Raw genomic sequence first — 144,179 nt, forward strand, 5'->3', positions numbered from 1 at the left:
CTATTTATATCTATATTGCATGCTGGGATAACAGGGTACTTCCGGTTCTACAATATGGCTGTCCAAATAAACGTAGTTACAATCAATGTGTTCCTTTAATATCTAGCCCTTAGACATAACATCTGGCGACGAGGATGCCAAAATATGTGAATAAGTGTTTGTGGATTATTTGGATATAAACATTTTACTAGTTTATGGATGGATGACGAAGTAAACTAAAAAGAAAAGAAATGAACAACTTGCCACATTTTCCAAGTTTCGATCTTGAGACGGACAAATCAAGTTCAGGAACACGGTGGGAAAAAATGGATTGGTCGTTTAGAGAATTTATTCAAGGGAATGAAAGTGGATGATGGTGATCAACAAAGAGCTTTATTGTTACACTATGCCGGTGAAAAAGTGTACGACATTTATGATGTTGAGAAGAAGGATACTGCAGAAACGTATGATGCAACAAAGAAAGTGCTTGGGGACTATTTCTCGCCAAAGAAGAACGTTCAGATAGAAATATACAATTTCCGAACATATAAACAGTTGGAAGGACAACCTCTTGATGAATAGGTAACGGAATTACGAACGCTAGCGAAAAATTGTGGATTTAATGATATTGATGCCGAAATATTACAGCAAGTAATACAAAACGGTAAGTCAAACCAGCTACGTCGTAGGGCTTTACGTGAACATGACAAGAAACTTAATGATATTTTGACCATGGGTAGAATGCTTGAACAGAGTGATCAACACGCCAAAGTAATGGAAAACAATGACTCCAATTTCGTGAGAAAGGTATCAAATTACACTCAAAGAGGGCGAGGTAGGCTGATAACACGTGGGAGAACGGCTACACGACGTGGATTTCGCTCGCAGAGCCGTGGGAATTTTCGGGGAAATGGCCAATCGCATCAGCGCGGGAACTATCGCGGCGCGTTGCCAGCCAATCAATGCAGGAATTGTGGATATGAATTTCCCCATAGAGGTACCCCTTGCCCGGCGAAAGGCAAAACCTGTAACATGTGCTCATCGGTTGGTCACTTTGCGCGTTGTTGTCAAAAGTCAAAACTAGGCAAAGTAAATGAAGTACGCCGTGAGGAGCATTTACAGTCCAATTCAGAGGAAGAATTCCTCTATAATATAACTGTGAAAAGTGTTGGAAAAGAATATAAAAGGAAAACACCTCAAACAAAAATAATCGTGAACGAAAAGAACATAACAGCAACGATTGACACAGGTTCAAGTGTAAACATTATGGATGAAAGGACTTATGAATACGTTGGAAAACCTAGAATTCAGAGAAAACATCTACCTAAACTTTTGCTTTACGGGGGAGGCAATCCACTTCAAGTCAAAGGATGCATGAATTTATCAATTGAAAAGAATGGGAAAATAACTGTAGCAAAATTTTATCTAGTGAAAGGAAACTATGGAGTTTTGATCAGTTATGACACATCGTGTGAAATGGAATTAGTAAAGATAACGCAAAACATTACTTCAGAAACAAAGATTGAAGAAAAATACCCTGGAATTTACAAAGGAATTGGAAAACTAAAGAGCAAAACAGTGAAGTTGCATATCAATCCAAATGTGAAACCTATAGCACAGAGAAATAGAAGAACACCATTTCATTTGAGAACAAAAGTGGAAAAGGAAATTAAGACCTTGTTAGAAAATCATATTATTGAAGAAGTAAGAAATGAACCTACACCATGGGTATCGCCAATTGTCACACCTCCAAAACAAAATGGCGATGTAAGACTGTGCGTTGATATGAGAGAGGCGAACAAAGCCATAGAAAGAGAACGACATCATATGCCGACGATAGATGAACTGATTTATGATATGAATGGAGCGAAGGTGTTTAGTAAGCTCGACCTCAAAGCCGGGTACAATCAACTTGTTTTACAAGAAGAGTCACGGTATATAACAACTTTTGCTACACACATGGGGCTTTATCGGTATAAACGTTTGAATTTTGGGACAAATTCTGCTAGTGAGGTGTTTCAAAAGACCATAAGTGAAGTAATACAGGGTATAGATGGTTCTAAAAAACATTTCGGATGATATAATTGTATACGCGAAAAATCAAGGTGATCATGATATAGCGCTAAACAAAGTTTTTCGGGCTATACACGGAAGCGGTATGACTCTAAACAAGTCGAAATGTGAGTTCAATAAAAAAGAGATCACGTTTTTCGGGGTAGTATTTGGGCAAGATGGAATTTCTCCTTCTAATCAGAAGGTAGAGGCAGTCAAACAAATGACAGCACCCACAAATGTGACGGAAATGAGAAGCTTCCTGGGAATGACGTCATATTCATCGCGATTTATACAAAACTACGCGACGATATCAGAACCGTTACGACGTCTTACAAGGAATGACACTCAATGGATATGGGGCATTGAGCAGAAAACAGCATTCGATAAATTGAAAAGTGAATCAAGCAGTGAAACTGTCATGGCATACTTCAACCCCAGCAAAAACATTGAATTGATAATCGATGGATCACCTGTGGGAGTCTCGGGAATACTCACACAAGAAGGCAAGGTGGTGGCTTATGCATCTCGATCTTTGACACAAGTGGAAACGAGATACAGTCAGACTGAACGAGAAGCCCTGGCTTTGGTATGGTCATGCGAACATTTTGCGATGTATCTAAAGGGAGCACCAACGTTCACGTGCATAACTGATTGCATGCCGTTAACTAGGATTTGGGAGAAGAAACAGCCACCACTAAGAATCGAACGTTGGGGATTGCGACTACAACCATTCAAGATGAAAATAGAATATAGATCAGGGAAAGACAACCCGTCAGACTTCATGTCGCGCCATCCATTAAAACAAACGGAGGAACGAAATTTGGCTGATACGTGTCATTTGTCACAGAGCAATCAGTACCGAATGCAATGACAATAGATGAGGTAAAAATGGAATCATTAAAAGATAAGACAATGCAAAAGGCAGTCGAATATACAAAGAATGGAAAATGGTATGAATTTAAAACACTGAATGACCCGGAAATAGACAAAGAAGAGTTAGCATCCTTCCGTAGCATAAAGGACGAACTGACTGTGTACAATGAAACATTATTGATGAAAAATGATAAACTCGTGATTCCAAAATCACTCCGTGGAAAAGCAATAAAACTAGGACATGAAGGTCACCAAGGAATTGTGAAAACAAAAAGTTACATTAGATCGAAAGTATATTTTCCAAACATGAATTCTGAAATTGAAACTGCGATTCAAAAGTGTTTAGCATGTCAGTCAAATTCAAATGAACCAAGACCGCGTGAACCTTTGAGAATGAGTGAATTGCCGTCGGGACCTTGGCTGAATATAAGCGCTGACTTTTGCGGTCCGCTCGAAAACGGGGACTATTTACTTGTGGTAATAGACGAGTATTCAAGATATCCGGTAGTTGAAATAGTTAAAAGTGTTTCAGCAAACACAGTAATACCGGTGTTTGACAAGATTGTATCCATGTTTGCCATACCAAAGGTGATTAAAACTGACAATGGCCCTCCCTTTCAAAGCAAAGCATTTGCTGATTTCATGAAGTTTTACGGAATAGTTCATCGAAAAATAACACCGAGATGGGCTAGAGCAAATGCACAAGCAGAATCCTTCAACAAACCACTGATGAAGAGTGTCAAATCTTCATTAATTGAGGCACGAAACTACAAGCAAGGACTGTATGACTTCTTAAGACAATACAGAGCAACACCACACGTATCGACTGGTTATACACCGTTCAAGTTAATGTTTGGTAGAGATCCGACAACTCGAATGCCAAACATCGGGCAGGAAAAAAGTGGAAATTCTCAAACAAGAGAAATAGCACAACAGAATGACGACTTGTCTAAAATGAGGGCGAAAAGATATGAAGATAAACGCATAAATGCAAGGGACAGATCAATTAACGTGGGGGATCGTGTGTAAGTAAGAAATGAAAAAAAAAAACTAAATCTGATGCTAAATGTGTGTTCCATCTATACAAACTTAATGTACATGTTTATGATTTTGATCATTTGAATACTTATTAGTTTATATCCATATTCTGAAATTGGACTTACAAATCATTTATTGATGTTTATAAAAATAAGTTTAAATTACATGATGTTTCAATCCAAGAATAGGAGGGATGTAATATCCTTATGAATGAACCATGCTCATTCCTGTAGTCTGCTATTTATATCTATATTGCATGCTGGGATAACAGGGTACTTCCGGTTCTACAATATGGCTGTCCAAATAAACGTAGTTACAATCAATGTGTTCCTTTAATATCTAGCCCTTAGACATAACAAGATGAACAAACTTATTATGTGCTGGAGGATGACTTCTGGCCGAGCTACGTTACATGTGAGCCGTGGCGGTAACACGGGTCGCTCCTGGAACCAAGGAATGGGTCGGCAACTTCAAGACCGGATGGGCGTACCGGCGTCCGCCGGGAGTGGGGCAATCGGATTACCTCATCTAGAGCGAAAGGGTTCTACGGAACCCTCAGGGAACCAAGCGAGCGCCAATTGAGTCGGCCGTCGGGGACTCATCGTGATATTCCTCCAAGGTTTAGAGCGGTAATGCAACAGATGGCGGAGGGACGGCGAGTGAATGGAGTCACACAGTGGAGAGAGTGCGAGTGGAAAAACCCATTCAGTACATTGGCTGAGTTAGTGGACTAATAAAACGGACGTTCATAAGTCATTTATAGTTAGCATTGTGATTGTAATTATGATTATGCAAACTAACCATACTTATATTTTTAACTATATTTATGAGTTTGTGCAATCTTAATCTATTTACATGGAATGTTACGGGAATTATGTCTAGTGCATCTTATCTTTGTGATGTATTAACTCAGGGAAATATAGACATTTGTGGTATATCAGAACATTGGTTTACGTTGCTGCCATCCAACTCGCATTTCATGAACTCGATATCAAGTGATTACAATCATTATACATGTTGTGATAAAACTCTGAAGCAATGTGGGGTAGGAATGGGCGGTGTCTCTATATTGTGGCAAACACGGTTTGACCATTTTATTTCACCATTGAATATAAATGATGATCGTATTGTAGGTATTCAATTCCAAATTGTACCTGGACAATATATGTACATTTTTCAAGTATACCTGCCTTGTGTGAACCACTCTCTTGAGATATATTATGATTATATTTCCATATTGTATGATTTACATCATACCTATAGTGAAATGGGTGTAACGATTTTCAAGGGTGACTTTAACGCCAAGGTGCGTGCGCCGTCGTTAAACAGCCGAGATAAGTGTTTGATAGAATTTTTAAATGATTGTAACATGTGTCCTATAAATACATTGTCATCGTGTGTACGTTCTGACAATACTTACGTATCATATGACGGTTGTTATACGTCACTTATAGACTATATATGTATACCACATGAGAATATTGACTTTGTGGCACATTGTGAAGTTGCGGATGACTGTTGTTTAAACGTTTCTCGACATAGACCTATTATTTGTTGCTTAGCGCTTAAAATTGTTGACTGTATTGAAAATGAATATAATGCCAATAATATGACTAATTGTACTAACTGGAAAAAAGTCAAGGTAAATCACATTCATTGCTATGAATCTTTATTGCATTATGAGTTTAACCAGTTTACTATAGAACCATCTGACGAAAGGGGCATTGACAAACTGTATGAAAGTGTATGTGATAAACTGTTAGAATGTTCTAGTAAATCATTTCCAGAAAGGATCTTCAAGAGACACCTTAAACCATATTGGTCGGAAGAGCTCTCTATTCTACAGAAAAATATGAAAGTGCTACGTGATAGCTGGTGCCGGGCTGGTAGGCCAAGAGGCGAAAATTATTCTGAATATGTTGAGTATGAAAAAGCGAAGTGTGCATTTAGACGTAAACACAGAAGAACAGTTGAAGTATTTCTGCAAAATCTGGACCATACACTTGAAAGGGCGGCTGAAACAGATTCCGATTATTTCTGGAAATCAGTGAAAGCGCGAAAGAATAGCTCTGTGAATAAGATTGGTGATGGAATTAAGTTTAACGGGGAGATGTGCAGAGGCCGGGAGAAAATTACAGAGCAGTGGGGCTTGTATCTTCAGTCACTTTATTCCCCATCTGAATCACCCGAGTTTGACGAGAACTGGAGAGAACATATAACAGAGGCGGTGGAGCAGTCATTTGTGGAAATTACCCTTGATCCAAAAGTAGTCGTGTCACCTGAAGTGAAAAACGCGATAAAGACATTACCAAAGGGAAAAGCGTGTGGGCCAGATAGTGTTAGGCATGAACATTTGATTTATGGGCGAAACGTTGTGTCCAATAAGCTTGCAAACTTGTACACTAGTATGTTGCGTCTAGGACATATTCCTGATTTGATGAAGCGTGGTGAAATAATTACACTCCATAAGGTCGGGAAAAGTCAAAAGACGACCCCAATAACTTTCGCGCTATCACGTTGTCTTCTACACTGCTCAAACTTTACGAATTAGTACTGCTAAGTCGATGTAAGGACTCTATTACTCATAAGCTGAACAGACAGCAAGGTGGATTTCAGGATCATCTTGGTTGTATCATGACGTCATTTTCACTTCGGGAATGTCTGCACTTTGCTAAAGAAAACATGTCAACAGTGTACCTTTGTTTTTGGACAGTAGACAGGCCTTTGACCGTGTCTGGACCGACGGTCTTTTATTCAAGCTTATTCAGCTAAACAAGGAGCGTGACAGAGATACCTCATCTACAGTTATTGAAAGTAATACCTTGGTTGCGTTTCAAAATATGTATTTAAATGTGACTAGCCGTGTAAGACATCAAGGACTCCACTCGAAGAAATTTCCAGTTTTACAAGGCACCAGACAGGGCGGGAAAAGTTCACCGTTAATGTACCTCCTTTTCAAAGACGGATTAATCAAAGAACTGGAAAATAGTGGCAATGGTCTTTGTATCCATGACCTGAGGATGTGCTCCCCGACAGTGGCGGACGACATGGTATTGGTGTCTTTTTCTAAAACGGGACTGGATAACATGCTAGACATCTGTTGGGACTATTCTAGACGGTGGCGGTATTTTTACAACCCAGGTAAATGCTCAGTCGTTGTGTGTAATTTCTCAAGTAGCATTACCAGACCACAGCAAACATTTTCACTTGGTCAGAATTTAGTTGCCACCGTTGGTAAATACATGCACCTGGGTGTTGTATGTGATGAACATCTATCTGCCACAGAATCAATGCGCGAAGCATGTATTAAACTAAGAGAGGCTTACTTTAGCATTTGTAGTAGTGGCATATGTCCTGAAAAGATCAGTGCTATAACATTGAGGACAATTTACCAGTGTGAAATCCTTCCAAAGGCATTATATGGATGTAAAATGTGGAAACAGTACTCGGCAAATGACATAAGAAAGTTAGAAGTTGCCCATCGTCATTGTATTAAGCACATGCAAGGTTTCCGCAAAAGTATGTCATCAAACTTTTCACTGTGTACATTGAATATGACAGATATCGAAACAATGATAGACTATCGGAAACTTCAACTATTTGGCCAGTTATGTCGGCTCCCATGCAAGTTTTTAGCCAAGGAGTTATTTGTGAATAGGCTTGTGCGATTTCTGAAATTAGATAAACAGTTTGGATTTATACCTGACGTTTACAGACTATTAACAAAATATAACCTGTTGTACTATTTAAATACATATGTAAATGATGCCATATTTCCATCGAAGTTTGCATGGAAGAAGCTACTTGACATTAACGTAACTCGACCGGTAAAACATAAATTGTTTGTGGATATAACGAGCGTAAGGGGTAACCTAGCACTTGAAAATGTTGTGCAAGAAAATAAATGCTCCCCTCTTTGGAGAATCGCCAGAAACAGTCCAAAAGATCGTCCACTGTGTGTAAAAATTCTAAATGCTATCGGAAACGTTGTTTCACGCCCATATCCACAGCGATGTAACTTGTGCAGTTTATTGACTGAAAACATGACTGAACATGTTTTTGGTTTTTGTCATATAAGAGACAAATGGCAGAACGAAGTATGGAACTCTATCATTAAAGCGTATGGTATTCGCAAGTTTAGCTTGTTTATGTCAATGCCCAATGCTGATCAGTGCCAGTATTTGTTAAGTGTTGCTTCGGCAAGTAGTAACGATTGCTTAACTAATTATGATGTAATGCATGGTTGCATGTGTTAGGTGTTATGCTTAAACTATAGCGCCTTATCTGAATGGGGAGCAGGACTTTTCAACCCAAGACATTTCAACCCCTTCTCAAAACGAAGACTTTTCAACCCTTAGATTTTTCAACCCCTATTTCAAAGACTTTTCAACCCCTACCTGTTTGGACTTTTCAACCCCTAAATCAAAGACTTTTCAACCCCTAGTTGAAATATTTTGATAGCCATATTGAAGACTTTTCAACCCCTAAATCAAAGACTTTTCAACCCCTATTATTTTTGTCAGCCAGATGTTGTCTTTTTCATTGTTTTTGCAAGAAACTTAACCAGTTGTTATTAAAATACAATTAGAGATTTGTGTGGCTTATTTGTTACACTTTTCTCCAAAGTATTGGATGAAGTTTACAAAGGCTTTGCCTTAATTTACTAAGCACTGGTGATGGTTAGGTTTATTCAAAAAAATATTCCGAACATTAACAATGGTACGGTAAAGTAAGATTTTGGTGCCTGGTTACTCCGAACATGCAATTGTTGTATTATTCTGAAGGATATTACATATCTCATATATTATGTACAATGTTATTACCATAATTGTGTTCTTTAAATAACAAATTTGAATAATTGCAAAAGAAAATGAATGCAAAGAAGAATTTACGGAACATTCTCCCTTGTGCCTGTAGAATGCCAATAAAAACCTAAACTTGAACATCTATAAAACTTTCATTGCTTTTAAAAAAGGTCAACAGTGGAAAGTTTTTTTGTAGTACCTAGATTGCTATTTCAGTACAGTTTGATTTTAATTCTTGATAATGTATTATCTAAAAATTCAGATTTTGCGGGTATAAATAAATAAAAATATATTTTTTGTTTGATTTTAAATCCTGAAAATTATACACAAAATGTATCAAGATGGCCATAGTTTGGAATGATGGCTATGATATTAGAACCTTAATTTAAAACTGTCACTTTCAAGTTACTATAACCTCAAGTTAAAGGTGTTATGAAGCCCCTTTATCCCTTAGGAATGATTACCATGTCACACGTCTTGCCCATTAATGGATGTGCGACCTTCATTCAATCGTTAATTGCATAAAGCAATACAATGCTTATAGCATTTTTTACATTCATACCACTTAATAATAGAATGTCCTTATTTTTTTTAAACTGAGAAATAAAAAATGTTAATAAAATCTTATATTCCCCTTATGGTGATAATTAAAGAAGTCCAACTTCAACACATGTAACTTATGTAATTTGAAAGCATTTGGAACTCAATATATAATACATTTTTATCATCTTTGAACTCAATGTATACTTTTGTATTTCTTAAACATTGTCTGCTAAATCATGATATTTTGAAATATTATGAAGAATTTTATTCTAAAGTTCAACTCATTTTATTGTCTTTTTTATTGATGACAAAATGTTTTTAAAAAGTGTTTAAAAAAACTAAAAGAAAAACCAAAGCTTTTTCAATTAATTGATGGAGCAGTACCATGTACATAATGTATTGTATGAGGATATCCTCAGGGAGATAAGGAAGATTTATGGCTAAATGACTAAATAGCTAAATGGACAGTCGAGCATTTTTTTTTTACTTATTTCAATGAAAATATTTAATGAATTATTGTATTATCATGTGTTTTAAGTATGTATATTTTATATGTATTACATATTTTTGTTTGTTATATTTTTAGTCTTAATATATTCTTGATTTTTAAAATAAATTTCAAAATAAATTGTTTACTGTTGTAGTTATTTTCTTAAAAAGGTGAGAAATTAAGGGGTTGAAAAGTCTTCGTTTATTAGGGGTTGAAAAGTCTTTGTTTAAGGTGGGGTTGAAAAGTCTTAGCACTGTTAGGGGTTGAAATGACAAAGGGGTTGAAAAGTCTTTGATTTCACAAATGACAAAGGGGTTGAAAAGTCTTGGGGTTGAAAAGTCTGACAGCCTCTGAATGTACTTCTCGTGTACATGTAAACTAGTATGTGATGTACTATATCCGATATTAATTATGCATTACTGTATTTTGTATTATTTATTGTTATGAATTGCTTGATTATCAACCACATTATGTAAATGTGAACAGATGAAACACGTACTTTACATATATATTATGTGATATCACTGTATATGTTTATCAATTGTAAATACGTTTTGCTCTTCATAATTGGAGGAAATAAATAAATATATATCCTTCATAAGAACCATTGTTTTGGACATGCATTCATTATTTTCAGTATATTAAAACAATTGTATTCATTGTGGTCAATCTTATTTGGGAGTAGGCTGAGTGCATCTTTAAAACAAAAGCTGAACATGCTGGATCTACATTATCTACTTGTTGTTAAACATTTCACCGCATCGTTAGCGCTCCTAATCGGGATTGCGCAATTTTCTCATAAAAACGTTACTTAGTTATTTCTAATGTTGTTTAATAGATGGGAGTAGGATTTGCTATTGGTCCCAGTTATTAGTTTAATACGGTATGTCTATGTATCTATCTTCTTTATTTCCTACATTAATGAACATGGTGTAACGTGCCGGCTGTATGTTCAATCGGTGTCGTAGAGCTTATATGGATCGCTCTTATATAAATTTTCCTCAGGCTACTTTGCCTTATGATTGAAACAAATGATTCGAAAAATGATTGGTAAGTTAAAACATAATCAACCATTTAATCCTGCAGGGTTAAAAGATTATGCATTGGTTTATATGAAGCTCAATCACTTTAATGATGAATGGCTTTCTCTTACGGGAGCTTGTTTATTGGCGATGCAAAATACCTGAACTTTTGTCAGCGCACAGATCGCAATGCCCTGTGGCCAACGCAGATGCCAGGTTTGAGGCTTACTAGAGTTTCTAGCCACCAGCTCCGTTCAACAGACTAGATCGCAAATTAATGCTCTATGTATCTGGCTACTTGAACTGGAACGCTAGATAACCCTATAGATGTCAAGTTCCTGGTGCCTTTTTATCCCACAGATCGCAATGCTCTGTAACGTTAATGTAAAGCCGTTTGATTTTTTCTGTACCCACTGAAAATGGTGCAATTCCATTTTAATAAATATTCACTTATATATATATAAGATAACGACAGTTATCAAAGATAAGACATCAAACTGGGCCTTTCTGGACCGGGCCTTTCTGGTACTGGGCCTTTCTGGTACAGGGCCTTTCTGGTACAGGGCCTTTCTGGAAGTGGGCCTTTTTGACCCGCATTCGATGGAAATGCAGCGATAGTTCGCGTGATAATTGGACGTGCACTTTATGACATAAAGGAACTTTACTTAGTTTCTATAAACTTTCAGGTATTCTTTAATGTCCATCTTTTTGTTTTCATGACGTTATCGATGACATTTATTTCCAGAACAGTGTCCCTCCCAGTAACCCTGAAAACGGGCCTCATACATAGTTCATTTCAATTATAAATACATACCCGGCCTGGTATAGTGTCATTCGTATTTGATAATGCAATAGTTTGAAAAAAGGAAGAAGAATACAATATATAACCGAGCTCTCCACATATAGTTAGGTAGTGTAGCCTACAAGGGGTACGATTTACCATTTGAATGACTTCTCCAATCGGAACACTACGGACGAGTACTTTTTCATTGGGGCTATTTTTTCTATTTATAGTAACAAATTGCGCGTGACCGTCACGTGATTGTCACATCGAGAGAAAGGAAAACAACAAAAATGTCTGAAGACACAGAGAAAACTCCCCTGGTAAAAACTTACGAGGAGGAAGATGAAGTTCTCACAGGATGTGGAGCGACTTTGCCATGTAACCCACGGAGACCATTACATCGATACTTGGTCCTTATCATCATGTGTTTTCTTAGTTTTGGTAAGACACTTTCGTACCCACTTATTTCGTACATTGGGGCTGGGCATGTGACTGTGAATCTAATTTTCAGTGCAGTACTCCCCCACCACATTTATACCACACATTACTTTTGCATATTGCACAAAAAAATTACTATCAGATGAACAGTATGTTTTTTAGAGTGGTAGATCATGTAAACTAAAGCTTTTATTTGTGCTGAATGACTGGTGTCACTTGGCCTCAATAATCTGGTACAGTATTCAGTAAACCTAGAAGGAAAAGTGCTCTGGGTGTGGGGCTGGAACCCACGACCTCCAGAACACTAGCAAGGCACTCTAACCAACAGCTAACCAAGAGCCTGGTTCTAACCCACACACACTACAATAATCATGCTCGGGCAACTTTTTTAACATTCGGACATTCATTATGTTCCCATTGCATAGAGTCACCAAAACAAAGCCTCTAAAGCAGCTTTTTATATGGACTAGATATAATTTATTTGAGTTTGATACAATCTACTTAAAACTAGCCAAACACTGGTGAAGAAATTGTGATGATACGGCATGGATAGATCTGTTAGCTTGGTTGCCAGACTTCCCAACCAGCATGGGTCTGTAAAAGGCAGTACCTTAACAATGAAAATATATGAGGTTGAAAACTTGCTAAAATCACTTATGTAAGAAGTGACATCCAGCATTTTCTTACATCAATTTTTAGAAATGATAAGAATTTTAATTTAGGATTCAAAGCAATACTTCATTTATCTAAAAGTAGCACTGATCTGATAATATATGAAATATAGAATATAATCTAATAATTGATGGATGATATCTGGGACTGATACTACTGAATAACAGTAGTCCCAGATAATATGAATAATAGATATTCTTATTCAATTTAATGAATGTACATAAACAATGGACAGTGGGCAAATGAGGTCACGATGGCAAACCTTGCATTGGTGATGATCACCTGAGGCTTGTTCAAATTCATGAAAAAATTATGGCAAGCACAAAAGTATCTTTGTTATTTTGCAAATGAAAATAATCCTTATGCATTGGAAAAAAGGTTGTTCCAGGATATTAGGATAAGGGCTTGTTCATGTAAAAGTCAGAAATTGGTGACTGAATGGAGCACATGTTAATTTTCAATTTATGCCCTTTTAATGTTTTATAAGACTTTCTATTGTTATTGTTAGCTCCTGTCATTGTTACATGAAAAGAGTTTTGGAAACCTGTTTTATTCATCAATCCAAACAATGGATCTGGTAAACATTACTATATCCACAGCCACTAAAATAAACTCAGATGAAAATCATTATATAAGGTGAATAGCCCTGCATTATTATAGCAGGCTTATATCAACAGTAGACAAGATTACAAGAAGTCCATAAGTCAAGCACCAATAAATTGACTTGCTTCTTAGGGTTAAAAGTACAAAGTCTACAAATGGGCAAACTTGTTAGAACATGCCTAAATAAACATGCTTTCAAATTGCTCTAAATTACAAAATCTACCATAATTTGCTTTAAGAAATAAAAAAAAATCATTTTAAGGATGATAGCATTGAATTTTATAATATTTGATATTGTCAGAATAGCTCAATTTACAATATAAAAACCCCCAACACACTCAAGAAATATAATAAACAACTCAATGACTTGTTTTTACATCAATGTTCATTTTTGGATCTTTAAAATTTTATTTCAAAGGTGACTGGTCACTATAATATGGTATGTTTCCCCAAAAGGAAAGACCTAATGTTTTGCCTAAAACCCCTGAAATGCTTATGATTTCTTTGATTTTAGGCAGCTATTTCTGCTATGACAATCCAGCAGCTCTCCAGGACAACATGGTGCGGGACCTTGACATCTCCGTGGGTCAGTTCATGGGCTTCTATTCGTGGTATTCCTGGCCCAATGTTATCCTCTGCTTCTTTGGTGGCTTCCTCATTGACAGTGTGTTCGGTGTCCGTGTTGGGGCTATCATATTCAGCTTGTTTGTGACTGTGGGACAGGTAATTGTTTAATTGATTAGAGGCAGTATATTGGGACAGGTACTTACTGTTCATTAACAAGTCGTTAACTTCAACAAAGTTCTGAACAAAGTCTCATTGCTGTTTTTCTTTCAAATTAATATTCCTTTTCTAATTCCAATGAAATCTACAGAATTAATTCTATTTGGAGTTTCTGTTATATAATATTTGCAATGCATTAGCAACATTAAAGAGGAAATACATTTTTTTAAATATATAGAAAATGAAATAATTAAGTGGAAATGCAAATTAAAAAGGTTTAATATGATCTTAACCCCCTATGATTGTTGAAAGTACCATTTAATAGTTTGTATATATGTGAAACTGGGTTTGTTCTTGTTTTTCAAAACTGCGAACTTGTTATTTTATGTTTTGAAATGTTTATCACGTTTTTATTTCATTTTCAGGTTGTGTTTGCGATGGGATCATTTTTGAACAAATACTGGCTCATGTGTGTTGGCCGATTCATATTTGGGTATGGCGCTGAAAAACTTTGTGGCAATTATTGTATAATTAAATACGTAATACATATATGTTCAATTTTATCACTTTTGCACTCTGTATTTACAGGCTATAGTTGTTTGAAATGGTGAATTGTGCTCTCCCATCACATTAACTAACACTAAGAGTCTAAGACAATCCTGTTATCACGGTGTTCTGTAAAAAGTAGTCTGTGGAGGGGGGAGGGAGAAATCTCAGTATCTTGGTGACTACAAACCAACCTCGCTTACCCTTGGCTGGGAATCAAACAAGGGAAATCTTTGTAAGAAGCAAATGTTATAACGACTGCCTTTAATCAGAGTGACACTTAAAACAAACTGATCTCAAATTTTACTTTGCTAGATTTTTTTGAAATTAGGAGCTTCTTGGTGAAGTATGGAACATCATTATCAGAAAAAAACAGATTTGAAAATATTGTGAAATTAAAACAGTAATATGTTAACATATTTGTATGCAACCTTTTTTTAATTTCAGCATTGGTGGGGAATCCCTGGCAGTTGCTCAGAACACGTACGCTGTAAAATGGTTCCAGGGGAGGGAACTGAACATGGTCTTTGGTCTTCAGCTCAGCTTCTCCAGAGTGGTGGGCCTTGTTTTTGTTCTCATCCAGTATATTTTTTAAGAAACTTTAGCTTAATGTGTTAGTTGAGGAACAACTAAACTTAGGTAAAAAACATAAAAAATGAGCTGCATCCAGCAATTTTAGGTCTTGTGAACAAAAATTGACTTTTGATTCTTAAACTAGTGTAGTATAGGGGTTAGCCTCTCATTCAAGAGGTTGTTGGTCTTAATAACCCCTGGAGGCATGTTTTCTTGACATCTTAGACCCTTGAATCACCTAAGCTTTCAGCTCTCTTTACAACCGAGTTGGAAAAGGTAGATAAATATTTTGTGAAATATATATAAGAAATGTTATAAGATGATTACTAAATTTCTATATTAAAAGTAGTAATGTTTTATTGGCAATTAATTCAGGCCAGAAAAATAGCCGAGCATTACTGTAAATTGGTTAAATTTTGCAAAACAAATGGAGTAGCAATTTTTCAAACCCTGTTATATATGTTCAATTTAGCATTGCTTTTCGAATTTCTAAAAATGGCTTTGCAGATTTTAAAAAATGGAAAGGTTGGTCAAAACTGGCATCTCTATTAACCATTGAAAAAAGACCGTAAGAAATTAAAGCAATTGTTCAGTCTTTGTTGATATTTGAATGTTTCTTTTTGCAGGGCAGCACAGTAAACATGAACGTGATGCAGCCGATATACAACTTGGTACAGCACCATTTCACTGGCTACAAGTGTCTTGGCATTGTCCTCCTGGTTGGTATGTGGTCAACTGATTTCATATATTTGGAAAAAAATAATTTTACCTTTCTTTTAAGCTTAAGTTTACTTCCAATGTTTTATGCCCCCAATGGTGAGCATACTAAAATCTGCCTGTCTTTGTGTCTGTGCTGTAACTTGATCATGTAAATAACCTGGCACAGATGTTAGGTACAAATGGTTGACATGTCGGGTGCACAACCCACATCCCTTCCCGTTGAAGGTCACACTGAAAGGTTAATGATTATGTGAATGCTGCACAAAGAGTGTAGGAAGGTGGCCGTGTCTGGGCTGGTCGTGTCTCTTTGTCATGCACAGGGGACTTGATACATAAATGTGATTTGTCACGTGATAGACTTGTGTCCCTTGCTTAAAATAACAGGGCACAGATATTCTGTACATAATGGCACCATGTCAACACCAGGCCCTTATCTCTATGTGTGCCACATTAAAAAATTCAAAGATGATACAAAATTTAAAAGCGATGCTCTCATGAACACTAAAAAATGAAATAAAAACTATTCTTTAAAAACATGATTTTTCTTCGCCGGTACGGTAAATAAATTGAAAAACTTTTGTTTTGTATTTCCTGTAGTACATCCTGTGTCTATTTTCAGGCGGGTTCATGTGTATCCTGTAATACACCCTGTGCCTATTTTCAGGCGGGTTCATGTGTATCCTGTCATCCATCCTGTGTCTATTTACAGGCGTGTTCATGTGTATCCTGTAATGCATCCTGTGTCTATTTTCAGGCGTGTTTATGTGTATCCTGTCATACATCCTGTGTCTATTTTCAGGCGGGGTCATGTGTATCCTGTCATACATCCTGTGTCTATTTTCTGGCGGGTTCATGTGTATCCTGTCATACATCCTGTGTCTATTTTCAGGCGGGTTTATGTGTATTCTGTAATACATCCTGTGTCTATTTTCAGGCGGGTTTATGTGTAACCTGTAATACATCCTGTGTCTATTTTCAGGCGGGTTCATGTGTATCCTGTAATACATCCTGTGTCTATTTTCAGGCGGGTTCATGTGTATCCTGTAATACATCCTGTGTCTATTTTCAGGCGGGTTCATGTGTATCCTGTAATACATCCTGTGTCTATTTTCAGGCGGGTTCATGTGTATCCTGTCATTGATTTGTGCTCTAGCTCTCGGCTATTTTGACAAACGAGCAGACCGCATCTTAAAAAGAGCTAAAGTGTCTTCAGGTTGGTATTGCACACAGTATTGTAATAATGATAGCATTTCAGTATGTCACTTACTCATATTTGATGGATCATGGACTTTCAGGTTTGCCATTTTTACTCACTGATTTTTAGGTTTTTTTTCGAAGAAAATATGTTAGGTATTGTGATAGCCTTGTTGTTCTAGTCAGTATCATGCAAATACATTAGCCATAACTTTTATGCCCCATCCATCCTTCTGTCAGTCAGTATTTTGCAAATTTGTGTCGCTCAAAACTCCAATACTAAATTACGTAGAGTCAAGAAACCTTGGTGGAATATTATTGAGGTGATGAAGTTTTGCGCCTTGGGTTTTGTTTCCCACTGCATTTAGTTAAACAGGAGTTATGGCCCTTGAATAAGCAAAAAATTCCAGGATCAGATGGCTCCAGACCATTTTTGAGAATCCAGTAAATCTTAAAATTAGAGGGGGGGGGGATACAAGTCTCTAAGTTCTGTAAATATACTGGTTAGTTCCAGGGTTCCTTCTAGAGACGAGATATCGAGAAATACATCCTGTGCAATCATCATTCATTTGCATCTTTCCATTGGACGAAAGCTTCCATCTAGTCCAATCAAATCACTATACTGAGAAGCTAAAGCAATGGTGTCTTGCTGAAAACATATGGAAATTTGAATAATCTTTTTACTTTTTAGCTCCACTGGCCGAAGGCCATGGAGCTTATGTCGTCACAGATTGTCCGTCGTGAGTGCGTGCGTGCGTGCGTAAACTTTTACTTTAAACGACATCTCCTCTGAAACTGATAAGCGGATTTTGACAAAACTTCACAGGAATGTTCCTTTGGTGGTCCTTTACCAAAATTGCTCAAATGGTTCCGGTCCATTGCACAATATGGCCGCCAGAGCTAAAAATAGCAAAATCTTTAAACGACATCTCCTCTGAAACGGTTCGGCAGATTTTGATGAAACTTGACAGTAATGTTCCTTGGGTGGTCCTTTATTAAAATTGCTCAAATGGTTCTGGTCCATTGCACAATATGGCCGCCACAGCTAAAAATAGCAAAATCTTTAAACGACATCTCCTCTGAAACGGATAGGCAGATTTTGATGAAACTTGACAGAATTGTTCCTTGGGTGGTCCTTAACCAAAATTGCTCAAATGGTTCCGGTCCGCTGCACAACATGGCTGCCAGGGCAAAAAAATAGAAAAACCTTTAAAGAACATCTTCTCAGAAACCGATGATCAGATTTTGATGAAACTTAACAGAAATGTTCCTTGGATGGTCCTTTATCAAATTTGCTTCAATGGTTTCGGTCCACTGCACAAGATGGCCCCCAGAGGTAAAAATAGAAAAACCTTTAAACGACTTCTCCTCAGAAACCGATGATCGTATTGCAATGAAACTTGACAGAAATATTACTTGGGTAGTCCTTAACCAAAATAGCCCAAACAGTTCTGGTCTGCTGCACAACATGGGCACCAGAGCTAAGAATAGAAAAAAACGTTAAACTACATCTTCTCAGAAACCGATTATCAGATTTTGATGAAACTTTACATAAATGTTCATCGGGATGCCCTTTAACCAAAATTGCCCAAATGGTTCCGGTCCGCTGCACAACATGGCTGCGAGAGTTAAAAATAGAAAAACCTTTAAGGACTTCTCGTCCGCAGTCTTCACGAAAAACATTTTAACCTACTAGCCAGTTGGACTAGCATAATGGCATATTTTACTAGTCCGAATGACAATCTAGTAGTCCGACTATTTTGCCACATTATAAAACTGTATGCTTGAGGTAAATACCTATTTCAATTGAGCAGCTTGCAGTTTGAGTAAACATTTCTTTATTATGATGCTCATGCAGTGATAGGGAGTGACATCCTTCTGTTGGGAATAGTGCTCCTTGTTTTTCAGAACCTATGGGTACTATGTAAAAACAAAAGGCATCTTGCTTGAATAGACTGTAATAATATCAACATGGTTAGAAAAGAAATGCCATGCTTTAATAGCTTTGATTACATTTTACTACTGAATTACCTCCCTTTAATAGAAAAAAAAATAATGTCTTAATTTTTCACGTATAGCATCTTTAAATAATTTTTAAACAATAATAATTTATGAGTAAACATATAAGCATAAAGTTCTCACAAAAAGATCAATTTAAAAACCTTACATTTATACATAGGAAAGTATATATAGACTGAACATTAATTTTCGTTTAAGTGACATTCTGAAAGTTTATGAAACAGCTATTTTTAGTAACTTAAATGGCCGAAAAGTGTAAGTGAAACACCAAGTCGATTCTATCTCGTCAGTTCTTGTTCAGGCTAGATATTTGCTTCATAATCTATTCAGATTAAATGTTAACCGATGATCAGATTTTGATGAAACTTGACAGAAATGTTCCTTGGGTGGTCATTAACCAAAATTTGTTAAATGGTTCCAGTCCACTGCACACCATGGCTGCCAGAGCTAAAAAATAAAAAAAACTTTATACGACTTGTCGTCGAAACCGATGACCTTTTTTCGATAAAACTTGACAGAAATGTTTGTTTGGTGCTCCTTTACTCAAATTGCCCAAATCATTTCGGTCAACTGCACAACATGGCAGCCAGAGCTATTAAAGTAAAAATTTTTTTTAAATAACTTCTCCACAAAAATTGATGATTGTATTTCTATGAAACTTGACGAAAATGTTCGTTAGGTGGTCTTTGCTTGAACCTTTTGGCCAGTGGAGCACAGGCACTGATGTGCCTCTTGTTTTATTTTGTAACGTTATGGAGAATGTATATTAAACCAAGTGGCTGAGAGCCACGGAAACACCGCAGATGTTGTTGATTCAAACAGTAGGAGCAAAATTCAAAGGGATTGGCTAGAAACAAAAGTGAATGGTCATCCGTATACCAAAATACATGTCATCTTGCATCTGCAAGGTTGACATAGACAGAAAAGCAGAATGTGTTGTTTATGATGGCTTCATCAGTTACTAGTTTGTTGTTTAACTAACTGTTTTGATTTATTACTTTACACAATGTATGTGTGGGATAAAGATTATTGAAAAAAGAGTTTGATTACTCTAACTGATGCTTTGAGTAATATATACAAAGTTGGTATGTAGTTTCATGAAAAGTATTGTATGAAATATTGATTTATTGCTCTGCATATGAATTTGGTTGCTACTTCATTTGTTGTAAGTATTGACATTCCAGTTTGCATCAAAATTGAAGCTAGGAGATCCCTTTATAGGGCTTCTTCGGCTAAGGGGGTGTTGCCACCTTTTCCCTGAACATAGGATAGTATTACTCCGAACATAGGATAGTATTACTCCGAACATAGGGTAGTATTACTCTGAACATAGGATAGTATTACTCCGAACATAGGATAGTATTACTCCGAACATAGGATAGTATTACTCTGAACATAGGGTAGTATTACTCGGAACATAGGATAGTATTACTCTGAACATAGGATAGTATTACTCCGAACATAGGATAGTATTACTCCGAACATAGGGTAGTATTACTCCGAACATAGGATAGTATTACTCCGAACATAGGGTAGTATTACTCCGAACATAGGGTAGTATTACTCCGAACATAGGGTAGTATTACTCCGAACATAGGATAGTATTACTCCGAACATAGGGTAGTATTACTCCGAACATAGGGTAGTATTACTCCGAACATAGGGTAGTATTACTCCGAACATAGGGTAGTATTACTCCGAACATAGGATAGTATTACTCCGAACATAGGGTAGTATTACTCCGAACATAGGGTAGTATTACTCCGAACATAGGATAGTATTACTCCAAACATAGGGTAGTATTACTCCGAACATAGGGTAGTATTACTCCGAACATAGCATAGTATTACTCAGAACATAGGGTAGTATTACTCCGAACATAGGATAGTATTACTCCGAACATAGGGTAGTATTACTCCGAACATAGGATAGTATTACTCCGAACATAGGGTAGTATTACTCCGAACATAGGATAGTATTACTCCGAACATAGGGTAGTATTACTCCGAACATAGGATAGTATTACTCCGAACATAGGATAGTATTACTCCGAACATAGGATAGTATTACTCCGAACATAGGGTAGTATTACTCCGAACATAGGATAGTATTACTCCGAACATAGGGTAGTATTACTCCGAACATAGGGTAGTATTACTCCGAACATAGGATAGTATTACTCCGAACATAGGGTAGTATTACTCCGAACATAGGATAGTATTACTCCGAACATAGGGTAGTATTACTCCGAACATAGGGTAGTATTACTCCGAACATAGGGTAGTATTACTCCGAACATAGGGTAGTATTACTCCGAACATAGGGTAGTATTACTCCGAACATAGGGTAGTATTACTCCGAACATAGGATAGTATTACTCCGAACATAGGGTAGTATTACTCCGAACATAGGATAGTATTACTCCGAACATAGGGTAGTATTACTCCGAACATAGGATAGTATTACTCCGAACATAGGGTAGTATTACTCCGAACATAGGATAGTATTACTCCGAACATAGGGTAGTATTACTCCGAACATAGGGTAGTATTACTCCGAACATAGGGTAGTATTACTCCGAACATAGGGTAGTATTACTCCGAACATAGGATAGTATTACTCCGAACATAGGGTAGTATTACTCCGAACATAGGATAGTATTACTCCGAACATAGGATAGTATTACTCCGAACATAGGGTAGTATTACTCTGAACATAGGATAGTATTACTCTGAACATAGGATAGTATTACTCCGAACATAGGATAGTATTACTCCGAACATAGGGTAGTATTACTCTGAACATAGGATTGTACTAGTACATACTCCAGTATTACCTTAATTATGTTACAGATGAGGTGATTCGTGTGAGAGATGTGAAGGATTTTGGATTCAAATTTTGGCTGCTTTGTATCATCTGTGTAGCCTACTACGTGGCTGTCTTCCCATTTATAGGCCTTGGACTGTAAGTTTGGCCGTCACATATCAACGCACATATTGTGTGATCGCTATTTCTAATATTTCAGAGCAGATGCACTTTCAATTCAATTTGTCAATCTCTTCATATTATTAATTAATTTGAATTTTTTTACCGATCTTTTTATGCCTTTTTTGAGAAGCCTCAGTGTGTGTTTAAATAAATTTGTATAAAATGAACATTACAAGATGTATAGAGCAAAAAAGCGAATTCTGTAAGTTTCAAAATATATTATTATAGAAGTTCTACCATTAAACATGTTTGTTATAACTTTAGGACCATTTTGCTTTGAGATTATAAAAAAGTATTCATGTAGATATTAATATAATTTAAGAATAATATGAAAATCATTTTCATTTCAGTGTGTTCTTTGAAATGAAGTTTGGAATGGATCCCAAACTGGCTAATAGTGTAAACAGGTTAGTATATATACGTCAAGATTTGTTGAAAAATATCGTATATGGTTGATAATTGTACCCACATGTCAGGGGCATGGCAAGCCATATGAACATATACATAACACCAGTCTGTCACTGAGGAAAATGTACAGTTATTTTGTCAAGACTTGTAAAGAAGTAAAATAATTGGGGTGTGTCACAAGCACAATGGCCTAGCTATACAAGGTACATGATAATAGAATCTTAAGTCAGGAATATGATAACAAGACACATTAGCTCATTGAGCTATGTTTATTTGAGTTTATCAAGGTCTGCCCGTGCCCATTGGCTGCATTATGGCTTGACCCTGCCTTGACGCCATCATGACTTAAATTGTCTTTAAATGCCATAAGTGACATGAGATAGAAGTGAAATCAATTCGCAGTCAAATCCAGACATTGGAAGACTTGAAGAAACAGAGTGAGATACAAGAGATCCAGGTGCGATACCCTAGCTTTTTGCGAAGAGACTCTTGGTTCTTTAACGTGCTCTGTGTAAAGCACCGATACACGGGATACAACTTTCCTGGGTTGAACCAGTACCTATACTGAGTACACCACTTTTCCAAGCACTACCCTTTAAATGCCGAGCGCCAGGCAAGGAAGCTACTTGTACCAACTTTTAATGTCTTTCGGTATGACGCAGCCCGGGATCGAACCCACGACCTCCCGCGGACGCCTTTAAGCACTAGGCCACGGAGACGCTGCTCATTGAGCTATTTTCAGACATGTACCTTAATAATCAAATGAATTGTCGAGAGAAAGCTGTCAAAAGTCAGAAGCTTTTGTTTATGTTGCATTTAAAGATGCATGTACATGTATAACTTTTGAAGGTCTTCTGAAGACAGGTTCAGCTCTATTGTTTAGACAATAACTTGTTGAGTTAATAGAGTGGTTGCATTTTAAATACCAGTGCAAGTGAAGTTGGAGATAAATGTGTGTTTTATGTGTGTTTCCAGTCTGGTGTACATTATATCAGCAATTGCATCTCCACTGTTTGGTTTCCTCATCGATAAATCAGGGAGGAACGTGTTCTGGGTGATTCTGGGAACGTTCGTTACCATGGCGTGCCACGGTCTACTAGCTTTCACATTCGTCACACCTTTCGTTGGCATGGTGAGTAGGGGCTGAGTTGAAGGGTCAGGTACTAAGATACTGAGTTGATGGGTCAGGTACTGAATTGATGGGTCAGGTACTAAGATACTGAGTTGAAGGGTCAGGTACTAAGATACTGAATTGATGGGTCAGGTACTAAGATACTGAGTTGAAGGGTCAGGTACTAAGATACTGAGTTGATGGGTCAGGTACTAAGAAACTGAGTTGATGGGTCAGGTACTAAGATACTGAGTTGATGGGTCAGGTACTAAGATACTGAGTTGATGGGTCAGGTGCTAAGATACTGAGTTGAAGGGTCAGGTACTAAGATACTGAATTGATGGGTCAGGTACTAAGATACTGAGTTGATGGGTCAGGTACTAAGATACTGAGTTGATGGGTCAGGTACTAAGATACTGAATTGATGGGTCAGGTACTAAGATACTGAGTTGATGGGTCAGGTACTAAGATACTGAGTTGATGGGTCAGGTACTAAGATACTGAGTTGATGGTTCAGGTGCTAAGATACTGAGTTGATGGGTCAGGTGCTAAGATACTGAGTTGATGGTTCAGGTGCTAATATACTGAGTTGATGGGTCAGGTACTAAGATACTGAGTTGAAGGGTCAGGTACTAAGATACTGAGTTGATGGTTCAGGTGCTAAGATACTGAGTTGATGGGTCAGGTACTAAGATACTGAGTTGATGGGTCAGGTACTAAGATACTGAGTTGATGGTTCAGGTGCTAAGATACTGAGTTGATGGGTCAGGTACTAAGATACTGAGTTGATGGGTCAGGTACTAAGATACTGAGTTGATGGGTCAGGTACTAAGAAACTGAGTTTATGGGTCAGGTACTAAGATACTGAGTTGATGGGTCAGGTACTAAGATACTGAGTTGATGGGTCAGGTACTAAGATACTGAGTTGATGGGTCAGGTATTAAGATACTGTCATCTTGAGACAAAAGCCATTTTTAGCTCCACTGGCCGAAGGCCATGGAGCTTATGTCGTCACAGATTGTCCGTCGTGAGTGCGTGCGTGCGTGCGTGCGTGCGTAAACTTTTACTTTAAACGACATCTCCTCTGAAACTGATAAGCGGATTTTGACAAAACTTCACAGGAATGTTCCTTTGGTGGTCCTTTACCAAAATTGCTCAAATGGTTCCGGTCCATTGCACAATATGGCCGCCAGAGCTAAAAATAGCAAAATCTTTAAACGACATCTCCTCTGAAACGGTTCGGCAGATTTTGATGAAACTTGACAGTAATGTTCCTTGGGTGGTCCTTTATTAAAATTGCTCAAATGGTTCTGGTCCATTGCACAATATGGCCGCCACAGCTAAAAATAGCAAAATCTTTAAACGACATCTCCTCTGAAACGGATAGGCAGATTTTGATGAAACTTGACAGAATTGTTCCTTGAGTGGTCCTTAACCAAAATTGCTCAAATGGTTCCGGTCCGCTGCACAACATGGCTGCCAGGGCAAAAAAATAGAAAAACCTTTAAAGAACATCTTCTCAGAAACCGATGATCAGATTTTGACAGGGGTGGTAAAATTCCGGATTAATCCGGAATTCCGGATTTAAGGCCTCACGGATCGATTTTGAGATTAATGTAAATCCGTTGAGTTTTTTCTAGGGGGGGGGGTACAGGGAGCGATTCTAGCTCAGATCGAACAATATGGGTACGAAAGGTGAGTTTTCCAGAAGTGTAAAGCCGGAAATTATCGAACCTATTTACGTCTTGGCAGTCGAGCTATATCATTGGTTAAGCTAGCATCGGGTGATTACGGAAATTACCGATGGGCCTAGAAGACAGTATCCGCAGCGCGTTCAGTAAAGATGTTTGCGGCGAACGTTCGCTATTTGGTTTCCCGCTTAACGTGTATGCGCTGCGTTGCAACAGGGATACAAAACAAAACGTTTGCGAGCGTTTTGTAAACGCTCGCCTGACTGAACGCACTGCTGGATATGACAGACGACGAAGACGAATAAACGAGTATTGGAAAAAAACCGACCACCACCAACTTCTAAAAACATCGATTTGTCGATTTAAAGGTATATTTACCATTTATTTTTAAGAGAAATTCCCGAAACGTTTCTTTTTTAAGTTAATAGAATGTGATCAAACTGAGAATGGCTTTTGCGCATGTAGCAATATTTAGGACATCGCGATTCGGATTGTGTCATAATAATCGATTTTTTATTTTACAAATTTTATTTGGCCGATTGAAGTTTACGCTGTTAAACCGTTTCTTTATTGTTCCCATAATGTTTGAAGCATTGTTCTCAATAAGAAGAGGCTGTTGACTATAATGGAAGGTTCAAATGAAAATTTAAAAAAAAATGAATATACATATTTTGTAGTAGTAATATATATTAAGTAGGAGCAGTCAGTTTATTTTCTATTTGAGACAGTTCAACAAAACTTCTTGAGGACCCAGTTTGAGTGAGATTTAATTTCTATAGTTGTAATTTGAATTTCCAGGTATGTTGATGGTTCCAAAAGTCAGGGATGATGAACAGACACCTCGGCCAGTGCATCCAGTTGTTCCTGTCAATGACTGACAATTCAATGCAGAGGCCATGATACTTGGATATTTATGGCTGAACATGACCTTCCATACTCCCTGGCACCACATGTAGTGAGTCTTACTTAAGACACTTGCCAAAGATACAAAAGCTCTCAGCAAATTAAAACTTCAAAGGTGTACAGCATCATATAAGATGACTTAGGGAGAGGCAAGCCATTTCAATGATGAACTTGTGGAGGAGTTAAGTGAAACTCGGTTTTGTTTGACAGGTCAACAAACACAAACAATGAGAAAACTGTTGCAGCTATTTTTCTGCTATAGAGAAAGAAATAATGTTGAGACATTTGGCCTCCTTAAAAATCACAAGAGCTGATTCTGAATCAATTTTTAAGGAATTTGAAAGCCTGTTTGAGAGACTTGAACTGACGTGGGACAATCTGGACAATCTAATTTGTGTGCTACTGGACTCATGTAACACCATGAGGGGAATTTTTTTTGGCTTTGAGACCAGAATACGTCAACTTGTCCCTCACCTCATAGACATTGATGGCGACACAGTCCAACATGACCACAACGGCTCACTGCCAAAGCATTTACAGTCCCGTTTGGATATTATTTGGAATAATAATTAATAATATTATATTCTCATCAAATGTGCAGATAATGGAATAAATACTCTTTATGATATATAAAAATTGAATAAATAACACTTTTACAATAAACATTTGCAAGCTTGATAATTGATATGTTGTTCATTATTATAAATCAAACATCCCACAGTGTAGACTGTTCATACACAGGCATTTGATCATAGCCAGTTGAGTTTTATGGGAAGTGGACAACTGAACCAAAATGCCAGGTACATGTCTTATGCCTGTGACTTCAGGTAAAAAAGTAAATTTAACTTTGTTTGAAGACAAAGGTGTTTAACTTCACTGCTAAGATTCCTGATAATTGTTCTGATTGCGGATGTCTCCTGTTGAACATAATTATATCTACCAAACCGAAAGGTGTACTCCTTGAACACTATTCTAAGGCAAAAAAGGGTATGAGAAACCCTGAAATACTGAAAGCTTCGGGGGGCTTCGCCCCCCTTGTCCCCCCACCAGGGCTTTGCCCTGGACCCATCGGGGGCCTTTAGCGGCCCCCTGAACCCCACCCAGACATTTTCAGGATTGGCAACTTGGCTCTGTTATCATCCCTGTTTTGATGAAACTTAACAGAAATGTTCTTTGGATGGTCCTTTATCAAATTTGCTTCAATGGTTTCGGTCCACTGCACAAGATGGCTCCCAGAGGTAAAAATAGAAAAACCTTTAAACGACTTCTCCTCAGAAACCGATGATCGTATTGCAATGAAACTTGACAGAAATGTTACTTGGGTAGTCCTTAACCAAAATAGCCCAAACAGTTCTGGTCTGCTGCACAACATGGCGGCCAGAGCTAAAAATAGGAAAAACCTTTACACCACTTCTCCTCAGAAACCGATGATCAGATTTTGATGAAACTTGACAGAAATGTTCCTTGGGTGGTCATTAACCAAAATTTGTTAAATGGTTCCAGTCCACTGCACACCATGGCTGCCAGAGCTAAAAAATAAAAAAAACTTTATACGACTTGTCGTCGAAACCGATGACCTTTTTTCGATAAAACTTGACAGAAATGTTTGTTTGGTGCTCCTTTACTCAAATTGCCCAAATCATTTCGGTCCACTGCACAACATGGCAGCCAGAGCTATTAAAGTAAAAAATTTTTTTAAATAACTTCTCCTCAAAAATTGATGATTGTATTTCTATGAAACTTGACGAAAATGTTCGTTAGGTGGTCTTTGCTTGAACCTTTTGGCCAGTGGAGCACAGGCACTGATGTGCCTCTTGTTGAAAGTCCTTTTGCATCTATTTGTTTTGAACAAATATTTAATGATAAGCCTAGTGTTGAAACATACATTTCAAGTGAAAAAATTGAGCAATTTGATACTCTAGAATACATGTAAGTCATCATTCAGGGCTGTCTTTATATTGATTTGGGGTCGAAGTTTCTCATTATTCCCTACCTTTAAAAATGAATAATTTCTCCCATTACCTCCAGCCTATCCTTTACTTGAAGGAAAAAAAAACACATTTGAGCAGTTCTTTTTTTTTATATGCTGTCATTTGTTGGAATCCATTTATATGAATATGACTCTCCTTTACAGATGACACATCAGTACATATATGTGATTATATTATGGTATAAGTGATATTATTTTTATACAATATCCCCTCCTACTGACAAAATTCCCTTTTGGATGGCCGGCCCCATTCAACAATACCCGAATACAGCCCTGGTCATGTGTTTACTATTAAGTACTCAAGTGTAAGTCATATTGGTAAGAAGTAAAGTATCATACCTTTTTTCACTTTCAGGCTGTAATGGGACTGGCCTACTCTGTTTTGGCCAGTGCACTCTGGCCCATGGCCTCCATGGTGGTGAAACAGCACCAGTTGGGAACAGCATACGGCATGTTAGTACATAAGTATCCCCTATCAAATGTTGGGACCTTCTACAGTGGATATAGAATTGGCATATCCGTCCATTGTTTGTCCATCCATCCTTGTTGATCCATACTTGTTACATATGAACATACATTAATGATACTTATGTAAAGAATGTAAAACCATAGTGTGGTGGTGCACATGCAAGAAATATCTGGTCGAGATCTGTAAAACAACCTATTAATTAATTATCAAAGCTGTTTTATGGAACTCAGAAAGTAGTCTGGTTATGAATGTTTGACACAGTCGATAGATAATTGGAGATGTTTTAGCAAATTCTATAATTGATTTAAGAACGCAGTGATTATAAACTTGACTCTAAATTAACATTGAAACTAATACAATATTTAAATCAGAAAATGTGAGTATAAAGCTGATTTGTGTTTGTTTTAGAATGCAGGCTATTCAGAACCTTGGCCTGGCAACCATATCAATAGCGGCAGGAAGCATTGTAGACAGCAAGGGTTATCTCATTCTGGAGGTTTTCTTTCTGGCCTGTCTCAGTAGTAAGAGCACTTTCTTTTACATAAAAAATAAATACTTGTAGGCTAATTTAGATGGAAGTAAATTGAATTGAGGTCTTGCTCTGCTCATTTAGGCAATTTGAACCCTTTCTGGCACTGCGCCTCCAGACTAATGGACACTGCAAGGACAAGCAGTAGTCTGAAATTTAAGCAAGACCCTGTTTAAATGCATATGGATCAAGACACTAAATGATGAACATACAACAAAAATATTACACAAATACCAAGGTATCAGTCAATGTAAGCATTACCACAATGGCATGGATAGTTTTTACTTACAATAGTAAGTTTAACAGACTAAACCCTGAATCATGTTGTTGTCCTAAGGGTAGCATTAGCCCCAATGTAAAGACTAGCTCCAGCATTTATGCCTGCTCTGTTGACTTAGGTTATATGTTCTTTTAATTAAGGGAATATGTAAATTCTTATTGTTAATTGCTATCAAGCATGTTTTCATAGTTTCCCTGTCGAGAATGATATAATCATACACAGAATGATTGATACATATATCTGCATTTATAAATTGAATAACCTTTTATTCTTTTATTTCAATTAAGCACTAATGATGAACCATGTGTTACACAATTTAAACTAAAATAAGACTCAATAGTAATGAAGAGTGTAATTTACTGGTTGTAAATCAATTACTTTTACAAGTTGTTGAGACTCCTGCCCAATCTCTGGTGTACAGATCTTTTCTGTTTATTATTGGAGATGTCATCTTATTATTGGAGATGGTTTCAGTTGAGATTGATTAATGCCTATCTATTGCCCATGTTCATTACAGTTGCGCTGATAGCTGCCGTGGTGTTGTACCTGTTTGATGCAGCGACGGGAGGGGTGTTGAACAAATCGGCCAAACAGAGAAAGAAGGAGAGAGAGATTGCTGAAGAGGAAGCGGAGAGGGAGTAAGTACAGGCTGTTTTTGTTTTGGTGATTATGATACCCATCATTCAGTTATATTCTCAGCGACAGTATTATTTCTTCTCAAATGTTGAATAAAATATCCTGATCAGAACTTTTGTCTTTTTGTTAAAAACACTTTTTTTCTAGTTCTCTATGGCAAACTGAAGTTTATTGTTTTTAGAATTAAAAAATAGTCCACAAGTTAATAGTTAAAAAGAGTGTATTCAGAAAAGGATGTGAAAAATCAAATGAAATTTTCCAATTCCAAGGATTTTGGTCATTTTTTCGAAATACTGAAACAACATTGACCTTAAGTATAATGTATTTTATTATTCAGTCTACACTATTTGAGAAGTCTTATGATGTATTACCTATTTTGAAAATTACCATAACCCTATGTTACGGACACATCACAGTGGATTATACTCCGCATACAACATAAATCATGAAAACTAAGCCATTGGAAGAAAAGTGTTTTTTTTTTATCAAGATGACACAAATCTGAAGGATGAGAGGAGGCAGAAAGTGATGTTTGACCTTCATGTTTCATACATACGTAAACACAATTTGATGGCCAAAGTTTATTCCACTGAATATCTTGAAACAATCATTTTAAGTGTATTTGTTTTATCTTCGAAATAGGTCACTCACTATCACTCGTAATGTCATAGCCTTGGTGTTGTTGTAGAAGACATGGCTCTTTACATTGTGTGATTACTTTTAACATGACCAAGTTGAAATAAGACTTCTGAATGAACGAGCCCGAATTCTGACAATTGTTCTTGGCATCAACATATTTACCTAACATCCAGAATTTGAGCAAGCCAGAAAAGCATCTTACCAGTGCAGGGTTTCCAGGCTTGTGCTAATTTTAACATTTTATTTCTTTAAAAACATTGTGCAAAGGGATCATTCTTGTATGAAGAAGACTGGTGTTTGCACTTTGTGTACTCATTAGTTAAAATATTGGTTATCCAGAGTTATATTTCCTCGCCATAAGTACCGACTTTTTGATGTCCTTTATAAATCAGTAATCATTGATATATCACACCTTTCTTTCTTCCAGGAAAGCCATAAACTGAGCCATGGTGTGCCCCTCTGTGGTGCTATCTCTACATTCCAGTGCCAAATTCTCATTTTACCAGAAACATTTTAATTAATGTACGACCAATTAAAATTATGTGGCGTTTAAGAAACTAAGGGAAAATCAAAAGTTTTCTTATACAGCGCTTGCTGTGTTTAAAAAAAGTATGCTTCTTTATTACATGTGCATGTACATTGTAGTATGTAATATAATGATGTATATATTGCATTGTTATTTAGAAATATGACATTTATGATTAAGAATCTTGGTTATTTGCTGTGCAATAGTCTGAATGGTTATATGTTTTAATGTTTAATTTGAGACTGAGAGCTTTGCATGATGTTTTACATGGTTTTGGAAATGCTTCTTACTTTTTGTCAAAGAAAAGTCCTATATAACATCATGTTTTTGTGTGTAAATATATTCAGATGCATTATCTGGAATATTTTATTGTTGAAAATGTGATAAAAATATTTTGATTAAAATTGAACATTTTAAATCTCTGTTATACAAGTAAATTCAATTATTCATGTTTTTAACCAGGATTCACTATGTGGATGACGAACGTCGTTGTTCGGGCGGGCGGCGTCAAACTCACCTATGAAACTGAATAATTTCAGTAAGGGTTGACATATCTTGACCAAACTTGGTCTATAGGAAGAGTTTATGGATACCTTTCATGGGATTGTGTTTGGGTCCCTAGAGTCAAGGTCAAGGTCACTGTTACTAAAAATAGAAAAACAGTTGAAACTGAATAACTTTAGTCAGGGTTCACATATCTTGACCAAACTTGGTATAAAGGAAGAGTTTATGGAGATCTTTCATTGGATTGCATTTGGGGTCCTTAGGGTCAACGTCACTGTTTCTAAAAATAGAAGAATGGTTGAAACTGAATAACTTTAGTCAGTGTTCACATATATTGACCAAACTTGGTATATAGGAAGAGTTTATGGAGACCTTTCGTGGGATTGGGTATAGGGCTTCTAGGGTCAAGGTCACTGTTACTAAAGAATTGTTGAAACTGAATAACTTTAGTCAGGGTTCACATATCTTGACCAAGCTTGGTAAGGGCGGCATCAAACTCATCTATGAAACTGAATAATTTCAGTAAGGGTTGACTATCTTAACCAAACTTGGTCTTTAGGAAGAGTTTATGGATACCTTTCATTGGATTGCGTTTAGGGTCCCTAGAGTCAAGGTCAAGGTCACTGTTACTAAAAATAGAAAAACGGTTGAAACTGAATAACTTTAATTAGGGTTGACATATCTTGACCCAACTTAGTATAAAAGAAGAGTTTATGGATACCTTTCATGGGATTGCTCTTGGGGTCCCTAGGGTCAAGGTCAATGTTACCAAAAAGAGAAAAACAGTTGAAACTGAATAATTTAGTCAGGGTTCACATATCTTGACCAAACTTGTTATAAAGGAAGAGTTTATGGAGACCTTTCATTGGATTGCATTTGGGGTCCGTAGGGTTAAGGTCACTGTTACTAAAAATAGAAGAATGGTTGAAACTGAATAACTTGAGTGGGTTCAATGAATTCTTTTCAGGATGATCTACTAAAATCACCGATGATAACAATATCTATATGTGCCATGACAAAATAACATAATCATCTTTATTAATTGATTAACATTTCCCTTTAATATTCATTTCCACTCTTATGCATGCTTCCTGTCTTCTGTGTATATCCTCCAACCAATTTGGCATGTTCTTATAGGGTTATATACACACACAAACACACAACAATTCAACTTAATTATAATTCTCACAACACAGGCTAAAGTTCTGTCAATCATTGAAAACCTGGTTTCGTCGCATTGCGGCGTTTCTTTTTTTGTTTTATTTGCCTGTTGGAAGAAAAACGGATCTTATGGTCACCCATGGCGGGCGAGCAGTGGGTAAGCTATAGTTGTGTTTACCGTTTTGTCAAGACAGCTTGCAGTGAGCTCGACTTAGTTGTCCCATTGGCTGTTCGGTGTTATTGCTGCATCTGTCAAGTCGATGTTGGCTGGGCGATCCTTGGCATCAGGGGATTTTTAAGTTTGGCTCAAGCATAAATCACCAGAAATCAGTGTGTCCCATGCACAACCTTTGTCTTCAGGTCCAAAGTTTAAGCTGCAGGGTTATTGGTAAAAAATCCATGTGTTGTGGTTGTCGGGGCTGTTCCTTCGCCATTGAACATGATAAACAAAGACATTGTTTGTTGTGTACCTTTCTTATTTATGCTATTTGTCGGTTAACCTTGACCTACTCAACACGATCATATTTCAGTTTGGTATCCTGGTCCTACTAGTTTCTTTGTAGAATTTGTAGAATTTCGACCAACGAACAAATAGCGGAAAATTCCACCGAATCTTCGATCGGTGATTAACGGCGATCTTTGGGTATATCCGCCAGCTCTGCTGATAATTATTTTTAACACCGCGATGTATTATGTTTGTAGTTTGTCGTTATTGCATTTTCTCTAATCATCGAAGTATTAATCAGGACCTAATATGTTCCTGATTAAATTTATATTTAGTTTTAATTAACGTTTTCCTACATGTATAATTATAATCGGCCGATGTCGGACGTCTCGAAAACGACCACACGGTAAGATCTCGGAATGAAATCGCGCTGCACGCGTGAGTTTGAGCTAATCGCATTAACACAGAAGAGAGTTGCCAATCCATGGTTTATAGGTCCGTGGTGTCACTGGCCCATGACCTACAAATTGGGTATGGCGAGTTGCAGACTTTCGCATCACGTTGAACACGTAGGGCAAAACTAACAGACATAACTAGTCAAACTATTCTCAAAAATGTATAAAATGTTGCCGTTCGTTATCTGCGTTATTTCTGATAATGTTGTCATATTATGGTACAACATACACAGTTTCATAAACCTTTAAAGCTGCTCAAAAACAACTAGACTCGTCATCACACAGCACAATTTTCGAAGATACGGTGTCTTTGAGCGGTTTCTAAAACCATCCATTGATATACATGGTCTTTTGTAATTGTACCAGTACGGTTTATTGACACTTTCTGACAGCACTATCAGCCAATACCTGCCTTTATTGAAACACATGGTATAAATATTGATTCATTGGGCCAATTGTTTACCTCTCTGTTAAATTTATCAAAGTTCTGAAATGAATATGTAACCAATTCATTCAAGAAGTTCCGAAACACATTGATTACCAGTAAACGAAAATTAATAAGAGCTGAACAGTAAAACGGTTTGTGCATCTGAAAATGCATATATATCTCGTATGTACAAAAAATAATTTAATTACACTTTTGAGAATAACAGATCTCGGATATGTTTTTAAATGAGCTAACTACACAATGCAACGAACAGATAGCAATATGGCACAAACATACATAGAAATGAAACCCAAGGTGCCAATTAACCTAAGATTCTTGAAGAATTTTGTTTTCAAGTTTCGTTGACTTGGCGTTTGCAGGTGTAATGACGAAACTTCTTAGCTCACCTTGCTGTGGCCGGATATCTGACCCGAAGTCCAAGGTCTTTAATGTATGTAAATGAGACAAAGAAGTTTCAGCTACAGATCTAGTTAATGTTTTACTTATGTTTAAGGCACTTAAGAACGTATCCACATGAAGTGATACATTGTCTGTTGAACACATAACCCTTTCCTTCGGAAATAAACAGCTTGATGACTTCCGATGTAAAACTAGACTTATTCCTCTTGGTGAAAGATCTTCTTTCAATAACATTCGCAAACCAACAATAAAGTCATTGCAAGATAAAATGTCAGAGAAAGTTTGCAGGCCAGTATGGAAATCACCAGCGCTATGTTCAATTGAAAAGGCATGTACTTTATTTTGTAACTTCTCGTTTAATATAAGACTGTTTATTGATGGATACGTGTATCGCCGCTCTGTAACTGGTTCCAGCGATGATTTATGCTCTACCTGTATGACGAATTCGGTGAGAACGAGCTCCATCTCGTTGACTCCCTGTCCAAGACCCTTCTTATCATCCCTCTGAACATTCCTGTCCAGCATTACCTCCAGCCAACCTTCTCTTAGCGACGCCACCCCGTGAGACTGGCCAGCATGTACGGTGAGTCGTCTAGCACTGTCTTCTATTACCGCCATGGTAGAAATAGGGTAATAGTTCATCTCAATTGTCATATTTGAATAAGTTTTTCTTCCCATCAACTGAAACCCATTTTGGTCGGTATACAATATATTTCCATTTTCAATATCCGTCTCGAAACGCATAATGAGCTCAGCATTTTTTAAGGAAGGTTCTATTCTCATGGTAATTTCATTTGTGATATACAACCCCGTGCCCTTTATATCATCCACATTGTAAACAGTGAACCGTTGTTCAAATCCTGACTTATGTGAAACTCTTATCTCGGAGAACATTTCTCCACGGACAACTTGAATGGTTGGCTTTCCGTCAACAATTGGAGAGATCGGCTCGGCTTGCCCAAAAGGTCCAAAAAGGTACGCACCGCTTTTGTCGGGTTTATATTTCATGAAGCTTGACCTCAAAGTTGTGGTTTTCCCATTATTATTCTTTATGCTTACTAAGTTGCCCGTGAGTGCGTTTACCTTTACTTCAATGTACTTGTTTGCAATTGTCATAACCTTGGGTTCGTCCGAATTAAGTTCTCCCTGTAACGTGTTAGTTCTGGCAGGTTTTTGACCTTTATCTGATGAAAGCTTGACTGTAAATGTTTTAAGTTCATATGGCGACAGAGCAGTTTTAAATGAAATCATTTTCAGTGCCCTGTGTACACCCCCAGGGGGTTCAGACACTTGGAAATTAACATTTCTGTCAAATGCATCTAAAATCACGATGTCATCTCTTGTTAAGAGGAAATTTACTACATCTTCAGAATTTCGTACAACAGAGTTTGCGACTACAAGTTTCATTCCGTCGGGCTTAAGTTTAAGTTCTCTTAAACCTAAAATTGTTTTGGCATTTTGTTTCTCGAGTACGTTCATGAGGGCCTGTGATGACGTCACTCTTCCTCCTGACAAAAGGGTGCTTACTGTTGTTGCCAATGCCGACCGCGCTGATCTAAATGCACGCTGTAAACGTTCTTCATAATCATTAACAACAAACGGAAGAGAGGTCCCCGTGATACCATCGTGGTGCTGAAACATTCCAACTTCCCTCCTAGCTTCCCTCAGTAACTTCATCACATCATTAAACGTACCATTGACGTTAGTACCACACTTATTACCGACGATACAGCGGTAATACATTATCACGCTGTAAACGTCGGCTGCTCGAATGACAGGTTCGATTTCGCGGGTAAAACGTTTCATCCATATCCTTGTGGTAAAGTATCCTGTCCAAACATCATGCTCGTAGTCAGAATAGGGGAAAAAGTCTCCGCTGATTACTGGAAATTGATTTTCAGATCTTACTGTTTTCATTTCCTTTTCGTTTCTTCTTACTTTTTCAAAATAGTCCCTAATTGTTCCAAATCGAACGTTCATTTTCCACTCTGGTTTTCCATTAATGTAGTTTATTAATTTACCGAAATTCTCATGTACGTCTTTGAAAGCATTCCTATTGTCGTAAGATGCATCCTCGCCCAGGAACATTACCAGCGTTTTATACTGATAGATCCTGGAGGTAAACCTATATGTCTTGTACAGTTTCTCCGACAGTTCATGGACATTTTGATCAGTAACTGGTTTAGCTTCTGTGCTCGGTAAATGAAGGAAGTTGAACTGGCTACAAATTGATGGGTCTGGTCCGCACACGTCGCCAGGCCAGTAGCCGAAATATGGCATTAAATTGGTGAGAATATCGTTGTTATTATTGCTGTTCCAATATGGTCGCCACATGAAATCCATCCCGCGCTTACGTATAATCGTTGATTTGATAGCCTGGTGTATGCGCAAAATCACCATATTGTCAATGCCACTTTTCTTCCAAAGGTACGGCATAGTGGACGAATAGCCGAACGGATCATTTATCCAGGCGTTTGTGGGTGTGACACCAAGATTTTCTTGTAACCACTGATGACCTTCAATTAATTGGTCCACCACGGGTTGGTAATGTGTTGATGCTTCGTCCGGCATGACCCATCCTCCGAGAACTATTTCCAACTGACCGCGTCTGATAAGTTCCCGCACCTAAATTAATGAACACACAGCATTGTATAGTAATTGACGATGAAAGTATATCCCTTTTGCATGGACAAAAGAACTCATAATTAACCAAAATAAATTATTGGTGAATGATGTGGTCATAAAAATGAGATACACACATTTAAAATTGATTTCGCAACAACAATTCCATCTTCTTCACTTGACCGACAACTACATTTCCACCTTCGCTTTTACTTAACCGACAACTACAATCCAACCTTCTCTTTCACTTAAACCGACGACTACAATTCCACCTTCTCTTTCACTTAAACGAAAACTACAATTCCACCTTCTCTTTTACTTAACCGACGACTACAATTCCACCTTCTCTTTCACTTAACCGACAACACCAATTCCACCTTCTCTTTTACTTAACCGACAACTACAATTCCACCTTCTCTTTCACTTAACCGACGACTACAATTCCACCTTCTCTTTCACTTAACCGACAGCTACAATTCCACCTTCTCTTTCACTTAACCGACAGCTACAATTCCACCTTCTCTTTCACTTAACCGACGACTTCAATACCAACCTCTCTTCCACTTAAACCGACAACTAAAAGCTCACCTTCTTTTTCACTTAACCGACAGCTACAATTCCACCTTCTCTTTCACTTAACCGACATCTACAATTGCACCTTCTCTTTCACTTAACCGACGACAATAATCCCACCTTCTCTTTCACTTAAACCGACAACTACAATCTCAACTTCTCTTTCACTTAACCGACAGCTACAATCCCACCTTCTTTTTCACTTAAACCGACAACTATAATTCCACCTTCTCTTTCACTTAACCGACAACTACAATTCCACCTTCTCTTTCACTTAACCGACAACACCAATTCCACCTTCTCTTTTACTTAACCGACAACTACAATTTGACCTTCTCTTTCACTTAACCGATATCTACAATTCCACCTTCTCTTTTACTTAACCGACGACTACAATCCCACCTTCTCTTCCACTTAAACCAACGACTACAATCCCACCTTCTCTTCCACTTAAACCGACGACTACAATCCCACTTTCTCTTACACTTAACCGACAACTACAATTCCACCTTCTCTTTCACTTAACCGACAACACCAATTCCACCTTCTATTTAAATTAACCGACAAGTAAAATATCACCATCTCTTTCACTTAACCGACAGCTACAATCCCGCCTTCTCTTTCACTTAACCGACAGCTACAATTCCACCTTCTCTTTCACTTAACCGACAGCTACAATTCCACATTCTTTTTCACTTAACCGACGACTACAATTCCACCTTCTCTTTCACTTAACCGACAGCTACAATCCCACCTTCTCTTTCTCTTAACCGACGACTACAATTCCACCTTCTCTTTCACTTAAACCGACAACTACAATCCCACCTTCTCTTTCACTTAACCGACGACTACAATCCCAATTTCTCTTACACTTAAACCGACAACTACAATCCCACCTTCTCTTCCACTTAAACCGACGACTACAATGCCTCCCTCTCTTTCACTTAACCGACGACTACAATCCCAATTTCTCTTCCACTTAAACCGACAGCTACAATCCCACCTTCTCTTTCACTTAAACCGACGACTACAATTCCACCTTCTCTTTCACTTAACCGACAACACCAATTCCACCTTCTCTTTTACTTAACCGACAACTACAATTCCACCTTCTCTTTCACTTAACCGACAGCTACAATTCCACCTTCTCTTTCACTTAACCGACAGCTACAATTCCACCTTCTCTTTCACTTAACCGACAGCTACAATTCCAACTTCTCCTTCACTTAACCGACGACTACAATACCACCATCTGTTCCACTTAAACCGACAACTACAAGCTCACCTTCTTTTTCCCTTAACCGAAAGCTACAATTCGACCTTCTCTTTCACTTAACCGATATCTACAATTCCACCTTCTCTTTCACTTAACCGACGACTACAATCCCACCTTCTCTTCCACTTAAACCAACGACTACAATCCCACCTTCTCTTCCACTTAAACCGACGACTACAATCCCACTTTCTCTTACACTTAACCGACAACTACAATTCCACCTTCTCTTTCACTTAACCGACAACACCAATTCCACCTTCTATTTAAATTAACCGACAAGTAAAATTCCACCTTCTCTTTCACTTAACCGACAGCTACAATCCCGCCTTCTCTTTCACTTAACCGACAGCTACAATTCCACCTTCTCTTTCACTTAACCGACAGCTACAATTCCACATTCTCTTTCACTTAACCGACGACTACAATTCCACCTTCTCTTTCACTTAACCGACAGCTACAATCCCACCTTCTCTTTCTCTTAACCGACGACTACAATCCCAATTTCTCTTACACTTAAACCGACAACTACAATCCCACCTTCTCTTCCACTTAAACCGACGACTACAATCCCTCCCTCTCTTTCACTTAACCGACGACTACAATCCCAATTTCTCTTCCACTTAAACCGACAACTACAATCCCACCTTCTCTTCCACTTAAACCGACAACTACAATCCCACCTTCTCTTTCACTTAACCGACGACTATAATCCCAATTTCTCTTTCACTTAAACCGACGACTACAATCCCACCTTCTCTTTCACTTAAAACGACGACTACAATTCCACCTTCTCTTCCACTTAAACCGACAACTACAATCCCACCTTCTCTTTCACTTAACCGACGACTACAATCCCAATTTCTCTTCCACTTAAACCGACAACTACAATCCCACCTTCTCTTCCACTTAAACCGACAACTACAATCCCACCTTCTCTTTCACTATAACCGACGACTACAATTCCACCTTCTCTTTCACTTAACCGACAACTACAAGCTCATTTCCTCTTTCACTTAAACCGACGACTACAATCCCACCTTCTCTTTCACTTAAACCGACGACTACAATCACACCTTCTCTTCCACTTAAACCGACAACTACAATCCCACCTTATCTTTCACTTAACCGACAACTACAAGCTCACCTTCTTTTTCACTTAACCGACAGCTACAATTCCACCTTCTGTTTCACTTAACCGACATCAACAATTGCACCTTCTCTTTCACTTAACCGACGACTACACTCCCACCTTCTCTTCCACTTAAACCAACGACTTCAATCCCACTTTCTCTTCCACTTAAACCGACGACTACAATCCCACCTTCTCTTTCACTTAAACAGACAACTACAATCCCACCTTCTCTTTCACTTAAACAGACGACTACAATTCCACCTTCTCTTCCACTTAAACCGACAACTACAACCCCACCTTCTCTTTCACTTAAACCGACGACTACAATTCCACCTTCTCTTTCACTTAACCGACAACTACAATCTCACCTTCTCTTTCACTTAACCGACAGCTACAATTCCACCTTCTCTTTCACTTAACCGACAGCTACAATTCCACATTCTCTTTCACTTAACCGACGACTACAATTCCACCTTCTCTTTCACTTAACCGACAGCTACAATTCCACCTTCTCTTTCACTTAACCGACAGCTACAATTCCACATTCTCTTTCACTTAACCGACGACTACAATTCCACCTTCTCTTTCACTTAACCGACAGCTACAATCCCACCTTCTCTTTCTCTTAACCGACGACTACAATCCCAATTTCTCTTACACTTAAACCGACAACTACAATCCCACCTTCTCTTCCACTTAAACCGACGACTACAATCCCTCCCTCTCTTTCACTTAACCGACGACTACAATCCCAATTTCTCTTCCACTTAAACCGACAACTACAATCCCACCTTCTCTTCCACTTAAACCGACAACTACAATCCCACCTTCTCTTTCACTTAACCGACGACTATAATCCCAATTTCTCTTTCACTTAAACCGACGACTACAATCCCACCTTCTCTTTCACTTAAAACGACGACTACAATTCCACCTTCTCTTCCACTTAAACCGACAACTACAATCCCACCTTCTCTTTCACTTAACCGACGACTACAATCCCAATTTCTCTTCCACTTAAACCGACAACTACAATCCCACCTTCTCTTCCACTTAAACCGACAACTACAATCCCACCTTCTCTTTCACTATAACCGACGACTACAATTCCACCTTCTCTTTCACTTAACCGACAACTACAAGCTCATTTCCTCTTTCACTTAAACCGACGACTACAATCCCACCTTCTCTTTCACTATAACCGACGACTACAATCACACCTTCTCTTCCACTTAAACCGACAACTACAATCCCACCTTATCTTTCACTTAACCGACAACTACAAGCTCACCTTCTTTTTCACTTAACCGACAGCTACAATTCCACCTTCTGTTTCACTTAACCGACATCAACAATTGCACCTTCTCTTTCACTTAACCGACGACTACACTCCCACCTTCTCTTCCACTTAAACCAACGACTTCAATCCCACTTTCTCTTCCACTTAAACCGACGACTACAATCCCACCTTCTCTTTCACTTAAACAGACAACTACAATCCCACCTTCTCTTTCACTTAAACAGACGACTACAATTCCACCTTCTCTTCCACTTAAACCGACAACTACAACCCCACCTTCTCTTTCACTTAAACCGACGACTACAATTCCACCTTCTCTTTCACTTAACCGACAACTACAAGCTTACTTCCTCTTTCACTTAACCGACGACTACAATCCCACCTTCTCTTCCACTTAAACCGACAACTATAATCCCACCTTCTCTTTCACTTAAACCGACAACTACAATCTCACCTTCTCTTTCACTTAAACCGACAACTACAATCTCACCTTCTCTTTCACTTAACCGACAGCTACAATTCCACCTTCTCTTTCACTTAACCGACAACTACAAGCTTACTTCCTCTTTCACTTAACCGACGACTACAATCCCACCTTCTCTTTCACTTAAACCGACAACTACAATCTCACCTTCTCTTCCACTTAACCGACAGCTACAATCCCACCTTATCTTTCACTTAAACCGACGACTACAATCCCACCTTCTCTTCCACTTAAACCGACAACTACAATCCCACCTTCTCTTCCACTTAAACCGACAACTACAATCCCACCTTCTCTTCCACTTAAACCGACAACTACAATCCCACCTTCTCTTCCACTTAAACCGACGACTACAATTCCACCTAATTTTCCACTTAAACCGACCACTACAATCCCACCTTCTCTTCCACTTAAACCGACAACTACAATCTCACCTTCTTTTTCATTTCATCGTTTATTTCCCGGAACCAGCGCTCGAGGTAGACCGTCTCCGCCCATTGAAACGTCATGTTCCCGTGTGACGTCAGATAGTCCACCATATTGCTGAACACGTCTATCAAAATGGTAAGAATATTTATGTATCATTGGTATAATTAAAAGGACCATTTTCTGTTATTGAAATAAAACACTCAAATCAAACTTGTTATATTTTTTTGCAATTATATGCCATTTATATTTAGTGTAAGCCAATTTTCTTTCCCTACTAATTGTTTGACTGTACCATTCTTAAGTAGGTTAACAGGGCGCCATCAGACTCATTATGCATTATTTTCTGAAGTCAATGTTTCTAAAATGATTTAAACTGATGTCAGTCATATGGCCAACTCACGAACAAATCGCTGTGTATAATATCCTTCGAACGTCATCCCATAACCCGGATCAGCGTGCGAGAAGGGCACGAGAATCACTTCTATCTGGTCATCAACAGTTCCATTTTTATCTGCTTCATAAAGTTCTTGCGGAATCGGATATTTTCCATTCGTATTTAAGCTATAGTCTGTCTCTTCTGGTAAATCGTACGTTGAAATCACCCCCCGAATCGGATCTACTTTCTTACAATATTGTTGGACTACTTTTGTTTTTTCAATACTCGGAAATATATGTCCATGCATATTCACTTCATAGCTGTCGGGGCGCCCTCTTCTCACTTCCATCGCAGGGTCCTCACTTAAAGAAGTCGCTGTAAAAGTCCAGAGAATGTGCATGACTATCACGAGGACACTCACCAAACAAATCAGCTTCACCTTCCGCCATGGAATTTGTTGCGAAAATCCCATGTTTTCTGAAACCAAAATCAGAGTAATTAAACTTACGCTGCAATATGAAAGTACATGTATTACTACATTTAACACCTCATAATACCACGCACTCTGAACCACTTTATAATCAACGAAATCAATACCCCCTTTTCATATCAACAAAGCATTAGGAAATATATCCAACTCAATTAGTTTTATTGCAGCTCATTCAAGTTCATGATGTTAACATACAATAAAATCCTTGATCTCGCCATAAACGAAAGACCTTTGCTCTATTTTTGATAGGTGTTTGTGTTTCCTGCGTGCTCACAAAATAACCATGATAAATAAACTCCAAAAACTTTTCACGACAAAAACTGACTACGATACATTCTTAAGAGAGCTGAACGAGACTGTGCAGTTAAACACTTTTATACTTTAAATACTTTAAATGTAATGCCACGGTAGTACCAATGGTGGATACTAGGCCGGTATCAACAGATGCAAATAACAGAATAACAATATATATAAATCAATGGAGTATATTCCCTGTGCGGACATTCCTTCCTTTCAACAGATGGCAGTGTGCCCGGGATTGTTTATGTCCTTTCTACGGTATTGATTTGTACTTTATTTAACTCACTTAGTCAATAAATGGCTGAACAGAATTGTGAACAAGTTATGAACACTTTCTCTCTTAATACTGCTATGATTAAGAGGTAAATATATTTTCCATGAATGAATAGAAGTACATTTATGTTTATATTATTAATAATTCAAAAGTGAACAAAATGACAAGAACAGGTTACCTGATAATCATTTCTATATGACGTATTCAAAATGATTATAAAAAAATGTTATACATTATAACATACTTATCAAAATTCATTGCAAGCCTAAAAACAAGCGTATTATTTAATTGCACCAAGACAGTTATCCCCAGTTATTGTCAAATGTTACATAAAGACAGTTCAGATTCATACTGAATTATTTATTGTATTTTTATTTTTCAAATGTGTTAATTATGCAGCGTAAAAGCGCCCCCTCTCCACTAAAATCGTCCAAGTTTACTATTTATCTTAAAATTGAAGATTTGTTTTATAAGATACGCTATAAATGCGCCATTTCGGACTAGAAATTGCTAATATTTTCTTGGGGGAAAACCCCATACACCCCTGCTAACATTTTAATATATTTAAATTTCGACCCCGCTCCTGCATTATATCATATCTCAAATAAATTATACAATTGGTGCATTTCTAGTGAGGTTGATATGGTGGTTCACCGTGCTGACCGAAACTGAACATCAGCATATGTTTATACCTATGCTCATTTTAGATGAAATTAACAAGACTACTTTCAGTTGAAGTCCAGCACTGGTAACGATAAAATATTTTTTACTCACACTGATGGCTATTCTGATCGATTATATTTACTTAAGAGCATGATGGCAAAACTATGTTCAAAATTTCATATTTTGTTTTCAAAACAGCTCGATTATACTCAAACCTGTATTATCATGCTGCTGTCAAAATACGACGATTTTTCTGACAACGTCCAACTCACTTTTATGCTGCGAAAACATATCTCCTATTGTTTATACAGTTTCATAATCCGATTTGCTGGTGTTTTATTGGAAAATTGCAGGCGAACAGTTACGACGCCGACAAGAAGCTAATCCGGATATGTTTGGAAATATTATTGTGTCGGAGACGAATATGATTGGATATATTAAAGTGTCGGAGACGAATATGTTTGGATATATTAAGGTGTCGGAGAATGATATGTTTAGATATATAAAGGTGCCAGAGACGGATATATTAAGGTTCCATCCGCTTTTATTCAAAACGTCTTATTAGCAAGTATTGCAGTAATACATTATCCAGATTGCGTTGAATTTCATCAGGCGATTTGCCTACAATAATGCCATAGGTTAAACAAACGATTCGATCTTTGATACATATAACGCACAATTCAAAGTATTTTTCCTTGTACATGTATACATCTTTTGTAATTATAAATATCTATAAATAGTATAAAAACATTCCAACAAGTCTACAAAAATGAAATAATTTTATTATGTTAATTTCATACAAATAATTTTATATCCGGAAATAAAGTATAAATACGGCATCAGTTATAGAGCGCCCTTTTAGAAATCCGAATTGAGCATCCGAAATAATGTTATAGTCTTCGAAAAAAATGTTTATCGAAACTCTATGCTTTTGTTATTTGCGATCACACTGTATGTTTTCCCGCTAATTCACAGTTTTTTCCACCTTATTTATACATGTAGTTTCATTTGTAAGCTCTTGTCGATCACAACAGACCAAAACAAACATATCTGGCTTAAATGTTAACACTCTGTGTTAAAATAATAATAAAAAATAACCGAATGGAATCTTTTTGTCTATATTGGTACAGATAGCAAAGAAACTATTTAGGATTTCCGGATTTACCTCAGCCAGAATCGACTTACCGTGCATGTAACATTCAACAAACAGATCTGTAAGCAACATTAAAGTACTATTAGCTATATCAATGGGAGTGAAATATGAAAAAGAACCTGCTAGCTTGCACATACAGTGAAACAACAGACGATGCCATTTGTTCCATTTACTGTTTTGTATAATAAGCAATACAGACAAAGAAAAATGGAACCACTTGTTTTTTTAAAGACAAGTTTCACGGTATAAAAATGTTCAATGCACAGTGCCATATAGTAACCACTCTTGTGTTACTGCAAAAACGCCATAATATTTGGCATCTTTGAATTGAACAAAATGCATGCATAACCTACCTATAGAACTCTTTTGTAACCATATAACTTATGAACAATACGGATTGTGCAATTTCAAGATAAAATGAATATAATGGCAAAGAGATTCCCCTTTTCATCCTAATTTAAGTGTGTGTTCTTATCTCAAGTGCATTAAATATACATTGTATAAAGAAAAAAACATAGAAAGCTTTAAACATGCTTAGGCTTTCTCTGTAGTATTACCTTATTTATTATATGCTTCCCTATAGTTTAAAGAGATTTATCAGTAAAATAAAAAAACGGCATTTCAATGTTTCAAACAGTGAAATATCAATTTGATATTTTTTACTGTTTTAAAGTTAAGCATACTCTGCTGTCCAAAACAAACATCAGCGCGGGACAAAAACTGAACGGCGTCATTTCCGAAATGAAGTAACTTGCGATTACAGTTTTTGTTAATATACGCAAAAGCTTCCTTGTTCCATGCGAAAACGCCGTCAAGCAATTCTTTCATGATCATAATAACAGTAATTTCAAACCTCAGCCTGATCGACCAAACAGAAAAAAGAGAAATACTTTGTTTTTGAGATCGCCAAATTTGACTTTTGCTTTAACGAAACTCTGGTTTATCTTTGGCAAGAAATACCCGATACAGAAGACAGCACACAGCACGTCCTGTTACCTGATGTGCATATACAGTTTTGCCAACACAAAAGGATGTAAAAAGAAATCATCAGTACCTGCTGTTGCTACATTGGCCTGTTCTAGTCTCTAGAGCATGTGTCCAACCAATGTACGTGCTGTTGCTACATTGGCCTGTTCTAGAGCATGTGCTGTTGCTACATTGGCCTGTTCTAGAGCATGTGTCCAACCAATGTACGTGCTGTTGCTACATTGGCCTGTTCTAGAGCATGTGTCCAACCAATGTACGTGCTGTTGCTACATTGGCCTGTTCTAGAGCATGTGTCCAACCAATGTACGTGCTGTTGCTACATTGGCCTGTTCTAGAGCATGTGTCCAACCAATGTACGTGCTGTTGCTACATTGGCCTGTTCTAGAGCATGTGCTGTTGCTACATTGGCCTGTTCTAGAGCATGTGTCCAACCAATGTACGTGCTGTTGCTACATTGGCCTGTTCTAGAGCATGTGTCCAACCAATGTACGTGCTGTTGCTACATTGGCCTGTTCTAGAGCATGTGTCCAACCAATGTACGTGCTGTTGCTACATTGGCCTGTTCTAGAGCATGTGTCCAACCAATGTACGTGCTGTTGCTACATTGGCATGTTCTAGAGCATGTGTCCAACCAATGTACGTGCTGAAACCAATTGCTGAAAGCTTTCAGACAATTTTTATGTACAACCCCCAAACTTAACAACAAAGCAGTGTTCGCCGTATCTACCAGGCCAATTCCAATTACTTTGTGTTGCAATTGCAGATACAGAGGTTGATCACATACAATAAGAGGCATTTGACCAGGGTCGAGAAAAATAAGTTGTTTTTCTTACAAAAGTCATTGAGCATCGAATCATTGCTACTGATTTGACTTAACCGTTAACAGCGGAAGAGCAGTTAACCATCAGCCGTGTTTATTGTGTAAGTGTATATGTATGTAACAAAACTGCAGTGCTTATCTTAATTCTTAAAGATGTCTTTTGATGTTGGTATAATGCTTAAATTTAAACTAAAACTATTTCAATTTACAATTGTCAACCAAATTATTTTTAAAATGCTTTATAAATATAAACATGTCTTTCAATCGCTAGTTTACTTAGACTTCATCAGTACATATGCGTTAAGCAATTATGGCTCAACTTCCTACTTCACAATATACTTTCTCCAAACCATGTGCATCGACACCAATAGCGCCCCTCCCATACTAAAAAGTTTACTTTCAATTTCAATTTAGGAGATAAAATGAATAACACACGCCCAAAATGCACCATTTCGGATTGAAAATTTCTTGGGGGAGTACCCCACCCCCTGCCACCTTGTAAACCATATATATTTCGGTTCTGAGGGTTGGGCGCAGGTTTAAAGGTTACGCCCCTAAGGTAAGCCCCCTCTGACGTTAAATCATGTACTCTCCCTTACCTCTTCAAATAATGAACAGCAAGTTTTATGCTTACATGTACATTTAAGCAATATATGCATTATCTCTCTTCATGGCAATGCCATCTGGTAAATGACATTTTTATAATAAGGGGAGAGAACTGATTTGATTTGATTAATAAACAACTTATCCATTATCTTTCTTTTTTATGCAGGTGAATACTTAAAAGGAAATAATTAAATCGGTCATTAAACACAAGATTTTTAAGGAGATTATTTATCAAATTATTGTATTATGCAAACGTGCATGGCGGCCGTTTTGGATTATTATCTCGGCCAACTTGGATATTTTAGCGTAGTCTAGAGCACAATGATTTTGGGAAGTCCTCAGGGCCATGTGTTCCATACGTGATGCTTTTCCTTCTCTATGAAGTGGTAACAATATGACTGGACCATACGCGTAGAATTAACACGACTACCTACACGATCAGTTGGTCGTTATGATTATAGTGCATTTACTTTTTGCTTATATTTATTAACTGAACATTGATTACGTTGAATTGCGGATCTAGGGGAGTGCGCGCGCACACACACGCACGCACGCACGCACGCACACACACATACACACCTTAATTGTTTACTTTAAATTTCAATACAGGAGACAGTACGCCCAAAACCATTGCCAACATTTTGCAACAAATACATTTCGGTTTTGAGGGAGGAGCACAAGTCCAAATCTATCTATCTATGTTTGTCATCACTATAATGCATACTCATGCGGATTTTGCCTTGATGTATTAAAAAATAAACTCTTAACGCTATGCTTATTTTGTTTGGGTCCACATATAAAAAAGCATCTTTTTAATATTCATCGCGTGTTGTTTCCCCGCTCATATATTATATCACCGGGTATCTCTATTCCATATCTCCACAAAACAAAAACTATATGGCTTATATTTCAAATAATGTGTTAAAATGAGAAACGATGAGTCTCTAATGGTACAGATAGCACTAAGCTAGCACTAAAAACATTTCTGGATTTATCTCCGCCAAATCGATCAACATGCACGAATATTTTCAATATAACCATGTTGATATTGGCACTGTGCATTTTGAACTTGCTACTTAGGCCATTGTTGCCAGATGTATATAAAATTATAAATACATGCGAGATGTACCAAAAGAAATCCAGCACTGAACACACTACATTTATTTATGCATTAAGGAAGCAGAATACAGGTTGATGAAAAAAGAAAGATTTAATTTGATTACATAATCATGTTTAAATAACTCTTTGCACGTAAAATTATTATCCTATATACATGTACATGTTTTTTTATTAATACATACGTATCCATAAATTTCAGAAATTAAAATACGCCAAAATATTTTTATATGTACCTCAACCATATGCATGAGTTTGTTTTTATCATTTACGTCAAGTGACTTCAGCACGATAGCGCATTAAAATTAAAGATTTTATAAAAATAAGTTCAGCATAAATCTATATTGTGTGCCTTAAAGACATGTGTACACAATATGATCAGTTTCTTACAGAACGGGGTGAAATGAAAATACTTGAACCTTTCCTATAACTTATAATTTTTTTATATTTTTTTTTCTTATTTGCATCAAACAAATTTTAAACTCTTTTGAACAACTGTGCGGAGCATGAAATCGACGTTCACGTCGCCAGACGGTTTACAGGATGATTTAAATTTACGTCAGACAACACAAGAAAACCCTGCTAGCATATTTTGTAAAAGAATTTACAGTCTCGCAACACATTCTCAAATGAGGTCCATAATTCCGACGGAATCGTAATTGGAATTAAAGTAATAATCGTCTGCGTCTCACGTGCACTTCCGGTCGTGAATTTAAAAGTAGAGGTGACAGACTGAAATTTGTGCAATGCATGCTTTTTCATTCAACTAAGCTTTTGTGTATTTCTTTCATTGTTTCAGAAAGTGAAACCACTTTTATACATATGTATATATATTATACATGCAAAACTATACACCATAACACGTCTACATCTTGGATCTTATGCGCATGTTCACCCTTTTAACGACATGCGTTAATTGTAGAATATAGAACAAGCATATCGCCTGCATAACTGTTCATATTTTTATATCTTGTAATAATTTACATACAGGAAGAAGGTGATGTCTAAGTGTTCCTATACAGGAAGAAGGTGATGTCTAAGTGTTCCTATACAGGAAGAAGGTGATGTCTAAGTGTTCCTATACAGGAAGAAGGTGATGTCTAAGTGTTCCTATACAGGAAGAAGGTGATGTCTAAGTGTGCCTATTCAGGAAGAAGGTGATGTCTAAGTGTTCCTATACAGGAAGAAGGTGATGTCTAAGTGTTCCTATACAGGAAGAAGGTGATGTCTAAGTGTTCCTATATAAATTTGTCTTTTTGCTTCTAGTCATATGATACTAGTGTTTGAATCAAATATAATTTCATGTTTGTGCGATTATACTATGTTCCGCGTGTCACAATACGCATTATAGTGCCGCATAAAGTTCGTCACATTCGGAACTCCTCGGCCATTTTTATCGAAAACAAACACGGATGTATATGGACGGTTTACATACTCGCGTAGTTATTTATTTTAGCAGTTAAACTCAATGACTTAAATCTTGGGAATCTTAATATGTTTGCAATGATACAATTCACTGGCAATCAGTTTAAACTTCGATCAATAAATACAAGCTGAAAAACTACATTTAATTAATGATATAATTAAAAAAATACGAACTACTTCAACTGATGTACCGGCATATATCCGAGGTCGTTTTCAATTAAAATGGCCGAGGAGTTCCGAATGAGTTCGTCAAACTATACACGACATCGGCGAGGATACTATGACTTGGCTCGCACAATATATAGAAAATGTGGCAAACATTATAATGCTTGCATACATAGTAAAACAAATTGCGGGACAACGTTGACATAAATAGTTAACATACTGTTAATATATCTGTTATGCCCTTCTTTATTCAGTTTAAGCATTTTGTACACGGATATTGAACCTCTTCATGATTGCACATATTACATCTGTGTTATTTAAAACTATAAAGATAAAATGACTCTAATTGTACGCCACTTATCCACCGGGTTCCCTTTTATATATACCGGAATCTGAGTGTAGGCGCTCAATGCAAGCGCAGGGTTGTTCTACCGACGCCAGACGGTGCCCCTGTGGCACACCCGTCGTTTTGCCGATTTTTACACGCAAGGAGCTAGTGAGGGACTCGCATTGGTATCCTTAGACCTTTAAAATCGTATAGATGCTGCTGTATGAATTGAGGGGCCCGAAATTTAGTACCAAAATCGTATGGCATCCGTATGAATGCTTCGCAGGGCGTGTCTACGACCTTACGACCAGTAAATAAAAACAGTAAAAACCGTAAATACCATAGTACTATTAAGATTTAACTTGTACACTTTGTGTGTACTTCTAATGCACTGTCTCTAGTAGCGCTGTCTCTAGTGCAATAGAATAAGACAACAGAAAGACAGACAAGGCTTTATCTAATTGTTATTTAACCTTTTCTGATCTACTTTTAAATATTTTTTTTTTACAATTTCAATTCAATATATAGTAAAAAATTTATATAACAAGTGTTGCAGGTATTCCACTCACACTCTGGCAGTTGTTGGTGCATGCTAACCCCATATTATTTTGGCATCATATGAAAGGGGTTATTTTTAGATTTTTTAAACTCTCGTACGTACGATTATGTACAGAAGGGGGGGGGGAGTATGATGATAAACACGTGTCAGTACGACGATGAAAACGCGACAATACGATGATGATAACGCGACAGTGAGTTGATGAAAACTCGACAGTGCGATGATGAAAACGCGACAGTACCATGAGGATAACGCGACAGTACCATGATGATTACGCGACAGTGAGATGATGAAAAAACGATGGTAAGATGATGATAATGCGATAGTGCAATGATGAAAACGCGACAGCACGATGATGATAACACGACAGTGGTTTATGATAACGCGACAATATGATGATGATAACATGACAGTACGATGATGATATGGCGACAGTTCGATTATTAAAACGCGACATTACGACGATGATAACGCGACAGCACGTTGATGATAAAGCGACAAAGCGATGATGAAAACGTGACAGTAAGATGATGATAACGCGACAGTACGATGATGATAACGCGACAAAGCGGCAATGAAAACGCGACAGTACGATGATGACAACGCGACAGTACGATGATGATAACGCGACAAAGCGGCAATGAAAACGCGACAGTACGATGATGACAACGCGACAGTACGATGATGACAACGCGACCGTACGATGATGACAACGCGACAGTGCGATGATGATAAGGCGATAGAACGATGATGATAATGCGATAGTGCAACGATGAAAACGCGACAGTACGATGACGATAAAACAACAGTCGTTTATGATAAAGCGGTTGTACGATGATGATAATGCGACAGTACGTTGATGATAACGCGACAAAGCACTGATGAAAACGCGACAGTGCGATGATGAAAACGCGACAGTACGATGATGATAACGCGACAAAGCGGCAATGAAAACGCGACAGTACGATGATGACAACGCGACAGTACGATGATGATAACGGGACAAAGCGGCAATGAAAACGAGACAGTACGATGATGACAACGCGACAGTACGATGATGACAACGTGACCGTACGATGATGACAACGCGACAGTGCGATGATGATAAGGCGATAGAACGATGATGATAATGCGATAGTGCAACGATGAAAACGCGACAGTACGATGACGATAAAACAACAGTCGTTTATGATAAAGCGGTAGTACGATGATGATAATGCGACAGTACGTTGATGATAACGCGACAAAGCACTGATGAAAACGCGACAGTGCGATGATGAAAACGCGACAGAACGATGATGAAAACGCGACAGTACAATTATGATAATGCGACAGTACGATGATGAAAACGCGACAGTACGTCGATAAAGCGACAGTTCAATATTACGATAACAAAAACGTGATATGACGATGGTAAAAACGCGACAGTACGATGGTGAAAATACATCATCGTACTGTCGTATTATCGCGTTTTCGTTTTCGTACCGTCGCGTTACTATCATGGTATTGTCGCGTTTTCGATATCGTAGTTTTTTTTATTTCGTAATTTCATCATTGCACTATTGAGTATCGCGTTTTAGATCAACACATTCACAAGTGATGGCCCTAACGGCATTCCGTACATACTTAAGCCGTACCTCAAAATAATAAACTCCACGGAAAACAAGTGTTATAGTGGTTTGTTACATAGAGGATAATTGTTCGTTTCAGTGTAAGTTCGTAAAATATATCACCCAGTGAGCACCAAAACATATATTTCACGAGTGGCGTTAATTATTTACTTCGGTGTTTTGCTTCAATGATGTCTTATTTTACAATTAATGTTTTAAAAACCTGCACATAGTGTCATAAATAGTGAATTTGCATAAAGCACAAATAATTAATTTACTGCTTACACTTAGATTGTTATCCTTTATTAGATAATTGTTTAATAATCATTGTTGTTGTTGTAATACTAAATAATTTGTAGATTTACATCATTATTGACATTGCTAGATCTCCTTCTACTGACAATGGTAGCATTATGTAGATGTTCATATTTTTAATTGTTGGCTGACAAATAATTTTATTATATTAAGTATAAATGTTGTTTTATTTCTTAAAAAATAGACAAATGTGACCAGTAAATGACTGGTAGAAATCCTTTGTCATTTTTCCATTAAAAATTGCATTATGTCATAAAGCAATCAATAAATGGTAAAATATTTGATCACAAGTTAAACAATGAACTGTGAGAGGAAATGATCTTATCAGTGATATAATAAAATCAATACAGAGAGGTAATTCTGACTGGACCTGAAAAATTAATACTGGCTAATCTAATAAAAGATATAAACTATAGACCACAAGTGGTTTATCCGTTCAAAGTCACCAGTAGTGCAGGGTGTCACGTTTGGTCCTAACAGTACTGTACAACACTTCGGACACTTTGAACCTCCGGAAGTTTGCACCCTCACGGGCACCTTAACCCGAGTCGGTGGACATATGACGTATTCGGAGGCAGGGGATATACCAAACTTGTTTTTTACAGACACGCACGGGGATGCGCATGCGCACTGCATAGATGTGGTCAAATATACGATAAATCGATCCGTAAAATCGTCTTTAACTGTATTGCTAATGTTTGTTTGATCAACATATGTTTCGCGAACATTGTGGGCTATAAAATATCCGCGTGTGAACAAATATCTAATTTGCTATCTCATATAAGTATGTTGTATCCACATAAGGTAATTAAAATACCATAAACACTAGAACGCGTTTACCTTGCGGGCTTGTTTACATGTGTACGCACCGATGCAAACGATTAGGAATGTGAAGATCTACACCATACTTAAAGTGACTCGCTCATGCTTTTGAACCAAAATTGAGTTTTCGCCGGTAATGCATATGAAAGCACGTATTTTATAATTATTTTACTCTTTGATATTGACAATGCAGAGTTACACAACTACAATATAAAACAATATTCTAGTTGTAATGGGGAGCAAACCCACGCCGGAACGGTCATTATTATTTTTAAAAACCTAGCTACGCCTTAACCACTCGGTCACAAACACTTTACCATGACGCATATTTCAACCTTTATCAAATACACTGGTAGCATCATGTCAATCAACCAGTCAAGCAACAAATTTTTGCTGAATTGCGTTACTAACGCGATCAAAACTGTTGACTGCAACGACACTATTGGAGCTAATATCAACATTCGTTGAAGGAATCCAGCTGTCAGATTCTTAATAATAACACTTTGACTAACAAACTGTGAAATAGTCCCTATAAAGTAGGGATGGCAACGAGTACTCGATCGATCATCCGAGTACCCGAGTACCAAATCACTACTCGAGTACTCGAATTGATTATTTTTTAAAAATTCACGAAATACACGATTTACAGACGTAAATATCAGATCTGACGCGTTTCCAAGAAGACAATTTACGGTTCCTCTAATCCCCGCTGTGAACATAATTGACTCTAATAAAGTAATTGACAGTTGTTGTGAGAGTTGCAAAATGTCAACAAAGTGCCCTAATTTGCAAATAGCAACAACAATAAGAGGATTAATTCCTGACTTATATAGAATACTCAAATACAAACTTTTGATACCTTTCAACCAATACATGTATGTAGAAAATGAACTAATCCAGGAAATATGTACATGGAAAAAACATTGTAAAGAAATCCATTTAAAGCATTGCTGACGCAGAATACCCATCAACGCTATTTAAATGAAACTTTTATTTAAAAACATTTCATATACATGTCTTACAAACATAAGATTTGAGTGAAGAACCTTTAAATACTTACTAAATAATGCATTTATGGAAAATAATTACTGCTCACTCGATTGTAACCGTGTGTTTAATGGCTGAAAACGCACACATATTAAATGATTGGTGAGTGCTAAAACATTTACAGTGATCAACTATCAGTTCATTTGTGAACCTTTCTTTTAAATTAAACACAGTATCCTTTATAAGAACCAATATTATCGATTTTTATGAATCCTTTTGGGTAAATTAAAACTATTGTATTAAGTATGGTACATCTTGTTTAGGAGTAAGAGTGCATCTTTAAGTGAAAAAAAACACGTGCGATTGTGTGTGTTTTGTAAGTCTACTGTTGTGTTTTGTTCGCATTTGGCGCCAACAGTGAACGCGAGCGGGAAACATTGTCTCCCAGCGCGTGCTTGGGAAGCATTATATTGTAAAATTACTATGATGATTGCTGATCTATTTCTGCGAGCTTTCAAAATAAATATATATAGACATAAATTAAGATTACTTTCCAATCCATTGTCCATTCATATATCCGTTAACGGGTGCAGTATTTATGGGCCGGATTACAGAAATCCCAATAACTACTATACAGTTTAATAAATTGTGTAGCAACATGAAAGCGACGCTATATTGATCTTGATTTAAACCAAATATCGAGTTCATGTTTAACAGCCAATATCCATTGGTTTTATTGTAACATAAGAATGGAACAAATAATGTTAAAACAAAAACACATTTTAAAATTATTTTTTCTTTTGATTGCATTTGCATTTATATTTGCATTATACCTCAATTTTAAAGGATCTAAAAAAATCATATGGGAAAAAGGAGTTACAGGGAAGAAAATGGAGTATATTAAACATCAAATGACAGGTATACCTTCGGCAGCCATACAACTACCACATGAAGGTAACAAATTTCATTTTTTGTACAAAATTTATTTAGTGTATACCGGTCTTTAATCGGTATAAACTGCCCCTTGTTTCATTTAAAATGGTGAAGAAAAAGAAAAGTCATCTTTGTTTTAAGTCATTATTCGAACCAAATTTGCAAATAGCGCTGGTGTCAATTAGCGAAGTCATTAGCGGGACATCTCGTACACAATCGTATTGTTTACCAATGACAGACAGACAGACAGACAGACAGCCAGCCAGTTTATTTCGACTTGTACAGTGTACATCGTCATCGTTTATGCTGATCAATGCAAATGTGTGTATATACAAAAAATCACATATCTTAATCAGAGGATGAACAAATGTTACAATATTAAGTTCTAACATGAATTATTGTGGATCTTACTTTAAGCGAATCTTTAAAAAAACAGATATAAGTTTAATAAGCTCCATTTCATTATTTTATTGCAATAGTTGTAAATATTTAAATACAGACGGTCTTGTGTAATAGCATTTCTTAATATACTTATTTCTAAACTCATTAAAAGCTTGACAGACACAGATAAAGTGAAATTCATCTTCAATATCATTGGAATTAAAACAAAGACAATATCATTGGTTTCTAACAATATTGTTTCTAGCGATACTATCGGTCTGAATATGAAGTGTGGGTCTGAATATGAAGTGTGGGTCTGAATATGAAGTGGGGGTCTGAATATGAAGTGGGGGTCTGAATATGAAGTGGGGGTCACAGAGAGTCGTAGTCTACAAATCGTAAACTTTGGGGTAAAATGTCTAAATAACTTTCATATTCAATGGACAGTGACGCGCGAATTAGTAACGACCGTTACGAGCAATGGTTCCTCAATGGGCATTTTTTTTTGGCAATGATTATCACAATTGATTGGTGGATATCTTAAGGAATTATGCCTATTAATGAGGTAAACAACAATATTTCAGTATGAAAAAAAGTCATTTCAAATATTATATCGTGAAGTAAACAACTAAACAATTATATATAATTTTCGTTCATAGTAATTCCATTCTGATGATTCTCGTTCACCAGAGTGATGATGCTATTTAGATTCAGGACGATCGAACCTCTGATGAATGAGAATGTGTAATGTTGAATGTTGTTCATTATTGAGTGTAGTCTCGATCATCTAGACGCTCGAATATGATCCGAGTTTTACTTTCGATTCACATTATAGTACATTTATTTTCTTTTTATCGGTTTTTCTGTTAAGGTACATAATGACAGTCTTATTTAAAGATGAAATGGCCAATATATCGACCAACGCACAAAGAACATGAACAATACAAGTTTACACGAACTTGTCTTTCCCGAAAACCATTTCAAGTTATCCGAGTAATCGAGTACCCGAGTTCTCGATCGGAAGATTGTCCGAGATTGTCCGAGTACTCGAGTACCAATTTTACTACTCGTTCCCATCCCTACTTTAAAGGTAATTAGAAACTCATTCGTTGTCATAATTGCAAAAGTCTGTAAAGTGAATTATGTTTCTTTCGAACGCGATTAATTCAACGACAAGGTAAATTTTAAGAATTGCAGTTTGCCGTAAGACTTACATGTCGACAACAAAGCTCAGAAGCACTTATAGCTTGTAATCCAAAAGTCAGAGGTTCGAGCCACACATTCGACACATTGTATGTTGTAGATGTTAAATGTAATTATATGAAGTTCATTTGAATTATTACGAGATGTTACAGGAATTGGTCCAATGCAAAGACAATGGAAATTAAGTTCTACTGCTTTTTTGTGTGTAAAAATATTCACATACACACAGATCTATGTTCATTGAATAACGTTGAAGATGAATATTTTGTAAATATATATAAACAATAAAGAGATCTTTATATAACTAGTTATCATCGTACCCGACCGAGTATGTTAAAACTTATTACACGTCTTTAACTCTAAAAAGAAGTCATTGCTACACAAGCTGGCTGCTTTTACTACAAAGGCAAACAAGAGAGTACTAGTATGTAGTGAACCTTACAGGCTGACTTAAACTGGATGTTATTGCTATCTTGAAACAACGTGTTATATATTTTTTTGTAATCATGTAAATTGTTTTTTACGGTTGTGCATGCTATGATGATTTCGTTGATAGTCATAAGCTGTATAATTTTCATGACTGTATCTTAATAACTGTTCTGTTCGGTTCTGTTAAGTGTGTTCGTTTTTTGCTTGAGAACTAGAGCCAGTATTCAATTACTTGTCTTATCCTTAGATAGGTTTCAATGAGTCTGTTTAGTCTTAGCCAATTAATTTTACAGTTCCACTTATATCACTTAGATTCCATTCTTAAATTTAAGTGAAATTTAAGAGGTTTTAAAATTACAAGCCCTGATCTATAATTTCAGTATTTTTTCGTCTAAAATATATCAACGCTGATAAACCACAAGTAGGCTGCCCTACATTTCTTTACAAATGTCATTTACGTGTTAATAGCTGATGTTAGTGAGCATATTTCGAAATATGAATTGCGCATAGACAAGATAATCGAAAATGATCCTCCCATATTCAAACAAACGTTAATATCTCGTCAAAATGACCTAGCGATTGGTACAAAAGTTGGATTAACAAACACGCAGTAACCCCTCTCCGGTTTTAAGTATCAACTGATGGTGTAAACCGAAAAAAGTTTGGTCAGAATGTACAGCAAAAAAACAAACTTCCATGCATAGTTTAAGATGTCTTAAATGTTTATAGTATTTTTGCCAAAACATATTTTGTTCCTTCTTTACATATATATATATTAAAGAATTTAAACGGATATTTCAATGGCTACTGTTTATCACCTCAAAAACGCCGAAATCTTGAAAATCTTAATTTCTCCAAAACCTTTTTCTTATACTGTTTTCGTGAACAGCGTGGTTCCCGAACACCTCTTTATCACTTTCAAGTGCGTGTGCGTGCATAGCGAATGACAGATTGAATCTGGTTTTTTCACATTAAGCTTTTTTATTTCATTAATATTTGACATTATTTTTTTATATATCGCTCGAAAGATGTGACAACATTTTGCAAGTACTACTCAAAATTTGACTAAAGTCAGATTTCACATGCATTTAATGAAAGTCAAGGTGTCCACAGTACAATAAGGCTTTACATGTAATTGTGCCATTGATTGTTATGTTAAAGTTTGATGCCTGGTTAGCAAATATAAGTTAGGCATCCAGAATTCACATATCGTACATCGGGTTCCATAAAATGATAGTTTTTGCTGTGTGGAAAACTTGAAATTGAAAGTATATCACCTTAAATACAATAGTTATAGTTAATTGATCTGGTTTATGAACCTTTAAACCAATCACATATCGTTTGAAACCAATGCCTATACACATATGGACCCGGTTGATTGACTGATTGACTGATTTTTGTATATATCGATATTTACGCTTGGGCCAAATGCCTTAAAGCTGCACTCTCACAGATTGGCTGTTTTGAAAACTTTTTTATTATTTTTTTCTCATTGGAATGAGCCGATTTTTGAGTAAATGTCTGGAAACCATAAAAGAATGCTGACAAAAGATCAAATCGCATTTGAAAGGATTTTTCGGCAGTTTTACAAACAAATGAGATATGTTATATTTTAAATTATCTTATATCACTGAATTGAAGGCATTGATTCATAGCTGAATCTAAGAAATTTTTTTTATATATGTCAAAACTGTAAATCTGTGAGCGTGCAGCTTAAATATATATATGCAATAATAAATGAAAACTATACTATCTTTTAAAACAAAGTCAACGGGATAAACTCCAAAACAGACTGTTAACAATCTTATCAATAAAAATTCTGACAAGAAAAGGACCTGTTATAAAATTGTGAAGACTGAATATTGTTAGGAATCTTAACAGAATAAAATCTAAAAATTTTACGGCAGATAGGTGTACGTGAAGTTAGCGGCCTAGCGGCCTATCGGCCTAGCGGCGTGGAGTTAGCGGCCTAGCGGCGTGAAGTTAGCGGCCTAGCGGCCTGGCGGCCTAGCGACGTGAAGTTGGCGGCCTAGCGGCCTAATTATCTTTTTTTCAACTCTTTTTCAAAAAAGTCGATCAAGCACTTCAGCGACCTAGCCGCCTAGCGGCGTGAAATTAGCGGCCTGGCGGCCTAGCGGCCTAAATTGAATCCTATTTCAAAGCATGTATTCATGCATTTTTCCTCTAAAACAATGACATATTCACTGTTTTTATGCACACATTAACACATTGAAGCGATAATCAACATTATTTTTCAAAAACATCGATAAAGCAGTCAGCTAATTCAAAGCATTAAACATGCTTGTTCTTCTAAAACAATGATATATTTACTGTTTTTATGCACAAATTATCACTCTGAAGCGTTTTTATTTTTTCCCCAAAAAAGTCGATCGAGCACTTCAGCGGCCTAGCGGCGTGAAGTCAGCGGCCTAAAATGCTATCCTATTTTAAAGCATGTATACATGCATTTTCTTCTAAAACAATGATATATTAACTGTTTTTATGCACAGACTATCACTCTGAGGCGATTATTAACATTTTTTTCAAAATGTCAAACAAGTAGTCAGCTTTTCAAAGCATGTGAACATGCCTCTCCTTCCATTTTTTTATATATATTTTCTGTTTTCAGGCCGCTGAAGTGCTCGATTATCATTGTTTTAGAAAAAATGCATGTAAACATGCTTTGAAATAGGATAGCATTTTAGGCCGCCAGGCCGCTAGGCCGCTAGGCCGCTGAAGTGCTTGATTGACTTTTTTGAAAAAAAGTTGAAAAACGCTTCAGAGTGATAATTTGTGCATGAAACAGTAAATATATCATTGCTTTAAGAACAGGCATGTTTAATGCTTTGAAATAGCTGACTGCTTAATCGACGTCTTTGAAAAAAAAACCGTTGATAAGCGCTTAAAGCTTCAAAGTGTTAATTTGTGCATAAAAACAGTTAATATGTCATTGTTTTAGAAGAAAATGCATGTATACATGCTTTGAGATAGGATTCAATTTTAGGCCGCTAGGCCACTAGGCCGCCAGGGCGCTAACTTCACGCCGCTAGGCCGCTGATTTATCATTGTTTTTTTTTAAAAAAAAACCCAACGCATTAACAATTGCTTGGAAATAGAGAAAAAATTATGCCGCCAGGCCGCTAGGCCGCCAACTTCACGCCGCTAGGCCGCCAGGCCGCCAGGCCGCTAACTTCACGCCGCTAGGCCGCTAACTTCACGCCGCTAGGCCGCCAACTTCACGTACATGGCAGATAGTGTAGAATGTCTGAATGTATTGTATACGATGCTATAATGTAGTGTAAATTTTCCGAATTTAATTCTGTATAAACACCTGTTTTCTATGTATATCACTGCACTAAAACAGGAAGTAAAACAATAGTTTGCTTCCTTTTTCTAATTTTTGCCCATTTAACGCGATCAAATTACCAATATGTCTAACTCGAGACAGACTGTCCGAAAGACTGAAATTTTATTCCAAAGTATCATTTTGCATGAAATTTCAAATTTCTTCTCAAAGGATGTTCAGTGTAATTTTGTACTACCATAAAACTCCATTGCCTAAATCTGCTCCATGTACATTAACACTTTCATATTTATATACATACAAACATAAGTCACAATTCTCTAGTTGCTATTGCAATGATCAAGTATAAACATGTATGGAAAAGTCAAACTAAGAATAAAACTAAAAGGTTTTCGCAAATAACTTCATATACATTGTGTAACATATCACATTTAAAAGTAGCATTCTTAATCTGAAGCCTACCTGTTATCTTAACTCCGTGTTTACTATCCCACTATTGACAGTAGTTTATCTCCCTACTGTAATACCTGGAGTACGCAGCCCAAACATGGTTTACAACCAAAAGTAACATTATCGAGCGCGTTTTGATATTTGATCAAGGTGGAATCCAAATCTTTACTCAATGGAAACAAATGTGTAAAGGCTATTCACGGATATTGACAAATTCAACGTGTCGCCTTATTTCGACAATGGACAGCGAACAATACAATTAATAGCTTACCAAGAAGCGTAAACAAGCAATCAGTTTTAACTGCCTTTCGTTGGTTTATAGAGATTTATCAGTGAACATAAATAGCAATGTTCTAAACACAGTGCATAATTAATTACAAGTCAGCAGTTTATCCGTCATTTGCTATGGCGCTGATTTTCACTGCTGTTCAAAATAGAGCGATGCGATTTTAAGAGTATTTTTTTGTATTCTAAACCATCAAATCAAAACTGACGCAATGATTTAGAAGACCAAAAACATAAAACATATGTATCTTTGTATTGCGCGTGAAATGTCTCTATACTCCTAGCCAGTGCGCATGTGCGAATTTCTTAATAACAATTCAAGGGATCCAATGTTTAATAAAGTGGTTTATTGTATTGAACCAAAGGTTATAATTATAAATTTGAATGAACAAGACCAGATATATTTATGGTACCATTTGGAAATGCATCGCTCAGTGAGCCAAAATACATATTTATTGTACACCGGATACCTTTATAAGACCAATAATTGACTAAATGGTACTTTTGCGGTCGTTTTCGTCGGTAGCTGAAACTAACTTTCGAAACGAATAGATCAGAAACTGTCCTGTGATCCAATTGGCGCAGACATCAGGACGATACTAACTATATATAGAGTTAGCCTTTATAAATAGTTTGTCTATGCACTTAAATCAGACTTACTCAACTCTCATTCAAAACTCTTCATGTTTGTATACACCTCATGCCAAATTTCATGGTATATTAAAAGTTCATCCAATAACAGTTATCAGATTACAGTTTAAACTTCTTTCAACTTACTTTATAGTATGCCAAAGTCACAATTGATTAAACAAAAGGGATAACCTTAAAGTGCGCTGTTTTATAAATAAAAAACATGTTCTTATTTGCTAGACTTCAAATGAAAAATGTTAAAAGCTTACTTGGTGGTTTCATGCTTTTTGGTTGTAAAGTGTCCAACAATTTAAACACACATACGAATTGCACTGAAACTTAAAGTTTTATCTTTGCTGACGGCAAGATACGGTATGTTTGCTGCACATTTCTGATATCTTTAACGCCGTTTTGAGGTCATTCGAAATGTATTTAAGGCCCTTCCACAATACAAAACAGAGTACGGAATGTATATAAGGCCCTTCCACAATACCAAACTGTGTACGGAATGTATATGAGGCCCTTCCACAATACAAAACTGGGATGGAAGGCATAAATAAAACTTTTAAAATTAGCATTTTTTGTTTCGTTTTAAAGTTCAAAAGTTCAAACGTTAAATAATTGTATCTGACTTATACGGCGATAAGTGTACTGCATATATAAGTGAGCAAATAAATGCATTGATAAATAATACAGATTTATAAATAGATAAATAGAACTATTCTTCCGAAAGATAAACATTAGATTATTATCACGGCCTTTCTAAATACAGTGTATCGGCTAGTGGGATTACCCGAAATTCTCATTCACGGTCTGTATACAACCGCAAGAAGACACTTTTTCAATAGCTCAGCTGGGGGTATACTCGTATAACTATAATAAACACCACAACTTTAAATTATATCGTGACTTGACCGAGCTAGCAAATAAATTATAGCTGAAACACGCGGAACAAAACAAACGGAATGTAGCACGCGGAATAAAACAAACGGAATGAAACACGCGTAATGATAGAAGCGGAATGAAACAAGTAGAATGAAATAAGCGGAATGAAACAAGCGAAATGAAACACGCGGGATAAAACAAGCGGAATGAAACAAACAGAATGAAGAACGCGGCATAAAACAAACGGAATGAAACACGCGGAATAAAACAAACGGAATGAAACACGCGGAATAAAACAAACGGAGTGAAGCACGAGGAATAAAACAAATGGAATGAAACAAACGGAATGAAACACGCGGAATAAAACAAACGGAATGAAGCACGCGTAATGATATAAGCGAAAATAACACGCGGAATGAAATAAGCGGAATGAAATAAGCGGAATGGAAATATGCGGAATAAAACAATCGGAATGAAACAAACGGGATTAAACACGCGGATGAAATAGGCAGAATTATACAAACGGAATAAAGCATGCGGAATTAAACAAACAGAATGAAACACGTGAAATAATATGAGCAGAATGAGACACGCGAAATAATATAAGCGGAATAAAACACGCGGAATGAAATAAGCGGAATGAAACAAGCCGAATGTAATAAGCAGAATGAAACAAACGGAATGAGGCACGCGGAATTAAACAAACGGAATGAAACAAACGGAATGAAGAACGCGGCATAAAACAAACGGAATGAAACACACGGAATAAAACAAACGGAATGAAACACGCGGAATAAAACAAACGGAATGAAGCACGAGGAATAAAACAAATGGAATGAAACAAACGGAATGAAGCACGCGGAATAAAACAAACGGAATGAAGCACGCATAATGATATAAGCGAAAAAACACGCGGAATGAAATAAACGGAATGAAATAAGCGGAATGGAAATATGCGGAATAAAACAATCGGAATGAAACAAACGGAATAAAACACGCGGGATAAAATAGGCAGAATTATACAAACGGAATGAAGCATGCGAAATAATATAAGCGGAATGAGACACGCGAAATAATATAAGCGGAATAAAACACGCGGAATGAACTAAGCGGAATGAAACAAGCGGAATGTAATAAGCGGAAGAAGAAAAGCGAAATGAAATACTTAAAGTTAAAAGCGAAATGAAACAAGCGGACTGAAACATGCGGAATGAAATAAGCAGAATAAAACAATCGGAATGTAGTAAGCGGAATGGGATACGCGGAATAAAACAAGCAGAATGAAACAAGCGGAATTAAAAGAATGGAATGAAACAAGCGAAATGAAACAAGCGAAATGAAAAAGCTTAATAAAGCAAGCGAACGAATAACGCGAAATGCGTGGAAAAAAGCGGAATGAAATACGCGGAATAAAACAAGCGGAATGGAATGAACGAAATGAAACAAGCGGAATAAAACATGCATGTTGCCTCTATGCTACAGTACATACATCTTGCCTCTATGTTATCATACACACATGTTACCTCTTTGCTACCGTACACACATGTCGTCTCTATGCTACCGTACACACATGTTGCCTCTATGCTACCATACACACATGTTAACTCTATGCTACAGTACACACATGTCGTCTATATGCTTCCGTACACAGATGTCATCTCTATGCTACCGTACACACATGTCACCTCTATGCTACCGTACACACATGTCATCTCTATGCTATGGTACACACATGTCAACTCTATGCTACCGTACACGAATGTCAACTCTATGTTACCGTACACAAATGTCTTCTCTATGCTACCGTACACACATGTCACCTCTATGTTATCATACACACATGTCACCTCTATGCTACCGTACACACATGTCACCTTTATATTACCGTACACACATGTTATCTCTATGCTACCGTACACATATGTCACCTCTATGCTACCGTACACACATGTCACCTCTATGCTACCGTACACACATGTCACCTATATGCTACCGTACACACATGTTATCTCTATGCTACCGTACACACATGTCACTTCTATGCTACCGTACACACATGTCACCTCTATGCTACCGTACACACATGTCATCTCTATGCTACCGTACAAACATGTCACATCTATGATACCGTACACACATTTCACCTCTATGCTACCGTACACACATGTCATTTTATATGCTACCGTACAAACATGTCACATCTATGATACCGTACACACATTTCACCTCTATGCTACCATACACACATGTCGTATTTATGCAACCACACACAAATGTCGCCTTTAAGCTACCGTACACACATGTCATCTCTATGCTACCGTACACACACGTTATCTCTATGCTACCGTACACACATGTCATCTCTATGCTACCGTACACACATGTCACCTCTATGCTACCGTACACACATGTCACCTCTATGCTACCGTACACACATGTCACCTCTATGCTACCGTACACACATGTCATCTCTATGCTACCGTACACACATGTCACCTCTATGCTACCGTACACACATGTCATCTCTATGCTACCGTACAAACATGTCACATCTATGATACCGTACACACATTTCACCTCTATGCTACCATACACACATGTCGTATCTATGCTACCATACACAAATGTCGCCTTTAAGCTACCGTACACACATGTCATCTCTATGCTACCGTACACACACGTTATCTCTATGCTACCGTTCACACATATCACCTCTATGCTACCATACACACATGTCACCTCTATGCTACCGTACACACATGTCACCTCTATGCTACCGTACACACATGTCACCTCTATGCTACCGTAGTAACATGTTCACATATTTATATCCGGCGGTTCACATACTCAGAAAGCATAATGTTTAAGTCCGCAGTTAATTTTAGCAGTTAAACTTAATGACATTACTCTTGGGAATCTTAATTGTGTTTGCAATAATACACTTCACTGGCAATCGATTTAAACTTAGATATACAAATACAAAATAAAACACTACATTTAACTAATGATATAATAAATACGGACTATTTCTACTGATTTACCGGCATACATCCGAGGTTGTTTTCGATGAAAATGGCCGAGGGGTTCCGAATGAATTCGGGCATTAGCAGTCCTCATTCCTACTTCCTCTTGATCTAATCCACTCATCTATTTCTTTTCTAATACCTTCGCTCTTGATTAATACTAGAATGTTATTGAAAATATTTGTTTCTGCCTCAAATGATAACTTTTGTTACAGCCACTGACAATTGTTCTTTTTACCAGTGACGCAATTATTACAACCCTCCAACTAAACTGCCCTGTATTTATATTCGGTAAAATATTGTATACACTTTTGACTTCTGTCGAACACCGCTCGAACTCCTAGGGACCGCCGAAATAACACCGAGCCTCGGGTCAATCGAGCTAAGCGGGAATGCTTATCACTTCAGTCTAACGAAATCGGTCCTTTACATCCAGTTCGAGCCAATGAGAAAATCGAGCCAAGCGAGTTCGAGTCAACGGGGTTCAACTGCACACAAAATGACAGATAAGGCGATAAACATCGGGAAAAGGGACAGACACATTTTCATATTCATATTTTATTACTATACTTCTATCATAATTAACTTACTGAATAAAGCAGATCATATGTTCACTAATCAAAGTTCTTACTCCAAAACTCATTAGCAATTGCCATAAACCACAGGCTCGATTTTCTCGAAGCTTATTTAGCTTAACAGGCTTAAGTGATGTAAGTAGCTTAATCAACAATACATAGTTAAATTGGATTCTGATAAATAAAAATGCTTAATCTTGATTATTGATGATTTGAACAAAATAAATCCCCAGTGAACATACTGCGTAATGACCTATGTGTTCTTTGGAACAGAGCAAAAATAATTAACTCAATGAGTGATCATTTTATGTTTTACGGGTTAGGGTGAGCCCTTTCCCTATGAATATACAGAACAGAACAGAACAGAATGTTTATTATCTTATGCATATACAGCATATCGATGATTAAATAGAAAGTTTAGGCATAACGTCAAGAAATGTACAAATAAATATACATATATTCACGATAATGAAAACATTCAAGTCATTGCATGATAGTAAACATACATAAAATAAGCTGAGAGCGATATGTTAACAAATACAAATACAATTGACTGTGATTTGCGTTATTAAGTTATACTATTTATCAAATGAAGACGTTTAATAAAACATTTACACAAGAAATTAGATAAACTGTTTAGAATCGTCTTATTTTTAGTTGACAGTAACTCCACAAATTTAAACCTGCTTGGTCGAATCCTATATCTTGGGGGAATAAACCTTAGTCTAAGCTCATTGTAAGCTTTACACTCGATAACGAAATGGTATTCATCCGCGATCACACCTTTGTCACACAAAGTACAGAGTCTATTTCTTCTTTCAATTCCTCTATGGCGCCCATGTTCAATTTCTAAACAGTGGGATGATAGTCTTATTTTTGCTAATGCATGTCTTTGCTTCTTGTTTTCTATAACTGATAAATGTGGAGAGAACTCAAATACAAGTTTAACTTCCTATATAATGCGAAAATTGGTGAGTTATTTACAGCCAATCTCCAAGAAGTAATGTATTGACCCAACAGTATTTGCTTTAACAAAACCATAAATACGTTTACATTCACAGATTTCGGATAATACCAAACATCATTAAAGCCGTTATAACACAGTAAATGTTTCACTTTAAAAACCCAATTTTCAACGCCATGTTCACACTGCCTACGGGCTTCATTATACAAAAAGCTAAGAATGCAATTCCCATTATAATTTGTAACAAGCTTAAACCAGTACTTAATAATTTTGCATTGCCTAGTAATGATTAGCGGGTAGCGTCCGGTCCCTCCATATACCGCTACGTTCACTTTTGACATCTTGACACCAAGAACTCGTTTGAGGAACTTCCTGTGCACCTTTTCCGCCTTTTCGGCTGCTGAGAACCCCCATACTTCGCCACAGTAGCACAAAATTGATGTCACATATGAATCAAACAGATTTATCATAATGTTTAACGGCGCTTCAATCCCCTTTGTTATGTCAAACAACGAGTGCAAAGATTTTTCCGCTTTAGTCGCTAAGGCATCTATCCCTTTTTTAAAAGACCCGTTCTAACAGAACATGAACCCAAGATAAATAAATTCGTCCACCACGTCGACCGCTGTGCCATTATAGGTCCAAATGAAATTGTTCAAAGCTGCTCGCCCCCTCTTTTTGAAAAAAAAAACTATTTTCGTTTTCTCTACATTTACATGTAGTTTCCACCTGTCGCAATAACGTGATAACGTGTTGAGGTGGTCTTGGAGCCCTTCCGGTGTTTCACTCAACAATAAACAGTCGTCGGCGTACCATATTAGGAAAATGTTTATTTCGTCTACTGATAATCCAGAACACGTTATCTTGAAGTGAGTGTTCCAAGTCATTTAGGAAAAAATAAAACATTATGCAGGAAGTTATCTCCCCTTGAAATAAGTCTATGTTATTTGCGAAGAGTTCGGAGACATTTTCACAGTATTTAACACATAATTTAACGTCATTATACATATCCCGCAATATTGCAAACATCTTGCCGTCGACTCCTGCTTAATTAACTTGTACCACAAAGATACTCTAGAGACAAAATCGTATGCTTTTCGAAAGTCCACAAACGCAGCATATAACGGTTTCTTGTCAGTAAGACACCTTTCTATTAAGGCATGTAAAACAAAAACAGCATCAGATGTTCCGTGCTTTTGCTTAAATCCAAACTGGGCATCTGAAAGTTTATCATTTGCATTGGCCCATTTTTTTTAAACGCTCGTTTATAACAGTAGTGAATAACATCGCAAGGCAACTTATCAGAGTTATCCCCCTGTAATTGTTGGGATCGCCAGCAGGTTGTTTCTTTAATAGTGGAATAATAACTCCGATTGACCAATTTTTGGGGTACACACCGGTGTCAAAAATCTGGTTAAAGAGTTCTGCGAATGGATGCACCATAATTTCTATTGTCTCTAAAAATACTCGTTTATCAAATTTGCTTTGTTGCGTTTTAATTCACTACACGCTTTCCGGACTTCTTCGAGTGTAATTCGATAGTCGAGTTCTACATATGATGGTTGGTCGATTCGTTCCCTTTCGTTAAATCCACCCACAAATTCAGCTACATCCGGTTCATCGTTCGACATTCCCTGGGAGAGTTATTCAAAGTGTTTAAAGATGTTCTCACTTTTTAATGTTTCCGTATCTGTTTTAGCATTGCGCGGGCCTTTTAATATTTTCCAGAACTCGCGTGGTTTTTTGTAACGCATTTCATTCATCGACCTAGCTCTATTCCTGTTAAATAGCCGTTGAACCTTTCTGACATGGAATTTGTAGTCACGTTTGTGTTGTAGGAATTGACGCTTACACTCTACATTTCTGTGACATAGAAAAGTCTGTAATGACTGCTTATACAACGATTGTTTTCTTCGGCATTCTGCGTCAAACCATGTTTTGTGTTGCTTTTCATAGTCAGTTAAGCTGTGCGCAGTGTATGTAACGTTACGTTGAAAGTACCCGTTCGCTTTTGATGTGATTATTTCACTCAGACCGTTTACTTTTTCATCAATACTCTTGTTATCGTCATTAATTAAGGCATTTACTTTGTTTAACTCACTTGTAATATCGCCACGGAAACGACCTCTGTACTCTTCATCCCACTTATAAATAACTTTCGTTTTTCACTGTCGATCTGCATTATGCGATCTAACTTTAATAATAAATGTCAGTGGCGCATGATTTGAGAGTTCATTAAATTCATTGACTTTAAAGTCTGATATGAATTCAAAGTTACTGTATTTTGTCAAAAGCAGGTCTATTTCGTTTTCACCGTTATGCGTTATGCACGTGATTTCCCCGTTATCACCCTGGGTCCCTGATCTTCCATTTTGACCGCTTTACATAACTGTATTAATTGTTCACCGTAACGGTTACTCCCTTGATGTGCTGATGCCCGCCGCGGGGGCTTTTCATTTAGCTGTTCACTGAATTCTAAGCCGTTAAATTCCTCATTTTCAATGAAATCAATCTTTCGCCCAACCCTACTGTTCATGTCACCAAACATCACCGTACGTCCCTGTCTACAGAACTGTGCAATTACTTGCTCTAGCGTCACAAATATATCCCGATCATAGAATGCGTGCATAGGAGAACTTTAGGTGCAATATATGTGAATACCAAATACCAATTTTCATTGTTACCAAAAATACTTTGTCCATTTTCAACCATACTATACCGTCAAATTCATTTTTTTACTAATTTGATGCCTTTGCGGATACTATCTCTGATGTATATTATTAATATAGGTTAATACGAATAATCGTCCTATGTTGAAATGTAGAATGCGTCACCAGTTTATTTTACATGGCTGCAATCCTTATGACATGACAATAGGGTGATTAATACTGCGTTTTGATCCGGGAGGTTGTATTCGACTCGAGTGGATTTTGCACATTCGTATTTCAAATATCAATTTGATGTTTTTACTGTTGTTATTTCACTGATAAAACTCCATACTTCATCGAAAAGCATGAAAGAAATGCCAATATTGATATTGTACTTAGATATTAAGGACGAATTTTCTTTTGAAAATAAATAATGCATATCAAAGACGATAATTTGATAAAACTTATGACCAGTTGAAAAGTGTCTGCATATAAATAGCAATTGCAAATTTTACTTTAACCATTACATATTTTACAACGATTGTGAAGGAAGCTATGATAGCTTATACTAAGTCACTCTCGTTGGCACGATGTTGCGCGAGTGTGTGGTCTTGTGTTGTGGAGAAAACCAGAGTACCCGGAGAAAACCCACTAGGCCGGCTTGGTGACCAAAAAACAAACTCACATGCCGGGAATCAAACCTGGGTCGCCTTGGTGAGAAGCGAGTGTGCTAACCACTGCGCAAACCGGACAAATATGAAAAAGATTAGCATCAGTGTGTGTGTGTGCTGTAAAGTTAACAATGGAATGGACAAAGATTTACTATCTATTAGTAACGCTTCCAGACCTTCTATAAAAATGTTAAAGTATTTTATAATACCCCCCTCAACAAAAATATATTTAAAGCTGCACTCTCACAGATTGAACGTTTTGATAACTTTTTTATTTTTTGTCTTTGAACGAGCCATTTTTTTTGCGAAAATTCATTGAAACCAGTTATTTAAGACTGCTGACAAAAAATTAGATCGCATATTTTATATTTTAGTTAAAAAAATAATGTTTTATGCATTTTTCTTAAACCGAGAGTGCAGCTTTAATGTAGCTAGATATTTTAACGTTGCTATGAAACTAAATAACTTCACCCTGGAAGTTTAGCTGTTTCTTAAATACTAAGTATACAGTATTCACTATTATAACATGACACTTTACTATTTTAGTTATCTCGTTATGTTTATATCTAGCAAAATATATTTTCTTTGCTAACCAGATAAGAGAAACTGATATGAATTTATTTAGATATCACATTATTCGTATTGAAAATTGCACAAGACAATTGTTATAATCATACAAATGTTCTATACATTTATTTACACATACTTACCATAATGGGATGTTATAGCATTGCAACTGTATCAGCTCCAGAAAATGTGTTTGTGTACTTTTTCTCCATTCATTGATTTACTTGTTTACATGCTATGAAAATTGTATAATATTTTACGCAATAAACATATCGTATCGTATATAATGTACATGACATTGTTTAAAATGGCCATAGGCATTTATCTGCCGCTTTTGCCAATGACCTGAACTTAATTAATACTTAACAAACAAAACAATTTCGCCCGAGGTCCATATCGCTTCATCAAGTCGATAAACACCTTATCAAACTTTATTAGCAACCTTTGTTAATTGTTTATTTCATAATTTTGAAGAGAAAATATGGCGGAGGCTATTAAATACTTTCTTTCTCTCATGGTGGTTGGAATGTTTGTGTCCGTGTTCTTACCAGGTTGTGTATTCCTACAATTCTATCTTATCGTGATAAATCTAAATAAAAAATTCGCAAACGCGTCATGCAGTTTTAAAAATTATGTCTAAGCGTTTCAGCGTTGCGCCTTCGTCAGTAGAAACAAATACAAACACGCATAGAAAGAAAGTGACATGAACGTCGTTTACTGGCAGCTACTCGCTTAGCGGCATAAAAGACGTTGATATGAATAGAACTATGATATCTACACGTATATATCAACGATGGGCCATTTCAAGGCGGGGTATCAACTTGAGCAAGTGGTTGGTTTCAGTGCAAGATGGCGTCACCAAAACGCTCGACTCGAGCCGAAAATCAAGGTAATACATATAATTATAATAGTTTCTTGAATTTTAAACATAGCCTATCATATGCCCTCTTACCTAGTGTGTATAAGCATATCCTTGTTTCCCTTGAAACTTAAACCGTTTTCGAGAACACTTCTGCAATGTGTACAACATGTACGAATTCCGACTGGTAGGTTACAGGCCGATTTATCATTTTGGTTCGGATTTAGCGGAAAATTAGGTAATAGTTCGAGAAAACCACATACAAAACTTAAATTTTGTTTGAATATAAGAGGTTTATGCATTTGTTGACGAATATTTGAATAATTTTAAAATATATGTGAACGAAAAGAAAATGATAGGTTGCAGCTCCGATTTTTAAAGAGATAGGTTGTAGTTCAATATATAGGTTGCCGTCTGGACTGCAAATTCTTTGACTTAATTTTAGTGTTCAAGCCAAATATATACGTTCACATAAATTTAAACGGATATTTTACTATGCCATTATCACTTTTATATAGTTAAAACAACATTTAAAATCATAAAATCATATCAAATCAAATAGAGACTGCTGTTTTTATACTTTTGATTTTTCTGCTTACAAATTTATAAGGTTACCACCAATAATGATTTGTATTCTGATATAAGTTGATAGCATGTTAAAACGTTTATAGTTTAGTCAAATGGCAAGACAGACACACAAACAAATATAAAATCGAAAAAATAACAAACACAATAGCAAATCGCTGATAGTCTTCAGTATGGAAAAATTAGCATAACATGTATTGCCCAAAATAAGTTTACATTTGTTTTTGTTTTTTATCAACAATATTGTTCTTGTAATTGTCTGTTGAAATCAGTTACATCTAACTTCTACATCAAATGATTTCAACGGTTAAACAACGAACTGTTAAAGAATCAAAAGTGCCATGCAATTCCAGAGTATATCATACTATTATGAGAGACCAATCTAAGCCTTGCATGTTTTTCGGTGGCGCGCTAGTCCGTAGGAGTACCGGTAGACACGTCCACATTGGCATGTGTGTCTGTTAGATATGTTATGCTTGCCGCGATGATCAGCTAAGTTCTCTTTCTTACACCTGAAATGATGATATTGAAACTAATCATGAATGATTAATTAGGATACGCATAAAGAGGTTGGCCGAAAGTAACCGAAAATTGTGAACGTATTACTACTGTTGAGGTTTCAGTAAATTTTGGCTTAAAAAGTTGGAGCTATTGTGTTAAAAAATGTTGAAACTTTGACCTTTTCAAGAGCATAATCCAATTATGCAATGGCCCAGTTACACAGAAGGTCGGTCCCCAATCGGTCATTTTACTCGCTGTTTTGATCGGTTGTCATGCGTGATTTTAGTTCTGGTTTTCTGTGTAACTGGCTATCGGCGATGGACAACTGTTCAATCGATTAAAAAAACATTTCATGTGTTGCTGGTAGGTGGCCAAAAGTTACTCAAACGGGGTTGGATCGGTGATAAGGATGTTTTCATCGATAAAAATGCTAAAATACTATCGGTTTTTATCGTTTGTAAATCGGAGCTAATCGGAGCTAAATCGGGCGTACCGCTGAATAATCGGTGTTTGATAGCTAGTCATCAGTGGTTAAACACTTTCCATCTGATATAGCCGGTGATTCACATGTGGTCATCTTTGTCCGATCGGCGATATCGGTAATTAATAGCTTGCATATCTCTTGATATAGGTTGCTGTCGGTTCTTTTATTAAAACAACATGTTTAAGTGATGAGAACCGATGATTTATTTGCAGTTGAGTACTTGACCGAATAACATCATGGAGAATGGCAGAGCCATCCAGCAATTCGGTGTCATATTGCAGCAGCAGGCAATTCTCAATGTCAGATATGCTATTCAACTCGTTCAGCAGCCCATAGCTGTTCATAGACGCCGCCGAAGAAGACAAAGGAGATGGTGGACCAGGCCCTGGTTAACCCAGGAGAGAAGGCTTCAATTTGGACAGTATAGCACCATTATTGCAGAGTTGCGGGAAGGGGACACCAACTCCTTCAAGAACTATATGAGGATGACACCGGAAATGTTCGACGAGCTTCTGCAACGCCTCGCGCCCAGACTTCAGAAGTCGGACACCCACTGGAGAAAAGCCCTAGATCCCGGATTGAAGCTGGCGGTAACACTACGGCACCTAGCAGCAGGGGATTCCTACCCTTCCCTCTCTTATGATTTTAGGGTGGCTAGTTCAACAATTTCCCTCTTTATCCCAGAAGTCTGCGAGGCCATAGTACAATCATATAGCGAAGATGTCATCCCTATCCCCAATACACCTGAAGAATGGAGGCCAATAGCTGAAGAGTTTGAAAGGAGGTGGAATGTCCCTCATGCATGTGGAGCTCTTGATGGCAAACACATTGCTCTGAGGAAGCCCCGCAGATCCGGCTCTGAATACTACAACTATAAAGGATTTTTCTCAATTGTGCTCATGGCTCTTGTTGATGCCAACTACAGGTTTCTGTGGATAGACGTCGGAGGTCATGGGCACATGTCAGATGCCCAGATATATAACAATTCAGAGCTCAGTGAGATGCTAGAAGATGGAACCATTGGCTTACCACCTCCAGAACCTCTTCCAAATGATGACCGTGATATGCCTTACTTCATTCTTGGTGACGATGCTTTTGGGTTAAGGACCTATTTGATGAAGCCCTTTGGAAGACGCGGCCTGGAAAGGGAGAAGCTCATAACCAATTACCGGCTATCTAGAGGAAGAAGAGTGGTCGAAAATGCATTTGGCATCCTGGCGGCCAGATTCAGAGTGCTTCTCACAACTATGCAGCAAACACCGGAAATTGCTGCAACCATAGTTGAATCGTGTGTGTGCTTGCACAATCTAATGAGGATTAGGTATCCCGGCCTACAACAAGCTCAACTGGACCAAGAGGATGACCAGCATAACCTTGTTCCTGGAGCCTGGAGAACGAATGAGATGCTGACTGCAATCCAGCAAGTAAGGGGCCATAATCGTGACGCAACCGACGCCAAACAGCAGAGGGAGTACTTATCCAAGTACTTTAATAGTGCAGCCGGGTCTGTGCCTTGGCAAGACAGAATGATAAACTAGCCACAATATAGTTTATAGTGAGATGACAGGACAGAAACAATATTCATACCTGAAATGACATTTGATTGTAGAGATCTTTTATCATATTGTACTGTTTTGTTTGTAAGTTAACAGCTGAAACTGTTTTGTTTGCAAGTTAACAGCTGAAACTGTTTTGTGCTACTTGATTTTAATAATAAAAACACAATTTGCCATTTACGTTGTTCATAGATTGTTATATCATTTAACCTGAGCTACACTTATTTAATTAAGGAATGAAGATAAAAACTTTACGTTTTCATAGAGGTATGAAAAAAACAAACTGATCACATACTATGAAACCGCAAAGCGGCTTCTTAGAATATGTGATTAGGGTGTTTTTCATACCTCGATGAAAACTTAAAAAAAATCCCTCCATTTTTTATAATTTAGCATTAATTATAGTGAATAATAAAACAATATGGTATGTTACAACGTTATTTGCAAGTCACGTTTTTCCAGCAGAACAACGTTGACGTCATCGCGCGTGCATTAATTTTGTTATGAGGTTATAAAAAAACATTCTCGATCAACACAGACAACCAATAGTGGTGAATACAAATACCTAAATTTTACAATTGTGTTATTAATTTGTGATTAATTGGGGAACTATTATAAAAACCAGGGGCCAAATAAACAGATAAAAATATACTCTCTGTACCTCAGTTTAATTGAAACAAATATATTGTTACGTGAAAAGCAAATTAAACAGTTTTCCATAAATGCAGTTACACCACCAATTACACAAACAGTCGTTCAAACATAAAAAGTACAACAAACAAAACTGCACTTCTTGTGGACTTCCTGTCCTCATGTTGTCATTCGTCTAAAGGTCTTCCGAGCCCTCCTCAGGCTGTGAGGAGACAGGGATACCAGCTGTCACCATGCTAGCTGTGAAAATGTCCTCAGGCAAGGTTTGTCGGGGAGCTGACTGTTCCTGTGACTGTGATTGTCCCTGGAGGTAACCTGGGTGTGTTTGGCGAATATAATCGCACCCCATAGAACCCCACACGCTGGCTTGAGGTGGGTTGCTGGTCCACTGTGAGGGATCAGGCTGCCACTGTGGTTGCTGGTATGACATGGGTCTGCCTGTAACTGGAGCTTGAGGTTGGGGCGGAGCTTGAGTGTCACTGCGTGCATGGGCATTTCGCTGGACATCTTGCAGAACAGTCCAAATGCGGTTTGATGCCTCCATATACAGGTCCTCAGGCAGCTGTCTAAGAATGTTCGCACTCATGTCGGCAAAGTTTTGCCTCTGACGCTCCTGGGCGGTACTCTCTGGTCGGAGGTACCTTGCCAAATTGTCTCCTACCACCATTAGCTGCTGACTACAACGGACAAGAGCCTGGATACCCTCATCAGGCGCTGTATCGACTACCTTGGCTCTCTTGGGGTCACGCACAAGTGGAGGTCGCGTGCATGTGGCAGGGTCTGAAGACGCAGAGATAGGAGGAGTACTATTTGGTCGCTCTAACGAAGCATCAGCTGCAGAGACGTCCTCTTCGGCTTCTTGTGTGGGGACAACTCGGTTAGTCTGGCCCTCGTCATCAAGGTCAGGAAGTTGGACGTGAAGTCTGGCTGCTCTTTTCTGCTTAATCTGTAAAACATTAAAGACAATACTTTTTAGTGTTATGTACATTTAAAAACAGGGGACCGGTGTGGCGCCCAGTGGTATGGTATCCGACTCTCAATCCCTTGGTCTCTCACCCATGTGGGTTTGAGCCTCGCAAGGGGTGAACATCTTTATGTGAGAAAGCCTTCCGGCTGACTTGCGGTAGGTCAGTGTTTTCACCAAGTTGTTTGTCTGTGCAACTCAGACGAGATTCTGGAGTCTTCCTCCACTTGTTATTAGCCGAGCGTCGCGCAATGACTGAAATACTGTCGAAGTTACGTAAAACCCAACACAAACAAAACAAAAGAGCAAACGTTTAAAAACAATGTTGGAAACTGAAAACAAATGTGAAATAAAACAAAATGTACACGTTAAAATAATGTTTATATTTTATATTTAATAACTTTTACTGAAAACAAATTGTTTCACTTACGCTGCAAACAGTTCGGGATTTCACTGCACCTATGTGCGGAAGCAGAAACTGGAAACGTTCCCACAGTCTCCTGGCCTTGTCAGTGACTCCTTCTACTTCAAAACCACTCCCAGATGGAGTGACCTTCTTGTTCTTGATTTCACTCAGCTTGGACCTTGTGGACTGATACCACTGTTTGATATCCTTGGCATCACGGCCTATAAGTTCGCTCAGCTCCTCCCACTTCCTCTCCCTGGATTGTGTATCCCTCCATTGGTCTCTGTGTTTGTCGTACAGGAAGTCATTGGCTAACAAGAACTCACGAATCTTGTCCTGATCTTCCTCGGAGATGATACTGAAAGTACACAACAAACAAAGCATTTGAAAATAATTACATAGGATGAGAACACATGCATTTTCCGTCATATCTCAACACGGGCTCGACATAATTTTTTAAATGGAATGATTAAGCAAATCACGAGCTTAACATGAATGAAAAAATGGTAGGAGTTGACATATTTTTTTTAAATTTATTTAAAATTAATTACAATGAATCAGTTTTATATTTTTAAATTAATTAGATATTGCTGAAGTGCATGTAATGCTACTAACACTATGCGATTTCTGGGCTTCTTGGTCTTTGACTTGGGTTTGGTGTTCTGAGTGACGTCTTCCTGTGTCTCTCCACCATCCGTACTGTCATGAACATCAGAGGCATCGTCATGAACAGAATCACAGGATTCTTTGCCGACTACTGTAGAATCATTCCCACTCATCATAGGAGAGACGTTACGAGGTTCAAGGACATCCACTGAGCAGTTCTCTGGGGAATGCTGCTGCTTGGATCCGCCACTACCGCTTCCGTCTTTAGCACCAACTGTACCACTGGCACCGTGGCAACAAGCACTTCCCCTGACGATGGATCTTTTTGTGATCTGTGGGACCTCATCAGAGGCAGTCATGGGGGTCTTGCATTTGTCGGATTTCTTAAATTTCTTTTTTGCAGGCATTGTCAGAGAAGTTAAGTCCAATGTGGCGCGGATTAAACTACTGCAGAAACTGGAGCAAAACTACTGGCGACGGCCTATATAATACCGAGCAACACCCGACATCACCAATCGAACGCCGTTCTGTCTCCGACTAGCCACCGATTAGTCACTCACAAAATCTGACTGGTCACCGATCAAAAGCGTCTGGCAACCGATCAACAGCCGATGAGTACGTATAAATACCGATTGGCCATTTACAAATTAAACCCACCGATGACACGATGGCGGCAATCGATCGATCACAGATTGAATCCCTATTAACCACCGATCAAAACCGACGAAATCCCGCATTTTGATTTTCATCTTTATTCTATCGGTGGTAAGTATTAGTTGATCGGTTGCCTATCGGTGGCTCATCGGTGATATCGGTTGTAGACAGGTTGTCAATCGGTAATTTGTAAACTAATTTCACCGATCGAGAATTTTAAACATGTTTAAAAATCCCAATCGGTTATTTTTCACCGATATAACTTATCTTTTCCCAATAGCAGTTGATAGGTGGAAAACAGGTGACCAATAGGTGATATCAATGTTAAATACGTTGTCATCGGTTCACTTCTAAAAAAACCCCGATCAATCACCGATGGCTGTGTGTAACTGGGGTGTTACATAAGCTAACAAGATAGCTGTGTGTAGAATATCAGTCTTATTCCGAAAATATTAATAACACATATTTGTCTTATTGTGAATGTACCATTAACTGAGATCGGACATACTGGAATTACAACGAATAACACGGGCATGTGCCTCTTTAATAAGATGGTCATTTGCCGTCCAAAACGGGTTTAGTGTTATCAGTTAAAATAAAAACAAACATATTTGTTCATTGCTAGATGAAAAAAGCATAATTTAAAGACAGTTGTTACAATAAGTGACTCTTAACTTATGAGTGTAATACTTTGATGACGAAACTATAATAATATTCACGGGCCTGAAATGAGAATGATATAATACTGGCAATATCTACTTACCGATGACCCATTATATTTGTTTTGTCATAAAACAAGTTTCCAACAGCATCTACAAGGGGCGACGCGTACACATTGTAGTATGCGGTTTTCTCGAACTATTACCTAATTTTCCGCTAAATCCGAGCCAAAATGATAAATCGGCCTGTAACCTACCAGTCGGAATTCGTACATGTTGGACACATTGCAGAAGTGTTCACGAAAACGGTTAAAGTTTCAAGGGAAACAAGAATATGCTTATACACACTAGGTAAGAGGGCATATGATAGGCTATGTTTGAAATTCAAGAAACTATTATAATTATATATATTACCTTGATTTTCGGCTCGAGTCGAGCGTGGATTCCCCGCCGTGCGATTGCCCGGAACGTTGTTAAACTTAAAGTTAACAAAGTCAATCACGGCATCGTAATTAACTTTGATAGGTGAAATATTTAATGATTTGCTCATATATTTGCATAAAACAAGTAAAGCTTAAACGTTTGATTATAAAATACAGCAGATCACACGTGTGTTCATTAAACTCCCAGTGTAAAAACGCTTTTAAATATAACAACGATGACGTTAAAAATGTTGTTAATTTTAACAAAGTTCTGAACAATCGACCCATTGGGTAAGGACGTAAAATCAAGCGGGAGGCATCATTTTATATTTTCTACTATTATCGGTACTCATTGATATGTTTGTGGGTCTTTTTCCTTTTACTCACTTCATCATTTGTTGTTATTAAGCAAGTAATGTGAAAATAATGACACAAGCTACACAAAAGCGGCCTCTGGTGGGAGGAATACCATTATTTTGCGACAAATGTGGCCTCTGGTGGGATGAATACCATTATTTTACGATAAATGTGTCCTTTGGGGAATGAGTTACATTATTTTGCGACAATGCGGTCTCTGGTGAGATGAGTACCATTATTGTGCGACAAATGCGGCCTCTGGTGAGATGAGTACCATTGTTTTGCGACCAATGCGGACTCTGGTGGAATGAATACCATTATTTTGCGCCAAATGCGGCCTCTGGTTGGATGAATACCATTATTTGGCGACAAATGCGGCCTCTGGTGGGATGAGTACCATTATTTGGCGGCAAATGCGGCCTTTGGTGGATAAGTACCATTATTTTGTGACAAATGCGGCCTCTGGTGGGAAAAGTACCATTATTTTGTGACAACTGCGGTATTTGGGGTATAAGTACCATTATTTTGCGACAAATGCGGCCTCTGGTGGGATGAGTACCATTATTTTGTGGCAAACGCGGCCTTTGGGGGATAAGTACCATTATTTTGCGACAAATGCGGCCTCTGGTGGGATGAATACCATTATTTTGCGACAAATGCGGCCTTTGGTGGGATGAGTATCATTATTTTGCGACAAATGCGGCCTTTGGGGGATGAGTACCATTATTTTGTGACAAATGCGGCCTCTGGTGGGATGAGTACCATTATTTTGTGACAAATGCGGCCTTTGGGAGATAAGTACCATTCTTTGCGACAAATGCGGCCTCTAATGGGATGAATAAAATTATTTTGCGACAAATGCGGTCTCTGGTGGGATAAGTACCATTATTTTGAGGCAAATGCGGCCTTTGGGGATAAGTACCATTATTTTGTGACAAATGCGGCCTCTGGTGAAATGAGTACCATTATTTTGTGACAAATGCGGCCTTTGGGGGATAAGTACCATTCTTTGCGACAAATGCGGCCTCTGGTGGGATGAATACCATCATTTTGTGGCAAATGCGGCCTTTTCGGGATATGTACCATTATTTGGCGACAAATGCGGCTTCTGGTGGGATAAGTACCATTATTTGGCGACAAATGCGGCCTCTGGTGAGATGAGTACCATTATTTTGTGACAAATGCGGCCTCTGGTGAGATGAGTACCATTATTTTGTGACAAATGCGGCCTCTGGTGGGATGAGTACCATTATTTGCGACAAATGCGGCCTCTGGTGGGATGAGTACCATTATTTTGCGACAAATGCGGCCTTGGTGGGATGAGTACCATTATTTTGCGACAAATGCGGTCTCTGGTGGGATGAGTACCATTATTTTGTGACAAATGTGGCCTCTGGTGGGATGAGTACCATTATTTTGTGACAAATGCGGCCTCTGGTGGGATGAGTACCATTATTGTGTGACAAATGCGGCTTCTAGTGGGATAAGTACCATTATTTTGTCACAAATGCGGCCTCTGGTAGGATGAGTTCCATTATTTTGTGACAAATGCGGCTTCTGGTGGGATGAGTACCATTATTTTGCGACAAATGCGGCCTTGGTGGGATGAGTACCATTATTTTGCGACAAATGCGGTCTCTGGTGGGATGAGTACCATTATTTTGTGACAAATGTGGCCTCTGGTGGGATGAGTACCATTATTTTGTGACAAATGCGGCCTCTGGTGGGATGAGTACCATTATTTTGTGACAAATGCGGCTTCTAGTGGGATAAGTACCATTATTTTGTGACAAATGCGGCCTCTGGTGGGATGAGTTCCATTATTTTGTGACAAATGCGGCTTCTGGTGGGATGAGTACCATTATTTTGCGACAAATGCGGCCTCTGGTTCGATGAGTACCATTATTTTGCGACAAATGCGGCCTCTGGTTCGATGAGTACAATTATTTTGCGACAAATGCGGCCTCTGGTTCGATGAGTACCATTTCTTGCGACAAATGCGGCCTCTGGTGAGATGAGATGAGTACCATTATTTGGCGACAAATGTTGCCTCTTAGGAGATGAGTATCATTATTTGGCGACAAATGTGACCTCTTAGTAGATGAGTACCATTATTTGGCGACAAATGTGGCCCATTATTTGGCGACAAATGTGGCCTCTTAGGAGATGAGTTCCATTGTCTTGCAACAAATGCGGCCTCTTGGGGAAAAGGTGACATTATTTTGCAAGATTGTTGGCTGATAAGTATTAACATATAGCAAATGTAAAATGAATTTGAAAAGAATATCTGTTTTGCTAACTATTGTTCACCTTAAGAATAAAGGTATAGCTATTCAGAAAAACATTTGCAAAGTTTGATTGTTTTGCGACATATTGTGCCTTATAAGCATTCAGATGTAGCTATTCCGTGACGGCCAATCATTGAAGCCATAATATTTTGTTATGCGTTGCTCCCACGTGTTTTCCGTTATAGTGCTATTAATTTTGGTTATGGATGTAATGAATGAGTACGATTTCTACAACATTATTTTCAGAGATTTTTTGCGTAAAAAAATGTTGACAACGTAAAACTCTGAATTTTCAGAAAAAGAAACACCTTCTTCGCTCGTTTGTCTTTTTTCATTGACTAAAATGTTGCCTCGTTTCAAATTTTAGAACTTTTTGGCCTAATTTGGTGCACTAGGCTCGATTTTGTGAACGTTGTTGTGTCATTGAATAGGTTGTAGTGCTCATGAATTCTAATTTAGTAGGAAACGAATTGTGAAAAAACTAAAGCAAATTCATAAAAAGAAAATTTACAATTAACTGATATATAATTAATAGGATTTTCCTCTTTTAAGTAAGACGATCTACCATACTGCTTGGCGATCTTGTTGTTACCTGCTTAAATGCTTTGCAAATTTAGGAGCACAAACCATTCTCCACCAACTGAAAGGGATAGTTATTTAAACATTGAAAGAAACCAAGGATTATGTCAGTTATATACTAAGAATGGTATTGGTGCTGAATTCACCACTTACTTGAGTGCTGCCATGTTTTCAATTACATTTATTCGTAAAGACAAATCGTTCCTTTCTACATTCGACAACCAAACTTATTTAAATTTGATTAACCTATAAACTATAACAATAGATCCAAATTGATTAAGTTGGAATTCATGTACTGTAAAACAATCTTACTGAAATTCAGATGACTTATTCTCCATTCCCAGATGTTCTACAATAACTGTTGATAGTTACGACACCATTTCGATGTGTCTTATTACTTCATATTTCCACTGATGTTATTCGGAAAAGTGATTTTGTTTGATCAGTTTGTTAACTGTTTTATTTCATTTCAATTAAAAAAGGAATCATTGGTTTGTGATGTCACATGAATGGTATATGTCATGATAAAAATAAAACTTGACAACTTGAATGTTCGAAGGATGTTTTGAACTATACTTGCAACTGGGGGGGGGGGGGGGGAGGGGGGGGGGGTTCGTGAACCAATCGCTATCTCTATCAATGACGCGAATTCGCCTTCCTTTTAGTATTGACGAGTTGTTCATGTTTTGGATAATGTTACAATTTATGATCATTGAATGGCAAACCACTAGTTGTCTAGATATATCGGAAGTGTTCTCTGCTTCGTGCTTATTATCATGTCTTTGAATACCACGCTCCTGGATATTTACATGCTACAGGGTTTTTGTTGTCGCGCTTTTTAAGCGACACGAAAGTAGTTTTAGACTACATAACGTACTAGCATGATACGGAAGCTGAAAACAACAGCTAGCTCTAATTTAACTGTTGGATATGGACAAGGAAATTGATAGGCATATAATAAAACATAACTCTCACATTTCCCCTCTACATTCCATCGTACAAAAAACACTAAGCATTAATAGAAAACAACTGCTGGATTGGAAACAGTGCGTTTGCGATGAGAACTATTTTGACATGTCGCTGTAATTCTGTATTGTTTTTGTCATTTTCAAAATATATCGAATCAGGAAAACATGAATACCTTAAGTTAAATTTTAATATTGTTAACTTGTATGTCTTGGTATAATCCAGTATTAATGTAGATATGAATTCCGGAGAAAATACCCGACGCTGTAACCAGAGATAATTAAGGAGGTTGGGAAACACCACTTGTGCGTGTACTGGTACGGATAGCTATATGTACATGTAACAGTTTCAGTTGCACGTTGTTTCTCGCATAAATCGCTGTCCTCGTGTTTTCATACTTGTTATACTAATGAACTTGTACATTGTACACGTACCTCGATGGCGTAGCGCACAAAAAGTAGACCACGCATCCATGTACAAGTAATAGATAGATGCCATGAAGTAATATTTTAAGGATTAAGAATGGGCGGAGTGAGAGTAGCGAACGTGCTCCTATTGATCATTAAAATATTACTTAACGTCATCTAACTGTCTTAGAATACAACCTTATTGGCTAACACATTGTTAACGCAAAGTCTGATTCAGGAAGTGTGCATCGGATGAGTGGCTGTAGAAGGACATTGACACACCTGCGAAAGTTGAAATTCTTAATGATTAAGAAAAGCACTTAATTAATTGGCTGAAAATGAAGGTTGTATTCTAAGAACTGTTTCTTAACCTTTTTATGGACTGCACCCAATGTAAAATTTCGCAGACGACTAGTAAATTGAAGCATTACATGTTTTGCGCTAAGCAAGATTACTAGTAGTTAGTGTTGGAGTACTAATGTCGAGTGTGAAACTTAGAATTCTGCCAAGCACTTATATTCGTGTGTTTACTGATGTGCGCTATATGCATGTCATTTCAATATTTTCATCGTTAGCCCATTTAAATGCAGAGCATTCAACACCAGTGATTTCTATTCAATAAAGCACTAGATTTTGATACATAACTTTCTTCTTTACAGACTCATTAAAGATAGAAAGACCTACACCAAAAGCATCAACACATGGCGCAAAGGTAGATCAAAATGATATACTGCCAGCTCAACAGGTGATGAACAATACCATCGACGTTCCACCTCCACCCAAAACAAACTACAGAACGTTCATGGTAAGAAACTTAAGCTACAGATCATACGCGGTAAGAATCAACGTGTGAACACGGGAAGAAACTGCAATGTGTACACAGTAGAAAACTACAATGTGTACAGAGTAAGAAACTACAATGTGTATACGGTAAAAACTACAATGTGTGCATAGTAAGAAACTACAATGTGTATACGGTAAAAGCTACAATGTGTACACAGTAGGAAACTACAATGTGTACAGAGTACGAAACTACAATGTGTATACGGTAAAAGCTACAATGTGTACAGGGCAAGAAACAACAGTGTGTACAGGGCAAGAAACAACAATGTGTACACGGTAAGAAACTACAATGTGTACAGGGCAAGAAACTACAATGTGTATACGGTAAAAGCTACAATGTGTATACGGTAAGAAACTACAATGTGTATACGGTAAAAGCTACAATGTGTACACGGTAAGAAACTACAATGTGTATACGGTAAGAAACTACAATGTGTACATGGTAAGAAACTACAATGTGTATACGGTAAAAGCTACAATGTGTATACGGTAAGAAACTACAATGTGTATACGATAAATGCTACAATGTGTATACGGTAAGAAACAACAATGTGTATACGGTAAAAGCTACAATGTGTACACGGTAAGAAACTACAATGTGTATACGGTAAAAGCTACAATGTGTACAGAGTAAGAAACTACAATGTGTACACGGTAAGAAACTACAATGTGTACACGGTAAAAGCTACAATGTGTACAGGGTAAGAAACTGCAATGTGTACAGGGCAAGAAACAACAATGTGTACACGGTAAGAAACTACAATGTGTACATGGTAAGAAACTACAATGTGTATACGGTAAGAAACTGCAATGTGTACAGGGCAAGAAACAACAATGTGTACACGGTAATAAACTACAATGTGTATACGGTAAGAAGCTACAATGTGTATACGGTAAGAAGCTACAATGTGTACATGGTAAGAAACTACAATGTGTATACGGTGAAAACTACAATGTGTATACGGTAAAAACTTCAATGTGTACACGGTAAGAAACTACAATGTGTATACGGTAAGAAACTACAATGTGTACATGGTAAGAAACTACAATGTGTATACGGTAAGAAACTACAATGTGTATACGGTAAGAAACTACAATGTGTTCATGGTAAGAAACTACAATGTGTATACGGTAAGAAACTACAATGTGTATACGGTAAGAAACTACAGTGTGTATACGGTAAAAACTACAATGTGTACACGGTAAGAAACTACAATGTGTATACGGTAAGAAACTACAATGTGTACATGGTAAGAAACTACAATGTGTATACGGTAAGAAACTACAATGTGTATACGGTAAAAACTACAATGTGTACATGGTAAGAAACTACAATGTGTATACGGTAAGAAACTACAATGTGTACATGGTAAGAAACTACAATGTGTATACGGTAAGAAACAATATTTCTTACAGTTTCTACAAGGTAATACACTACAATGAGTATACGGTAAAAACTACAATGTGTACACGGTAAGAAACTACAATGTGTACATGGTAAGAAACTACAATGTGTACATGGTAAGAAACTACAATGTGTATACGGTAAGAAACAATATTTCTTACAGTTTCTACAAGGTAATACACTACAATGAGTATACGGTAAAAACTACAATGTGTACACGGTAAGAAACTACAATGTGTACATGGTAAGAAACTACAATGTGTACATGGTAAGAAACTACAATGTGTATACGGTAAGAAACAATATTTCTTACAGTTTCTACAAGGTAATACACTACAATAAGTACACGGTAAAACACTACAATGTGTACTGCAGTTACTACAGTTAGTAATACACTACAATGAATATACGGTAAAAAGTTAGTCTACACTTACTACACGATTAGAATCTACAGGTTGTACACGGTAAGAAACAACAGTTTGAACATGACGAGAAAATGTGTATCTTTTGTTTATTTTGCAATGTAAACTAAATATAAAAACAGTAGAATTCAGAGATATACATTGTATACATGGCGTGACTTGGAAAACTAAAACTGACTCAAATCGAAAAATTGGTTTAAGTTGTTATACTTGTGGAGAAAAATAATGACATAACGGGTACAACATATTTAAAGTATCTTTCATGGCCGATCTGATGATGATGCAAGATGGTGAACATATCTTACCCGAGCGACAATGGTAGATGCTTATTCTCCCACCTCAGTTAAACAAACTATAGAAAAATGTATTTTCTTGCTGTAATTATTTGTACGTAGAAGAAAAAAGTAGTACCATACGGGTCCTTTTTTCATCTTTACCCGTGGGCAAGATAATGATTTTTCAGCTTCCAAAACTATTTGGATCTACTCATCTGGGCTGGGAGAAAGAAGAGCCTTTATTTCACCTCGAATGGGTAGCATTACATGCGTCTGTATATTTGTTAATAATAAATATCAACTGTAATAGTCAAAGAACCAAATGCACTTTATTGACTTAATTAGTTTGGTATAAAAAGAAATCCAAATTAAAAGTTTGCTTTGATCATTTTATGATTTATATGCATATTAAATATGTGGTTGATCAAATGAGTCATTTACTTTTTTATTTTGACAGAAACAAAGTTCGGCCGCCTCTGCAATGAATAATATTTATTATTCTCGCCGCTTAAGAGTTGCACAGGAGTGCAAAAACATTGGGACACCTCAACAAGAGAAGATTCTTTTAGGAAATATGAATGGAAGAGAAAAAATTGTAAAACACCATAGCATACTTTACTGTCCCATTTCAAAAATTGGAACAAAGTTTTTTGGAAAGGTACTGCAATATTTGGTAACGAATAGCACATATGCGTCGCAATATAACGATAACGGGAAATACGGACACAAAATAATACAAAAAATAGAGAAATCAAGAGAACTAAATGACATGCAACACTCAGCGGAATTGAATGTAACTACAGCATTCATGTTTGTCAGGAACCCTTACGCGCGTCTTTTCTCGGCGTATGTCGACAAGATATACACTCCTAACTTCGGGATGGGGGACACAATTGGGCGCGAAGCTGCAACTACTGTAAGAAATTATACAAAGGATTCTAACTATAAGCACGATATCACTTTTCGAGAGTTTGTGCAATATATTCTAAAACTCGATAAAGATCACAAAACTATCGATGGCCATTTTAGACCGATGAGTGATCATTGCGACGCATGCGCAGTTCCCTATACATTCATTGGCCAACTGGAAACGTTACAAGACGACGTCAGCTACTTAATGAATCAATGGAGAAACGAGTTTCCGTACTTCAAATTTAAATTTAATGACTTTGAAAAGGAATCTGCTATTCACGATGCGCGATATGAAGTTGGGAAATTATTCTTTAACAGAAAATACCCCGACGATAAAAACTTCCCATTTTACAATAAGTCTGTTCGAATTTGGTGTAGTCTACAAATTAGAGGAATTATCTCAAAGCACAGTAGATTTCCATTTACGAAAAACAAAGCAACGATGATAACAAAAGACAGGTTTACTGCTGCATTGATGGACGCACTTGAAAACAGGAAAGATATATCAGCCATCAAGGATCAGCGTACAGAGGCATATATACAAGCATATCATACTATTCCGCTTACAGAGATGCGTCAACTAAGAGAATATGTTTTGAAAGATTGTAAATTGTTCGGTTATGATGACTCGCCGAAAGAATTGTTCGACAGAAATGTGTCGACCATTGATCATCTTTACCTGGACGGACTTTAAGATAACATTTAAAATATTTGTATGAAATGAATCTCTATCTATCATACAACAAGTTTTTAAATAGAACGCAATGCACATGATTGATATGGCTTTGTTAGGTTAGGCCTGTTTTTATGCATAATTGGCCATCTATTGTTTATGTTATGAATTGTTATTTTAAGTGGAAACGTTCGTTTTTTCAATCAAACATTTCAGTATATGGTTAACACAGGATTATGTTTTCTGTTCTAATGAATGTGCCAACGAAAACAAGCAACTTGGTTTCTTAGATATTGTGCACGATTCCCCCTATACATGTACGCGGTAAAACGGGTGCACACATATTGGGGTAAACTATACAGTATGCCAACTGACAGATATGTTGTGTCAAGTTGGTTTATCAGATGCTGATAACGCTACATGACGCTGGCCGAAACATGGGACATCTCGTTTGAAGAACATTTTTAGAGCCATTTTTTGCGAACATGGTTGGACAACAGTGATATAATACTGCTGTCAAAAAAAACAGATCGCAGGTTTTCATATTTATGTCAAATATTGATGTTTTATGCATTTTTCTAAAAGCGTTAGTAACATTAATTTTTGAACGGAAATATGAAAATCTGCGAAATGATCTTTTGTCAGCAGTCTTATATCACTGGTTGTTTGATTTTTACGCAAAAATGGGCCCATTCCAAGACAAAAAAAATAAAAAGAAGTTCTTAGAACGGAAATCTGTGAGAGTGCGGCTTTAAGGGCCAATTTATGGTTAGCTCTTAATTCGGATAGTACTATGTATGTTCACATAAAAAACAATGTTGAAACACGAGTACTAATTAGACAAATGAACAATTAAAAGGTTTAAAAGTTCATAAGCGAAATTAACATGATTTTGTCTGGTTTACGATATAAGTATTTGATGGTTAAATACTTTGAAATCCCAAGTATACATAAGTTCTACATTTTGCTTTATATAAACTCGAAGCCTTTTACAAATCTGTAATTGTTTGTTCATTATGCTTTTATGTTAAGAGGCGATCTCCTTACAATAGAAATTGAATTAATTGCACATGAACTCCTGGTGAGAAAAAGATAATTTGTGTTCACGTTATGTAATAAAGGTACAATCGGGATGTTGCTCTACCGTTCTATTGTAAAACATGATAACAGATATGAGATAGAGCAAAGGTTAAGAATTGTGTATAATAATTTACAAAATAAATTGGAAATATGTATAAGAGTACTCATTGTGAAGTTTTGATGAAATTAGTACAAATAAAGTAAATGATAAATCTTGCACGTAATGAAATACAATGTTATGTACTTTGTTTCATTTCAGAACTTTTTCTTTATAGTATTTAGTAAAATACAATTTATGATAACCAACTGCTATGTGACATGAATGTTTTATTTGTTCTTTGCTGTACATATACATATTTCTTTCATTTCATGAACAGTTTTCTCTTATTAGATAAATAAAATACTGTCATGTACAAAACAGTCTCTAAATATCAAACTAGTAAAAATAAATTCCAAAGCACAGATGTATTTTCAACAAAGTATGGCGTAAAAGTCTCTATATATCTATTATATCTATAGATCTATTATATCTATAGATCGATAGGTAGGTAGGTAGGTAGGTAGGTAGGTAGGTAGATAGGTAGATAGGTAGATAGATAGATAGATAGATAGATAGATAGATAGATAGATAGATAGATAGATAGATAGATAGATAGATAGATAGATAGATAGATAGATAGATCATAACATATTTTCAAGTAGAATATAATACATAGATATACAGATATTATGTACATAACAAACGTTATTTTACAATAATCGTAGCATACATATCATTGTAGGACCTTATTATTCCCAGATCATATTCTTCACAGGTCTTGGAAAAATAGGATCATATTCTTCACAGTTTCAAAATGTGATATATATGATTGACCAAAATGGTGGAAAGCAAGAGAATCATATTCTTCACAGATTTTGACAACAAGAACAACAACAACACCACCATAAAAAATAACAACAACAACAACAACAACAACAACAACACATATTCTTAAAACTACGCCTTATACAAAAACAATAAAACATATTCTTACAACAACAATCACAACAACACCACCACAAATTCTAAAAACTAAAATTTTCTCTATATTTATCCTGGTCGGATTGTGTCCCCGAGGGTGAATTGTTACACTATCGTAAATGCTCGACCATATGAGGCAAGCTCGGAACATAACTATATTTAAACCAAAGCTCTTGCGTTATTCACTGCTTGCCCAAAATTTAGCCATTGAAAGCGTTGGAAATACTTTTTCCAGTACATCTGTCTATGCCAACACAACTCACGACAACAAACACAATGCCATCTACCTTTACTAGGCATACAACAACTATTACGGTGCCAACAAGAACCAATACTATTCCTACTTAAACCACTAATACCCGTTAAGCAACAACATAAAAAATATCACTACTGGTTAGCGACCTATTATTCGCCCGTACCACTTTTTCGCCCACCCAGTTAAAAGCAGTCAAAACGAAATATTTTACACAAATCAGTATGGCGTTTCATTGCGGCATCATTTTTGACAGATATCAGCTGTTTTTTTGCGTTCAAATGTAAGTAGTATGTGGAATTGGACCCAAATAAACATTGTTTACACTTCTGACCTTGTAAGTTGAATGCGGGGATTACGTCATCACGCGCGCGCTCATTTGCATGAGGCCCTGTAAGGATTTTTTTTAATTTTCATTATACCTTGCACTATCAGACGACATTATTGATTTGTCATTATAAAGTAAAAAACGGTGTTAAATTATACAAATACAATAAATTGCTGTATTTTACGTTCAATTTTAGAAAAAGCAAATGGTAAAACCTGAAAACGGTGAGGTAATCGCTGAATTTTTTGTCTAAGGGAAGCAACCTAAATTTGAATTAATGATTACATTCTTGTACGGACATGCGTTGTCCCTCTTCGGAAGTCTATAAATAACCATACATAGTGTAGGTCATGTTTTAAGAAGGAATCCCGGTAGCTTTTTCAATTTCTGCAAAGAGGTGGCTTACCGAGTAGGTGCTGTATCATTTTAAACATACATAAACAGTATGTAATAGTTAACATATTATATTTATTGATCAATTGTCGTTTTAAACGGTCGCTAGACTTGTCAAATAAAATAAAAATGTTTTAAGATATAGTTTAGAGAGAAAGATATGAAAACATTGTATGAACACCGAATTTATGGGGTGGGCGAATAATTGGTACAGTAGGGTGCTTATTTTAGCGAAATTATAGGGGTACTTTGCACGTGGGAATATTCGGAATCCCTAGCTATATTTAAAAACAAATTACACAGTTTTTGTCGGAAGGGCCGACCTATCTGAGTGTAAAGTTTTATCGTAATAGCTATCTTGTGTCAAAAGTAACATAGGAAAAACCTCCATTTCCGGCCGAAAAGGGTCGCTAACCAGTACAACAACCGCCACTGCGCCTACAACTGCAGCCAACTAATAGCGACAACAACATAATCAACGATTCTTTATGACTAGAATATATACGCAATCTGTGAGAAATGTGACTCAGTTGTAAAATTTACTTATTTTTGTTAAAAAATGATGCAATTTTTTACCTGTGAGGAATATGATTTAATGGTACATAAAAAACCGGCTTCGATCACAAATTTCCCAGGAGCTGTGACATATATGTTCGATATGTGTGACAAATGAGATGTGTATTTACGAGCGTTTCGTAGAATAGAGAAGTAAAAATTGTCTAATGCGGTACTGGTTTATATTGATTGGTTTATGCACGAGATTTTTGTGCAGTATTATATTGGATAATTTGGTCATTCTACCTGACGATTGCATACCGTTCATATCGAATTTTCCAAGAAATATTTTATAAAATGTTATTGATTTTTCTTATGTGAAATTCATCATGTTTATTTGTTGAAATTATTTTTCATTGGTTTTGTTAAGATATTCAGTAGATGAGGCCCGACATTGTGACTCGTAACCTTTCACCGGCAGAAAGGGACAAATGGGTACACGTTTTCAGAGCGAATTTTTTCATTATGTTTTTATCTCTGGTTTTTCGTGGCGATTCGAGTCACAGCTGAATATCATTTTGTAGGGTACTGTAACTGGCTCTGTATGTCTCATGAATACTGTTATATTCATATTCATTGTATATGGTACCATGCCGGCTGAGTTCACAATTACACGTCTGGTAAAAGCAATTTGCTTGTTGTTTTTTCTATGAAAAGTTATATATATTAAGTAAGCTTAGACCTTATCTTTCCCATCTGTGAAGAATAGGATCCTATTTTTCCCAGGTGGGAAGAATATGGTCTGGGAAAAATAAGGTCTTATATAGCATGGTAACAAGTTACACGAAAACGACATGGGTCACATATGCCTAAAACATGTAAGCATTATTAGAACATCTCTGATATGCATTCAACTCGCGTTTTCTTAACTACAAGTAAGTGAATTAGCGCCTTATCAATTGGGTGAAACATCAAACAATTATGAGAATTTGTTGTTGCACATTGAAACACATTTGCACACTGGCCCTTATGAGTCTTAAACATTAGACACTTAAAAGCATCCACGTTATCTGTTCAACAACATTGTTATTTTTATTCATTTATATTTGAAACAATTTTGCGTTTGTATTTGCCTTGATTAAAATGCAAGTGTGTTAACACCTCAAACTGTAAGATGCAATTGTATAACCTTGTCAAATGTTTGAGGAGCTACCGATTTCTCTCGGTCAACTTCAACATATTTTATTATCAAAGCCAGTATTTATTGGTGTTGATTTTGTATTGCTAAATGTGACTTTTGTTTTTGTGGTTTACCTGTTTAAAGGATCACTTTCATGCTTTGTAAAATGCACTTTTTATGACAAAATGAAGTGTGGCAAATCATTAGCAGAGTTACAACTAAGATACTGACCACTGGAACCTTCCAACAAATGTTGATACACGCTTAAATATTGTATTTGAAGTCCACGATTTTCAATAGCGTAAGTAACGCGATTCAACAATTTGTTTTCTTCAATTTCGGTATTAAATATTAAAATAATTGTAATAGAATGGCATTTCCTTGAAAAACATGGTCCCAAATCATGAACGAGTCCAATTAAAGTTACCATAACTCTTTTAATTTAATGGTATTATCATGAATTGTCAGCAAAAAGGTTGCACAGAAATGTTTAATGCAAAAGGAATGTTTGCACGATTTTTGAAATAGTTTTGCTATTCTTATTTCCGAAAAGTGTTAAGTGACCAATTAGAAAAGAGATTCAGTGTATATTTTGTTATGAGCCGATGGCCTTTGTCGAATAAACTTACGAATACGAAATGTTTTTGATGCGTTTTTGTGCGTTTCTACGTCTGTGTGCTGATGTTTTTTTGGTGTTTGGGGAGGTTTTTGTTTTTCGTGTTTTATTTTAGTTTCTTTTTAATGTTCGTGAAGTTGGCAGCCCAGCAGCCCAGCAGCGTGAAGTCAGCAGCCCAGCAGACTGGCAGCCTGGCAGCGTGAAGTCAGCAGCCCAGCAGCCCAGCAGCGTGAAGTCAGCAGCCCAGCATACTGGCAGCCCAGCAGCGTGAAGTCAGCAGCCCAGCAGACTGACAGCCCAGCAGCGTGAAGTCAGCAGCCCAGCAGACTGAGAGCCTAGCAGCGTGAAGTCAGCAGCCCAGCAGCATAGCAGCGCGAGTTAGCAGTCTGGAAGCCTGACGGCGTGAAGTCAACAGCTGAGCAGCTGAGCAGATTAGCAGCTATGCTAAGACGAACTCGTGTGAAGTTTCCAGTCGGTTTTCAGTTTTCAAAGACAAAAAAAAACATACAAATGAAAAAAAATCTTCACAATAGTTGGTTTGCAAAACAAACCTTAAAATGAAGCAAAATACTAAATTGAATAAGTTAAAAACATTAACACTATTCCCTTTTTGTGAACTACGGAAATCGACTTTTCGATTTCACGCTTCTGACAGCCCCGGGCAGCCCCGGGCAGCCCCATGTGTTTTATTGTATTTTTACGCGGGCTGTATACATGGCTTCTAGTATATGAAACGTTCGAATGATAACAAGTTTAATGACTTAACAACACGGAAAATTCATGTTTTCAAAGCCGAAAAAAAAAATGAAAAAAATCATTCACAATAATTCGTTTGCAAAATACGCTTTAAATGACGCAAACTACTTAAATTAATACTTTTTCCACATTTACACTATTCTTTGAGTGTGAACTAAAAACATCATTTTACTCCACTTTTCTATTTAGTTTTCTGGCAGCCCCCAGCAGCCCCGGGCAGCCCCAGGCAGCCCTGAGCATTTTATGGTATTTTTACTCGGGCTGCATACATGGCTTCTAGTATATGAAACGTTCGAATGATAACAAGTTTAATGACTTAACAACACGGAAAATTCAAAATTCATGTTTTCAAAGCCGAAAAAAATGAAAAAAATCATTCACAATAGTTCGTTTGCAAAATACTCTATAAATGACGCAAAATACTAAAATGAATACATTTTCAACATTACCCCTATTCTTTTTGTGTGAACTTAAAACATCACTTACCTCCATTTTTCTATTTTAGTTTTTTGGCAGCCCCGAGCAGCCCCGGGCAGCCCCGGGCAGCCCCAGGCAGCCCCAGGCAGCCCTGGGCGTTTTATGGTATTTTACTCGGGTTAGATACATGGCTTCTAGTATATGAAACGTTCGAAGTTTCCCGTCGTTTTTGTAAAAAAAAAGCGCGTCTTCAAATTCAAAAAACTTCATTTTGCCATTTAAGCTGTAGATTCCCCTTACCACACCGCGCATCAAAGCGTGTTATGCTGAATATTGTCTTTTCTTACAACACGGAAAATCCAGAAAATCAGGTTTTCAAAGCCGGAAAAATGAAGAAAAAAACATTCATAAACGTTCGTTTGCAAAACACCCCTTTAATTGACGCAAAAATACTCAAATGAATCATTTAAAAACAATTACACTACTCTTTTTGTGTGAACTAAAAACATCACTTTACTCCACTTTTCGACTTTAGTTTTCTGGCAGCCCCCAGCAGCACCCAGCAGCCCCGGGCAGCCTGAAGCGTATAACGATATTTTTACACGGGCTAGATACAAGGCTCTAACTATGTGTAACGTTCGGATGATTCAAAGTTTATTGACTTTAAAGCAAAGATAAGATGTAAAATGTTACAGAACACTTATTATTTAACGTAATCTTGATAAAATTTCATTCGATTTTTATCGCTCTCCTAAGACGAAATCGTGCGAAGTTTCCCGTCGTTTTTGTAAGAAAAAAGCGCGTCTTCAAATTCAAAACACTTCATTTTGCCATTTAAGCTGTAATTTAGTTTCCCCTTACCACACTACGCATCAGAGCGTTATATGCTGAATATTGTCTTTTCCAACAACAAGGAAAATTAAGAAATTCATGTTTTCAAAGCCGAAAAAATGAAAAAAAAAAATTCACAAAAGATCGTTTGCAAAGCACTCTTTAAATGACGCAAACATACTCAAATGAATACTTTTTCAACATTTACACTATTTTTTGTGTGAATTAAAAACATCACTTTACTCCACTTTTCGACTTTAGTTTTCTGGCTGCCCCCAGCAGCCCCGGGCAGCCTGAAGCGTATAACGATATTTTTACACGGGCTGGATACAAGGCTTTAACGATGTGTAACGTATGGATGATTCCAAGTTTAATGACTTTAAAGCAAAGATAAGATGTAAAATGTTACAGAACACTAATTATTTAACGTAATCTTGCCACAATTTCACTCGATTTGTATCGCTCTGCTAAGACGAAATCGTGCGAAGTTTCCCGTCGTTTTTGTAAGAAAAAAAGCGCGTCTTCAAATTCAAAACACTTCATTTTGCCATTTAAGCTGTAATTTAGTTTCCCCTTACCACACTACGCATCAGAGCGTTATATGCTGAATATTGTCTTTTCAAACAACACGGAAAATTCAGAATTTCATGTTTTTAAAGCCGAAATTTTTTAAAAAAAAATCATTCACAACAGTTCGTTTGCAAAGCACTCTTTAAATGACGCAAACATACTCAAATGAATTCTTTTTCAACATTTACACTATTTTTTGTGTGAACTAAAAACATCACTTTACTCCACTTTTCGACTTCATTTTTTTGGCAGCCTGGAACAGCCCAGGGCAGCCTCAAGCGTATCACGATATTTTTACACGGGCTGGATACAAGGCTTTAACTATGTGTAACGTTCGGATGATTCCAAGTTTAATGACTTTAAAGCAAAGATAAGATGTAAAATGTTAAAGAACACTAATTATTTAACGTAATCTGACTACAATTTCACTCGATTTTTATCGCTCTGCTAAGACGAAATCGTGCGAAGTTTCCCGTCGTTTTGGTAAAAAAAAAGCGCGTCTTCAAATTCAAAACACTTCATTTTGCCATTTAAGCTGTAATTTAGTTTCCCCTTACCACACTACCCATCAGAGCGTTATATGCTGAATATTGTCTTTTCTAACAACACGGAAAATTCAGAATTTCATGTTTTTAAAGCCGAAAAAAAATAAAAAAAAATCATTCACAACAGTTCGTTTGCAAAGCACTCTTTAAATGACGTAAACATACTCAAATGAATTCTTTTTCAACATTTACACTATTTTTTGTGTGAACTAAAAACATCACTTTACTCCACTTTTCGACTTCTATTTTTTTGGCAGCCTGGAACAGCCCAGGGCAGCCTCAAGCGTATCACGATATTTTTACACGGGCTGGATACAAGGCTTTAACGATGTGTAACGTATGGATGATTCCAAGTTTAATGACTTTAAAGCAAAGATAAGATGTAAAATGTTACAGAACACTAATTATTTAACGTAATCTTGCTACAATTTCACTCGATTTGTATCGCTCTGCTAAGACGAAATCGTGCGAAGTTTCCCGTCGTTTTGGTAAAAAAAAGCGCGTCTTCAAATTCAAAACACTTCATTTTGCCATTTAAGCTGTAATTTAGTTTCCCCTTACCACATCACGCATCAGAGCGTTATATGCTGAATATTGTCTTTTCTAACAACACGGAAAATTCAGAAATTCATGTTTTCAAAGTCGAAAATAATCATACTAGTAGTTGGAGTCATAGCTGAAGCTGTAGAAGTGGCAACAACAACAGTATCAACAGCAGCGTCAGTTGTTTTAGGGGATGCAAAGTCATCACAATATCGGTGGTGATGATAATTGCGGTGGTGGTGGCGTCGCTGGTGATTTTGCGGTGTTGATGACAGTGGCAATAGCAGAAACAGTAGTGGTAGTATGGACAGCAAAAACTGAAGCATTAACAGTTGTATTACTAAGATTTGAAGCGCACATACCAAATGACCAAACATGCTCACCTAATATATCTATTTAAACTTCAATAGAACATAGTCGGTTCTGTTCGGGGTTATATACTTTTTTTACAGACACGATCGTGGGAAGTCATTTAGTATTTTTAGAGGTTGTGGTGAGGGGGGGGGGGGCAATATAATACACAGAACGAGTCACTCAAGGATGATGATTTTATGTCGGCCAAAATATGTTATTACACAGATGAAGAAAATGCAAGATGCATCTGTTATACGAAAATGAATTCACAGTGCCCTAGAATGTGTTCATGATGATGTAAACACAATTGAAGTAGATTTGACATTCGAAGTTCAATTTCACCAATATGATATATTTTCAAGTTTCGATTGTATTTTACATGGTGTTTACGTATACAGTACAACTCCGTTGGCTCTAACTCGTTTGGCCCGAATTCCTCGTTGGGCCGAAAATGTTTCATTATACTGAAAGTAACCATTCCCGCTTGGCTCGAATTTTCCGAGGCTCGAGGTATTTTTGCCGGTCCGTATGAGTTCGAGGCAATCGGGTTCGACAGTACTTACGAGTTTTATAAAAAAATACAGTGATCAACGGCAAACCTTTAAAAATGAATAATTAAGAGATTTCGTATCTATTATAAAATGCGAAGTCAATCATGCTTCCTTTGTAAAATTAATATCTATACGCTAAGTAAAACCCCTAAATACATTAGATTGATAAATACAACTAGATTTATATAAGGCATTACAGGTTACATTTACATTACAAATAAAACGGTTTTCATAAGCGTACCATTTTGATTAACAGCTGCCACCTGTTTAAAACAGTTGAATGTTACTCATTAAAGCTGCACTCTCACAGAAATGGTATAACTGTGAGAGTGCAGCTGTTATTAAAGACCAACAAGATAGTTTATGTATAAGTTTATATTGATTTTAACTTGTTAATAATTACGTATAACACTCAATACTTCTTAATATTTTTCTTGGCTAAATTAAATACATTCTTCCAAATCTTGAACAAAACCGCAGCAATTCCCTCGGCAAAATAACATGAGAATTTGACCTTTGATTCTCGGTCAATTAGTGGTTAATGTGTAGCTTAAGTTGACTCTCACGTAGAAATGAAAACTGGAAAAAATGGCTGGTATTTCATGGCATGATAAAGAAGTGCAGCTTTTAAGCTTTATTTTAAAATTCTAAAATGTGTGAACGGGAATATGGGAACAGTTTCAGTATCGGTAAACTCACAAAACTAAACTGCAACAATATATGTTTTACACATAAAAGCTTCAATCATCCTGAATATAACCCATACATAATATTTATAATAAGCCACACATGTATTACAAAACAATATGTTCTGATGTCATAGAAGAAACTTAATTTGTCCAAATTATCGCTTCAAATCAAATCTTAATCGGCAGGAATAGAATAAAATAAAACCTATCTAAAATTCTCAATATCAAATTGCGTAAATATTTTATCTTCTGCGATTGGTTTCTACCGTACATGAAGCAGTTGCCAGTCAAACCAGCTGACCGATAATCGATTGCATAATCATCACCAAGATAAGGCGGGGCTTATCAGTTGCCCGGCGCTTTCCTCCATGATCTCTAACAATAATGAACTGACATGACGCAGACTGCCTGTCAGACTAGCCGCTTCAAATAAGACTGACCAATCAGCGTCCAATATGGGCGGGGCTTATAAGTAACCCGTTGTTATCAATCGATGTTACTCTAGAGTTCCGACAAAAGGAAAATAGGATGCAAAAAATTCTGACTCTTAAGGAAACGCAAAATGAATGAATCCTCCAAATATATCGATCGTTTAATGTAAATTTTTGATTTAAATAATATTCGTAAAAGTAGGAAATATCATTGTGAGTACATGGAATCTATAAGTGTATACTAGTGACGTTATTTTGCGATGTATTTATATTTTAAAATGTGTATCATTCTTGTGTATAAAATAAAGCATTTTGTTTGTTAAGATATACATTTAAGGTAATTTTTTTTAAAGATTTAACAAAAAAATAAATAAATAAATTATGACCTAAGATTATAATAAATATAAACATTTTTAAATGTTACAAATCACCTGATATCCAGAAAAGTGTACCTTACCGACTTCGTTTTTTGCGCAGTATCAAATAATCTAACACCTATACCTGTTTCTTATTCAATACGTATTGTATTAAAACGTTTAACATGACGTTATACGTAATATTATTATTGTTTCAATTGACTTAATACCTCACACAGTTGTTCAGGGCCATCATATAATGGGAATAGATAACCCCTTTATACAAGTTATGGCCCCTGATTGACTATCAAACTTAGGTTAAAGTTTTAGGGCAGGTTGGGATATTTATTAATAACTTCTCTACCATTCGTTCATTTAACTTAATACTTGACACATTTGTTTAGGACCATCACACAATGAGATTACATAACTCTGTATTATCCTCAATACAAGTTATAGACTAAGGTTAAAGGTTTAGGGCAGGTTAAAGTTTTAGAACAAGTTAGAATTTTCACTAATAAGTCCAATACCCTTCATTCAGTTGACTTAATACTTTACACAGTTGTTCACTGCCATCACATAATTAGGTAAGATAACTCCATATCATATTTTATTCACATAATGGCCCCTGATTGACTATGGAACTTAGGTTAAAATTTTAGGGCAGGTCGATATATTTATTGATAAATTCTATACCCTTCATTCATATCATCCTTAATATTAAGTTATGGCCCCTGATTGACTTAGGTTAAAGTTTTAGGGCAAGTTAAAGTTTTAGGGCAAGTTGGGATTTTAATAAAAAACTTCTATACCTTCATTCAATGCACTTAATACTTCGCAGAATTATTGACGATCATCTTACACTAAGGAACATAACTTCATGTTAACCCTAAATACAAATTATTGCCCTTGAATGTTTTTTTTCTTTTTAACTCTTTTTTTAATTTCTTTTGAAAGGCACATTTTTTATATTCCTAACCACATTTTCATAAAGGGAAAATAAGATATTTAAATGACCTGTGTCATTGTTCGGGCGGGCTGGTGTTAGAGCAGCGTCAAAGTCACCTTATGTATCGAATAATTTTAGCTATGTTTGACATAAAGAGACCAAACTTGTTATATGCAAAGAGTTTATGGAGACCTTTTATGGGAATGCGTTTGAGGCCCCTATGATCAAGGTTAAGGTTACTATTAATAGAAAAAGGGTTGTTTTTGAATAACTTAAGTAAGGGTCTTCTAATTGGTACCAAATTTGGTATATAGAAAGAGTTTATAGAGACCTTTCCTGAGATTGTGTTTTTGGCCCGAGAGTTATGGTCTAGGTCAAGGTCAAAATAGAAATATGGTAAGTACTGAATAACTCAAGTAAGGGTTGACATAGTGTGACTAAACTTGGTATATAGGACAAGTTTATGCAGAGCTTTAATGGATGCTTTTTGGCCCGCATGGGTCGTTGTCACTGTTACTAAAAATAGATTACTGTTTCAGTTAAGGCTGACATACTGTGACCAAACTGGATATATGTAGGAAGAGTTTATAGCGCAGACACGAGTATGTGTACTCTGACATTTAAATATCTAGTGTGACTTTGAACTTTGAGTTTTGGACCCTGGGCAATGTCATTGCTCATCGTCTCAATGAGGACAACATTTGTACCAAGCAATATGGTAATTCATCAATGCATAAGTAAGTTATAGCACGGACACGAAATGTTACAGCCAGACGGACAGACAGACTTATGAAGTGTTTCTGTAATCCCCCGCCACGGAGTGGCGGGGATTTGAAATTTGATATTTATAAAATAGTGTACTTCCATTTTTGCCATTGTTGTGTTTTACCATTCTGTCAATATGTTAAGTGACAGTTGTGCCAATATCTTACAGTCACAATATATGACTTTACAGAATCGTAACATTATTTAATAACCCCATCATAATGATTACTTATCTTCCTATTGTTTTCTTAAATGTTCTGCAATTTCAATAATTATTTACAAAACATGTTCCTAAAATCAGAGACATTTGACAGTATTATAAGCCTTCTCATTCAAGGTTTTGTCTATCTGAACGCTGATGTTTGCATAATGCTCTGTAGATATCACTATGCTTTTGCTAAGTTATATTTCCATTAATGTTTAAATTAATTTCTCATATGTACATATATTTACCAATGTTCTGTTTTTCAACATCTCACTTCAACAGTTACAAAATGTTAATTTACAAGAAATCCTGTATTTATATCATTATGTCATTTTGCCATGTCACCCTTCTTTACTACCTGTTATGCTTAAAGCTGCACTCTCACAGATTTACCATTTGTACAACTTTTTATTGTTTGTCTTGGAAAGCGCAAATTTTGTGTTAATATCCGCAAACAAATGATTAAAGATTACTGAAAAAAGATCAAATCACAGATTTTCATATTTACATTTGAAAATTAATGTCTTATGGCTTAAGCTGTTACTAACAGTTTAAGAACATTGCATAAAACATCAATTTTTGAACTTAAGTATAAAAATCTGCAATCTTTTTTTGTCAGCAGTCTTATATAACTGGTTTCAATGAATTTTCGAAAAATATGGCTCGTTCTAAGTCAAAAAATGAAAAAGTTGTCAAAACGTTCAATCTGTGAGAGTGCAGCTTTAATTCTGATGAATATATCATTCAATGTCTCTTTTATAGGCACTGACTCTCCATTTATAAACATTAGAATTCATAATGCTTAAAAAAGTATGCCTGTTTCAACTTTTCAACTTACCCTGTTTTTTTCTGCATGACCCTTAACCATTCTATTGTGTGTTGTTGTTTTTCATTTTGGTGATTTATGACTTTTCACACTTTAAAAAATAATGGCCTTTTGGCTATCAACCATATCAGCAATGCTTATACTGATAATATAAAACTCCAGGCATATCATTTATAGTTTTGGGTTTGACATCTTTAGTAAATCATTTAACAAATATACCTATTTTCAACCCAATTCATTCCAACATAACAACTGAAACTGAGTCTTTTTAAGCCCCCCCCCCATGTAAATAATATTTATCACCCTATAAATAGTTTCATTCAAATACTGTGCATTTGCATACTAGGTACATATTACTAGGTTTTCATGCATTTTCATTTATATTATTTACTTTCATACCTGTTCTATTTCATTGCTTATGTGGCAGCATGAAATAGTGGCAGCATGTATTTTAGTATTGTATTAATTTGTCTGTGTGCATTCTTATTCCAAGTATTGGTCATAATGTATATGTCGCACTTACACCAAATTATAACAAATATTCTTTCTATTGTTTATTACATTTCAGTGCAACTCTACCATTCCCAGCATACATACTAACTCTGTATATTTTGTTATCATGCTTATTACTCTTTGTTGTATACAAAATGTATATAAAATGTCATATTGCTCATGTTCTTTCTTGTTTGTACATATGTTCACATTTCAGTAATACTCAATGCAGTATTTATTCTTATATTTCAATGTCATATTTTAAAGAATTGAAAAGTTTTACAGGCAAAATAACATTAACACATTTCCACCAAACTTTGTACAAATGCTTCACTTTTCATGTATTAAAACATATTCCTCACTTCATTTCATTGTAACCTATAATTTTCAGCACTTTCTTCATAAATCTTTTGTGTCATTATATTTCCATACACATTAAGTGATCAACTTCCTAGTCATACCATTATCAACCTGCATCACATTCTGCTCATCATTCTTATATCTTATGCCTTAAAAGTGCATAATGCATGATGATTACATAATGTTTATTACCTATAAGTGTCAGTATATGCTAAACTTGTTTCCTTTGTTTAAAACATCCTGCATGTCTATAAATCATCTACGCCACAGAACAAGGGAAATGACATTAATAATGATGATCAGACTTCTTTCTTTCAGCTCATGTATAACCAACTTCTTATAGTTTATGTTAAATGTATTTTTTTAATTGTGTTAAAATCTGTTACATAAGCAAACAGTTTTATGTGTTTTTCAGCTAGAAACAATGGCTTTGTAACACTTAATTATAACGGTCAACTTGTTTCGCGGATTATTAGCCAAAAGTAAACATTGTTTTAAGCAGATGTCCTTAATTAGTTTTTTTGATAAACCTTTGGTGCTACTCCTGTTTAAAGTCAACATTTCACCAAAATACTTCAAATTCTCAACGTTTCGAACTTTGCCCAGAATTTACCAAATAATGTTGGCATATTTAACATTTCAGCTATCATATCATCCACTTCAAAAGAAAACCACCACTGTGGCCATGTTGTCTTTTATAAATGTGTGTATATTGATACAGTTCATGAATAAAGTTATTTGATACATTTATGGTTTCTGTCATAGATATACCATCAGTTGTACAATTGTTATTGTGTTGTATTATTTTCATTTCAAAACAACACCCCAATTCTGTCATCTTTTAAGTAACTTCATTTCACTGACATCTACAATCAATGTTAGTCCTTACTTTATTTACTTCGTTCTGACCCTACATATAGACTTGCATAACCAATAGTTGGCCCGCGCTAACATCCAATTGCTGCATATTGCAGCAACTTTTGTACTTGTTGTTAATAAGAGCTTAGTTTTGAACAAACCACTGATCAATACTATTTAACAGCAATTGTTTATTTCTGTTTAATTCATAATTCAACATGTTTTTTTTCTGTTAAACTCCAAATAATAAAAATTATCAAATCATTATAGCACTGATTATAAATGAACTATAGTTAAATAGGTTATATAAGCTCATTTAGGGTGGTTATAACTCACATACAAACACACGCACATAACGCAGGTACAATAAAAGCACGCACGTAAGAATGCGTAAAAACTCACCCCACTAACCATCCTACATTCAAGAACGCGTGCGAACGCAGGCAGGTATGCGGACACGCTCGCGCGCGCGCGCGCGCGCACACACGCGCATACACGCACACACACACGCACGCACGCACGCACGCACGCACCCACCCACCCACGCACGCACGCACGCACGCACGCACACACCCCCCCCCACACACAATCGCACACACGCACCCACGCACACACGCACACACCCACACACACACACACATACACACACACACGATACGATAAAATATATGTTCCAAATGGTAAAAATGATGATCCTGAAGTTAAATGGTACAAAAAAAGTTTGTAATCGAAAATAGTATGTACAGTCTTTGAAGCCCGCATATATATATATATTGTGTGTGTAAGTATCATTGTTTTAACTTTTATTAAAGCTTACTGAGCTTATTGAACCCGTACATGAGCTAAACGTGACGTCAATGCTTTTTTATAGTGCGCATATTCTATTCTTTAAGGTATACTATTTAAGTCATGGACTATCATCAGTTCAATTTGTGCTTTAATGAAACCCTGATAACGGATTCGAACGCGCAACATGAACATATTGAAGTGCAGGCAGTATCAATTAGTTGGCTACTAATTTTGTTTTATGAACTGTTTTCGGCTATGTAATTACCTCTCTAATGAATTATACCGGACACACGCACGTACGCACGCACGCACGCACGCGCGCGCGCGCACACACACACACACGCGCGCACACACACACGCACGCACGCACGCACGCACGCACGCACGCACACACACACGCACACACACATACACACACACACACACACACACACACATACACACACACACACACACACACACACACACACACACACACACAATACGATAAAATATATGTTCCAAATGGCTAAAATGATGATCTTGAAGTATATGTATACCGCTTAGATGTCAACTCATTGCTTGTTTTTACCAATACCGAATTATTCTGTTTCGGCAATGCACTCAATGCCCATGATACAAAAGCCAACATAGCTACATTATCCTGCACTTTGCCGTGCGTACAATGGCTGTGAACGCGTGTGTACATAAATGACTGCATGGGATAGCGTGTATGAGTGTGAGAGCGTGTGCGTGTTCGTGTGCGTGTGTGTATGTGTGCGTGTGCGTGTGTGTGTGTGTGTGTGTGTGTGAAGGTGCGTGGGTGCGTGCGTGTGATTGTGTGTGAATGTGCGCGTGTGTGTGAGCGCGTGCGTGAGTGCGTGCGTGTGATTGTGTGTGTATGTGCGCGTGTGTGTGAGCGCTTGCGTGCGTGCGTGTGTGTTTGTATATATGCGTGTGTATGCGTATGTTCGCGCGCGCGCCCGCGTTCGTGGGTGTGTGTGTGTGTGTGCGTGCGTGCGTGCATGCGTGCGTGCGTGCGTGCGTGCGTGCGTGCGTGTGTGTGTGTGTGAGCGCGTGCGTGTGTGTGTGTTTGTATATATGCGTGTGCATGCGTATGTTCGCGCGCGCGCCCGCGTTCGCTCGCGCGCGCGCGTGCGTGCGTGCGTGCGTGTGTCTGTGTGCGAGCGATCGTGTCCGCATACCTGCCTGCGTGTGCACGCGTGCATGAGTGTGGGCGGGTTTGTGGGGTGAGTTTTTACGCGTACTTGCGTGCGTGCTTTTATTGTACCTGCGTTATGTGTGTTTGTTTGAATGTGAGCTATAACCACCCTTAACAAATTGTGCTTTTAGTAACAATTTAACTATAGTTCATTTATAATCAGTGTTACATAATTTGATTATGTTTACTATTTGGAGTTTAACAGAAGAAAAACATGTTGAATTATAAATTAACAAAAACAATTCCTGTTATCTTCAATTGATCAGTGGTTTATTTAAAACTAAGCTCTTCTTAGCATTAATAATATTACGTTTAACGTCATGTTAAACGTTTTAATGCAATACGTATTGAATAAGAACCAGGTAGAGGTGTTAGATTATTTGATACTGCGCAAAAAGTCGGTAAGGTACACTTTTCTTGATATCAAGCCATTTGTAATTAAAAATTGAATACATGTACTTAAAAAATCAAAAATTAAACGAGCAGTTTTTTTTCAAAAAAAAAAGAAAGGCGCGTTTTTTCAGCGAAACACGTCGTTATAGACGTATTTAAATAAAAAACGTAAAACAAGAGAAAGAAAAAATATTATGTTCGTGAACGTTTTTACAACACTCACTTGAGGTTGAAATTTCATAGCGGTAAACGAAGAATTGATAAAAAAATATCTGTAATTGTAGCTGGAACGCAAAAATATGACAGACGTCTCAAAATTTTATGTCAGTGGTATATTTTGAACATTGTTAGTTTCAAAACTGTTCTAAATATTGAAAAAGTAATATTAGTCCTCAACTGGGCATATGCTCTTCTATTCGTATACCAATTTTCAGATATTAACTCGAAAATTCGTTCATAGTCGCGTTTCATCTTAAAGGTGTGTTTTGCAAACGAACTATTGTGAAGAATTATTTTAATTTTCTATGTTTTTTTCGGCTTTGAGAACATGAAATACAGGATTTTTCGTGATGAAAGAGAAAACTAAATCCATCATATAACGCTTTGATGCGTGATATGGAAAGGTGAAACTAAACTACCGCTTAGATGGCAAAATTAAATGTTTCGAATGTTTAGAAGCTTGATTGATTTCGCATTTTATAATAGATACGAAAACTCTTAATTATTCATTTTTAAAGGTTTGCCGTTGATCACTGTATTTTTTTTATAAAACTCGTTAGTACTGTCGAACCCGATTGCCTCGAACTCATACGGACCGGCAAAAATACCTCGAGCCTCGGAAAATTCGAGCCAAGCGGGAATGGTTACTTTCAGTATAATGAAACATTTTCGGCCCAACGAGGAATTCGGGCCAAACGAGTTAGAGCCAACGGAGTTGTACTGTATACGTAAACACCATGTAAAATACAATCGAAACTTGAAAATATATCATATTGGTGAAATTGAACTTCGAATGTCAAATCTACTTCAATTGTGTTTACATCATCATGAACACATTCTAGGGCACTGTGAATTCATTTTCGTATAACAGATGCATCTTGCATTTTCTTCATACCTTGATCTGTGTAATAACATATTTTGGCCGACATAAAATCATCATCCTTGAGTGACTAGTTTTGTGTATTATATTGCCCCCCACCCCCCTCCCCACAACCTCTAAAAATACTAAATGACTTCCCACGATCGTGTCTGTAAAAAAAGTATATAACCCCGAACAGAACCGACTATGTTCTATTGAAGTTTAAATAGATATATTAGGTGAGCATGTTTGGTCATTTGGTATGTGCGCTTCAAATCTTAGTTATACAGCTGTTAATGCTTCAGTTTTTGCTGTCCATACTACCACTACTGTTTCTGCTATTGCCACTGTCATCAACACCGCAAAATCACCAGCGACGCCACCACCACCGCAATTATCATCACCACCGATATTGTGATGACTTTGCATCCCCTAAAACAACTGACGCTGCTGTTGATACTGTTGTTGTTGCCACTTTTACAGCTTCAGCTATGACTCCAACTACTAGTATGATTATTTTCGGCTTTGAAAACATGAATTTCTGAATTTTCCGTGCTGTTAGAAAAGACAATATTCAGCATATAACGCTCTGATGCGTGGTGTGGTAAGGGGAAACTAAATTACAGCTTAAATGGCATAATGAAGTGTTTGAATTTGAAGACGCGCTTTTTTTACCAAAACGACGGGAAACTTCGCACGATTTCGTCTTAGCAGAGCGATAAAAATCGAGTGAAATTGTAGCAAGATTACGTTAAATAATTAGTGTTCTTTAACATTTTACGTCTTATCTTTGCTTTAAAGTCATTAAACTTGGAATCATCCGAACGTTACACATAGTTAAAGCCTTGTATCCAGTCCGTGTAAAAATATCGTTATACGCTTGAGGCTGCCCTGGGCTGTCCCAGGCTGCTAGAAAACTAAAGTCGAAAAGTGGAGTAAAGTGATGCTTTTAGTTCACAAAAAAAATAGTGTAAATGTTGAAAAAGTATCCATTTGAGTATGTTTGCGTCATTTAAAGAGTGCTTTGCAAACGAACTGTTGTGAATGATTTTTTTTCGTTTTTTTCGGCTTTGAAAACATGAAATTCTGAATTTTCCGTGTTGTTAAGTCATTCAACTTGTAATTATTCGAACGTTTCATATACTAGAAACCATGTATCCTGCACGAGTGAAAATACCATAAAACGCCCGGGGCTGCCTGGGGCTGCTTGTGGCTGCTGGGGCTGCCAGAATGAAAACAGAAAAGAGGAGTAAAGTGATGTTTTTAGTTCACACTCAAAGAATAGTGTAAATGTGGAAAAAATATTCATTTTAGTATTTTGTGTCATTTAAAGAGTATTTTGCAAGCGAATTATTGTGAATGATTTTTTTCATTTTTCATATACTAGAAGCCATGTATCCAGCCCGAGTCAAAATATTATAAAACGCCTGGGGCTGCCCGGGGCTGTCAGACGCTTGAAATCAAAAAGTAGAGTAAAGTGATCTCTTTAGTTCACAAAAAAGGAATCATGTGTTGATGTTTTTAAATGATTCATTTTAGTATTTTTGCTTCAGTTCAAAGTGTGTTTTGTAAACCAGTGAATGATTATTTTCATTTTTTTATGTATTTCTTTTTGGCTTTGAAAACTGAAAACCGACGGGATTCTTCACATGAGTTCGTCCGTCTTAGCATAGCTGCTAATCTGCCCAGCTGCTCAGCTTTTGACTTCACGCCGTCAGGCTTCTAGACTGCTAACTCACGCTGCTATGCTGCTATGCTGCTAGTCTGCTAGACTGCTGACTTCACGCTGCTAGGATGTCAATGTGCTTGGCTGCTGACTAAACGCTGCTAGGCTGCCAGTCTGCTGGGCTGCTGACTTCACGCTGCTGGGCTGTCAGTCTGCTGGGCTGCTGACTTCACGCTGCTGGGCTGCCAGTCTGCTGGGCTGCTGACTTCATGCTGCTGGGCTGCTGGGCTGCTGACTTCACGCTGCTAGGCTGCCAGTCTGCTGGGCTGCTGACTTCACGCTGCTAGGCTGCCAGTCTGCTGGGCTGCTGACTTCACGCTGCTGGGCTGCCAGTCTGCTGGGCTGCTGACTTCATGCTGCTGGGCTGCTGGGCTGCTGACTTCACGCTGCTAGGCTGCCAGTCTGCTGGGCTGCTGACTTCACGCTGCTGGGCTGCTGGGCTGCCAGTCTGCCAACTTCACGAACATTTCTTTTTAAACAAATAATACAAACATTCAGGTTAAGGTAACCGATATGCTTTGGTTGATTTTTTGATTTTTGTGCGTTTTGGGTGGAAACCTTCATTTCTGATGCTTTTTGGTGATAAATTTATTTTGTTGTGTTTTGGGGATGATTTTTTAATACTATTCAAAAATAGGTTAGGATTAGAGTGACGATAACAGTTAAGTCATGTTTTTTTTGTTAGAATTTTTGTTGTTTATGTATTTTCGTTAGGATGGTTTTGGTGTACAATCGACACTGCGCAACCTCAATGTTTTCAATCAACAGAAAAATATTAGCGATAAGGATTTCCCAACTTACATCTGTTCGATTGTGGTATGACTTATGCACCAGTCAATTGTAACCACGGCCCCCAGGTCCGGGGAATAGCCGGGACTTTGACTTTCGGTCCAGCCAACCCCGGGTAAAATCCCCGCTCTGCGGGAACGAACTGATGGTTAAACCCCGGCCAAATGCCCCCGCACCCCAGAGACTCTATATAAGGCCCAATCTTCGCTAAATTTGGCGCTATGACAAAACCACCGCGGTCACCCGGCCCTGCGACGGCACCTTGAAAGTAAAAACACGGCCATTTTCCCCGGCTATCCCCGGTATACCCCCGGACCTAGGGGGGGGGGGGCGTGGTTACAATTGACTGGTGCATTACAGACAGGAGTGTTTACCTCAAACACAGCAGATTTCCATTTACAATAAACGAAATAACGACGATGACAGAAGAAAGGTATATAAGCCAATTAAAATATGTCTTAAAAGTTTATTGATTACCTGAGGAGTGTTTTAATACATATGAGTGACAATTGCCGTCGAACTTCTATTTTTCATGTTTATATCATTTGAAGGTGTATTGTGTTGATAAAGTCATGGACTTATATCACACATATCCTAGTTTGTAAACATAATCTGTGACTACTGTTCTCAAGAAATTAATCTCATTTGATTGTATCTAAATATCTAGAGAATACCTTCCAGTTTCACTATATCGCACACATACCTGATTACCATGTTTGGTCTGTTTTATTCCGTATAGAGAAGACAGATGGACCTTTTCGATCACACTCAGGCTTTTCGAATGACTGTAATTGTAGCTCAACTGGCAAATCAAGACGCATCTTTGCACGGATGAAAATTTGTGAGCCGCTAAAAGTAACCCCTAAGTATATATATATCTGCAGGTTCTAGTTGTTCATCTCCTCAATAAAATGCGCACTTTGAGTGTTAATTTCTACCGAATATTAGTGCCTTTGTACTCGTGGTATTAACGGCTAGTTGATAACATTGTTAAGAAAAAAAGATCATTGTCAAAAACTTACATTGATATCGTTGTGTTAAACGCAATGAATGTTACTAACTGATGTAGCAAATCGCTCACGACACATTCATCTCTTGTATTTTTTGCGCATTTTTCCTATTCGAAATTTAAAGAGGTTGTCTTTCACGCAAATCCCAGTAAGTTTAAAAAAGCGTGGGTATATTTATCTGTTCGCATAAACAGACATGGTTTAATTAAACTTGGAAACCATTATACGCTATTCTTAAACGGGGAAACTCACATGAAATAGCGTTGATTCGCTTAATCATGTACAATAATGTATCTTCGGCCTCGTTCTAGCTCGCATTGACAATTCTAGGCTTGTTTTAAAAAATACTGTAATTGCTAATTTTTCGACCATTTGGTGCCAAGTCCCTCTAAGCTTCATTTTACAGCCATTGTATTAAGTATATTTAATGTTGATTGTAGTTCATTTTCATTCACTGCTAACAGGACAGTAACATATGCGTTTATGCCTGTGTCATTGCAAACCATGTTCCTAATTGTCAATTCATTCACCAATTTAGCATAATATCGTGTTTACACATAAAATTACGCTTCACGTTATTTAAATCAAACTCATCAAGAGTCCATATCGTCCATATCAAAATGTTTGTCAAAATTTTAAGGCATCTCAGTATGGTGCAGAAAATAGTGACGGGGTTCATTTACATGAGACAGATAAGTGTGCGATGGATCCCACGTTTATTAAGAACAGAAGAAATGACGACGCGCGTTTCCCACAGCCAAAAAATTATTTTATACAAGAGAGAAGATCAGCGATTTATAGACAGAATACTTACCAAAGATGAGACCTGGCTCTATTATAATGATCAAGAGACAAAGCAACAGAGCATTGAGTGGCTCAAAGTTGGTTCTCCCGCAATAGATGGCGCGCGTGTCAAAGACTGCGGGGAAACACATTTCCATTGCATTTTCGACAGCCACGGCTTGGTTCTCTGCCAAGCAATCCCCAGCGGTACGACTGAAAACGCCGACTATGATTCCAAGGTTGTGAAATTAATTATGTAAGGGTAAATTTATCATATGAATAAATAACTTAATGTATGGTGTAACTGTCTTTCGAGTTGCGGACCACCATCAAAGTCCAGCTGGATGCTGAGGTCCTCAAGCACCCACCATACTCCTGACCCGGCACTGTGAACCTTTTCGCTGTTAACGCATAAAGAAGGAGGGATGGCATTTTTTTAAATTGATATGCTGCTACAAATATTCTGTGTTTCTTTTGAGAGTGAATCGTATGGAGACATTTTTCAGCAATGGACTCATCGCCATCAGCGTTTTATTGCAGCTGGCGGTGTCCACTTTGAGAAACTGTGAGAATAGTTGATGTTGTCAGTTATCAGTTATATAATTACACTTAGGCTACCTGTTTATATTCATTTTGTTACTTGCAATCAACGTTTTGTCAAAAAACTACAGCGTGTCTACGGACTTTTTGGTCATCCCTCTTCTGTTTACTCGCGCTTTTTTGCGGGGGGGGGGGCAGGTTTTTTTTACACATAGTACAAATCAATACATTTACATTAGGACAATTACGGCCTAATGACAATTCTATGTTTCTTATTTGTATCTGGATGTACATTTGCCCAACCCCTGATACACACTCCATACGTTCGCGGAGGCATGTATACACTCACGCGCACAAATTCTACCGATCTCGCAAACTTTTTAACCCCTTATGGATTTTTAAAGCTCGGTATTGTAGTATATACTACTACTACTACTACTACTACTACTACTACTACTACTACTACTAATAATAATAATAATAATAATAAAAGATTATAATTATAATTAATTACTGGTCGGATATAACGTGTCATTCAAGACTGTTCAATACAATATGTAAGATTGCCAAATTTACTGTGCTTTTTATCTAAAAAACGAACTTTAAAAATTGCCATTTCTTCTCGTGGGATTCATATTTATCAAGCTCAGTGCGATTTGCGATTTATTTGATTTTCTTAAAGTGACACTCTTATTCAAAATCAGTACAAAACATGTATAACAAACATAAACTTTGAGTGAAACACCTTTAACTGCTTATTATCTAATGCATTAATGGAAAATATTTATTACTGATAACAAGCTTGTAACCGTGTATTTAATAGCTGAAAACGCAAAAATATAAAATGATTGGTGAGTGCTAAAATATTTTCTGCGATCTACTATCGTCTCGTAAGGTAGAAATACCATGTTCTCTGCACCTTTCTTTCAAATTATACTCGGTAGCCTTCATAAGAACCATTGTTTGCGACATTTATTCATCCTTTTTGGTGTACCAAAACAATTGTATCTATTGTGGTAAACCTTATTTGGGAGAAAGAGTGCATCTTTAATATCAACTACAGTTTATATGAGTTGAAAGTCAGTATAGTGTTTTTATAATTTATAGAACAAAAAAGAATTCCATTAACGAAATGAAGAAGTTACATATGACTGTGCATTTTCCATTTCCCTGAATATACACATGCCTCTTGTTTGGTTATCATAATATGTAATGTTTAAGAAACATTATAGATATTTTATTCGTCTCATAAAATCTGTATCTTTAAGAGACCCAGAAAACGCGCTCTGGTGTTTTTGTATCTATGTTACAAAAGTCGCAGAGAGGTTTTATTTTACATTAATCGATTATATAATTATTTATATATAATACATTTTTTATAGGTATAACTTTTGATAAAATTTTTTTTTTGAAAACTGCGAAGAGTCGTGTCCATTGCAGTGATATATGTTTGTCTGTAAGCTGACATCTATTTATTGTCGTCATCTAAACTTTGAAATGAATGTCGCCATATACCATGATATACTTTCTGCCGACGATTGTAAAATATCTCTTTATGTGATGAATTAAGACAATTATTTGTCGGTTTAGACTTGAGTAATTTATCAGTAAATTTATGTGGTAGTCTTTGGTTAATCGTTTCTGATCTTAGTTTCGTTCTTAATGATGCTGGTATAGACACAGAATTTACACAACTTGCTCTAGGGAAGGGCTTTGGACAAACTATTCACACAGACAAATGTAGGTTCAATTACTTCATTGAACTAGTTTATCGAAGAGTTCTGAAGAAAAGGCTCGCGTATCAGCGTTTTTGTTCGTTTTGGTGACGCTCAAATGTAGAAATATATATATATATCGGCTTAAAACAAAAAAAAAGTACGATCATCTTACCCATATGTTCAAATGTATAATGCTTACAAACACTGGATTGGCACGAATTGCAACATTGCAACAATGATTATTTTGTCATGCTGGACCATTATAACGATACACTGGGACAGGAAGCGCTTTTGCTTAACTTGCGGGTATTTCAGTTGGGAACAGAACTATGCACAGATGGTGTCAGACTATCAATATAAGCAAAGTAGGTGTAATGTTAGTTCTTAACTCGTTTTTGCCACTTGTGTCCTTTTAAGGTCTGTACAGATATAAAGGATACTTGTTCGTTTCAGTGTTAGATCGAGGGAGCACCGGAAGCTACATTTCACGAGTGACGTCACACCGAAACAAACATTCTTTTCCTTTTATCATATTCCAACAAAATATAAGAAAATGACAAATCATTGTTGTTTTTAGAAAAGCGTGCCAAATGGAATAGGAATGTAACGTCATTTTGGAAATGACGTCGTTGAAATTGTATCTAAGCCTAAGGCTAAAATTTCAAAACAGTCAAAAGTTTAAAAGGTTAAAACTACCTATTCATTCTAAATTAAAACATTCTTATGTTTATGCTGAGTAATTAATATCGTGTAGAAAACAGGAATTTTATTATATATTTTCTTTGTTCAAAGTACTATCTTAGATGATGGCAACTATTGCTATAATTATAAATACCCCCCCCCCCCCCCCCCCACTGAATTGGGGTAAAGTAAAACCGACTACACTGGAATCCGGCGGTGGTAATCAAATAAGAGCAACTTGATTTATTGAATATTTGTGAATTCTTGGACTTAAACACGATTCCTAAGACAGCAGGGGATCTCAAACTGGAAGGATTAACATACAAAAGAGTGAAACAGAAGATGTCAAACTCGAACTTGTCCTTTTAAATCAAAGTAATAGGGTAAAATTATGAAAATAATGTGGTCAATAAAACGTAGGACAACTACAATATCGTGAACTACGCAAGTCAATTCAATGACTAATTCAATACCGGATTAAAGAAAAATTAGCATCGTTCTTTTCACAAGATTCTTGCTGAACAAGGCAAACTTAAAGAAGTCACTTGCATTAACCAACATGTTAACGGAACATTGAATCTATTCTCAGGAAAGTCTAAAATGTCCGTGGTATCAAAACCACTCCAACCCCAATACACCCACTTAATGGTATTGGCTTAAAGGTGTAAGCTGACGCCTCGCTAGAACCGTAAAGTTATAACTATAACATACTAAACATCTGTAACATGGCATAAAGTAGACGACACGGGTGATAAAAAGATAATTTTAGTCTAGATATTGCAAATGGTACACACTGCAAACGCACAGGCGTCAGATTTATATGATTTCCTTATATTAAGTGATGTAAATAAAAAACGCTTCATAGAAAAACCTTTATATATGTCTCGCAAAATGAATATTATCGTCATATTCCCAGTAGATGTATTTATTCCATGTCTCTGGTACACGCGCAAAACAAATTTACGCTCCAGTGCACATTACTGGAGCCATGAGTGGGTCCGTGCACGTTTTGCACGTGCTACTTTTTCATCTTTAATTTTCATCTTTTGATCACTCAGATATCACATGTATACCCGGACAATGATTTACAGCACGATTTTGGGACAAAAGTTGTGCTTCTTTTATCAATTTACGGTACATAGACTAACTAATGAAAATCGTGCTAGGAGTTTGGTCATGTTATAGTGTTGACGTACACAAGAAGCCGTAGCTAGCCGTTTCAGCGTGTCTCGTTCGACAATTTCACGCTTAGTACAGCGGATAAATGAAACATGGAGTGTGTCAGACAGGTCAAGGTTAAGCGCGCCTCGCATGACGTCAGCATGTCATGACAATATCTTACGTACACGTCATCCCCGCGATCGGTTTTTACAGCGTGTATACCGTCGAACCGTATTGAAGGCTGTAGAGAAGGGATTATCGACCACCATACAATGGCTTCTAGAGCGGGACATACGCTGCATGGGACCATATCGTGGCACGATTCTGTTTCATCGTATTTTATTGTAAATCATAAACACACGTGATATACACATTTTCGACAGCGTATTATTATTGTACAATTGGGTTGGGCCACAAGTTATGACAACATTAGAAAATGGCCCTCCCCCGATTCTCACGGGGCGTCACCGTTAAGTTTGACGTCAGTTGGCGGTCGACAATCGTGCTCATCGATAGCTTTTTGTGATATTTAGCAATGAGTCACAATTTAATATCCTGACAAGGGACTGCGTGTATACAAGCGGCGTCATGAACGCAACGCATGTATCTGCATATTGCAATATATATGTACGTGAAGTTAGCGGCCTGGTGGCCTAGCGGCGTGAAGTTAGCGGCCTAGCGGCCTGGCGGCCTAGCGGCGTGAAGTTAGCGGCCTAGCGGCCTAATTTTTTTCACTATTTTAAAGCAATGTTAATGCTTTTTTTTTGAAAACGATGATAAATCAGTTTTTTATTTATACAGTTACATAGCGGCCTTAAATTGTTTTTTATTCAGAGCATTTTTCTATACGTTTTATTCTAAAACAATGATAAATTAACTGTTTTAATGCACAAATTATCAATCTAAAGTCGATCAACAGTTCAGCGAACTAGCGACCTAGCGGCCTAGCGGCGTGATGTCAGCGGCCTGGCGGCCTAGCGGCCTAAAATGGTATCCTATTTAAAAGCATGTATACATGCCTTTTCTTAAAAAAAATAAATATATATTAACTGTTTTTTATGCACAAATTATCACTTTGAAGCGAAATTCAACATTTTTTTAAAAAAAAAGTCGATCTAGAAGTCAACTATTTCAAAGCATGTAAACATGCATGTTCTTCTAAAACAATGAAATATTTGAATATTTGCTATATAATATCGAATGTTGAGCTAGAATTCCTTCCAGCGCGCCATTGCAGCTCGACATTGAATATTTGCTATATAATATCGACTGTCGAGCTAGAATTCCGTCAAGCTCGACATTGCAGCTCGACATTGAAGATTTGCTATACATTATCGAATGTCGAGCGAGAATTCCGTCCAGCTCGACATTGCAGCTCGACATTGAATATTTGCTATATAATATCGAACGTCGATCTAGAATTCCGTCCAGCTCGACATTGCAGCTCGACATTGAAGATATGCTATATAATTTCAAATGTCGGGCTAGAATTCCGTCCAGCTCGACATTGCAGCTCGACATTGCAGATTTGCTATATAATATCGAATTTTGAGCTAAAATTCCGTCCACCTCGACATTCCAGCTCGACATTGTAGTTGTTCTATATGATTTCGAATGTCGAATGTCGATTGCCGATCACTAAGCCAACTTCACACACATATAATCGCTTCAGAGTGATAATTTGTGCATAAAAACAGTTAATATATCATTGTTTTGGAAGAAAAGGCATGTAAACATGCTTTGAAATAGGCTACAATTTAAGGCCGCTAGGCCGCCAGGCCGCTAACTTCACGCCGCTAGGCCGCTGAACTGCTTGATCGAATTTTTTGAAAAAAATGTTTATATTCGCTTCAGATTGATAATTTGTGCATTAAACAGTTAATTTATCATTGTTAAGTAGATAACATATAGAAAAATGCTCTGAATATAAAACAATTTAAGGTTAATGTATGAATAAAAAACACTTTGATTTATCATTGTTTTCCAAAAAAACGCATTAGCAATTGCTTTGAAATAGAGAAAAAAATAGGCCACTTGGCCGATAAGGCCGCCAACTTCACGTACATGCATTATATCCGTTTTAGTGGCGGCAATCAATTTAAATTGAAATTCACCTAAAATCATTATGATTGATTCGTGACCATCTGATTAATTTGATTACCATAGAATTGTTGTTTCATATATTATTTATATAATTAAATTTTGTTGTGTTGGTTATTAAATACAGCCTTAATAACACCATTGTAGCGTGTTTTTTTTAATTTTATCGGTTTATATTTGACATCGCCTAGAATTGTAAACTTTTATTTAACAAAGCGGTCAGAAAAACTTGCTGTACAAAATGAATCATCGTTTGTGTTCTTGATATTTATGTGATACAAGACTTCAACGTTGTTTTAGAAATGAGTGGAGGAATACGTAAGGGACTAACTCTTTACCTTGAAGTTCAAACTTGATCTTGAATGGTCGAGGTTTCAACATATTGTCGTTTTTTTTTACCTTTTTTAGCAGAACACGTGACGTAAAGAGCTTTTTTTACAATTGAAAAAAACTAATCATATTAAACTTCCATTTATTTCCTTTAAATTAAAAAGAAGAACATATCGAATATTATAGTGTAATTTTTAAATGGTGAACTCGTTTTTGAAAAAAAGAGAATATTTTACACACACTACCCATGTCCCTTTATGCTTGACAATTTCGGTTAAGGAAGAACATGAATATGGATCAGTTTAGCATATTTTAGATTGAGTGGATTTGTGTCTTTACAAAATAGGTTTTGTTGTTCGTAATATGAAAAGCCAAACCTAACTGCAACTTAATACTTCTCTGTTTACCTTATGTCAAATAGTTGTTTAATTTTACTTTATAGTTTGATATTTACTTTATTTTACTTGAATTAATAAAGAACCAACCAACTAAACATTAAAGGCAATCTTGTATCAAATAAAAAATCTAGTTCTAGCTCATCATTTTAAATATCTCTTTACAAGAAGGACCAGTAATGAGAATATCCGGACAATAACAGCTTTATGAGAAAATGAGAATAACTGTCTTTCATATGACAATCATTGACAGGAATATCTTATGCTGCATATGTGAGGTTTAACATGTGTTAAAACTGATTTAAATCACAACCCATGGGTGCCTCGTATGGTGTGGGGTGGGGCTTCTGTGACTCGCTGCTTCTCAGAGGCCATTTTCTTTCCACCCGCGACAGCAGGCACACGCTTTAAAGATTGTTTGCTTGTTAAATTGTTAAACATGAATTTAAAAAAAAGACATGGTTCAAATTAACGGAGCAATCCGTGGAAATTGTGGTTCAAATTGAATTACGTCAATGGACAAATTCAAACTCTTAACCAAGATCAGATACTTAAGTTTTTCTCTTAAAAGCTTGCTTTGGGACACTTGCTATTGTTGACTGATGCAGATTTAAAAACGAACTATGATGCTCCATTGTGCGGTTCGGTTGCCACCGGTAGTTAATCGGGTTAACGGCCGACGGCATACGACGCATATCCCAACCACAAGGTACAGCTACCGAACAGGTCTTTAATTCCCTACCGGCAACAAACTCTATTGTTAGACAGATCTGCGACCCTTTCTCTGAAGCATTTCCAGGCCTGATTCAACAAATGTTAAATTAGGGGACTTTGAGCTGAAATTAAGGGAAGGTTCAAAGTCTAAACTTGAACCCGTCACTCCAGTCCCGTATCTCGAGGGCAGTATGAGAATTTTACTGGACTTCATTGCCAACGACGGATTGAAAATGCAAGATGTTGTCCAGCACGAAGAAAATGTGAAAATAGGAATGTTTGTTAATTGGTTTGCGTTAAACTTAGTCCTGCAGTATGACGCAGAATTACAGCGGTTCCGACAAGACAAAAACAAGAGGAGTACAGACGACAACTTTCGCATGCGATTGCATTTATAACGTAAGAAACAAAACGATGAACGATCCGGCACCCCTATCTGCGAGGAATTCAACGGGAATTCAACGGGAAAAAGGATGCAACTTTCAAAATTGTAGATATGCTTACGTCTGCATGTGTTTTGAGGAGCGTAATAAGTTAATCCAAAAAGTTTAATGTTCATAATTCAAGGTATACTTAACGTATATACTTAAACTAACAACAACAAAAACACATTCAAACAATGGACATAATGTAAAAACAATAAATTCTTCATTAAATACATTAAAGAAAAGACAACAGCTAAAATCACTTCAATTATGTCTTCCTTTTTCAATATTTAATACTAAATGGTCTAATAACACGTCCCTGTTGAAGAATTATGCAATGATAAAAACGATGTTATAGTCGTTATAGTGGTGTCAGTAGCCTTTCAATATGCTGTGTAGGATCTATGTGAATTAAATAGCTTCAGATACAGACGTTTTGTTCTTTTTGTAGTCTTCAATTTCTTTGCATATCTATGATTTACTTTTATTTAAAATCCCATGCCTTCCAAGTTAGGCAAAACTGATTTCTAATACCTTTTTTTTAAATAAAATAAAAACATAATTAACGCTGTTATTATCAAACTAGTTTCATTTGGATATATCAGCTCATTAAATATACATTATTAATTTAAAGTTTCAGATAAATTTATGTATGCAGATACTAACATGATAAAAAAACATCACAGTTGAATGGACATATTTGAATAAAATACTTTTAAAAGCAGAACATTGTTTTCTCTCTGTATATTTGAACAGGTAATAAATCACATCACGGAAATAGAGCCTTATCTAATAAATCTTCCAAATGCCCTTCGCGTTTTGAAACAATGTGTTCTCTCCTTAGCTGACCTCCTAATGTTATAGCCCCCTTCAGTTGCTTTAGGGAGGTCAGAAATGCAATTGAACAATTCCAGGTCAGGACCCAATTCCAGGTCAGGACCCAAGATCAGAAAACAAAATTCATGGGTCCATCCCACAAACCCAACCCACTAGCCCAGGCCAATTTTATAGTATGCCGAAAAGATGTGGTCCAGTCAGTGAAAATAAACGCGTCCATGTCTTAACGGACATTGTTTGCACTATGTAGACTATTAACAAAGGACCTAGTGTTAATTTGACCTCGCTATGTCTGCTTAGACAGCTCTGTGACCTTAGTTTAAAGTACGATATCTGTTTCAGTGATTAGATACCAGGACAATTGTGTTGCCAATTAATACTGAGGCTACACCAAAACGGTCAATTACAACGTTTCTTGAAGCTCTTAGTGAATTACATAAACCATATTATATTATTCTTAACATACAATTGCCTGTGAAAAGCATGTTTATGTTCTGCCAACAGTGTTTGATTTTCTGCAACCGGAGCTGGGTTTTAGGTTTCATGCAGTCTAATATCTACCCCTACACTTGCTTGGGATATCTAATTTTGCTGTATGTGATCATATTTGCGGATGATGCCAGATAAACTTCCTCAATTCACGGCACTAACCAATGTATTTTCTATAGCTTTTAGTGATACTAGCCAAAACATTGAACACTTTATAAAAAGTTAATCCTGATTATATATATATATATACTTTATATTAATATGGTATTGAGCATAAGAAATTATTTGTAACAACACGCACATTAGACAACAAAACTATAACACGTTGTTCTATAAGGATTGTCACAGCAAATGTGTTCCGCATCTGTATAAGTTTCAACAACAGGTTTACATCTTTGAGGACTTATACAGACTATATGCAATTAAAAATGATAACATAAAATACTTTGCGCTTTTGAAGAGTATTCCTCAAACAAGGAAATCAAAATTAAAACTAGAGGCAGAAAATCACAATATACCGGCACTGCTTTTAAGTAATTAAAATATATTAAATTTAATATACAAGCTAGTTTACCAAAACTCCTTTTCAACCAGAAACCAGAGCAAAACAAAATGGGAGGTGTACATGCTTTTAATTTGAAAAATATTTATTCCCAATCATGCAAACTTTGCATTGATACTAAATTAAGAGCATTTCAGTACAAATTCCTTCTTAGAATACCGCCTGAAATTAGTAAACTAAATCGTTACAATATTACTTCTTGTAGTATTTGTGAATTTTGCTCAATGTATATAGATTCATCAAACGTATGTTTTGGAAATGCCACACGGCCGATATATTTTGGATCAAAATTACACTCTTTCTAAAAAATATAATTGAAGGTGATACATCGACAATCTGGTACAGCGACAATGTGTTCAATGAGACTACAAACAAAAAATAAAATAGCTAAGGCCAAAAATAAATTGCAAACATTTCATGATAGATGGACCCTAGCACTTAACAAGCTATGTTCTTGATTACTACAAGGCGAATTTCTACTTTGATAATATTAAGAGCCATGTCGCGCCACATATAAACACACATATATGATTTTGAACAAAAACATAAAACGTTTTGCATAATATAATGAGTGGTTGACACTTTAATACAATACAACACAACACAATACAGTACAACACAGTACATTAAGTACAGTACAGTACAATGGAATACAATGTAATTCAAAACAGTACAGTTCTTCACAGTGCAGTACAGTACAGTACAGTGGAATACAATACAATTTAAAGCAATACAGTACAGTACAGTACAGTACAGTGCAGTACAGTACAGTACACTACAGTACAGTACAGTACAGTACAGTACAGTACAGTGTAGTGTAGTGTAGTGTAGTACAATACAATACAATATAATACAATACAATACAATACAATACAATACAATACCAGACTCTCATTTTGAACACGTGATCGTGAAATATACATAAATCCTCTTTTATGATCAATTCTCGTTTATTTGCGAACAAAACGTCAACATGTTGTAAAAATCTGATATCACTTCTTCATAAAATATAAAATAATAAAAAGTAGAATAATGAAGGTATAAAGTATGTTAAATAAGTAATTTAACATTGTTTTGTACAATACGGGATCTATTTGATTCGTACACAGCTGTGAAAATCATAAATGGTTTTCCAAGCTGTGTACTCGTCTAAATATATCTCCATATTGTACAGAATAATGTTAAATAACCTAGTAATGAATAAAGTACAAATATCTTAACGAAACGAATCTGGTTACAATCTGATAAGAATAATACACTGTCAACACTAATTGATCCAAGGTAATATTATATGGATCTCTAAATCAGTACAATGCTTTATAAGTTATTTAACTATTGTGTTTACTTACCAAAAACATTTCTAGGTATTCAAAATATGTTTATTAAAATGTTCTTGAGATGTTTGTCAGCGTTATCAGAACATATATGGGTTCAAACTAATGTGTTTTGTTCGAAAATAGAACGGGGGATGTTTTATGGCTTTACGTGCTTACCCTTGAATGAGTAACACGTAACAGCTAACTGTTTAAATTTGTATCTGCTAGCTATATGAACATTTTTTTGTAAACGTTTCCATAGATCCTTATGCATGTTACATATGGTTGTCCTACGCTCACGCTAGACCATCAAAATGCTGCTGCATACCAACAGGATACTAGATTAATTTTGATGCAAAGCATCAACGACGCCACGATTTTTTTAAATCATGACTTAAAGGAAGCAGATGCAGTTTACCAGCATACCAAGTTAAAGGTACCCCTAGATACAAACATTCTACCGTCATTTAACGAAATCGTATTTTTAGCTTACGGTCACAACGACCTTGACCTTTGACCCACTAACCTCAAATGCAATTGGGTTCATCTGCTGGTCATGACCAATCTGATGACAAAGTTTGAGGACCCTGTGCTATATCTTCAGCTTTTAATCGAAAACCGATTTTCAGCTTAAGGTCACCACCAACCTGAGCATTTATACTAACCTCACAAATCAATATGGTTCATATGCTAGTTATGACCAATCAAACTACCACGTTTGACCTTTGACCCACTGAACTCAAAATTTATGGAGTTCAAATTATGACCATGACCTACTTACTTAGAAAAATTAAGATCCTTCAGTCGAAGCGTTCTTCTTATATTGATCGGAACCAGATATTCAGCTGAAGGTTATCTTAAGGTCACCACGACATTGAACTTTGAACAACTGACCTCAAAATAAAAATAAACTTTATCTGCTGGTCATGACCAACCTGCCTACATAGTTTAAGAACCCTTGGCGTACGCGTTCTTTGCGTAGGGACGGACGGATTGACGGACAGACGATAAGATAACTATAAGTCATCCTTTGGGCATACAAATCCCAGATGCTGTATTACGAACAATGATTGAATGTTATTGTTTTTGAGTTAAGTTTGATACAAACTTGGATAAATAAGGGACATTCTATACTCTTCAAGTTTAAGGGGGGTTTGATAATAAAATCACACGCATATGCATGTATATGAGAAAAGTAATTATAACAAGGTTAATGATATTTGTTATAAAAATGAGCATTTAAGATATTTAAAATAAAATTCACATGTCTGCAAACTCAACAATAAGCAAGAATACAATGGGTTGAACAAACAAACTGTACTGTAATTAGAGGAATGTACACCAGGGCCCGTGTAACAGAAACATTAAGTAAATATTTTAATATTTTCAATTAATTTCGAAAAATAATAAAATGATACATTCCAAACTCATTTTTAAACTTCAATATGTTTTAACTGTTTTAGCATAAAAATGATACGAGCATTCATTTATTTATCTATTTTTAACTACAAATATCCTAAATGTTTAAAGTCCAAGTCCCAGTATCTTTTAGTAATGTAAACTTATCGAAATGTATAACTTCTCTTAATTTTTTTACATCTTTTAACTCCGAGTTTGATCAAATAAATGCATTCATCGCATAAACAACAAACCTTAAGGATAATCTAAATCTAACGAGCACAACGCAACTACTAAATTTGCATATCACGTGACTTTTTTATTGCAAAACTACCATATTGCTTTTTATACTAATAATGTTCTTATTTTAACTAAAAAGTAATAATTTGAATATTCTTCTAAGCGAAATAATCATATTTCCACTGTTATTTAAAAAAAATATTTTTATTGAAAGGTAAATTATATCAATTTGAAGAAAAGGGATGTAATAAGACAATGGTACGGCCATGCCTATTGCATAGTTACGTACGGTTTCTACATTATCTAATTCAAACAGTTATGTGTAATAAATTGTTTGAGGTTGTATAAACGTATTTTATAGTTTCATTATCCAATAATAATGTTGGCTGGTCCATATAAATCACGTGACCTTCCATGGTACAACATTAAACTTATTCAATAATGACGTCGCGTTTTAACGCTTTGGATAAACATGAATTCGACCAATGTAGACCGGTATAATGTCACTACTTCCCCTCCCTAAAACACGAATTATGTCCCTTGACGGTTTAAAAACAAATACAACACGCTTTCAATATGTGTGCCGCCATGAGAGACTATTTTCAAAGACCCGTATTATTTCCGAGGTCATACCTGTTGAGAAATGGGCCGAGGTATTTCACTTGACATTATAACGTTTATAACGGCGGGTGTATACAGTAGTTTTCGTTTTGGCAAAGGGCGGCGTGTGTTCCGAAATCGTCAAGAAACGCCGCTTGGAGCTGCAACCATTTTTGCTTAAATCAAATTAATACTTTCATTTAGGAGTTCTATCGAATAAAAAAGTCAGATCGACGTTTAGATGTATTAATTAGAACCTGTACCCTTGAAGCATTTCATTTAACAGGCTTGAGTGGCGCTCGCACGCACGAGGGGTTGTCAAAAATTTGTAACTTTGTGAAACATAAATCGTTCTCCGAAAAAGTAAATAAGCGATTAATTATCCATTCAAGAAGAAGTTAGTCAGCTTCCAACAATGTCGACACATATGCACCATGATTCAGGTGCTCAAGGGATATCTTTTCTTTCTTTTTCTTTTTTATTACGCTCAACACATTATACATGTGAATAGTGGTAGACATTATATTATAATATAATATAATTATAATATAAAAAACAACAATTAATGAACCAGGTTTTTGGGGTAAAATGTTAAAGCATAATATATTCGAATTTGAAAAGACATAAGATACACTTAACCATAATAAGTTATAGCCGAAATACTCATCTTTAAAATACTAGGTTATATTGCCAGGTGGGTTTCGCAATGTTTTAAACACAAAAAATATGAAATTGCTTGTGAGTTAGCTTTTCATAATCATTCTCACACATTATCCTTTGGGAAGATATTATATAGACATCATTTCTATGAAAAGCTGGTAAATATTTTCTTCTTTCATTCGCAAAGAATGTAATGAAATTCATCGCCAATGTCATTTAAGTTACATAAAGTCCTTTTTCGGTCATTTCTTTGAATACCATGCCAGCGACCCGTCACAACAGGCAAATAATTATTGCAAAGTCTGAAATTTATGAGCGGCTGCATAAACATTTCTGGAATTAAACCATAAAAATCTTCAAACTTATGATCCGTTTTGTAAATCCTATAATTGTATCTATGCCACTAGCTTTTCTATTCTTTAAGTTCTTACCTGCCTTCATAATTTCTTCAGCAGTGATGATCTCATCGAGATGATTAATATAGTCAATGTTTGGATAATTTACCTGAGGCTCCTCTTCATTGATATTATCCGAAGAGTTCAGGTCTTTAAAAAAGTTATAGAGTTCATTTTCATCAACTTCAACATTTTTGGTTTTAGTATTAAGACTATTAATGTATTTTCTAATATATTTCTGGGCGATTTACTTATCATTTGTCTTATTTTTGTTTTAAATGACCGTCGGAAATTTATTACTGCGTTACGAATAGCCTTTTTATATATTCTGGAAGCATTTAACATTTCATTTTTATGAGTATTTGTCTTAGATGCAGAGTATCTGTTTTTACTTCTATCAGCTCTAGTTTCTTTACAACTGTGGTCAAACCATTTTTTATGTATAAATTTCTTCTTAATATTACTTGTTGCATTGCTTTTAACATAAAACCCAAACGTATTCTTAGCTGACTCGACCAGTACATCGCCAAGCATTGAAACACTCTCGTTTATTATACGCTTATCATCTAGTATGTTATTGTTATCTAATAAAATGTTGATATCGTTGATCTTCTGGCCATCTAAATTCGCTAGAAAATCATCCTTTTTACTATCATCCCAAGCTTTTAATTTTTCTAATTCATCAATATTGACACTTTCAGGTAGCAAACCTCTAATTTTAAATCTTATTGCACAATGCACATCAGAGAGTAGAGAACATTATTCTAAAACTTCAAACGAAACAAAAGAAAAAATACTAATAACACTTTTATATATTATAGTATAGTCTATAACGGATGCATTTTTACATGTTAATTTGCCTTTATCAAATGAAGATCTACCATTTGTAATGACAAAATCGACAAGGGTTGTGCCATATCTATTTATATTAATATCTTGGGACGTCCTCAGAAACGTCTGATAGGTCAGCACTTCTAGCATTAAAATCTCCCATTAGAACTACATATTTATTATTTGTTGTAAAACTTTCAATTTTTTCGAAGAACAATTCATATATATCCCTTGAGTAAGATTTGCTATTATCTGGTGGTACATAGACCACTCCGAAAAATATCAGGCTTTCGGCCTGCTGCCATTTATGACATAATCATGAGATGCCGAATGGAACGGAAGGTGGGTGAAAATTTCTCAGTTTGTCTCAGTTATTTCAGCTTTCACACTTGAGCATGTTGCAAATGCATATTTTTAAAATATTAAGATACATTTATACATAAAGGGTATAAATAGTATGTGGAAGATTATGTCATTGTAGACAGAGACCTTAAACATAAACTTTATTAATGCGTCCAAAAGTCTCCAAATTTTATCATTTCGACAATTTACTTCAAGTTGTCTGATATTGCGAAATCTCATGCTAAACTATACTTCTGTGATTTCTAAATATAAACAAAAATCCAATTCATACTGTATTTCAGCCATCATGGCGTCCACAATGGCCGCCAAAACAAACAAAACTAAACAATTACTTAGGTCTTGTTTCAAATACTGTGATACTAAGTTCGTTTTAACTATTTTCCTTTAAAAAATGTACAGAATTTAACCAGTCACTGTGAATAAAAAACGGAACGAATACTTTGTTGTGGCAGTTTACAAGACGAGAATACAACCAAATACTGCATGCAAACAGAAAGATACTTCGCCTTCGTTGAAATTTCGTCATATCTAAACGATGTTTTGACAGATTTGTCTCATATAATACCAACGTGCAAATAAATCCAATACGCCTATAATTGCATACCCCGTAATTGAAAAAATGCTTAAAATTTAAATAAAAATGAGTCTAAGCTGACCACCAACCTTTCCTGATCAAAATGAATGTTGACAGTACCGACACCTAAATTTTGTTGAAAAAAAGTCTCGCTTCAACGGCGGTAGGGGTTGTACGCGAATCCACCCTAGGATTTGTCAAATGTTACCGAAGTATAATTACTCGTATAATGCTTAAATATTACCACAGCAAACATGCAATTACCGTATTAATACCAGTGTCGATGCAAACAAACGTACTGTAATATGATCGTTGACATTTACAAAGCTATATTTGTCGGCTGGAAATCACATATTTTGTCCATTTTCCCTATTTTAACAATATATGTATTCCAACAACAATTTGAATGCAATGATAGACCTAGAAATAAGTTTATTGCATAGGCGCGGCAACTCACTGTACTTTAAAGTGTTTCTTTTTCTGAAAATGCGGTAAGGTGAATAGGTCGTTGGAAATCGAAGGCAATTGAAAATATTTTGCCACTTAAAACTTTTCTTTATTCGAACAAGTTTGATCTAGAGCGTTTGAGTATACTGGGTTTAAGTTTTGATATAGCTGTCACCAACACAAATCTCGGTAAAACACTGTTTTATGTTTGATACAAGGTAATCTTTCATTAACTTTTGTATCATAGTTGCAGTAAAAGGATACTATTATCTTCTTGTATTTAAATTGTATGTTTATTCTTAAAAATCCAAAAATTAAGTGAAAATATAACTTGTGATCTACCTGTTTGATTAATTGACTTTAACATGGCACGTCATTAAGAATTTCTTCTAAGGTTACTCTTACAAATTGTTATTACTTTTTTGTAGTATTTGATAGTATTAAATACATATGTCGCTATTTCTCTATGCACATTGATGTTTTAATAGCTGAATTATTCTACAAATATTATAATATTTGGTCTAGCATCATAAATTAGTGTATGTCTTTCTTATATCGGTAAAAAGTTTACATTCAAGACCAAAATGATACTCATCCGAGCACATTATACACATGGTATTTTCTTTCAGTATTATGAAAGCTACTGGCTATCTGCCTTCTCTACTTCTAATCTGAGTGAAGATGCTCTTATCCTCGACAAAGAAAGTCAATGTTTAGCAATATTACCTACCTAGCAAACTATTAACAAAGTTATTCTAAGTTTGATTTATTTCTCAAAGTAATTCTATAAAAATAAATGAATTGTTTCTATTTGGGGACTGTCAAAAAGACCCATACTTCAGAGTCGTAGCTGAAGACATGATTTTTATGTCATCAGGTACACACACACGCACGCACGCACGCACGAACGCATTACTGACAACGTAGGACATTTAAAAAGTACTGTCTTAGTTTAAATAAAGCCTTCAACGTATTTCCAAGATATGAACATTTGACAACAATGACTAATTCATGACCTTGGTACAAAACATTTCATCAACGCCCTTCTGAATTCATCGACATCATCTTTTAGGAGTTTACTTCCACCCTCAATTAACAACACTACAATATCATGCAATAATATGGAAATTTTATCTGAATCTATTCCCTGACAACAAACTGTCGTAAAATATTCATCAATATCATTTAAAAGCATTGAAAATGGTAATGGTGATAACGATTCTCCGTGACGAACCCCTTAGAAAACATATGAAACTATCACTTCCAACATTGTTATATTTCACTCTAGACTTTACATTCAAATAAATTTAACTCGAGAGGTCTGAGGCTTTCACTTTTAAATATTTGAATTGTAGCTGTCACGAAGCTCTCTTAATATAAAAAAAATATGCAATTGTTATTTTGTACTATCGCCTACAGCAAAATATAGTCCGCTTTCCTTAAGATGATTGATTTTAGATAAAACCAACCTATCTCCCTCTTCTTCTTATGCCCTGTAAAGGATATTTTTCAAAAAGATATTCACAAAGTGCGTAGGTTTCAGCATCGGTTTACTCATACAGCAGATGAAATACATAGTCATGAAAAAGTACCCTTACACAGCCCTTCAGCACCAAGGGTGGTATGCCATTTATGTTTCTTTATTCGTCATTTTGTTTTTAATACTAACGTCAAGGTGTCTTGTTTAGTCTACTTTGTTGCGTGTTTCTTGTTGAATGTATCTTTTTGTTTTAGTGTCTTTTGTTGAGTGTCTCTTGTTGGGTGTTTCTTGTGGAGTGTCTCTTGTTGTGTGTCTCTCGTTATGTTATCTTGTTGGGTGTTTCTTGTTGAGTGTCTCTTGTGGTGTTTCTCTCGTTGAGTTCTCTTGTTTGGTATTTCTTGTTGAGTGTCTCTTGTTAAGTTTCTCTCGTTGAGTTCTCTTGTTATGAGTCTCCTGTTGCGTGTCTCTTGTCGATAGATTCTTCTGTTTCTTGTTGAGTGTGCCATCAGTAAGAATAACTAAATATGGGAAGAACTCTTTCCGCTTTGAGGCCAGTCAAGTCAGGTATGGAACAGCCTCTAAAAGGAAATAAGGTGGTCTCAAATCCGCGAATTAAGAAGGCTGATCCGCATCTGGACATCGCTTGTAAATTCTCAATGGGCAAATATTCTTTTGTAACTTATCAAATCAGAAGAAATTGAGAATTATAAGGTTATTCACTGAATATCTTTTATCCTTTGTCACCACGGAAAAGGAGTTTTGATTTAAGTGGGATGCCCTACACCCACTGGATAATATGTCGCATTCAAACACCAGCGGGCATTTTCAATATGAATAAAAAATAACAAATTTAACAAATTAAATAGCAAGGGCTAATATCTAATCATAATTGTTTTCAAATGTTTATATCATTAAAATTTGTGTTTTTTTTCCGGCAAGTTTTTGTTAAGGTTTTACAATTTCGCGTTTTCACTTAACATTCTTACATAGTGGTAGGTGCTGATATTGTCAGGACGGTGGCCGGGCAGAGGTTTGGGTGGTTACCTGTTGGAAGGGATTGACCCAATCATAGGAGCAACCATGCCTTTGTACGCTACTGTTTCTGATAACATCAGCCACTTTCAATTTTGCTTGAATGTATAAGATTATCCTTAATGTATACATTTGAAAGAACTAATTTAGAAGCAATTTACAATGGTATGTCAAGTAGAGGCAGCGTGCGCGTGTGTATTGCCCGTACAACCGGGAAAACTAGTTGATGTTATCATTGTGTACAGTGCTCTGATCCATCCCACTTTTCGAAACGTTATGCAGGACTAATTAAGAAACGGCTTTCCAATATTGTTCCTATTTAAAACTGTTTGCCTTTATTTCCAGTTCACTAGCTTTTTGTAATGTTTTGGTATGTTATGTATATTTGTAATTTATTTAGGAAAATAGCTCATTGAGTTTATGTTTCTTGTTAGCATAAACCCGACTTTGTATTTTGTATCTTGTCAGAGCAACATTCTCTTAAAGATGCTTATGGTAAATGTAAAAAAGATATATAGTAACAATACGCGAAATGTTTCGATTCGTGTTGCTTATAAGTTGGTTATTACTAGGAACAAAATACAGTAGCATTTCACCACTGATATGTATGAAAATGTGCCAAATATTTATTTTGTGAATACAGAAAACAAACGTTGAACACCCACTAGCTTTTCATTTATGTGTTTCCATTTGTATTGTCATTATTTGAAATGCATCATTATCAAACCTCTGATGAATGAGAATGTAAATTTAATAAACACTAATATAATGAATTCTTATATCTCCACAAGTAAGCCATGGTCTTTGTGTCCGCATTAGAATGATCACTGTCGTCACTTCCTTCTTGGACGTGGTGTACGATAAATTACTGAAACATCTGGAAGAAATATGAATACTAATGCCAATTACGTTGATGGTTTAAATCTTTACTCAGAAAAACTACAGTAATAGAAATATCGTTGTTTTCCGTTGCTAAAATCTACGCACTATGTTAACATTTATTGGAAAATATGCTTTATTGCGCATAAGAAAAAGAGGGAGACAGATTGGTCATTGTTGCTCCAAATCGATCTACTGTAGGCGAAAACGAAATATAAATTGCTTTTGGCGATAGTAAAATACAACAATTACATTATAATATGTTTATTAACAGAGCTTTATTTCCAACCATTCTTAAAATGTATACATATATATATATAATGGAATTTTCATTTGATATGAATACACGACTGATCGAACTAAAACGCCCGGTGTTGACCAGAAAAGCGATTTTCGGTAATAACAAACAATATTTTGCAGGAACTAACTATGGCATGGGCACCATTTCTCCATTAATATTGATATACAAATACAAAACTTAAAACAATTTTCCATTTTGAAGCGAGCCGCTTTTGACTCAATGTCATAATCCAAATATGACGTCATACACCACGTGATATGATCAAACTGTGCTAATAATTTTTTCCTTGCGCCTGTCTGATCATACGATCTCTGCTCGGTAATTCTCGAACTTCTGACGAACATCGCCATCTACCCATCAACAACAAATCTAAATGTTCTATCCAAAAACGAGTTGCAGGGGAATGATTTATGATCCTGATTCATTTTAGTTAGATTATGTTTCTTAAGGGGTCATGAGAAAGGTTTTGAAGTGAGAAAAAATCGTATCCTAGCTATAATAAGAGCTCCATCATGCTGTCATTGACGAATGCTAGTAACTATGACTAGTTTTACAATTGAATAACAGCCTTATTAACAATTCATCTTGGTGCGTTAAGTGAATTAGGACATTTTCGATTAGGACATTTGTTTCTTTCTCGAGAAAATGATGAAGTACTGGAATTAATATCGTCGTTAAAATCACGTTCTACACGTTAAGTTCTGTTGGTTTAAAGGCAGAATGTCTAGATAGGTGCATCAAAGAAACGTATTAATTTTAATGCATTATTATGCTTAACTCATTTGACTTAAATCTTAAATACAAAAACATCTCATAAGATTTGTGTAACGATAAAAAATAGCCTTTATAAAGTGGGCTTTCAATTAATAGCTACGTGGCCATAAATTCACAACCTAAAAAAGGCAACAAAATATCACTTATATCTTATCGCTAACATCTGAAACGCATCTATCTAGAAATTCTACCAAAAAAGAAGATTCGAGGTATTGCAGCCTCTATGTCGTCGTCTCATCGTCGTCGTCGTCGTCTGAAACCTTATATATATGCTCCTGTTTCGTTATCATATCCCTCAAAAAATAGAGGAGTATAGAAGTTCCCTTATTCATCCAAAGCTTGTGTCACACTTAACTCATAACTTAAAACATAAAACCATGGTTGGTATTACAATTACCTTATCGTTTGTCCATCCATCCGTCTACCCCTACGATTTCCGATCGTTATCTGAAAAATGCAGATATTTTTTTTGAGGTCAGTTGGTCAAAGGTCAATGTGGTGGTGACCCTTAGATTACCTTCATATTAAAATCGGTTTCCGATCAATTTATTCAGCTTCGGCTGAAGGATCTCAAACTTTCTGGGTAGGTAGGACTTGACCATGACTTGAACGATATTGATTTTAAGATCAGTGGGTCAAAGGTCAAGGTCGCTGTGACAGAAAGCTGAAATTACGATTTCGTTCTATGACTGAAAAATGCTTATATCCAGGTACCTTCAACTTGCAATGCTGGTGAACTGCATCTGCTTTCTTTTAGTCAAGATTGAAATAGCGGGGTCTTTGACGTTTTGCATAACAATACTCTTCTACCTTCTTGTAGCATTATTTTTGCTGTTGCCAAAACCGTTATGTTATGTAAGATGCTTGTGATCAATTACTCGATGTTGATGTAACATGTTTTTACAAATATTACCTATATTTCGGACATGTTTTTGCCGGACAGGAGTGGATAATTGTTCTGATGAAGGCAGATCAGAATGACAACATATTGACTAGATATCCGCATTCAAAAGCTTTATTGGCACCGCACTGAAGTGCGCGCCTATCATGGAATGGGAATTTATTTTAGTTAGTGGTAGGAGCGGTTTTTAAGTTGGTTGACAGTTGGGTTTTACTATTATTTTATAATGATTAAAAAATGTAAATGGGTGGCGATTGCATGAGTGTTAAAAATGCTTTTTATGGTTGAATAGATAGTCTTCAATTTATCTTCAAAACATTATTTCGGAAGAACGACAAATAAGTTTAATAACTGTTCCCGATTCGTTTACGTTTTCCGATTGGTTACCTGAAATATCTGAAATATCATGTGCCGGAAATGTAAAATGTGTGGACCGGTAATTATGTGAATAGGAATAATTATGTTTTATGTTCTTTTGTTATGTTTACTGAATTGATAAACCATGAGGTAATCTTTTTTTTTCTATAATCTAATCGATATTGGAATTAAATGTTCACCTAACTTAATTTGTTAATGTGTTGAAGGTGACATTAGTAAAATTTTATTACGATTGTCCCCGAGTTGTAACACATACCGGATGTTGCTATTTTTAGAACAAGAAGGTATTTCCCCGCTATTCATAGGTCAATAATAGAATTTCTACATCGTAGTAGTTGGGGAGATGATTTTATCATGAATATACGTTTAAAATAAGTAAACACTAAAAGTGCACACTGACAGTTGATTACGATACACCTAACAATTTGAGTCATTACAGTAAAACATAGATTATAAGTGAATTATACGCGCAAGAGAAGATTTTCTGTCGAAGAAACGAATGTCAACAATCGGCATGGAACTGGGATATTTGTATCAAAGGGCTATGTATGTAAGTATCTTTGAGTAGTTTTGTACGTTGATATGTTCAAAAATGTTTGTTTTTTAATTTATCTTTGAAATTCTTTAATCATTTTTATTTGCTAAATGTTAAGACAGCGTGTTAATATTTTTACATACATGTACTATAATTATATATTTTTATAAATATACATGTTACATCTACTTATGGACCAGTCAATTTTAACCACGCCCCCCCCAGGTCAGGGGAATAGCGGGGACTTTGACTTTCGGTCCAGCCAACCCCAGGTAAAATCCTCGTCCTGCAAGGACGAACTGATGGTCAAATCCCTGCCATATGCACCCCACCCCAGGGAGCCTAGGTAAGGCATATTCCCCGCTATATTTTGCTCGAAGACAAAACCACCGCATTTACCCGGCACTGCAGGGCCACCTGAAAGGTAAAAACACAGCCCGTTTCCCCGGCATAACCCCGGACCTGGGGGTGGGGCATGGTTACAATTGACTGGTGCATTATGTACATGTTTCATATTTTTAAATGTACTTATGCACATTATTTATGTATATTATATGAGTATGTTATCTTTTATTTGATTGTTTTATCTTAGAAAAATATTAGACTTAGAATTTTGTTTAAAAATGATGTGGTATGTAACCTATTTTTAACATACCATAATACATGAACATACCCATTATTTGTTCACAAACTGCATATTTTCAAAATAAACCTGTAAGAAAAGACGTACATGGTTTCGGGCTGGAAGCCACGATAGCTTTGACACTAGCAACATTCATTTGCTTTGTGTAGGTCTCGTTAAAACCCTGTACTGTTGTGAATCATTACCAACCATATACACAACAACTACACATTTGTGCTTACCAACTTACTCTTGGCTAAAACGGATATTAGTGCAGAAAGTATAATTGATACATGTGCATTTGTCTTTCACAGTTGTAGTTTCTGCCGGTTGATAATCAGAAGTAGGAAAATGACTGAATATTACTAAGTCAACAAATTGGGGTTATGAAGAATTCCAGCCTGCATTAAATACTATGTTGGATCATTGAGACAGATTTGACATGTCAGCATTGAATTCTAAATGTAAGAATACCATTGACAAAATAAAACAAATAGACATCGATTACCGACAGAGACTGTTTACAAGTTATAATATTTAAAAGACAAATTAGTTGAGAACTTTCAATCTGACATTTTTGGAGGGGCATTACTGCCTACATGTACATAGTGTTCTTGTTTCTTTACATATTTTAATTTGAAAGTACATTCATTGTTTTTGTTAGTATCATACGTAAAATTAATTTATTTGAATGATTACATTTTATGAATAAGTCCAATAAAGCTTTATCAATTTTTACAAGAAAAGGGTTGATTTTTAAGCATTTTATTAGCTATAAAAATGTATGGTTACACCACTGCGAAAACTTCCAGAACAGTTCAAGAATAATTCTTGAACTGTTCAAGAATTTAAGTTCAAGAACGTTCTTAATTATTTCTTAATTAGTTCAAGAACATACCAAGAACAGTTCTTGAACGTTATATGGCCCATAAGTTCTTAACGTGATTATTTCAAGAACTGTTCTTAAACACAGTCAGTTCTTGAACTAACGTTTGTCAAGAACAGTTATTGAACTATGCTGTTTAAGAAGAATTCTTGAACTGTTCTTGACAAAAACATTAGTTCAAAAACAGTTCTTGAAATCATAATGTCAAGAACTTATGGGCCATTTAACGTTCAAGAATTGTTCTGGAACAGTTCTTGACATGTTTAAGAACAATTCTGCTAATGAAATATTATTTCAAGAACTGTTCCAGAATTGTTCTTGAACACAAACACACGCACGGACAGACACACTCAACAGACATTAGGACGGGTATTTCTCGCTACCATCGCAGAGGACATTTACATCTAGTCTCTGTAGACAGGTCCGTTTTCCTTAAATAGACTTGATGAGGAAACGAATCTGCGAAAAGCTTTTTTGCAGTCATTCTTCTTGTGCTTGTTTTTATTGAAGTGTTCTTTCCTTAACTCTGGAAGCTTTTGTCTGAGACTTTTACATCCATCTTCCAACCTGAAAAATATTTCTTTTTTTATTTGTACTGCCAATATTTTCCAATAACTAACGGCCAGTTGGTTATCAAATCAGTGCGAATTAAATGTTTCAATGTCGCAGGTATATAAATTAATGATAGCTTATTGTATTTGTTCACACTAAAGTGCTCAAATTTATTGAGTCTGATTTTTAAAAAAATATTTTTATAAGTGTTTGTCCGTTACAAATAAAATCTACTCCACACATCCACCATATTGTTTTCAAAATCAGAATGAAAATCTTACCATGAGCTTTGAAAAATAGTCTACTCACTGATGGATTTGGCATTTTACAGCTTTGAATGTTTTTCTCCTTCACTGGTTTATTCTTTTGTGGACTGATGATTTCTTTGTTAAGCTCCTTTAGGCCGGCTAAAATAGACGAAACAACATTTCAGACACTAAACTATAATTTGTTTGCATAGTGGTTATTTAAAAGGTCAAGGGTCAGCAGCGATGCAAAAGCCCATTGAAGGACCAAAATTTAAAATGTAAAAAAAACAACACAATTTCTACTTAGTTTTGAGGTTCGATATTTTACAAGCATGATTCATTCCCATTTATCCATTGCAACATGGAAATCTTATCATGTGCTTTAAAAATTGTCTACTCACTGATGGATTTGGCAATTTGCAGCTTTGAATGTTTTTCTCTTTCACTGGCTGATTCTTTTGTAGACTGATTATTTCTTTGTTAGCTCATTTACGCCGGCTAAAATAGACGAAACAACATTCAGACACTTAACTATAATTTGCTTGGATAGTGGTTATTTAAAAGGTCAAGGGTCAGCAGCAATGCAAAAGCCAAAATTAAATTGTAAATATTATATTGTAAAATTAACTCCTTACTACACCAAAACATGTTGCCAATAATATATGTTTCACTCCCCTAAAAGATCGTTCCTCAAAACTATATAAGGACTTTTAGACGTTTTAGTTTATTACCTTCCCCACCCACTTTTGCATCGCTGCCGCACCTTTATGGCAAATGATTCTTTTTTTTAGACAAAAATAGCCAACATACATTAAGAAACAAATATAATAGCTGTTAAAATATATAACAATGAAGTATTAGCTGTACGCTAGTCACATACATTCATTTAACTGTTTCTACAAAAACGTATTTCGTACGTTTGTCGCGAAAATGTATTACAACAAAACATATTTTCTCATTACTTTATAATGTTGCTATGTTATTTTAAACAATAATGTTGGCGTAAAAGATCATTATTAAAGTAATTGAACTATACCCCTAACTTTGCTTGAACTTACCTTTAATTATCGAAACAACACTTCAGTTTATTTGGCGCATTATTTTGACAATCATTGTCGACTTTCCAATAGACCATACTCCTTTGCGGCACGACGACTTCCGGTTTATTTCCGGGTTATAACGAAGTATAATAACAGCGATAAATGCGGACTATTAATCATTTCAGGTTTGTTGTAATTTATTTATTTATATTAGATTTGTCATTTTAATGAGTTTATATTACATTATTGTGATATTATTTGAATGTCATTTGTTATTTGAGCTATAAATCGCTTGATTGATTACCTGGATACTTAGTTCTGGTGGGTGGGGTAGATGGTTCAGAAAAGACTATTAAAGTTACTATTCTTATTGGAGTATCATTGACAACAAATAATTCTCATCTATTTTAAAATATTTGTTTGAAAATTAATACAAATAATACATTAGTCTGTTTTACTATCTGACCGTCATAATCTATTATAAGGAATCTGTATGTACATGACCAGGTATAACTAATAGTCTTATGAATGAACATATATAAATCATCATCAATATAAATTGTGATATTTATACTGCTTTGTGTATTTTATTACTATGTAAAGTAATAAACATTTTACTTAGAAAGAGTAATTATGTCATGCTGTCACCTGTGAAGTCTTCTGAATGATTTGTTACTAGTTAGTTATGTTTAGATATTATGATGGCCACCGGACTAGTCACATACACCCAGGCCTGAACTTAAATTGGGGTCCAGATTGTCTTAAACCACATCCATAAATAAGTCTGAGAGTCACTTACTTTTTTTATAAAAAATATACTTTGATGTTCCATTCCTTTCTTTACAGATATTATTCAAATATGCTGATGTTATCATCTGAGATCATTACTTTTAATGAAGAACATCACTACAATTGGTTGGGCTGCTAGATTGGTAGCAACGTGATGGACAGCTAGTGCCTGTTGAAACACTATTGTTGGTTGGGCATCTATTGCTTACTGGACCGCTATATTGGATGGACCATACGTGTTGGTTGAACAATTATAAATGGTTGGACCGCAAGTGTTGGTTGGACCACCAGTGTTATTTGAATCACTGTTGGATAGACAGTTATTGTTATATTTTCAAACATCGATATACTGCTCTGTTCAGAAGACTCACAAGATCAATCAAAATGATTTTTTGCATGTGTATAAATAATGCTGTTCGGTTGAACTTATGTTTTCTGTTAACTAAAGTTTATTTCACCAAAAACTGTTGTGTTTATTTCATAAGCTCTGATAATGTGAAACAAGAATCAAATATAGACAAAATATTTACTTGTCGCTCTTTGTAGCCCTTGGAGTTTGGGGTTGCCAGTGCTCCAGCTAAGCATGAATAGCGTTGGGTGTAATGAAACTTAAATAACTGTTTTAATTCACGGTAAAATATCTTCAAAATTTGGATAAAAGTCCCATAGTTTACCTTGATAATAACTATGTTGTCGGTGAAAGCTTTTATTAAAGTGTGTATTACTTAAATACCTTAATTCAGGTTAAATAATTATGGCCTTTAATGAGTTTTGTTTTCATATAGATTTCCTGTTATATTGAGCTTTGTCAATTTTGTTGTTGTTTTGTATTATGTACAATTACTACTTCTATTTCCTAACTTAATTTTTTTGTCTCATTTGTCATATTGAATTGGTACATATTTCATAAAGTGAAAAAAACACACACTATTTTTAAAGACGCACTCTTACTCCCGAACAAGACTTATCACAATTAATATTATTGTTTTGATTTTTCAAAATGTGTTGATAGATGTCAACAACAATGTTTCTAATGAAGGATTTTGAGTTCAATTTGCTAATAAGAATGAACATAAAACATGGTATTTCTGCCTTGTGATACTATAGAAGACCACAGTAAATCTTTTAGCAATCACCAATCATTTAATATTTGTCATGCTTTCTGCTGCTATAAACCAGGTTACATGCTTGTTATAAATCAGTAAACAATATTTCAGTAAATGCATTATTTAGTAAGTAGTTATTGTTTAATCAGTCAATTTGATGTGTGTTATAAATACAATTATATGCAGGGCTTCCATAAAAGGAAGTTTGGAAGTATATTACTCCTTAGAAATGGGTTAAAACTTTCAAAATTGACTTCTAGGAAGTACAAAAACTTCCATAATTTTGAAGAAAGCCACCAAAGTTGAAAGCTTAAAAGTTCAAAATATTCAAACCTTGTGTCAATATTACTTTTATGGTCACAATTTCAATCAGTCTTAAGATAAAATGATTTATTATAATATATGTCTTTGAATTTGGCAAGTTAAAGTTACAAATTACTTGATTTTTAACATTCTAATTAAAAAATGGTGGAAAAAGATATTGTATTCGGGAGATTTTAACTGCCACATTTCAGTGTAAAACTTCCAAAATTGATGGACAGAAAGTTTATACTTCCAGTTTCAAATTCTTAATGGGAGCCCTGTTATATGTATTGATTTCAAATAAGAGTTTCACTTTAAAGATGCTCATTTAAAGATAATGAACAGACACACACAATCTAGACACATTTGATACTAATTGTATGAATGATTATTGTTTAGGTGACCTCTGATTTGTTTTGGAGATATTCATAAATGGGTGTTATTCTTTGTTGTCTTCAGTTTCTTATACATTTAAGGATATTTATAATTGCTTTTCTGGTATATAATAATTTAATGCAAATGAAAACACACTTTAAAGTAGACACATTTGATACTAATTATATAAATGATTGTTGTTTACACGTACTCTGATTTGTTATGAAGATATTCATAATTATTATACATTTTGGACTTGATTTAGTATTGCTTTTCTGGTATATATTAATTTAATGCACAAAGAAATTATTTTAAGTGTTCAGTATCACTTTCACACATTGTTTACTATTATTTTGTGCATATTTGGCCTATTTATGCTTATATGTGCATTGTTGTACTTCAAAACCTTTGTGAAAAATAGAAACAGTATTATTTCTTTCATGCATAGTCTGATACATATTGAGTTTGTATGCATTATTTTTATCATATTTGAAAAATTTGCCATTGTCCTATAAGACACATGCTATTTTTGTGTTAATATCATTATCAACTAAAAACATCCATTTCAACTCTTCTTTATCATGTAAATGGAGAAGTTAACTTTATAACTCCATTTGCCAGTTTTTTATGCAATTTGTCAAATTTCATACATTTTAGTATTATTAAACAGCTAAAAACAAGGCATGTTATGTTATAAATGCATTTCATCTAGTAAACAATGTTCTCTTTTTATATAACAGTTCAATAATTATGTTCTATTTATGTTTGTAATTTTCTAACGAAATGATAATGTTTATTAAAGTACTACAAAATTGTTATTTCATGTCACTTATGAATTCCTCATATAATCAGGAAACTTATTCTTCCCTTCAAGTTGTCATTCCAGCATGGCGACTTTGCCCCCTCCCCCTAAATGATTAGAACTGCAGTGTACAAGAACAATAACTCTATTTCAGCGAATTGCAAGAATTATTCCCTTTGTTCCTTTTCCTGTTTGTAGCATAACTAAAAAACTACTTTTTGGAATTGATTAAACATCATTCAATGGTAAAGCACAACAAGAGGAAGTGCAGTGCACAATGACTATAGCTGTATTTCAGCTAATTACAGAATTATTGCCCTTCGCCTCGTTTTCTTGACCAGAGCAATTACTTTCAAAATACTAATTGTATTGAAATAAAACTTGGTATATGGATAGGTGGCAATGACAAAAAGTACAGTGCACAAGAACACTAATTATGTCGTGTTCATTAATGTATCACATCCCTAATGATATGTTCAACTTGAAACTCTTCAATTTCAATGCTTTAGCCTATGTTGTTAAGCAGAATACTACAAATATTTTGAGAATTTCATGGATGCGGTTCAATGCACCATATTATGCTTATTGGCCTTGACATTCCTTGTTTTTCAACATATAACAAATGCATAAACTATTAAACGGGGCCCTTTGATGCTTTGCATCAATGGTCTTTCTTGTCGTTGGTCTAGTGTGAGCCTAGGACAAGCACGTACAGATCTATGGAATCGTTAACAGAAATTCCATAAACGGTTTACTAACTGCGGTATCCAAATAGATCCAGCAATCACACTTCGATATTCAAATGGATCCAATACACACTTCGATATCCAAATAGATCCAGTAATCACACTTCGATATCCAAATAGATCCAGTT

General features: G+C 36.3%; 5 protein-coding genes across 6 annotated transcripts; 3 read left to right on the top strand and 2 right to left on the bottom strand.

Annotated features, from left to right (window-relative positions):
- Positions 1-11,827: 11,827 nt before the first annotated feature.
- Positions 11,828-31,665, top strand: LOC128220216 (major facilitator superfamily domain-containing protein 1-like). The gene is made up of 13 exons (XM_052928506.1): positions 11,828-12,030; positions 13,817-14,025; positions 14,451-14,518; positions 15,019-15,127; positions 15,771-15,867; positions 16,979-17,077; positions 21,930-22,041; positions 22,416-22,472; positions 23,449-23,605; positions 28,524-28,621; positions 29,046-29,158; positions 29,964-30,084; positions 31,149-31,665. The coding sequence occupies exons 1-13, from the start codon at positions 11,880-11,882 to the stop codon at positions 31,162-31,164; spliced, it is 1,407 nt and encodes a 468-aa protein (XP_052784466.1). The 5' UTR covers positions 11,828-11,879; the 3' UTR covers positions 31,165-31,665.
- Positions 31,666-34,209: 2,544 nt separating this feature from the next.
- LOC128220757 (alpha-mannosidase 2x-like) lies at positions 34,210-63,436 on the bottom strand. 2 transcript variants are annotated; one of them, XM_052929262.1, is made up of 4 exons: positions 63,356-63,436; positions 42,876-43,328; positions 42,481-42,599; positions 34,210-37,284 (listed from the first exon to the last, which is right to left on the bottom strand). In XM_052929262.1, exons 1-4 carry the CDS (start codon positions 63,366-63,368, stop codon positions 34,567-34,569), a joined length of 3,303 nt encoding a protein of 1,100 aa, XP_052785222.1. In that variant the 5' UTR covers positions 63,369-63,436; the 3' UTR covers positions 34,210-34,566. The 2 variants fall into 2 exon arrangements, with proteins under 2 accessions (XP_052785222.1, XP_052785223.1); XM_052929263.1 differs by lacking the exon at positions 63,356-63,436 and adding an exon at positions 62,184-62,344.
- An 11,648-nt stretch (positions 63,437-75,084) lies between these two features.
- LOC128220157 (putative nuclease HARBI1) lies at positions 75,085-76,386 on the top strand. The gene has a single exon (XM_052928436.1). The coding sequence runs from the start codon at positions 75,085-75,087 to the stop codon at positions 76,384-76,386; it is 1,302 nt and encodes a 433-aa protein (XP_052784396.1).
- Positions 76,387-76,838: 452 nt separating this feature from the next.
- Positions 76,839-79,856, bottom strand: LOC128220743 (uncharacterized). Its single transcript, XM_052929248.1, has 3 exons — positions 79,041-79,856; positions 78,450-78,783; positions 76,839-78,001 (listed from the first exon to the last, which is right to left on the bottom strand). Exons 1-3 carry the CDS (start codon positions 79,436-79,438, stop codon positions 77,231-77,233), a joined length of 1,503 nt encoding a protein of 500 aa, XP_052785208.1. The 5' UTR covers positions 79,439-79,856; the 3' UTR covers positions 76,839-77,230.
- A 9,026-nt stretch (positions 79,857-88,882) lies between these two features.
- On the top strand, positions 88,883-89,914 carry LOC128220158 (carbohydrate sulfotransferase 9-like). The gene has a single exon (XM_052928437.1). The coding sequence runs from the start codon at positions 88,883-88,885 to the stop codon at positions 89,912-89,914; it is 1,032 nt and encodes a 343-aa protein (XP_052784397.1).
- Positions 89,915-144,179: the final 54,265 nt, after the last annotated feature.

The sequence above is a fragment of the Mya arenaria genome, chromosome 15 (genome assembly GCF_026914265.1).
Source record: "Mya arenaria isolate MELC-2E11 chromosome 15, ASM2691426v1".
Classification (NCBI taxonomy): Eukaryota; Metazoa; Mollusca; class Bivalvia; order Myida; family Myidae; genus Mya; species Mya arenaria.

Coding starts and splice junctions, on each gene's coding strand:
- LOC128220158 (XM_052928437.1), top strand. CDS start 88,883: ATGAATGGAAGAGAAAAAATTGTAAAACACCATAGCATACTTTACTGT.
- LOC128220743 (XM_052929248.1), bottom strand. CDS start 79,438: ATGCCTGCAAAAAAGAAATTTAAGAAATCCGACAAATGCAAGACCCCC. Junction 78,784..79,040: donor AAGCCCAGAAATCGCATAGT/GTTAGTAGCATT, acceptor GTGTACTTTCAG/TATCATCTCCGAGGAAGATC. Junction 78,002..78,449: donor AATCCCGAACTGTTTGCAGC/GTAAGTGAAACA, acceptor AATGTTTTACAG/ATTAAGCAGAAAAGAGCAGC.
- LOC128220757 (XM_052929262.1), bottom strand. Junction 42,600..42,875: donor TTATACACAGCGATTTGTTC/GTGAGTTGGCCA, acceptor CCATTTTGATAG/ACGTGTTCAGCAATATGGTG. Junction 37,285..42,480: donor ACGATGAAATGAAAAAGAAG/GTGAGATTGTAG, acceptor TCATTAATTTAG/GTGCGGGAACTTATCAGACG.
- LOC128220216 (XM_052928506.1), top strand. CDS start 11,880: ATGTCTGAAGACACAGAGAAAACTCCCCTGGTAAAAACTTACGAGGAG. Junction 14,519..15,018: donor GTTGGCCGATTCATATTTGG/GTATGGCGCTGA, acceptor TTTTAATTTCAG/CATTGGTGGGGAATCCCTGG. Junction 28,622..29,045: donor TTGGGAACAGCATACGGCAT/GTTAGTACATAA, acceptor TGTTTGTTTTAG/AATGCAGGCTATTCAGAACC.
- LOC128220157 (XM_052928436.1), top strand. CDS start 75,085: ATGGAGAATGGCAGAGCCATCCAGCAATTCGGTGTCATATTGCAGCAG.